General features: G+C 46.3%; 8 protein-coding genes across 11 annotated transcripts; 1 reads left to right on the forward strand and 7 right to left on the reverse strand.

Moving 5' to 3' along the window:
• Positions 1 to 11,955: 11,955 nt before the first annotated feature.
• On the reverse strand, positions 11,956 to 15,259 carry LOC136456731 (uncharacterized). Of its 2 annotated transcripts, none has more exons than XM_066456679.1 (3): positions 14,561 to 15,259; positions 13,346 to 13,745; positions 11,956 to 12,800 (listed from the first exon to the last, which is right to left on the reverse strand). In XM_066456679.1, exons 2-3 carry the CDS (start codon positions 13,736 to 13,738, stop codon positions 12,195 to 12,197), a joined length of 999 nt encoding a protein of 332 aa, XP_066312776.1. In that variant the 5' UTR covers positions 13,739 to 13,745; positions 14,561 to 15,259; the 3' UTR covers positions 11,956 to 12,194. The 2 variants fall into 2 exon arrangements, with proteins under 2 accessions (XP_066312776.1, XP_066312775.1); XM_066456678.1 differs by having other exon boundaries at positions 13,346 to 13,773.
• An 843-nt stretch (positions 15,260 to 16,102) lies between these two features.
• Positions 16,103 to 26,714, reverse strand: LOC136456733 (F-box protein SKIP24-like). 3 transcript variants are annotated; one of them, XR_010759516.1, is made up of 6 exons: positions 26,278 to 26,714; positions 26,018 to 26,191; positions 18,427 to 18,589; positions 18,178 to 18,343; positions 17,813 to 17,905; positions 16,103 to 16,626 (listed from the first exon to the last, which is right to left on the reverse strand). XR_010759516.1 is itself a non-coding variant. In XM_066456681.1 (5 exons), exons 1-4 carry the CDS (start codon positions 26,532 to 26,534, stop codon positions 18,215 to 18,217), a joined length of 723 nt encoding a protein of 240 aa, XP_066312778.1. In that variant the 5' UTR covers positions 26,535 to 26,714; the 3' UTR covers positions 16,103 to 17,905; positions 18,178 to 18,214. The 3 variants fall into 3 exon arrangements, 2 of the variants coding, with proteins under 2 accessions (XP_066312778.1, XP_066312779.1); XM_066456681.1 differs by having other exon boundaries at positions 16,103 to 17,905; XM_066456682.1 differs by lacking the exons at positions 16,103 to 16,626; positions 17,813 to 17,905 and having other exon boundaries at positions 18,204 to 18,343; positions 18,462 to 18,589.
• Positions 26,715 to 28,693: 1,979 nt separating this feature from the next.
• Positions 28,694 to 31,717, reverse strand: LOC136456732 (cysteine synthase-like). The gene is made up of 10 exons (XM_066456680.1): positions 31,411 to 31,717; positions 31,038 to 31,147; positions 30,902 to 30,959; positions 30,557 to 30,820; positions 30,303 to 30,440; positions 29,795 to 29,846; positions 29,622 to 29,671; positions 29,450 to 29,509; positions 29,256 to 29,336; positions 28,694 to 29,180 (listed from the first exon to the last, which is right to left on the reverse strand). Exons 1-10 carry the CDS (start codon positions 31,666 to 31,668, stop codon positions 29,091 to 29,093), a joined length of 1,161 nt encoding a protein of 386 aa, XP_066312777.1. The 5' UTR covers positions 31,669 to 31,717; the 3' UTR covers positions 28,694 to 29,090.
• Positions 31,718 to 59,365: 27,648 nt separating this feature from the next.
• Positions 59,366 to 62,857, reverse strand: LOC136459299 (NADH--cytochrome b5 reductase 1-like). Its single transcript, XM_066459172.1, has 9 exons — positions 62,598 to 62,857; positions 61,560 to 61,701; positions 61,386 to 61,476; positions 61,213 to 61,290; positions 60,937 to 61,017; positions 60,748 to 60,837; positions 60,092 to 60,157; positions 59,690 to 59,776; positions 59,366 to 59,597 (listed from the first exon to the last, which is right to left on the reverse strand). Exons 1-9 carry the CDS (start codon positions 62,707 to 62,709, stop codon positions 59,505 to 59,507), a joined length of 840 nt encoding a protein of 279 aa, XP_066315269.1. The 5' UTR covers positions 62,710 to 62,857; the 3' UTR covers positions 59,366 to 59,504.
• A 20,638-nt stretch (positions 62,858 to 83,495) lies between these two features.
• LOC136461105 (uncharacterized) lies at positions 83,496 to 85,582 on the forward strand. Its single transcript, XM_066460550.1, has 3 exons — positions 83,496 to 83,765; positions 84,394 to 85,016; positions 85,099 to 85,582. The coding sequence occupies exons 1-3, from the start codon at positions 83,496 to 83,498 to the stop codon at positions 85,580 to 85,582; spliced, it is 1,377 nt and encodes a 458-aa protein (XP_066316647.1).
• Positions 85,583 to 91,067: 5,485 nt separating this feature from the next.
• LOC136461106 (uncharacterized) lies at positions 91,068 to 91,370 on the reverse strand. The gene has a single exon (XM_066460552.1). It carries the CDS (start codon positions 91,368 to 91,370, stop codon positions 91,068 to 91,070), a length of 303 nt encoding a protein of 100 aa, XP_066316649.1.
• Positions 91,371 to 100,849: 9,479 nt separating this feature from the next.
• Positions 100,850 to 104,226, reverse strand: LOC136459300 (uncharacterized protein At5g19025-like). Its single transcript, XM_066459173.1, has one exon. The coding sequence runs from the start codon at positions 103,967 to 103,969 to the stop codon at positions 103,313 to 103,315; it is 657 nt and encodes a 218-aa protein (XP_066315270.1). The 5' UTR covers positions 103,970 to 104,226; the 3' UTR covers positions 100,850 to 103,312.
• Positions 104,227 to 120,708: 16,482 nt separating this feature from the next.
• On the reverse strand, positions 120,709 to 123,211 carry LOC136459301 (uncharacterized). The gene is made up of 3 exons (XM_066459174.1): positions 122,786 to 123,211; positions 122,594 to 122,661; positions 120,709 to 121,306 (listed from the first exon to the last, which is right to left on the reverse strand). The coding sequence occupies exons 1-3, from the start codon at positions 122,883 to 122,885 to the stop codon at positions 121,181 to 121,183; spliced, it is 294 nt and encodes a 97-aa protein (XP_066315271.1). The 5' UTR covers positions 122,886 to 123,211; the 3' UTR covers positions 120,709 to 121,180.
• Between the last annotated feature and the right edge of the window lie 19,564 nt (positions 123,212 to 142,775).

Consider the following 142,775-nt stretch of genomic DNA (forward strand, 5'->3'; position numbering starts at 1 on the left):
TACCAGTTTTAAATTCGTATATGTCTAGTTTTGCTTAGCTATGCGTAGAACGATGAAAGTCAGGTGACTACCTACCACCTGCAAGTTTTAAATAGAACATTGGTTAAATTTGTTAGCATGTGATATGGGAATGTGGAGTAATAAATCTAGACCAGGCGGACTCGGTGTGTGTGAGCCACAAAACATGGAAGTCTTGTGAGCGGGTTCTTTCCGCCTGTGTCGATTAAGGCACGTCCGTTGTTGAATTGCATGAGGTGAGAATTTGTAGTACTAACCACATACTCCGGTAAGCCTGAACTTGGTAATTCTATTATGAGAATGGCTACTCGCGCACTAGGAGTGGAGAGATGGCGGGAATAGCGTGTACCCATGTGGCCATGGGCTGGAATGGTGGAGTACTGTATTCTCGGGTGGCGCGGACCCGTTCTTGTTTTAGGGGATCCGAGGGTAGGTTGATATATGTAGGTCGGGGACCTGCATATGTCGTGTGGTCTAGAATCCCTAGCTGGGCTTAATCGGTTCGAATCGTCGTTGCTCCTCGGTTAAGGAGACTCAACTCACTGTTCATCATCGTAGAATTAATAACCGGAACTTGAATAAGGCTTGTGAAGATGTTGGATATGAAGTTTCATGATCTCAGTGAGGATCGTGTCAGCTTTGTATATAATTCTTGAGAAGTTTTCTATATAAAGAATGTTGTTAAAAGAGCTTTTACGCAAAAGAACTTTGATCATTGTTAAAGCTATACCTTGAATCCCTGAGCCTGCATTACTGAGTTTATCAGTTATTATTTCGGATAAGTCTTGTTGAGTACTTTTGTACTCAGGGTTCGTTAACCCCCTTGTTGTAGGTGAGCCTCATGAGCAGATCTGTTTTGGATCGTGCTGCATGACTATCGTTTGTTCTGACGACGAGAAGTAATTGTGTGATCCTTGGGCAGGATGTTTATTTTGTGTGATATGTCTATATTAATTATGCCACTCTACTACTACTATGGTTTGTAATAATTATCGAACTTAGTTTGTAAGCTTTGAAATAACTGGTTTGTAAATTATGTTATCGTAACTCTTTCGCTGTTTTTACTTTGGTTTTGATATTTGAATAAATGTTGTAATACTGCAATGACTCTGTAACGTGGTCCTACTCGGAAATCATGGATGATTCGGGGTTCCCCGAGGACACCCGATAGTCTTTTTAAGTTATTGGAAACATATGCATAAATGTCAAAGGTTGTCGGACAGTGACAGGTGCATGTGGGCCCTATAACTTAGGAGGTTCTGCCACAGAATGGTATCAGAGCGATCGTTACAAGGTTTTTGTTGTGTTATTTTACAAAAACTTCAAAATAATTTGGATGACTAAATTTAACTTGGTAATTTAGTCCAAATTGTTTCAGACTTATCTTATTTCTTTCTCACCATTCCCTATTTGATTAAAAGGTTTTTATGTGATGGAGTAGTAATTATACTATGCCCTATATAAAAATAAATGTTGTTTATGTGCATTATAAACTTTGATGTTTTTGTTCGTAAGAACGATTCATGCATCAGAAATAATTCACTCGTTACTTCCTTTACCTCTTAGTTTAGAGTTAAGTAGTGAGTCTGGTTTGAGGAATGTAATCTATCTTAGCTCCTTTTTAGATTTTGATCAAATGGTCTTACTTGGATTAAATTGGTTTCCTACAGTATGGCTCGTGCCAAGATGACGCCCCGTAAGTCTACCGAACCCAAAGGAGTTCCTCGTCACCAACTTGCCCCTAGAAATGATGGTGCTAGCAGTAGCAGTTCTAGGCCTGATCCTAAGGCAGAGATACAAAGGATTTCCGCAGAGTTAGCACAAGCTACTAGAGATAGGGCTTTGGATGCTATACAGGTGGGAGAATTACAGGGTCAATTGAGGCAGCTCACCACCGCACATAGGAACTGCGAAAGCATGTTAGTTCGTACGGTGGAAGGAAGAAATGAAGCTTGGCACAGGGAAAATGTAGCTAGAGCTAGAACTCATAAGCTAGAATTCTATGTAGAAGATTTAGAAGAACATAATACATATCTACATGAGGAGGTTCATAGGCTTAGCAATCTACTAAATCCGAATCATGAGCCTTAAGCTGATGCCATAGACCCCGGTGTCATCCTTGCCGATGATGATGAATCAGGAGAGGAAGAAGAAGAAGATCCTGAAGAATTAGTAATGATTGATGAAAGTGATGATGAAGGCGGTAATAATTCCGGAATGGATACCGAGCCTGAAGTTTGAAGAAATTAAGGAAAAGAGTAGAGATGTATAATAGTAGCTTTAGTTTAAGTTATGTAGTTCTATTTTCGTACTCGTGGGTTTGTTTGTACATTGGTAAACTCTTTGTAATGTGTCTAGAGTAAGCTTTGGTACAATTCAATAAAGACATGTGAATAAAGTTTGGTTTGTTATGAGCAGATGCGTCGTACATGGGGTTCGTTTATTCCGGGAACTTCACAAGATGAGGACGGTATTCCAGATCCGTCACCAGTTTCAACCAATTTAGCTGATGCTATAACTGCACTTGTCAATGTGACGGCTGAAAATTCTCGTTTGCTTTATGAGATGGCTCAGAGTAATCAGAATCAGATGTACAGAAATCGTGGATGCCACCATAACCGACAGGAGGCTACATATGTTGATTTTACAGACACAAGACCCCCGGTGTTCACCAAGGCAGATGAACCATTAGAGGCTGATGACTGGCTTCGAACCATGGAACAGAAATTTGACCTTATCCCATGCACGGAGTATTAGAAACCTACGTTTGCCGCCCAACAACTTAGAGGAGCAGCAAGTGCTTGGTGGGCAAACTTAGTGGCTATGCAACCAGCTGGCATTCCAATAACTTGGGCTGAGTTCCGTACAGCCTTCAGAGCCCATTATATTCCCGAAGGAGTGATGGCTATGAAGCTAGATGAATTCCTTGCTTTGAAACAAGGAGATCAAAGCGTGATGCAGTATGTGGGAAGATTTAATCATCTGTCCCAATATGCATCCGAACATGTCAATACTGATGCTAAGAAGAAGAGGTGGTTTATGAGAGGCCTGAATACCAAGTTGCAGACTATGATGACCACTTGCACCAATGTCACTTACCATGAGGCAGTAAATATTGCAATTGCTTTAGAATCAAAGTATCGGCATCATAAGGAGCTCAAAAAGAAAAAAAGTGTGCCGTCTGGATCTTTTGGGGGAAATCCGAAGAGGCAGAGGATGATTTATCATCCAGTACATCATAATCGTCCTCCTTATCGTCCGCCGCAGTTCCAAGCCGGGCAACAGTCAAATATCCGTCCTGCTATAACCTATCCGAGTTCACAGTCAACCAATACTCCTGGTGGCAATGCTCCAACATCCCAGGGTCACAACTATCCGTGCTACAATTGTGGAAGGACTGATCATTTCTCTAGGGAATGTCCATATCCTAGGCAGGCTAATTAAAATTATCAGAAGGCCCTTGCTAATCAACAATAGGGTCAGGCACCAAACAAGAACCCCAATTAGAATGCTCAGAAGGGTAAAGATGAGAGGAAGACAGGACGGGTGTTCTATATTCAAGCTAGAGAAATTTCGGAAGGGGAGCCAGTGATGATGGGTATGTTTCCTGTTGCTAATCACCCTGTAGTTATCCTTTTTTATTCTGGCGCATCGCATTCATTCATCAATAGAACATTTGTCGTGAAGCATGAAATTTCAATTGGGGCAACAAAGGAAAGTTTCTTTATACAGTCGCCCGGGGGACGTCTATGTACTAAGGAAATGGTATACCAGGTACCCATAAACCTGGGTGGGCATATTTTTCCCACTACCATGATTATCCTTAAGGATCAGGATATAGATGTAATTTTGGGAATGAATTGGATGTATCAGCATAAGGCTGTTATAGATGCTTTGAATAGGACCTTAAGAGTGAGTTTGCCTGATAGTAATTCTCAACTTCTTATCCAACTTCCAACCCTAAGAAGATCAGTGAGCAAGATTTGTGCAACTGTTGTCAAAGAGATTAGAGATATTCCAGTAGTGTGTGAATTTCCGGATGTGTTTCCTGAAGATTTACCCGGTCTACCACCTGATAGGGATGTACAGTTCAATATAGAGTTACAACCTGGAACAGCTCCGATTTCTCGGAGAGCTTATAGGATGCCACCTAAGGAATTGGCCAAGTTGAAAACTCAGTTACAAGAATTGATTGAGAAAGGGTTTATCCAACCTAGTTCTTCACCTTGGGGATGTTCGGCAATTTTTGTGAAAAAGAAAGATAAGACCCTAAGGCTATGTGTTGACTATCGTCCATTGAATAAAGTGACCATCAAAAATAAGTATCCATTACCTTGGATAGATCTGCTTTTTGATCAATTAGCCGGAGCCAAGGTTTTCTCCAAGATAGATTTGAGATCAGGATATCACCAAATCAAGATAAAGCCTGAGGATATTTCTAAAACGGCATTTACCACAAGATATGGATTATATGAATACTTGGTAATGTCTTTTGGTTTGACAAATGCTCTAGCTCATTTCATGTATCTAATGAACTTAGTATTCATGCCTGAGCTAGACAAGTTTGTAGTGGTGTTTATTGATGACATTTTAGTATATTCCAAGAATAAGAAAGAACATGCGGAACATCTCAGAATTGTTCTGACCCGCTTAAGAGAACATCAACTATATGCCAAGTTCAGCAAGTGTGATTTTTGGCTTAAGAAAGTGCAATTTCTTAGACATGTCTTGTCAGCCGAAGGAGTTGCAGTTGATCCCAGCAAAGTGAAAGATGTGCTTGATTGGAAACCGCCAGCCATAGTTCATCAAGTTCAGAGTTTTCTGGGTCTGGCGGGATATTACCGTCGGTTTATTCCAGATTTCTCAAAGATATCAAAGTCCATAACTGAATTATTGAAGAACCAAGTTAAGTTTGTCTGGTCATCAGATTGTGAGAAGGCTTTCTAGACTTTGAAGAGACTGTTAACCACTGCACCAGTATTAGCCCAACCTGACATCGAGAAGCCATTTAATGTTTATTGTGATGCTTCAGGTATTGGTATTAGATGTGTGTTGATGCAAGAAGGCCGAGTCATTGCCTATGCATCTAGGCAACTTAAGCAACATGAAGAACACTATCCGACTCATGACTTGGAGTTAGCAGCTGTGGTTCATGCTCTGAAGATTTGGTGGCATTACCTGCTTGGTAATACGTGTCATATGTATACAGACCACAAAAGCTTAAAGTATATCTTCACTCAGTCAGAGTTAAACATGCGACAAAGAAGATGGTTAGAACTGATTAAGGATTTTGATTTGGAAGTACATTATCACCCTGGTAAAGCAAATGTAGTTGCAGATGCCCTCAGTCGCAAAAGTTATTGCAATTGTCTAACAGTGAGAACAATGGGTTTGAATTTATGTCAAGAAATGGAAAATTTGAATGTAGAAGTAATTCAACAAGAAAGTTTGACCAACATAATTGTTGAAGTCACTATTCGAGATCAAGTTATTGCTGCTCAGAAGGAAAACAAGGGTATAACCCATATTAAGGAAAGAGTCAAGAATGGAAAAGCAAAATGCTTTAGTATTGACAATGAAGATGTGTTGTGGTTCAAGGATCGCCTAGTGGTACCAAAAGTTCCTGAGTTGCGGCAGTCAATTCTAGATGAGGCACATGCTACTAGGTTATCAATCCATCCGGGAAGTAACAAGATGTACCATGACTTGAAGCAAAGATTCTGGTGGACTAAAATGAAAATAGAGATTGCTAGATATATAGCAAAGTGTGATACTTGTCAAAAGGTGAAAGCTATACATTTGAGGTCTGCTGGTGAGTTACAACCATTACCTATTCCATCTTAGAAGTGGGAGAACATAAGTATGGACTTTATTGTTGGTCTACCCAAGACATCAAAGGGATTTGACTCAGTATGGGTTATTGTAGATCGACTCACTAAGTCAGCACATTTTCTTCCAGTCAAGACAATATATCCTACGATCCAATATACCAAGATGTATTTAGCAAGAATAATGAGTCTCCATGGAGTACCCAAGACTATTGTGTCAGATAGAGGTACACAGTTTGTCTCCAACTTTTGAAAACAATTGCATTCTTCATTGGGTACCAAACTTCTGTATAGTATAGCTTATCATCCGTAAACCGATGGACAGACTGAAAGAGTTAATCAAGTACTTGAAGATATGTTAAGGTGTTGTGTCCTTAACTATTCCAATAAGTGGGATGAATGCCTACCTTTGGCTGAGTTCTCATACAATAATAGTTATCAGGAAAATATTAGAATGGCTCCATTTGAAGCACTCTATGGTCGTAGATGCAGGACATCATTGAGTTGGTCTGAGCCTAGAGAAAGAAGATTCTTTGGAGTTGATCTTGTGAAAGAAACAGAAGACAAGGTTAGACAAATACAGAGTAATTTGAAGATAGCTCAATCCCGACAAAAGAGTTATGCGGATAGAAGATGGAGACCATTGGTATTTACCAAAGGAGATTTTGTATATCTGAAAGTATCACCAATGAAGAGAGTTACCCATTTTGGTGTTATAGGAAAGTTGGCACCTCGATATATTGGACCATATCAAATTTTGGAGAGGTATGGAAAAGTAGCATATCGCTTAAAGTTACCTGAACATCTTGCAGCTGTGCATGATGTGTTTCATGTTTATCAATTGAAAAAGTGTCTTCGAGTGCCTGAACAGAATATTAAAGTTAAAGGAGTGGAACTAGAACCGGATTTAACTTATTCCGAATATCCTATCCGAGTGTTAGATCAGAAAGATCGTGTTACTCGAAGACGGACGATCAAGTTCTATAAGATACAATGGAATCAACATTCAGAAGAGGAAGCTACTTGGGAATCAGAAGATTACTTGTTAGAAAAGTTTCTAGAATTTCTAGCGTCAATATAGAATAGAGTAATGTAAGTTGAGTTCGGTAGTACAAATTGTGTTTTATAAAGGGACCTCAGCTGTTTTATGAACAGAGTTTGTATGTGTTCTCGCGGCACATTTCTTTTTCCATTACTTACCCTATGGCTTTGAATCTCGGGGCGAGATTTCTTTTAGGGGGAAGGATTGTAACACCTTGGGTGTTTAAATATTAAAATCTGACATGTCATCATATGCATTGCAAAGCATTTGGCATTTGGTGAAAACTTTGAGATGCATACACTAATACAAGTTTATATTTATGTGGTATGTGTTGCAATGTATTGTTTGACTCAAGTTCAATGTTTGTTTGGATTTTGAATTTTTCGAGAAAACCCCGCTTTTCAACATTTAAATCCTACCCTGAAAATCCATTTTAAAATCTAAGCATATTTTGGGGTTGAGCCCAAAAGCAAAAGTGTAGAGCTTGGCAAGTTATACAAAGTTTGTTTTTGGAGTTTTTCAAGTTGTTTAGAAAAATTTTGAGTAATTCAAAAAGGCGTAGTTCGTTAAATTTCCCTATTTGAATTCAAAAGTTCATTTCAAAATCTAGACCGAATTAGGAAATGGTTACAAAAAGCAAAGTTGTAGAACTTTTGATTTTGAGCAACTTTTGTTTTTGGAGATTTTTGAGTTGTTATAAAAATTTGGGAGTAATTTGTGAATTTTGGCGAATGGCAAACTTGTTATTACTGTGAACAGTGTTCACCGCTTGCGCTACACCGCCGGCGTGCTTCGGCTTGCTTCTAGTCGCGCGCGTGGCCGTCTGGGCGTCGCGTTGGCGCGCTGAAGGCTTCGTCGTGGCTTCTTTGAGCTTCCTGGCCATCCTTTTAGCCTGAGCCGCCATCGTCGTTGCCTTTCTCCCTTGCTCTGTTTTCTCGTCGCCGCTGCTCCACTCCGGCGAGGCCGTGCCGTCATTGTCGTGCTCCACCGTCGCTGATAAGCTAGTCCTAGCTCCGCCTTAACCTTACACGTCCAACCAACCCATCAATTCAGTTTATCTCCACCGGAAACTCGCTGTCCACGTCTTTCTTCTTCGCGGCCGATGACCTTCCCATCGCAAGCGCATCTCCGTGGCCAGCGCCCTCCGGTGAGCTGCTGTCCTTGCTCTGTGTACCTATGGCTTCGTCTCGATACTATGGTGCTTACTCCATAGTTGGTTATTCATTTTGACCACTGCAGTCGCCGGTACACCATCGCCGACGATGTTTTGCTCCGCCGTGCTCGCGCTGATCATCGAACCCCCTTGCTGTTGCTCCTCTGGCTCGGTCTTTGGCTCTAACGCGTTCGGGGTGAGCTCCTGATGCTTCCTCGACCTTTTGTTTGACCGCTACCGGTCTGTAGTCGCCGGCGTAGCGCTGCCGTGTCACCGCATCCGCCATGGCCGACGACGAGCTAGTGTAAGGCCATAATCAGTGCTGATAGGGACGTCAATCGATGCGCCTAGGCTTGGTGATCATTTTGGTACGTTGGCCGTCGCCGTTGATCTCACCGTCGGCGAAAAATCGCTGGTCAGAGCCGTCGCTGCCGGGGTCAACGTCGGAGGTTGAAGATGACATGTGGGACCTGTTGTCAGTGACTCAGCGTTCAAATGATTTTTCTATTTTCAGATTTGAATGAATAGTGTCTATTTTTGTTAATTTTGTGTAGATTTATTTAGAGCTCCAAAAATTATGAAAATTTTTGTGTGACCTCTTTGTGATGTATAGTATTTAAGAAAAATATGAAATAATGTTTTTCAGTACTTTTTGAATGTGATAAAAATTGCTCAATTTATTAATAAATGGATTTCCATGATTTTTCCAGGCTTATTTATTTATCCAAAAATTATGAAATTTGTTTTGCCACTTAGTTAACATGTAATGAACATGTACTAAAATTTTGAGCTCAATTAGAATAAGTTGATTTATTTCATAATTTTGAATTAAATAATTAATTCATAAAAATGAATAGTAACCTTTAATGATTTAGGTTTTTGTTTGGACTTTTGGATTGAGTGATGACCTTGGGTCATTAGTAATGATGATCCTTGGCAATTGATGTATGTGTTATGAAAAAGATTTAGTTGTTGACTTGCAACTGTACCGCGAAGGAAAGTTGTATTCAAATTGTTAATTTTGTATCCATCATCGAGCATCATATTTAGTATTTCGCATCATGTTGAACATGGCATTGTTATTACATGTAGTGAACGAAGGTGAAAACGTGGTAGTTAATCAAGCTGTTGAGGAGGTTGATCCATCTGTTGAGGTCGGATCGAATCCTTGTGTAACGTCGCAGGAACCGGACTTTTCCGTCAACGAAGGCAAGCCCCGAATGCATACAACCCTACCTTGTGTTTTATAAATAAATTTCGCTTTTGCTTTCCGTTACTGCATTAAGTAATTAAGAGTTAAGTAAAAGCCTAATTGTTGCATTACCACCCTTGTTATTCCATGTTTACCATATTACCAGTTTTAAATTCGTATATGTCTAGTTTTGCTTAGCTATGCGTAGAACAATGAAAGTCAGGTGACTACCTACCACCTGCAAGTTTTAAACAGAACATTGGTTAAATTTGTTAGCATGTGATATGGGAATGTGGAGTAATAAATTTAGACCGGGCGGACTCGGTGTGTGTGAGCCACAAAACATGGAAGTCTTGTGAGCGGGTTCTTTCCGCCTGTGTCGATTAAGGCACGTCCGTTGTTGAATTGCATGAGGTGAGAATTTGTAGTACTAACCACATACTCCGGTAAGCCTGAACTTGGTAATTCTATTACGAGAATGGCTACTCGCGCACTGGGAGTGGAGAGATGGCGGGAATAGCGTGTACCCACGTGGCCATGGGCTGGAATGGTGGAGTACTGTATTCTCGGGTGGCGCGGACCCGTTCTTGTTTTAGGGGATCCGAGGGTAGATTGATATATGTAGGTCGGGGACCTACATATGTCGTGTGGTCTGGAATCCCCAGCTGGGCTTGATCGGTTCGAATCGTCGTTGCTCCTCGGTTAAGGAGACTCAACTCACTGTTCATCATCGTAGAATTAATAACCGGAACTTGAATAAGGCTTGTGAAGGTGTTGGATATGAAGTTTCATGATCTCAGTGAGGATCGTGTCAGCTTTGTATATAATTCTTGAGAAGTTTTCTATATAAAGAATGTTGTTAAAAGAGCTTTTACGCAAAAGAACTTTGATCATTGTTAAAGCTATACCTTGAATCCCTGAGCCTGCATTACTGAGTTTATCAGTTATTATTTCGGATAAGTCTTGTTGAGTACTTTTGTACTCAGGGTTCGTTGACCCCCTTGTTGCAGGTGAGCCTCATGAGCAGATCTGTTTTGGATCGTGCTGCATGACTATCGTTCGTTCTGACGACGAGAAGTAATTGTGTGATCCTTGGGCAGGATGTTTATTTTGTGTAATATGTCTATATTAATTATGCCACTCCACTACTACTATGGTTTGTAATAATTATCGAACTTAGTTTGTAAGCTTTGAAACAACTGGTTTGTAAACTATGTTATCGTAAGACTTACGCTGTTTTTACTCTGGTTTTGATATTTGAATAAATATTGTAATACTGCAATGACTCTGTAACGTGATCCTGCTCGGAAATCGTGGATGATTCGGGGTTCCCCGAGGACACCCGATAATCTTTTTAAGTTATTGGAAACATATGCATAAATATTAAAGGTCGTCGGACAGTGACAGGTGCATGTGGGCCCTATAACTTAGGAGGTTCTGCCACACGATCTCCCCTTATTGGAGGGAGCGCATCCCCTTTTATAGATGAAGGGGATGGCTTTACAGGTGAGGGAGGGAGAGTACAGATATTTCTAAGCCTTGCTGCCTATGATGATGTAAACTGAATAATGGTTGACGTCCCCCAATACTATCGATGTCGCTGTAGGATGTCAGATGTGTACGGAAGGTCGAGCTATCTTCTTCCGGAAGGATGACGCACCTGCAAAATACTTCTGGATGCCTAGTGGCATGTGAGGAGCTGTACTATGTTCATCCGGTATGGCAAATCCTGGAGCCCATACCGCAATCGGTGTCCAGAGACACGTGGAGGAGGCTTACCATATGGGAGTTTCTAGCGACCCCTACAATACTTTGTGTCAGGGTGGTTGCAGAGCGCTGTTCCGTGCAGGGTATGGTCCCTGGTACATTGGTTTTGACTTATGAGCCATGACTTGCCTTTCTCCGCACATCTTCTGGTTCTTTCCGAGCGGGCGTCCCCGGTCGGATGGTCCCCAGTCGGTTCTGGCGCGCCAGTCGGAGAATAGCGATGAGCAGGGTTTTCTATGAACCCCGGTCGGAGACACGGGGTCGAGGTTGGAGGCGGTCCTCGGGTCAGGCTTTCCGAGCGGAGGCCTTGTGAAGGCGTCCGGGGCCTGAAGCCAGCGCTCCGATCGAAGAGACCATTCGGAGTTGGCATGAGCCTGAGGTGCTCCGGTCGGAAAAATGGGCCGATGGCGGCCAGGGCCTGAAGCGAGTGTTCCGATCTGTTGAGTTTAGACTCTTGGGCCGGTCCAGAAGAAGAAAAGGCCGTTCTTCTAGACCGAGCCTTGGCGTGGAAGCCGTTCTCCGAGAGACCCTGGGTTTATGAACCCGACAGTATGTATAGTCCTAAATCAACATAACATTTGCAACGCTGACTATAGACGTATAGACCCTGTTCGCTTCACTGAAAAAACAAGCTGAAACACTGTTTCAGCTGATTTGTTGTGAGAGAAAAACATGATTCCAGCTAAAAAAAACAAACTAAAAAGTACGAATTACAAGACAAGCGAACAAGGTCATAGTCCTAATCCTGAGTCAACATAAAATTTGCAACGCTTGATAAACGTATTGTTCCAATAGGCAAAATGTACCGTTTGCAAGCTATCTCGTATGTCCTGGGCACCAGGTGATGAATACCCCGTCCTCGTCATTTAACTGAAAATCGCTGCAATTCAACGTAACCAAACGACTGAACCAGTCCCAACAATGTAGGAGTAAATGTGCAAATAACACGATCCCAAATGGAACAATACCAAACACATGAAATAGATAAAAGAATTACACGATTCAGTGAGGAAATAATAGTAACGGAAACTCAAATATACAGGCACTTTGACGAGCAATTTTCGAAAACATGATCTCTGAAGTTTCAGACACAGGCGAAACAAACATGGCAACGAAGGGAATGATACCAAACAATCACTGATACAACATAATTAGCAACGAAGACTTCCAGGTGAGCTTCCGTAGAGCAGATTATCAAGAAGCCAGTTGGTTTTGGCTCCAAAAGGAAAACATTCCCTTGTACCTTGCAGGAGAAAACTGGCGTGACAGCAAGGCAAATGGCTTCTCTTTGCCGCAGCTGGTAGCACATTTGATTGGTTCCAGTGTCTTGAGTACAGGAACCGTCTCTTGCGGTGCAGCATTTTCAGTTACCACCAATGGAGATACCTTGGCACTTTCAGGAACACATGTCATAGTTTTGCTGCTGTTGATCCCACCATCAGTGTATGCGTTACCATATAGAGAACCACTGGTAACAGTTCTACTGCTGCTGGTACTGCTGCTACTGCGGTAAGAATGCTTCCTGTCCCTTTTGCTGCCACCACCACTGCTGCTACTGTGCCTAGAATGCTTCTTGTCCTTTTTGCTTCCAGTGGTACTGCGGCTACTGCTGCTGCTGCTCTTGGAGGACTTGTATTTGTAGTTGCCCTTTGTTGAACTCCTATGGTGACCTCTCACAGTGTGAGAGTCAGAAGTAATAGGAGGGTCGTATACATCAGGGGCCCAAGAAACGCTCAACTTTGTCATGATTCCCTCCTTCGCACGGGTTCCTTTCATTGCAGAAACTAACCTTGGAGTGCCCTGCATGGAGATAATTTATATACATGTTAGCAAAACAAAATTGGTGTATACATTCTTTTACATAATCAGCAGATACAATATGGAAGTAACTACCCCATGAGATGCTACACTCGTTACTCATTCAAATAAACAAGGACCAATAAGGCTGCCAGCTATAATGAACTAAGAAATCATAATTGCAATAAGTAAGAACAATACTAAAAGCCATCAACTCCCACAAACATTAAGCTTCACAAAAATAGAATCATACCATCAATTGGTCCAAAAATATATTCAGCCAAACAGGAGGACAAATAAAAGGAATCAAATTTCAAGTGTCCTTCAGTTATCAAAGGTGCTAAAACACAGACGACAACTATACAAAATCAGCATCTATGATTAAGTCCCTAATTATTGTGAAAGCAATTGTGATTGAAAATAGAGTCACATAGCTACCAGTAACTAGGTATCAGAATAATATGAGTGTGGAAAAAATATCTGACCACAAATATATGCAAAGAATGAAAGAATCCAACTTTAAAGTTTAAAGTAAATTAGAAACCTACATTAACTGAAGAATTCCCAGCAACTGAATTGTTAATTGATGATTCCGTTGCATCGCCACTAGGAAAAGCAGGTGATACAGAGTCAACGTCCACTAAATCATCAGTTGAATCAGGTTCCAGAGAAAGAATTGGATCATCGCTGGCGTCGTCGTCAGAATCTTCATCCAGACCTGGCCCTTCGCCATCATCAAGGGAATGCATCACTTCAGTAAGAGCCATTCCAATTTCCTCAACTGCCAAATCATCTTGTCCACAAGATATTACAGCTTCGACATATTCATCTTCCCAGCAAGCACAACCGTGCTCACAACCAGGCTTTAAACAGGTGCTGTGGCAGAGACCTGATCTGCTGCTAACACCTTCAGCACTGAAGTCCGCCGAGGGTTCGCCCATCCACAAGCTTGATCCCAAATTACAAAGAGAAGTTTCTGTTAAAAGGGGGAATGGGCATAAGCAATAAGCAATTTGTATGCAAATATAAGGGTTGCATAAGGGTTCTCATACAGTTACTGGATAGAGTTATGAAAACTGTGCATAAATAGATGATTTCGCAATCATATGCATCAACATATGTTGCTGATATTTGAACCTTCAAGTATATTAGTTTTCAACCTAGGGGCACAGCTACCGGAAGATGATGAGATTCATAAAAAGGTATCTTCTTAATCATATATTCTGGCCATGATTATTTTTAAAATTCTTGGAATCAAGCAGCACTCTACGCCCTTGGATCAACACAAACAACCTAAAACACCTAAAATAGTAAGTAGTTGGCTGTTGATCCGAGGGACAAGGATAGACATAGAAAACTAAGCTGGTTTCATACACGTATAACATAAAGGGTGTACCCAGTGCAGAGAGCTCAAGCGCTGTGCGGGGTCTGGGGAAGGGTGTTAGTGGCAAGCCTTACCCTCGCCTGTGCAATGCGAGGAGACCGCGACTCGAACCCGGGACCTTCCAGTCACAGGCGGTAAGACTCTACCGCTTGCGCCAGGCCCGCCCTTCATACACGTAAAACATAGCCGAACTATTTCTTATTTTTGTTTAATGAAAGAGCTAGGCGAAAGTGTATGTAAAAATTTACGTACTTATAGGATCGCACATAAAAATGTCTCCTACACAATGCTCTAAACATCAAAATTCGGAACCCGTTTCCATGATTGTAACCTAATAAATGTAAATGGTTCCATGGCAACAGCAGAGTGATTTCGATACCTCTTATCTTGTAGGTGGTAATGACCACGTCCAACACCTTGCTTGCTTTCTTTCGATCCTGCAGATCGAATCCAGACACCAAACTCTGACACCGAGAGAAGCCGCAAAGCCAAAGGAACCCTCGGATCGAGCACAACCAGATCGAAACCGGGACGCGAAGGTAAGGACCGAGGGGCGTGGGCGACGGAGGGAACCCGAAGGTCAAAGACAACAACAACTACTAAAATTACTACTAAAACGATGCTTGAGGCGATGGGAACAGGGGAAGGAGGCGTCCCCGGAGGCGATGGCAGCGGCCGCTCGGAGGGTAGCGAATGCGGCGAGCACCGCAGGCATCGTATCCTCGCCGGGCGCCCGCAACGCTTTATGCCTCGAGATCCAACTCGGCTGATCCCGGCGACCAGAAACGGCGGCGGCGGCGAAGGGGAGGCGACGACGGCGAGAGAATCCGGCTACCACGCTCCGCGCATGGACCGGATCACGGCTTCGCTTGGCTAAATTTGGCTCCGGAGGAAACGACGACAAAGGCGAAGGATTGGGGGGAACCGGATCAGGGCGAGGCCGCGGCGAGGACAACGCGAGAGGCGAGGACGCGAGGTGCAGAATGGCTGTTGGTGCGGCGAGAGGCCGCTTTGGGGTGTCTCCTATACTACTATTTTTCGCCCCCTGACATGTGGGTCCGGATTGTTGGGTCCCAGTACGCTGTGAGACGGTGATGGGACCAGGAAACGGACAAACGGGGGGTGGTTTTATAGGCGCGGTTCGGATTCTTTTTCTAAAAAGTTACCGTCGGCGTCTGGATGACAGGTAGGGCCACTCCGCGTGGCCCTCGGCGGCAAGAGAGACGTTCGGGTCAAAGGCGCCCGCGTCTGGCGGGAGGGTGCGGCACGGAAGGCTTTTGCCTGCCACGTCGGACTTGGGAGAGAGGTGCCGGGACTCCTGGTCCAAGCGAACAAAAGTACAAAACTGATGCTGAGGCCTCGTTTAGGAGTGAAATTTGGGAATTTAGCTACTTTAGTACTTTCGTTTTTATTTGATAATTAGTATTTAATCATTGACTAATTAGGTTTAAAACATTCGTCTCGCGATTTTTAATTAAACTGTGCAATTAGTTTTTTTTCATCTACATTTAATGCTCTATGTACGTATCGTAAGATTCGATATGATGACTACTATAGCACTTTTTAGGAAATCTTTTTGGAACTAAACGAGGCCTGAGCTGCAATGCAACTAGCATGGACACCGCTGTTCTTTTCTTCAGAATCTTTTTCCCGTTCTGATCCGTAACAGCATTGGCCAGTCGTACTCAATAACTCTGCACAACTTGAGTTCGAAGAAAGATTGTAATACATTTTTCTTTCTTGCTGGGGGCCGGCAATTCCCCTTCACCGTGAAGCTCTTCAGAAAACAAGAAAAACACGAACAGACGCTGAGGTGCACAGATCTATTTTGCCGATTCTGTCACTATGCTTAACACCAGACTTCGACGTTTTGCGCAGATTCGGTGATGCATGAAAGGTACGTGAGGATAGAAACAAACAATTCACTCGCCTATAATAAGCCGAAGAGCATATCAAGCGAGACATGGAGAAGTTTTTTTTCATTTCAAGGAACGAAAATAAATAAGTGTCTTTATAAGGATGATGGTATACAAATACAAGATACGTAGTTGCGTACAAGTTACTACTAGTGGTTTTCAAAGTCAAATCTGGCAAGCTTCAGCTCTAGCCTCTAGCCCGCAGCTTCGTGAAGGATAAGCATACGCCAGACAATTCCACGATAGATTAGTCGGCACCTTTCTGCTGCGGAATTATCTGGCCGGTGGACGGTGTACAACATCCGTGGACGGATTCTTGCAGCAATATATGAAAATACAGGAGGTGCTTCCCGATCTTATCATAATAGCAACTTCGTGCCTGGCATAATGGCAAAAGAAGAATTGCACATGCCAACATAATAGTCCACATCATGTGCACGCATGGACACATGGACAGGGAGCCAAACTGCCGAAGGATGAAGGCGGCTCGCTGTGCTCTCCAATGTGTGAGACAGGCAGACAGCGGCGCCTGCTCCCAAGATAGATGTATTAGATGGTCTCCAACGGCGTAGGCAAAAGATGACCCAAACGTAAAATGCATTGTGCACAGTGTTTTGCGTCTTAGAATCACGCGTCAACGGAGGATGCATCCAAAGCAGCCATTTTGGATACTTGGCGAATCGATAGGCAAAAAAGCGTAGTCTCTCGCGACGACGCAAAAGCATAGCAGAGAGGGGGAGCTGAGGGGGGCTTCGGCGTGAGCTCCGTCCACCCCGCCGCCGCACCGGCGCCTCCAGGAGCGGCGCAAGTGGGAGTCCTCCTCCTCGGGCTACGGGGGCAGCTCCTCCTCCACCGACGAGCCCAAGCCGCGCCGCATCCGCACGGAGGCCCACTGCCCGCGCTGCTCCGAGCACATGGACATCCTCTTCTCCCACCGGGGCCCCCCTCCGACGACCGCGGGCGCCACCGCCGGCGGCGGCTACCAGGCGCTGAACCTCTGCCCCAACTGCCGCAGCGCCTACTTCTTCCGCCCGCACGTCCTCGCCCTCTTCCTCTCCGCCACGCCGCCCGCCGCTCCGCCGCTCCTCCTTCCTCCGCTTCAAGCCCCGCGCCTCACCGCCACCAACACCGGCACCGACGCAACCGCAGCGCCCCGCGGCGCCCCCCGTCCGGATCTACGTTGAGGTAGTCGCCAGGGTTGTACTTGTGCGGGTAGCTCCCCGGGAGATAGAACCCGCGAGCGCCTGGCAGCACCGTTGCGAGCAGCAGGGTCTGGGGTGGGCGGGCGGGTCGGTTGTGGCGCTCGGCCCTGCTCCAGCGAGGAGGGGGTGTCGGTGGCGGTGGAGCAGATCTAGCGGGGGGTGGTGGTGTGGTTGCTCGGGCTCTATTGGAGAAGGCAGAGATTTGGGTCCGTGACTTTTCACTGTAGATGACCTATATTAGTGAATGGGTATCGTTTTTGAGTCGTTTTTGTTGGAGACAGTCTTAGGCTGTCTCCGATGGATGACCCCTATGGAGATCCAAACCCAAAATTGGGTCATGGATAGTACTATATCAAACTCCAACAGAATATCTATATGCGAGACTCATTTTTGTTACAGCAGAGGCACAACCCAAATATGAGTATCATCTCTCCTGAAGACTCATTTGCAGAAAGAGTTCTCTTTTGGGTCCTGTTGTTGGATAAGACCAAAAATATGTATTGAACCATTTACCTGTAGCGCTACCCAAACATGGAATGTGTCTTGTATTTTGGGTGATGTTGTTGAAGATAGTCTTAGCCCTTGGTGCGACGGAGGTGTTGCTATCTGTGAAAAAACAAAAATGTAAATGAGTTAACAAGAGCATCAAATTCCCATGTAAGAAATATATATAGCATTATAGCCCACATTAGTACATTACCAGTTATATATTCTGACAATGACCATATATGGCGATGTCAATAATCAACTAAATATGTGGACATGCATATATACAAAAAAAAAACATAGCAAGATACAAGTCTCCTTCAGGCACAGGTACTCTTATTGCGAAAGACTGAAAGCAAATGTGTCAAGTATATTCAATCAATCTAGAATACCTTGAGTTCCTTGAGAACCTGAAGGCAAACTGTAGGCTTATTTCAGTTTCTTCCTCTTTGCACGTGGCTCATTGACAATTCCACTTGCAGGACTATCCTGCAGTGGCTGATACTTTGCTCGTTGCAATGCTTCCTCATAATCATTCAACTTGTGCTTCTCTTTGTTCTGATGATAACAACAAAAGCACAACTATAGTAAGGCTAGCCTTTTCTTCTGTGTCAATTGTAGTTAAACCCATGATCACATACATAAGCATTCTTATAAGTTGCTATTTGTTGCTTACAAACTTTCAGCTCCATGTTTAGATTACTAAGACGAGAATCAACAGGAACTGTGCATTGCTGAACCAACTGCTTCTGACGCCCACGAACAACTTGTGGTTGCCATACGTTTAATGCCACAGAAGCTCTCCTGCATATGTTTCAGAGAGTAAGAAATTGCACAATCAGCATACACTAATGGTAAGAAATATGCAAGCATGACAGTAATGAAAGAAATGGTGCAGAAGCCATTTTAACTCCAAGTCATCAATGGTTGGAGATAGCGCAGACAATGCATTGTGTACCAAGCAATATATTGTCTCTAACGACATGCTTCGGAAGGACTGTGTTTGTCCTTTATATGGCAGGACTATAGTCTGTAGCAAAGTAGGGCGTGTTTGGTATACGGCCACACACTGCCACAGCCACAGGTGTGGCGGCGCCGAACCTTAGGCGGCAGAAATCGGCGCCACACGCTGCCACAAAAAATGAGCTAGCAGGTGCATGCAAAGCTGTGGCGTGCCACAGATGAAACATCAACCAAACAGCGTCCTCGATTTCTGTGGCAGCCAAAAACCTGTGGCGTGACAATGTTTGGCGTGAAACCAAACACGCCCGTAGTGCTAGGCAATGAAGCAACATCTCTCCACAGGATTCAGACTGCCGCTGGAGGGAAGACAATTAGGCTATGTTTGGTTGAGCTGTGAGCTGTGGAAAAGAAGCTGTCGTGAGCTATGTGCTGTGGAAAAACTGTAAACTGTTTGACTAAAATAAGTATAAAACCTATTCCCTCTCTCTATCTCCCTTGAAACATCCATGAAATAGCTCTATATTTCCATTCATTTTGAAAAGCAGAAAGCCAAAAGCAGGGTCCAAGATACTTCCAAAATTGTATTACACGAAAGCGGCTGCTTCTGAAAAAACAGCTTCAAGTTTCACCCGTTTGGTTGGCTTTATGCTTTTTGGCAGCAGGAGCACTTTTCAGAAGCTCAACCAAATGCAGCCTTAGAGATGCCATTGTATTGGCTTCTCAGTTCAAATCCTGACTGGCTGATGGTACCACCGTCCTCTCATCATGTCAAGGGCGTCGAGGGACAGGGTAGGAGGACCCCGGCTACGTAGTTCGTAGCCGCGATCCGTGGTTAGGGGCGAGGTTTTACCCCTCAGTGCCCGATTGTTTCAGCAAAGGTAGATTAGGGAATTTGGGTAATTGTTCTTGCTTGATTATCTCCATACTGAGTACAAGAATATATAGGTCATTTGGCCATAACAGCTTAGGAGCCAATTGCTCCTAAATCTAAGGCCATGATCGGCCCTCCTGCCTTCTAGGCTCTTGCCTGTTCAGCGCGCTCTGCGTGCGCGGTGACCACGCCTAAGGTGCCGCTGGTGCGCCGTCTGTGGCCCTGCGTGCATCCCAGGCGCGTCGTTTCCTTGTATAGGCGCGGCCCCACATGACATCTCTCCCCCCCTCAACGAGCAGCTCGTCCTCGAGATGGAATGCTAGGTACCGGTCGAGGAAGGAGTCCACATCTTCCCTGTCGCGGAGGCAGCAGTCTCACCCTTCCAGTGGATGAGCACCTGGCGGACGCCGCGCGCCAAGCAGAGCGGGTGCGCACCGCACGTTCAGGTTCGGGGACTGCGGCACCGTTGTGGATGGCTGGGAGGGGCGGTGGAGCAGCTGGCGGAACACCGACGAACTTCTTGAGGAGGCCGGCGTGGAAGACGTCGTGGAGCCAAGTGCGCGGGGGCAGAGCAAGGCGCACCGCGACAGCGTTGATGAGCTCGGTGACGCGGTACAGCCCGAAGAAGCGAGGCTTCAGCTTCCCTTTGGTCGCCTAGGGCAGGGAGACGACAGCACGATGGCGTAGGCGGAGCAGAGCCCAATCGCCAACCGCATAGGAGACAGGGCGATGAAGCTTGTCGTAGTGTCGCTTCTGGACCGCCTGGGCCTGTTCCAGCCGATAGCGGACGTCTGCTAGGAATTCGTCGCGGTCCGCCATGTTCTTGGCGACAGCAGCCACGCGTGTTTCGCCCGGCTCATAGGAACGAATGGTCGACGGGTCCCAGCCATACACCACACAGAACGGCGTGTCGCGGAGCAAAGTTTGGTAGGCCGTATTGTAGATGTACTCGGCCTCGGGCAGCCAGCGGAGCCATTGGCGGGGGCGGTCGTCGGTGAAGCAGTGCAGGTACATGACGATGACGCGGTTGGCCGCCTCCGTCTGTCCATCCGATTGCGGATGGAAGGCCGTCGTCATGTGCAGCTTGGCGCCCATGAGGCGCATCAATTCCTACCAGAACGTGGAGGTGAACACCGGATCACGGTCGGACACTATCGACTGCGGCACGCCGTGGAGTCATACAATGTTGGCGAAGAAGGCCTACGCCACGGACTCTACAGTGTACGGGTGAGCCACGGGGATGAAGTGGCAATACTTGCTGAAGCGGTCGACCACCGTCAATATGACAAACTTCCCCCCACGCGCGGTTGAGCCTCCACGAAGTCAAGGCCGATGTCGGTCCAGACCGCTTGCGGTACCGGCAGAGGCAGGAGGAGACCGGCCGGATGTAGGTGCTCCGACTTGTATCGCTGGTAGGTGGAGCACGCGCGGACGTAGTCCTGTACCAGGCGGTGCAAGTTAGGGAAGTGGAAGTCGCGGCGAAGGTGGTGCACGGTGCGCTACACACCCTTGTGGTCGTCCTCGTGCACGACAGACATGATCTCCGGCAGCAGGGTCGCGTTGGCGGGATGTGGAGGCGGGAGTCGAAGGCCACCATGCCGTTGATCAGAGACCACAGCGACGCACGGGTACTCGCGGTGATCTCGTCCCGGATGGCGATGAGGGCCGGATCGGTGGCCTGTGCCTGGCGGAGGCGCTCGATGTAGTTGAACCGCGGCGAGGAGATGGCCAAGGCGGCGCCCTCATCGGTGTCGCGGCGTGAGAGGGCATTGGCCACCGTGTTCGTGGCACCAGGCTTGTACTCGACGGTGAAGTCGAAACCGAGGAGTTTGCCGACCCAATGGTGCTGCGGAATCGTCGTGAGGCGTTGATCAAGGAGGAACTTGAGGTCGTAGTGGTCCGTGCGTACCAGAAAACGGCAGCCTCAGAGGTACGGACGCCAATGGCGGATGGTGTGGACGAGGCCGATCAGTTCCCGTTCGTAGGCGGCAAGGAAACAATGGCGAGGTGCGACGGGCCGACTGAAGTAGGCGACCGGATGCTTCTCCTGGATGAGCACCGCCCCGAAGCCGTGGGTCGAAGCATCACATTCGACGTGAACGGCTTGGAGAAGTCTGGCAAAGCCAGGACTGGAACCGATGTGACCGCAGTCTTGAGCGCCTGGAAGGCCGCGGCGGCATCGTCGTTCCAGCTGAACCCCTCCTTCTTCAGGAGCGTCGTGAGGGGGGCCGCAATGGAGCCGTAGTCGTGGACGAATTTGCGGTAGTAGCCCGCTAAGCCAAGGAATCCGCGCACCGCGCGCGCCGAGCGGGGCTGGGGCCAGTCGTGGACCGCCTGCACCTTGGCGGGATCCATGGCGACGCCAGCCTCGGTGATAATGTGGCCCGGGTAGGAGTTGGAGCCGACCCCAAAAGCGCACTTAGAGCGCTTGACGAAGAGGCGGTGCTGCTGCAACAAGGCGAGGACAGCGCGAAGGTGCCGGAGGTGATCCGCCCAGGTGGTGCTGTAGATGAGGATGTCATCAAAATTCAAAAAATATGAGCACGAATCGGCGGAGAAATGGAAAGTGGCCGGGGCATTGCATAGCCCAAACGGCATCACCAGGAATTCGTAGAGCCCATCGTGCGTGTGGAACGCCGTCTTGGCGACGTCGACCGGACTCATCCGGACCCGGTGGTAGCCCGAGCGCAGATTGAGCTTGGTGAAGAACTTGGCGCCGTGAAGCTCGTCCAGCAGCTCGTCGACCATCGGAATGGGGAAGGCGCCCTTGACGGTGATCGCGTTCAAGGCTCGGTAATTGACACAGAAGCGCCACGAGCCGTCAGCCTTCTTGACGAGGAGTATCGGGGAGGAGAACGCGGAGGAACTCCGGCAAATGAGCCCCTGGTCCAGCATGGCGGCACATTGCCGCTCCAGTTCATCCTTGTGTGTCGCCGGGAACCGGTAGGGTCGTACGGCCATGGGCTACGATCCTAGGAGGAGGACGATGCTGTGGTCGTGGCAGCGTGTGGAGGTAGCCAGTGGGGCTCGGCGAAGACGTCGGAGTAGAGGAGCGCGTCCAGCAGGTTGGCGATGGCGTCGATCGCGTGCAGCCTAGGTGCCTCCGGGCCGGCCACGCCCTGCCAGCGGACCCGGCGCTCGCGCTGCTGGAACGTCACCGTGCGGGCGCTGAAATCCCAGAGGATGGGGCCAACGTGGCGAGACACTGGTTGCCGAGGACAATGTCATACCCGGCCAGGGGAAGGACGAAGAGGTCGGCGAGGAAGTCGTCGCAGTTGACGTTGAATGCGGCCCGACGAATGACGCCCAGGCAGGAGATGCGCTAGCCGTTTGCCACCGTGGCCGTCATGCGGGGGTGGTGTTGCAGAGGGAGCCCAGTCCGCCGTGCCGCCGCCTCAGAGATGAAGTTGTGCGTGGACCCCGAGTCGAGCAGCACGACGAGGGAGGTGTTACCGAGCTTGAGGTGGATCTGCATTGTTTCGTTGAGGCGGACTCCAGCGATGGCGTGGAGGGAGAAGTGTGGGACGACCTCCTCTGTTGCGCCCTCCTCCGACGTCTCAGGAGAGACCTCCGCGTCCTCCACGACACCGTCTAGCAGAAAGAGGAGCTGGCATACCCTGTTATGGCCGCGGCCGAACTTTTCGTTACAGTTGTAACAAAGTCCGAGGCGGTGGCGTTCCTCATGTTCGGCCTGGGTGAGGCGCTTGACCAGCCGGCCCTCCACGGTGATCGTGGCCGGGGTGGACGTGGCCGGGGTGACCGTTGGTGGCGCCGGCAGGGCGAGGAGCGGGGCGGGCGCTGCAAGGAGTGCGCGCGATGTCGCCTGGGGCTGAGGCGCCGCGTACTGATCCCGCAGCTCGAGCTTGCGCGCCAAACTCATGGCCGCGTCAAGGGATTGGGGGTTGTGAACCTTGACGTCGAAAGGTTGAGCGGCGGTTGGAGTCCGACGGTGAAGAGCTGAACCCGCTGGTCCTCGTCCAGGCGGCCCACGCGTGGGAGGAGTGCTTGGAAACGGTCCTGGTACTCCTCCACGGAGCTCGTGCGTTTGCACGCCGCCAATTCGCCGAGTGGGTTGGATCGGAGGGGTGGACTGTAGCGGAGGTGGAGCAGCTCCTTGAAGCGGCGCCAGGACGGAGTACCCTCGTCCTGCTGGACCGTCCTCCAGGTTGTACGAGGCCATCCAGACCTTCTCCTCCTCCATGATGTGTTGTTGATAGAAGTACGATTCACAACGATTGATGAAAATCAGGGGATCAGACTTGCCATTGTAGCGCGGTAAATCGAGCTTCTGGAACCGAGGCGGCCAGTCCTGGTGGTGCTCCCCGGAGGCGGACTTGGAGCCCGAGGAAGACGACGACAGTTGGTTCGCGTCCACGCGTTGAATCGCCTGGGAATTGGCATCGACGGAAGCCTGCAGCGACTTGAGGGTGGCGGCCAGGATGTCCAGGGTGGCCTGGAGTGCGGCCTCCTTGGCGCTAGTGTCTCCCATGGCGACGGCGCGTTGCGGAGTGGGTGGTGCAGAGTTGGGACGCGGCGGCAGCTAAGGCGAGGATGATCGGCGAGGTGAGGAAGGCCTGGATCGTGATGCCAAGTTGTCAAGGGCGTCGAGGGACAGGGTAGGAGGACCCTGGCTACGTAGTTCGTAGCCGCGATCCGTGGTTAGTGGTGAGGTTTTACCCCTCAGCACCCTATTGTTTCAGCAAAGGTAGATTAGAGAATTTTGGTAATTGTTCTTGCTTGATTATCTCCATACTGAGTACAAGAATATATAGGCCATGATCAGCTCTTCTGCCTTCTAGGCTCTTGCCTGTTCAGCGCCTTCTGCGTGCGCGGTGACCACGCCTAAGGTGCCGCTGGCACGCCGTCTATGGCCCTGCGTGCATCCCGGGCGCGCCGTTTCCTTGTATAGGCGCGGCCCCACATGACACATCATGGCACCGCCAATGGAGGCTAACACTCTTAGTGGTTCTAGTGCAAATAAAGTGATCCACATAGACTAGGAAATATTGAGACTACTATTCACACAATGCAAACTAACATTACTTGTGGTTTGCAAAGAATTTTTTTCCTTTCATCATACATCACCTTTATTTCCTCTTTTCTTCTTTTTTAGCATGAACCACCTTCTCTCTCCCCAAGCATATGTAGTTTCTGCAAGCCACTATGACAAGTGTAGAGCACCTACTTTTTTTATCCGATCCTACATGACACTTGGGGCTACTAGTAAAAAAACAGCGTTGGGGAAGCTCTCAGAGGATGGCCAAACTCCTAAAAGTTGTCATATAGGGGAATGAGGTGGAAAAACAATCCCCTTTCCCTAAAAGTTGTCATATAGGGGAATGAGGTGGAAAAAGTGCTCCAGCAGATCCCCTTTCCCTATATTTTTTCTCAATCCCTCAAAAAATCCCCTCAATCCCTCAAATGGAGGGGATCTGGCACAGATTTTTCTCAATCCCCTTTCTACCTACTTCTGTCACTGACGTGTGGGTCCACAGAAGAGGTCAGTGCCGCCGTCGCGCGAGGGAGCGCGTGGTTCACCAAGAACACTTGTGCAAGGCATTGTTTCAGTACTGTAACATACAAGAGGCTTTCAATTCGGATGGAACAGATAGCAGCAAATCATTAACATGGCCTAACTAGTTGTACATGTGGTCTGAAAGATTGGCCTAACATTTGTCTAAGTGACCAGATGATATATCGTGGAAGCAACTGTCTTGAGCAATATGATACTTTTGCAAGACATTGCTTTTGAAATGAACAAAATACACGAGCCTCAATTTCGATAAACATGACAAACAGGGAAAAAACATTAATAGTTATAATCAGTGGTCTGAAAAAGCAATCTCAAGCTCGAGTAAACAAGCAGCTCAATATAGGATGGAAGCTACTGTCTTGATCAATATGACACTTTTGTAGGATGTCCTTTTTGTAATGAGTTACATACAGGAGACTCTAGTTTGGATGAAGATTTGAAGCAGACAAACAAGGGCAGATCATTGACTGAACTAACCAGCCGTACATGTGGTTTCAAAGAACAATCTCTGCCTGGCTCTTGTGTAAACAAATAGCTTAATATATCATGGAAACAACAGTCATAAGCATTTTTTTCTTCTCGTGCACTGCCAATTACTAGATGAGTGTTCAGAAACACAGCTGTACTACTATGATAAAATAGCACACATTTTTCAGTTGAATAGACGCACTTTAGCTCTGATAATTCCTTACTGGTCTGCAAATTGATGTTTCTACTTTCTGCTTTACACTAAAATTTACGTGCGAATATCAGATACATTCGTTTCGTTAAGACGCAGATGATTAAGTAAGCCTTTGCAAAGTACAGAGACAGCAACAAACGGATGAAACATGATAGATTTGGCATAAAAAGCTAGCAAACGGACCTGACTCTCTCGAGGTTGTCGAGCTCCTGCGCAGCCGTCTTCATCTTTTCCCCCTCTTCCCGAATGGACCCCTCCAGCTCCGCTAGCCGCCTCCTGGAAGCCAGCACCCGCGCCTCCGCCTCGAACACCGCCCGCCGCCTCGCCTCCGCCATCCGCACCTTGTGTCTCTCAAACCTGCAGCAGAGATGCATCAGTCGAGCAACCTGCACGCACAAGACCAACAATAGCGATCGAGGCGAAAGGGGAGATGGCGACATTACTCGATTCTGTAAAGGGATTTGGGGTGGAGCTGCTGCTGCGGCTGGGAGGTGGAGGCCGAGGACGTGGAGGGATGGGATTGGGAGAGGAAGTCGCGAGAGAGGAGTTCCGACCAGAGGACGGGGTAGACGGAGAGGCGTCCGAGGCAGCGGGAAGCGATGGCGACGCAGCAGAGATCGCGGAACCCCAGCGCGGACGACGCGACTCCCATCTCCAGGACGCGCGCCCACAGCTCGTCGGGAAGATCCGACGCCGACATGTCCCTATTAGGTTTGGTCGGTGGCGCACGGCACGAGCGCGAGTACTGCGATGCCAAGGCGGCGGGAGGGCGAGAGGGCGAGCTACGCCGTTGACTTGCGCAGGCGCCGGCCGCCGCTTTTCGTCTCGTTTGGATGTGGAGGAAGGGTTCAGACAGACTTCAGAGGCGAGGAGGAATCAGGACAGGAAGGTACGAATTGGTCCCGGCCACAGGCCACTGAGGGCGTCCTCAGAGCAGACCCAACGCTCCATGCTGTACAGTGGTTTCATTTGTCCATGTAGGCTCGGATGCCAGGTGGATGCAAAAAGTAAAAAGATGGTAGCCTTTCAAACTGTCAGAGGAACCTGCGGAGGTACCGTTTGCCTCACCTGACAAACTGACGAAGCCACCGTGGGAACCGCAAGGGAGCAATGGCAACCACCCTTGGGGATTGGAAAAGTTAACATGAAATACCAGGAACAGTGGTAAGTGGTGGGATCAAGAAGCATATGCAGTGTACCTTACGTTGAGACAGTGTTGGTCTGAATGCAGCTGCTCCTACATGGATGAACACTTTTTCACGAGGCATATGATCCTATATACCTGCGATGGGGTTGCTCTCAGTGGCCAAGAAGAAATCGCTAGCGTTGTGGTGAAAAGAATGTAAGTATGGATTACGTGTCACGAAAAGTAATTCATGTTAGACTAAATTTCTAGTGAATAATATCCATAATTATATCTTTAAATTAATTTATTATGAAATATATTTCGTAATTAATTTGATTGTATTTAATATGAATACTTTTTATCTATAATTAGTCAAACTTAAGGTACTAAAACATAATATTGTTCTAGAAGTATTTTTTTTTTTACGGAGGCCGTACTCGTTAGCCTGTGCCGAGTCTGCCCTGTGGCCAATGGAATTCAATCTAGGCGCGCTATTTGATCTCGTTGGGGACGCCCTGAGCGTCTGAGCCCGCCCAGCGCCCATCATGTTTGGACGGTTGTCACTTGTCAGGTTAGAGAAGACCTGAGAATTGAGAGATGCTGAAAGTTTGTTAATACGGAGTAAGTGCACTTCTAAAAGTGTGATGAAGATATCAATGCCAGTAAGAAATTACATATATACCTAGGTGTAATTATTACGCTTTGAGAAAAGAGAAAGTAGAAAAAGACAACTAGACAGCCCGTTCGTTTGCTCGTATCTGGCTTATAAGCCATCGCTTATCAGCCAACGAACAATATTTTTCTCTCACGTTAAACAAGTCAACAGTACTTTCAGCCATGTCTTATAAGCCAAACCAGCCCAAACGAACAGGACGAGAGTTGTTTTGTCTCATATGTAGATGTGCTTTTATTTTGGGAAAAGATTTGAACTCTACAAGTGCTTATTATGGGACGGATGGAGTATTTCCATGTCTTTGCAAATTTGAAATCTGTAAACCAAATTAAAAAATGACAAAGCACTCTCAATTGACTTAGAGCTTTCGCAAGCGCATTGACTAGAGCAACTCCAAGACTTTAAAAATAAAACAGAGAGAGACCAAAAGTTATAGCTTTTGGTAATTGCAAAAATGTAGGGCCTGTTTGGAATGCAGAAATTTCATAGGAATCACACAGGAATTTCACAGAAATCAGTTTAATTTCACAAGAAAAATGTAGGAATGGGAAAAAAATCCCACATTTCAAACAGGCCCGTATTGGGTGAGGAGGCTTTCTAATCATCTCGTGAGACCTCTCTGGTCACCTCTGGCTAAAGCAGGAAGAGGCTTATGCTGGAATAGTGTTTTCCCCAAAAATGTCCAAAATCTATTTTTGAGCGCCCGGAGAAGGAGCACAAATTTGAGGAGATTTGACGTTGGTTTTAAGCAATAGTCAAAATAAGGTGGTGATTTAGGCTGCTATTGGAAGGATGTTTTTGCTCGACATACCAAAATCAGTTTTTGGCTGTCATTGTTGGTCAGTTTTGGAGATGCTCTGACGGTTCTAGAGCTTCCCTGTTCTACCTGAAACGCTCAGGCTCCTTTTAGCTCGAGCTCTGTCATAATCCTCGTGTCTTGCAAACTCGACCGTTGATCTTTTGCAGAGACGAAAAAGAGAAGAAAATTGTAGATCCTCAGTGTTAGGCTCTGCAAAAACTAATTAGTAAAGCAGATGCCAAATAAAAGATGAAACAATCAATCAAAATTCAAAATCCAAAACGAAATTGCAGATAGTTGGACGCTAAGATCAGCTCAAGTTCGTATCAAGTTACAAACGGTTTGTACCCGGTCCTAGACTACTGAAAGAAGGAGTCTAAGCTAACTGCGGCACCCAATTCTGCATGTTTCGCCAGGATTGTACAAGCAGATTCTAAACATGAGGCACTCCTAGAACCAAGCTGCAGGCCTGCAGCTCACTTGACAAAATTCTGTGCAGCTTCAAAGGTCTAGTATTAGTGCTGGGAGCGTTTCAAAACTTCAGACCCTGCTTGTTGCAATCAATCAGGGTCTTCACTGTTTCATGTTTATCATATCATGGAAGCCTGTCAGGTGTAGAGAAGGGACAGGCAATGCGCTTGAAATTGTACAAGGCTCGCTATCTCTTCCTCATTCTTCGAACAGAGTCATATATCGGACGGAATAGAATGCTGGAGATGTATCTCTCCCCAAAGCTGGGGAAAATGACCTGCAGACCCACGTGACTGGTAAATTGTCTGAATCATGGCAAAATGCCATATAAATGAAATTAGCATGCTCGCACCGCAATCAGCTTTCCGGCATTTTCAGGTCTTTTGGCAACATTAATAGCAGCAATTGCTGCAGCACCGGAGGAAATACCAACCTGCAAACAAACCCGTGAATGAATCACAAATCACATAGCAACGAAATTGGAGATGCTATTGTAATAACTAAAAGAAAACTCAAAGGCAATTCATTTTGCAGTGCACTACTCACCAGCAAGCCCTCTTTTAGTGCAAGTTCCCTTGCAGAATCAACGGCTTCTGCTGTGCTAACCTGCAAAGGCAACAATGATAATCACTAATTAACTCATCAGACTGAAAAAAATATAAAACTACCAAGAAAATCTGCTTGACATAAAAGTGGTTCTAAAGTTAGCATTACAGACCTTCACAACCTCATCAATCAACTGGACATCTAATATACTTGGAATGTAACCTGTTGTTTATTGGCACGAACCAACAGTATATGTCAGTGACAAGGAAAAGATATTCAACAAGCTTTTGTTTCCAAGCATGTTGAATTGCTTATTACAAAGGGGCTAAGCAGTTAATGCATTACCAGGGTTATCACCAGAAATCACACTAGTTTCAGCAGGTTCTACCCCAATAACCTGAAATGATAGGAGGAAAATTATACAAACGAAACCAAACAGTGACATGAAAATTAGGCCAGATAAATTTCATACATATGGACATCAGCCTTGCAGAAATCAACTGTATTCTCAAAATAGAAATTGTGAGAGTTGAACAACTTTAGAATGAAAAAAAAATTCTGAGAACAGAATGATGTTGCTACTATCCTTTTGCTAAAACTCGCTATGTTCTCACAAAAATAACTAATTTGCACATATCCTAAAGAAGCATAGTTAATGGCGACGTAGATAGGCTTACTACAAGCAAGGCCTTGAACTTTAGTTTGATACGAAAGCTTTAAGCACTTCAAAAAGGAATAAGATTAAGCACAACAGCATTGAACAAGATACACATAATCGCTAAGCTAATAAAATACAAGGCAATCCCTTTAATGCAAAACTCATTCAAGAATCAATCCAGGCAAAAGTAGGAACCTTAATATCTTTGTTCATCCTTTTCAAGTAGCGCCCAGTGCCAGTAATGGTGCCGCCTGTTCCTATGCTTGCAACAAGTATATCAACAGAACCCAACGTGTCTTCCCATATTTCTGGGCCTGTGGTTTGAAAGTGGATCTGTAATTTACCCAAGTGGTTTCTCAATAGATCTTTAAAGAAAAAAGAAAGCAAATGAACTTTGCATTTGCTGCAATACAGATCATATGAGTGAAAGATAAAGCTTGAATGTCAACCTCACTATTTGCCTCATTGTTGAACTGCTGAAACATATACGCATTTGGTGTTTTTAAAACTATTTCCTCAGCTTTGTCAAAAGCTCCTTTTAGTCCTTTGGTAGGATCAGTTAACACAATCTCTGCTCCAAATGCACGCAGAAGAATGCGTCTCTCGACATCTAATGATGAAGGCATAGTTGCTATCAACTTGTATCCTCTTGCTGCAGCCACAGAAGCAATGGCTACACCAGTATTTCCAGTTGTTGGTTCTACCAAAATGGTCTGCACAGGTAGAAACCATCTGCATATATTACAACGTTGGTCGTGATAATATTGCTAATAATATGAGAATGGTATATAAACCTTATCTGGCGAAATTAAACCCTTCTCTTCAGCATCATTAATCATACTTAATCCAATCCTGTAAACATACCCATGAGTTAACACAGACATAATTGCATCATGGGGCATGAAATCATGCGCCAGCACAAAAGTGTACCTATCTTTGACACTTCGGCAAGGTCCCATGTACTCGAGCTTTGCAGCAATACTAGCGACACAACCGTCAGCAACACTATTGAGATACACCATTGGTGTTTTCCCAATTAGCTGTTAACAGGACATAAACATTTTATCAGAGATGCAACTGGTCATACTGAAACGAAAAAGAAAAGGACTTTTGCCAACTATCCCCTATACAGTTGCTAGCTAATGAAAAGTAGAAAATGTCCTATTTTACAAAGAAATTCAACGATTCTGAGTCATAATCGGTGAAAACACTAGAACGCATATAGTCATCAGTTCCGCATACCCAAATCACTATAGGGGGTGTGGAGGGTGGGGGAAGGTAAGGACGGGAAGCGACCATGCACCTGGGTGACATCCTGCGCAATGTTCACCGCGTCCATCTCATCCGCGTAGTCATCCTGTATTTCGACAGAAGCGGAGGCCGCGGCCCTCGATGACCATGCCGCGGTGAGGTGGCGGCGGGCGGAAGCGGGACGCGGGGAAGGGAGGAGACCAAGCACAGGGCCACGCGGTCTCAAAACGGAGCTGGAGGTGACGGAACTGGGCGCAGCGGCGGCGACTCGGAGGAAGAGCGAGCAGGCGGGCGGCGGAGCCATCGCCATGGCCGCGTCTCTTCGCTCGTGCTGTGTGCTTGTTTGTCGGCTGCCCGGGGGGGTTAGGGAGGACAGGGGAGTAGTTTTCAGGATAAGGGGAGAAGGGACTGGGTTGCGGATCGGGTCCTCCAGCCCAGTTTCTGCTCCGCGTGAGCTCCTGGACTGGTCTACTGGGGGATGGCTCATTGGCTGGATACCTGGATCGTGGATTCTGAAGCGCCTGCCCTCCGGGATCCGCTTGAGAATTGGCCCGTTAGCAGAATTTGCAAATCACCGTTCACAAATGTCAGAGCAAATCCCTAAGCCTCCTTCTAATCCTAAGTTTTTAGAAAGATCCACAAAAAAAAATACATCTCTAACAATTCCTAATACAATCTCCTACAACTAAAAAGAACAAAATATGGACATTTTTTAGTGCGATATTTATTTTGGTTCGTCCGTCTACCCACGCCTACGATCCCACGATATCTCCTGCATGCTGCGTCCTTTGGTGCAAAGAAAACGCGCAAAGTCTTGACCCTGATTTGCATGTGCTACAAATACGAAAAGTCTTGACCCTAATTTGCATGCGCTACAAACACGAAAAATCTTGACCCTAATTGCCTTAAACAAGAAAAACGATCACCTACGTCTCACTCTCGATCATACCGCCCTCGTGCCACAAATATAAAATTCTTGATCCTGATTTGCATGCGCTACAAACAAGAAAGACCATTGTCGCTCGTCGCGGCACGATCGAACGCGTCTTCTTGGTAGGACTCAAGCGTGTCACTGGTCGTTGCACGGAGACGATCGTCACGTGCCCTATTCCTCAAGCCCCTGCACGATCGAGCCACCCCTATTTCTTCCTCGTCGTGTAGTGGAGAAGCAACAACAATGGATCATCCACCGTCTGTCTACCAGTGGATGCACACCTGTGGCTACATCATCGATCGCCGCAAGGTCACCGCAAGATCACCTCCTCGTGCGATCTCCCTTCCCCGTGCGATCTCCCCTCCACGACCTGCTCCATCGTCTGGTCTGTGCGTCCGCGCCGTCATCCTCCCCGTACACCACGTACACTGCCGCCTCCACGACGTCGCGCCGTCGTCCTCGCCGTTCGCCCGCATCGTGCACCTGGAAACACCGCCGTCTCCACGACGTCCGCGTCGTAGTCCTCGCCGTTCGCCCGCGCCATGCACCCGAGCCGTCGTCCTCGGCTACCTCGACGCCACCTGAGTCGTGCACCCGAGCCGTCGTCTTCGCATATGTAGACTGATTAACGTCGTCCGTCCTCCATCGCTCGCTGTTCATGATGTTACACAACCATAGTTCATGATGCTGCAGACGTTCTTGTTATATAGTTAATCATCTATTTTTTTGATATTGTGTGCCTGCACATTGGATGCCATTGTTTTTTTTAGCATAGTTAGCCATTTGTCTGTACCAATCTCGTTCATGAAGGTAAACCTTGAAAAAGAGGGATTTCTCACTGAACTTGCCCTAAATTGTTGTAATTTATTGCCATGTCGTACATTTGTAAACTCTATAGGATGAGTCAATGGATGGTATTGATACACTGATGCTTGATGCAGAGCACAATCAGTTGCCATGTTATTGAGCTTAATATAATGATATTGTAACTAAGGTAGCTTTTTATGTCTTGGCATGGCCATGTTGAGTCCAGGTTATAAATATGAAGCTCAGATAATTTTACTGGCAAAAATAGAAAGATGACAAGTAGTTCAGTTTTCAGATTATACATATAAAGTTCAGATAATTTTACTGGCAAAAATAGAAAGATGACAACCAGTTCAGTTTTATGAGAATGTGACAATTCATAGACATTGTTTTCTTAAAAAAATTATGGTCCTCTCTCTTCAGTTGGATTAGTGATGATGTAAACAAAGTTAAAAACCAACAATGTCTCTCCATCACATGTTTTCTTAAAAAAACATAATGAATAATCAACAAAAATATGACGGGACATTGCTTATTTGTTAATTATCTGAGTCAACAAAAATTTAGAAAGGTCTATATAGTAGAGTCGGTGAGCTTACGACGTCGTGCTCTTCGTGACCGTGTTAATTTTACGAAGTTTGCTTTTTTAGAAGGATATTGGTAGGACGATGGACCCATGTTGGAATGTCACACAAAAAAATGTCCACGTTTTGTCCATGATTTATTTCACATGAATACATGCGGGTACTATGATAACACTAACTACACCAAATGAAAGATTAGAGAGAATTTGCATGGCCTCCAGAATAATTTATTTATTAAGTTCTTTGGACTCTACAAGTAGTTTTGAAATATCTATTTGCATGTCTTACCTCATATCCTAATTCAAAATTTTATAGTTTAATTAGAATATTTAGGTGATTGTATATATATAATATTCAATACAAGAATAATCTATACATGATCTTCTTGAAAGATTTCTGCAGTGCAAAGACATCTTCATTTTTTATGCATGCCCGTGCTAACTCTACGGTAAAAATAAAAGGACAATATATCAATTAAAAAATAAAAACAAAACTCATGCTCAAAGTCAAAGAGATAAATTATGGATGCTTGAATTTTATCATCCATTATCTACCGGCGTGCCTATAAAATAGACTGAATAAACAATTAAACATAGATAGAAAACTAAATTAATGAAAGGATCATTGCAAGACATCAATCATCTCATAGCTTCAGATAATATCGCAAAAGCTACTAAAAACTATAACCGTGCCCTCACCTTAAACATTGTCCAGATAAATGGATTATAATGAAAGAAATGGATATCAGAGATTTCTTCCTGTCAATATAAAACATTATCTTAGCCGCATCACGAAAAGATCTATAAAGTAAAGTTTATGAGCCTACAACGCCGCGCACTCCATGACTGTATTAAATTCATAAACTTTGCTTTTTGGATTAAATGTTACTTTAATGTTGGTATTTAATTTTTACAGTATTGTTATCTTATCGTGCGATCCGTGTGTTTTTAGTATAAATTGTTAGTTATCCCATAGCAACATACGGGCACGCTACCTAGTCTCCTAATATTTTAGGAGTTGGAAAAATCCCCCTCATCCTCATAACTTTACGCGCCGCAGCCTTGCGCGTATCCTTCGACTCTCGCTTGGTTTTCTTTGCCTCTCGCATGTCGCTACTCCCTCCGGATCCTCCCCTGTCGGCTGCGGGCATCTCTGCCCCCATCCTCGATGGCGACATGGTCCTATCCCAGCGGGGGCGTGTCTTATCTCGGTGGCGGCGCCTGCTCCGGTCACGCGGATGTGGCTCCAATGGCACGGCAGACGACCAGCGTTCCCTTCCTCGCTCCTTCCCTTCCTCCTTCGCTGCCAGTGAGCGCGGGAGCCCTAGCCAACGAGCACGGGCAGCCACGGTTGGCGCGACGCGGCGAATCACTCGGGACTCAGGCCCTAGCCCGGGCGGCAGGCGCGACGGTAGATCCAGCATAGAGGACACCGCGGCCCACTGCCCCTTCATCTCCGGCGAAGCCTGCTACCTCCCGCACGCCCTCGCCTGACCTCCACGGCCCCGTTGCCCCTCCACCTCCGGTGAACCTGGCTGCCGCCCACACGACGCGCCTCCACTCTACCCCCATGCCTCCCAGGCCGACGCGGCTCGGTTGGAGAGCACGGCACGGCCAGCCCCGACCGGTGAGCTCGGCACAACCAGCCCCGGCCAACGAGCGCGGCACGGCTAGCCCCAGCGGGCGAGCGCGGCTTGCCCCAGTGGGTGAGTGCAGCATCCCTACTGTCGAGAGGAGGAAGATGCATGTTGCTGTTGAAAGGTCCTAATATGGCTAGAGGGGGTGAATAGCCTATTTAAAAATCTACAAATCAACTAGAGCAATTTGATTAGTATGACAAATAGCGAAATACAAACTTGCTCTAGCTCTACAAGGGTTGCAAGCCACCTATCCAACAATTTTCTCCTGAGGTTCACGTGCTTGCCAACACGCTACGTCCTCGTTGTGTCGACCAACACTTGGTGGTTTGGCGGCTAAGAGGTGTTTCACAAACCTCGTCCACATGATTGGACACCGCAAGAACCTCTCCATAAGTGAGGTAACTCAATGACACGAGCAATTTACTAGAGTTACCTTTCGGCACTCCGTCGGGGAAGGTATAACTCTCCTCATAATCGCCGAAGGTGGCCACGAACAATCACCAACTCGTGCCGATCCTCCATCGCTGCACCAAGCCATCTAGGTGGTGGCAACCACCAAGAATAACAAGCAAAATCCACAGCACAACACGAATACCAAGTGCCTCTAGATGCAATCACTCAAGCAATGCACTTGGATTCTCTCCCAAAATAAGAAATGCTCACAAAATAAAGCTAATCTTCATTTTATTTACACACCTCTTGAAATATCACCAATGATAATGTCTAATGGATGATCTCTTGCAATATTGATTGGTTGAAGCACTTGCACTTGATTGCTAGCATTTGATTGATCACTTGGTTGAGATGATGAACTAGCCACTTGTTGATCTTGCACATTGCCATCATTAGTGCTTGCTTGGATTTGATCATGAGAACTACTAGCTTGCACATTAGAGTTAGAGAGCACTTGATTCTTATTATCTTCAACGTCAATCACCTCTCTAGGCCTTAACTCACCAATGTCTATGTTTCTCATTGCCTTAACCAATTGAGTTCCTTTCACATCATCTAGATTTTCATCTTCCTCTTGGGAACCATTTGTTTCATCAAACTTCACATTATGAACTTCCTTAAGAGTACCACTAGTCAAATTCCAAACTCTATAAGCCTTGCTAGTAGTGGAGTAACCAAACAAAAAACCTTCATCATATTTCTTTTCAAACTTGCTCAATCTAGTGTCTTTCTTCAATATATAGCATTTACAACCAAATACCTAAAAGTATGCTATGTTTGGCTTTCTTCCATTTAATAGCTCATAAGGTGTCTTCTCCATCATGGGGTGACAATAGAGTCGGTTGCTATAGTAGCAAGCCGTGTTGATTGCTTCGGCCTAAAATGAATGACTCACATTGTACTCACTCAACATTGATCTTGCCATATCAATTAAGGTTCTATTCTTTCTTTCAACTAACCTATTTGATTGAGGAGTATACTTGGCCGAGAATTGATGTTTAATTCCAAAATTATCACACAACTCATCAATTCTAGTGTTCTTAAATTCACTGGCCCTGTTTGGCTTACACCATATTTGGCTTGTTCAGTTTCTTTTTTCAGTCAGAACAGTATTTTCCTCTCATAATAATTCAACCGGAACAGTGTTTTCAGCCAGTTTCAGCCAAGTTTCAGACCAGCGAACAGGACCACTACCATTGGCACTTCTAACTTTCTTGATAGTTGTTTCAAACTCATTGTGAATGCCCTTAACAAATGATTTGAATGTTGCAAACACATTACTCTTGTCACCAAGAAAGAAGATCCATGTGTATCTAGTAAAATCATCCACAATCACAAATCCATATTTATTTTCACCAATGCTAGTGTATGTGGTTGGTCCAAATAAGTCTATGTGCATCAACTCAAATGCCTTAGATGTGCTCATTATGCTTTTTCTTAGGATGTGTGTTACCAACTTGTTTTCCGATTTGACATGCACTACATAGCTTATCTTTCTCAAAAGTGACATCTTTCAAGCCTCTAACTAAGTCATGCTTAATTAACTTGTTCAATTGTTTCATTCCAACATGACCAAGCCTTCTATGCCACAACCAACCCATGCTAGATTTTGTGATCAAACATGTTGACAACTGAGCTTCTCTAGTATTAAAATCAACCAAGTATAGATTCTCATATCTAAATCATTTGAATATCAAGTTAGAGCCATCTACACTTATGATCTCTACATCATCCACATCAAATATGCACCTAAAACCAAGATCACATAATTGAGCTACCGATAAAAGGTTGAAGTTTAAGCTCTCTACTAGTAGCACATTAGAAATGCTCGTCATTGGATATTACAATCTTACCAAGACCTTTGACCTTGCATTTTCCATTGTCACCAAATATGATACTATCAAACCCATTGCTCTTATTTTCATTGATTGAATTGAATATTCTTGGATCACCGGTCATGTATTGTGTGCATCCACTATCAAGCACCTAATATCTTCCTTCGGCTTTATAATTTACCTACAAAAGAAGATCAATTCTTTTTAGGTACCTAAACTTGCTTGGGTCCTTGTAGGTTAGTCACCAAGGTCTTTGGTACCCAAATGACCTTCTTCTTTGGACCCACAATTGGTGTACCAATGAATTTAGCATTCAGACTATTGGCACCCTTATAAAACATGTAACAAGAATCAAATTTGATTGAGGATATATTAGGTAGCTTGTTCTTATTAGTCTTGCAATTTTACTCTATATGCCCAACTTGCTTGTATCTATTACAAAACCGACCATTGTCCTTCACAAAGCTAGCTTTGGAAGTGATAAAGGCTGCCTTGCCTTTCTTAGGGGTATAGCCTAATCTCTTTTTATTGAGAGAAAATCTTTGGCTACCCAAGCACTTTAGCAAGCGGGCTTTTCCATCATAGGCATTGCCTAAGGTACGAGTGAGCTCATTCACCTCTTTCTTGAGGGTCTTATTTTCCACCATTAGTGAGGTTTCATAAGTGAGACTATCACTCAGAGGTGAAGTAGAAGGGATAGTGCTACAAGAAGTATTAGTGGGAGCAACAAAAATAGATTCATCAATAAGATCACATGTTAGTCCCACATCACATGATATGATCACTTGCTCCTTCTTGGCTTCCTCCACTTTGACTTGCTCAATGAGAGAGGAGTGAGCCTTTTCAAGCTTAGAGTGAGCTTTGCCAAGCTTCTCATGGGCTTCCATTAGCCTCTCATAAGTAGCATTGAGCTCATTAAAAGATTGCTCAAGAAGTTTTACTTTCTTGTGCAATTCTTTGCACTCCTTTCTCTTCATCTTATTGCAAGCGTGCACTTGCTCACACATATCTAAGAGCTCCTCCTTGGTGTACTCCTCATCTTCATCATCATCATTATTATTCCTACAAGAGTCATTTTCACATTCATCATCATCACTCTCATCATATTTTACCTTGGTAGGCTTTGCCATGAGGCATGTCGATGGAGTGTCAAAGATGGAGAGCTTCTTGTTGATGGTGATGCTTGCTAGTGCTCTCTTGATAGATTTCTTGTCATCATCACTAGAGCTATCACCATCCGAGGAACCATCACTATCCCAAGTGACTACAAATCCTCCACCCTTCTTCTTCTTTTGGAAGGTCATTCTCTTCTCCTTTCCCTTCTTTTCATTTTTATCTTTCTTATGCTTCTTCTTCTCATCTTTATCATTGTCACTATTGTAGGGATAATTTGCTACAATATGATCGGGGCTCTTGCAATTATAGCATCTTCTCACATACTCTTTGCTCTTGGTATGATCTCTTCTCTTTCTTACACCATAGCCTTTCTTTTTCATGAATTTACCCATCTTGCGCACAAATAGGGCCATGGCTTCATCATCAATGTCACTAAGATCATCATCGTCACTTGATTCTTTCTTGGACTTGCCCTTGTTCTTGGATGATGATGATCTAGCCTTGAATGCTATACTCTTCTTCTTTTTGTCCTCTTCTTCATTCTTCTCATCCTTGTCATCCCCCTCCCTTTCCACACAGTATGTCTCTTGTGTCATGTCATCACCTAGTACTTGGTTGAGGGTAACCTCCTTTAATCCTCCTCTTATGATGAGCAATCTCAACATCTCAAATCTTAAAGGTAGGCATATCAAGAAACGATGAGAGACATCATCATCCTTCATCTTCTCTCCCAATACCTTCAAATCATTGACAATGACTTACAATCGATGGAACATCTCCGATATGCTCTCATCATCCTTCATCTTAAAACTTGTCAACTTGTCCTTGAGGATATACAACTTGGCACTCTTCACCGCCGGTGTGCCCTCATATATTTCTTTCAATCTCTTCCACATCTCATTTGCTCTTTCACAATCCTTGATTTGCTCAAATACCTTGGAATCAATGGCATTGTAGATGGTGTTGAGAGCCATTGTATTGCATTGCTTGTTGATCTTATCTTGGTTGGTGGGATCATCGGGATCAATGATAGCATAGTCATTTTTAGTCACTTCCCATACTTGATCATTGATTGAACCAAGATACATCCTTATTTTTCTCTTCTAATAATCATAGCATGTGTCATCAAAGAACGGTGGTTTGCCCCCCATATGGTTGAACACAACTTGAGCCATAATTTGATACCGAGGTTGTTAAGCCTTTAATCAAACGGTAACCATGGCTTTGATACCACTTGAAAGGTCCTAATATGTCTAGAGGGGGGGGTGAATAGCCTATTTAAAAATCTATAAATCAACTAGAGCAATTTGATTAGTATGACAAATAGCGAAATACAAACTTGCTCTAGCTCTACAAGGGTTGCAAGCTATCTATCCAATAATTCTAGTTACAATGATTACTAGGCACACAACTTGCAAAGTCACTACTCACTAAGTGCTCTCAAATTTGCTACTCTAAAGAGCTTCACTAGGTGAACTAAAAAATAAAGCAAGCTCTCAAATCTAATTACACTAAAGAGCTTGCTATAACTAGTTTGCAAGAATATAAATGAGTGAGTAGGATGATTATACCGTCGTATAGAGGAATGAACCAATCACAAGATGAAGATTATGCCAATCACCGGGAGAATACAAATAACACGAGACAACCAATTTTCTCCTGAGGTTCACGTGCTTGCCAACACGCTACGTCCTCGTTGTGTCGACCAATACTTGGTGGTTCGGCGGCTAAGAGATGTGTCACAAACCTCATCCACACGATTGGACACTGCAAGAACCTCCCCACAAGTGAGATAACTCAATGACACGAGCAATTTACTAGAGTTATCTTTCGGCACTCCACCGGAGAAGGTACAACTCCCATCACAATCGCCGAAGGCAGCCATGAACAATCACCAACTCATGTCGATCCTCCGCCGCTGCACCAAGCCATCTAGGTGATGGCAACCACCAAGAGTAACAAGCGAAATCCGCAGCACAACACGAATACCAAGTGCCTCTAGATGCAATCACTCAAGCAATGCACTTAGATTTTCTCCCAATCTCACAAAGATAATGGATCAATGATAGAGATGAGTGTGAGTGCTTTGGCTAAGCTCACAAGGTTATGTCAATGAAAATATGCAAGAGAGTGAGCTTGAGCCGGTCATGGGGCTTAAATAGAAGCCCCCATGAAATAGAGCCATTGTACCCCTTCACTGGGTACTGATCGGGGTGATCGGACGCTCCGGTCCTACTGACCGGACACAGGGCTCAGCGTTCGGTCGCTCGATGGCAGCCATGTGTCATCCTACGTTCAACAGGAGTCGTCTGATCTCAACGGTCGACAGTTGACCGGACGCTCCGCCACAAGTGACCGGACACTGAACCCTCAACGCCCGATCATTTCCAGTAAGCTCCCAAAGACGGAAAAACTTGATCGGACACAGCCAGCGTCCGGTCAGTCACCCTGATTACTGTGCAGCTACGTCAGCTCTGACCGAACACTGCCTTCCAGCGTCCGGTCAGTCAGAGGCCTAGCGTCCGGTCACATGACCGACGCCAGGGTATCACTGCCACGCCTGATCGAACGCGCCGGTCTCCCTGAGATCAACGTCCGGTCAGTTGTAAAACAGCAAGACTGGCCCTCTATCATCTCTATCTCATTCACCCTTGCTTAAATGTGCCAACCACCAAGTGTATCACCTTGTGCACATGTGTTAGCATATTTTCACAAATATTTCTAAGGGTGTTAGCACTCCACTAGATCCTAAATGCATATGCAATGAATTAGAGCATCTAGTGGCACTTTGATAACCGTATTTCGATACGAGTTTCACTCCTCTTAATAGTACGACTATCTATCCTAAACATGATCATACTCACTAAGTGTCTTGATCACTAAAACAAAATGGCTCCTATATTTTATACCTTTGCCTTGAGCCTTTTGTTTTTCTCTTTCTTCTTTTCTAAGTTCAAGCCTTTGATCATAACCATGTCATCACCATTGTCATGATCTTTGTCATTGCTTCATCACTTGGAGTAGTGCTACTTATCTCATGATCACTTTGATAAACTAGGTTAGCACTTAGGGTTTCATCAATTAACCAAAACCAAACTAGAGCTTTCAGTTGTCTATGACACGTGGGGTCCGCCCGGAAGTGAGAGGAGGAAGATGCATGAAAAAGAAAAAAAGCCGCAACATAATTCATATGGGCCCTAAATTTGATTTTTTAGATGTCATTTATTAGAAACTCTTGGAGATGACCTTCTTTTTTTCTCCTCAAATCTTTTTAAGAGTTGCCAAACTATAAGTTTTTAGAAGAAAAAAGTAGGAAACTCTTGGAGATGCTCTCAACTCTATGTCTCAAAATTGTCCTGCTAACGGCTACTTCAGTGATCTAAGGTAACTGCATAACCAAAATGTTTAGTCCTGTTAAGAAGAGCTATTCCCAAACCACATCACGCGTTCAGGTAATTGCATAACCAAAATGTTTGCTTTTGGGCTATATATGAACCCAAAAGTAGTGAACTGATCATATCTGATCGGGTTTCTTGTGATAGAACCTGCCCACTTGGGTAGTCCTCAACTCGGCACGAATGCTCGTGTTTTTATGGATTTATTCCAAGATTTAACAACGCTATGCTTTAATGATAAACAACGTCCCCACCCATAGCGAGACGTTTGTGGTGACTTCGTGAATCTTGAGATCTGCAGACTCAATCCTTCGGAGGTGCTCGTAGGGTTTACATGCATATGTTCATAGGAGTAAATGTGCATGCATGTTGTCAACGTCAATGTTGTACTGTCTAATTTAAAAAACAAATGAACCCAAAAGTAATTCTTTGCATTGCTAACTGGTGATAGTGAGACATTTTTTATAGCATCTAACTAGAAAAAACGCGCGGCAAAGCCGCGCCATAGCACACGTAGACCAGGCCATCTGTACCAGATGCATCATTGTTTGTGTTGTTATGTTGTTCAATCAGATTCTTCTGGAATCCTATATAGAGTTCTCGTCCCTATATCTACTGTACATGTTCTCGGCTAAGCTCAGGACCTCATATTTATTTTCTCCATAAAATACAGAATAAAATAAAATTAAACAACCATGTCTCTCTTAAAGAGCGAAAACAATATACCTAGTTATCAAAGCTATATTTTCTACATCACCTCTACAGGCATGTCCATTTGAGCTGGGCCAGCTTTTTTTTTTCTTTGAAGGCCATTGCGTTACATGAGCACATGGTCCGACTGTACTGTGAGTACCATTTTCAGGGAATGTTTGGAGCGGGCTTTTGGCACAACCGACTTAAGGCTCCTCACCACACTACTTCTGGACTCACGTAGTTAGGCCCTGTTTAGGTCCCTCCAAAATGTCAAATTTTTCAAGATTCTCCATCACATCGAATCTTTGACACATGTATGAAACATTAAATATAAATAAAAAATAAAACTAATTACACAGTTTAGACGAAATCCACAAGACGAATCTTTTAAGCCTAATTAAACTATGATTGGACACTAATTGCCAAATAACAATGAAAACGCTACCGTGTCGTTTTGCCAAAAATTTCGGCAACCAAACTGGCCCTTAGAAGAAATGTACAGTATGAAATCAACAAGTTCATGTGGCAGAACCTCTTAAGTTATAGGGCCCACATGCACATGTCACTGTCCGACGACCTTTGACATTTATGCATATGTTTCCAATAACTTAAAAAGACTGTCGGGTGTCCTCGGGGAACCCCGAATCATCCACGATTTCCGAGCAGGATCACGTTACAGAGTCAATGCAGTATTACAACATTTATTCAAATATCAAAACCAGAGTAAAAACAGCGGAAGTCTTACAATAACATATTTTACAAACAGTTGTTTCAAACCTTACAAACTAAGTTCCATAATTATTACAAACCATAGTAGTAGTAGAGTGGCATAACTAACATATACTTAACACACAAAATAAACATCCTGCCCAAGGATCACACATTTAATTCTCATCGTCAGAACGAACGATAGTCATGCAGCACGATCCAAAACAGATCTGCTCATGAGGCTCACCTGCAACAAGGGGTCAACGAACCCTGAGTACAAAGGTACTCAACAAGACTTATCCGAAATCTTAACTGATAAACTCAGTAATGCAGGCTCAAGGATTCAAGGTATAGCTTTAACAATGATCAAAGTTCTTTTGCGTAAAAGCTCTTTTAACAACATTCTTTATATAGAAAACTTCTCTAGAATTATATACAAAGCTGACACGATCCGCACTGAGATCATGAAACTTCATATCCAACATCTTCACAAGCCTTATTTAAGTTCTGGTTATTAATTCTACGATGATGAACAGTGAGTTGAGTCTCCATAACCGAGGAGCAACGACGATTCGAACCGATTAAAACCCAGCTGGGGATTTCAGACCACACGACATATGCAGGTCCCCGACCTACATATACCAACCTACCCTCGGATCCTCTAAAACAAGGACGGGTCCGCGCCACCCGAGAACACAGTACTCCACCATTCCAGCCCATGGCCACGTGGGTACACGCTATTCCCGCCATCTCTCCACTCCCAGTGCGCGAGTAGCCATTCTCGTAATAGAATTGCCAAGTTCAGGCTTACCGGAGTATGTGGTTAGTACTACAAATTCTCACCTCATGCAATTCAACAACGGACGTGCCTTAATCGACACAGGCGGAAAGAACCCGCTCATAAGACCTCCATGTCTTGTGGCTCACACTCACCGAGTCCGTCTGGTCTAGATTTATTACTCCACATTCCCATATCATATGCTAACATAGTTAACCAGTGTTCCATTTGTAACTTGCAGGTGGCAGGTAGTTACCCGACCTTCATCGTTCTACGCATGGCTAAGCAAAACTAGGCATATACGAGTTTAAAACTGGTAATATGGTAAATATGGAATAACAAGGGTGGTAATGCAACAATTAGGCTTTTACTTAACTCCTAATCACTTAATGCAGTAACGGAAAGCAAAAGCGAAATTAATTTATAAAACACAAGGTAGGGTTGTATGCATCCGGGGCTTGCCTTCGTTGACGGAAAAGTCCGATTCCTGCGACGTTACACAAGTATTTGACCCGACCTCAACAGACGGATTAACCTCTTCAACAGCTTGATTAACTACCACGTTTTCACCTTCGTTCACTACACGTAATAACAATGCCATGTTTAACATGATGCGGAATTCGAAACATGATGCTCGATGAGGGATGAAAAATTAATAATTTGAATACAACTTTCCTTCGCGGTACAGTTGCAAGTCAAATAAACTAATTCTTTTTCGTAAACACATACATCAACTACCAAGGATCATTAACAACAAATGACCCAAGGTCATCACTCAATCCAAAATTTCAAACAAAACATAAATCACTAAAGGTTACTATTTGCTTTTATGAATTAATTATTTAATTCAAAATTATGAAATAAATCAACTTATTCTAATTGAGCCCAAAATTTTAGTACATGTTCATTACATGTTAACTAAGTGGCAAAACAAATTTCATAATTTTTGGATAAATAAATAAGCCTAGAAAAATCCTGGAAATCCATTTATGAATAAATTGAGCAATTTTTATCACATTTAAAACTTACTGAAAAACATTATTTCATATTTTTCTTAAATACTATACATCTCAGAGAAGTCACACAAAAATTTTTATAATTTTTTGGAGCTCTAAATAAATCTACATAAAAATAACAAAAACAGACACTATTCATTCAAATCTGAAAATAGAAAAATCTATTTGAACGCTGAGTCACTGACATCGGACCCCACCTGTCATCTTCTACCTCTCGCGTGTTGACTACGACGACGACGGCGCTGACCGGCACAAACTCACCGACGGTGAGCCCAAAGGCGACGGTCAAGGTACCAAAATGACCACATCATCACGGCGCATCGACTGAAGGCACTAGCTAGACGAATTACTACGAGTTACGAGCTTGGCGTCGGCCATGGCGGATGCGGTGGCTCGGCAACGTTACGCCGGCGAAATGAAGCCGAAAACGGGGAAACAGAGGGCATGGGAAGGTCCAGTAGCTCACCACGAACACGTTCAAGCAAGAATTAAGGCCGGAGAAGTAACGTAGACACGGGTCGACGTGAACAGCAACGACGGCGGAGCAAGGATCGTCGGTGACGGTGTGCCGGCGACTGTAGTGGATAAAACGGCCAAACAATAGTGAAATGAGCACTACGGCATCGAGACGAAGCTAAAGGGACATCAATCAAGGGCAATGGCTCACCGATGGACTCTGGCCACGAAGATGCGCATGCGACGGTGAGGTTACCGGCCGCAAGGAAGAAGGCGATGAAACTCGAGTTCCCGGTGAGGACAAGCCAAATTGGTGGGTCAGATGGACGCGCATGGTTCAGGCGGAGCTGGGACTAGCTTAACAGCAACGGTGGAGCACGACAACGACGGCACGGGCTCGCCGGAGATGGAGCAGCGGCGACGGGAAAAAACAGAGGGCGAAGAAAGAAGAACGACGGCGGCTCCAGAGCTTTATAGGGCAGCCAAGGAAGCGCAAGGAAGCCACGACGCAGCCTTCAGCGCGCCAACGCGACGCTCAGACGGCCACGCGCGCGACTGGAAGCAAGCCGAAGATCGCCGCCAGTGTAGCCTGAGCGGTGAGTACTGTTCACAGAAATTACAAGTTTGCCATTCGCCAAATTTCACAAATTACTCTCAAATTTTCATAACAACTCAAAAATCTCCAAAAATAAAAGTTGTTCAAAATCAAAAGTTCTACAACTTTGCTTTTATAACCATCTCCTAATTCGGTCTAGATTTTGAAATGAACTTTTGAATTTGAATAGGGAAATTTACCGAATTACGCCTTTTTGATTTACTCAAAAATTTTCTAAACAACTTGAAAAACTCCAAAAACAAACTTTGTATAACTTGCCAAGCTCTACACTTTTGCTTTTGGGCCCAACCCCAAAATATGCTTAGATTTTGAAATGGATTTTCAGGGTAGGGTTTACATGTTGAAACGCGGGGTTTTTTCGAAAAATTCAAAACCCAGTCAAACTTTGAACTTGAGTCAAACAATACAATTCAACACTCATTACACAAATGTAAACTTGTTTTAGTAAATGCACATCAAAGTTTTCACCAAATGCCAAATGCTTTGCAATGCATATGATGACATGTCAGATTTTAACATTTAAACACCCGAGGTGTTACAATCCTTCCCCCTAAAAGAAATCTCGCCCCGAGATTCAAAGCCATAGGGTATGTAATGGAAAAGGAAATGTGTCGCAAGAACACATACAAACTCTGTCCATAAAACAGCTAAGGTTACTTTTACAAAACACAATACGTACCACCGAGCTCAACTAACATTACTCGATTCTATATTGACGCTAAAAATTCGGGAAACTTTTCTAACAAGTAATCTTCTGATTCCCAAGTAGCTTCCTCTTCTGAATGTTGATTCCATTGTATTTTATAGAACTTGATTGTCCGTCTTCGAGTAACACGATCTTTCTAATCTAACACTCGGATAGGATATTCGGAATAAGTTAAATCCGGTTCTAGTTCCACTCCTTCAACTTCAACATTTTGTTCAGGCACTCGGAGACACTTCTTCATTTGAGAAACATGGAACACATCATGCACAGCTGCAAGATGTTCAGGTAATTTCAAACGATATGCTACTTTTCCATACCTTTCTAAAATTTGATAGGGTCCAATATATCGGGGTGCCAACTTTCCTTTAACACCAAAACGGTTAACTCCCTTCATTGGTGATACTTTCAGATATACAAAATCTCCTTTATTAAATACCAATGGTCTCCGTCGTCTATCCGCATAACTCTTTTGGCGGGACTGAGCTATCTTCAAATTACTCTGTATTTGCCTAACCTTGTCTTCTGTTTCTTTCACAAGATCAACTCCAAAGAATCTTCTTTCTCCAGGCTCAGACCAACTCAATGATGTTCTGCATCTACGACCATAGAGTGCTTCAAATGGAGCCATTCTAATGCTTTCTTGATAACTATTGTTGTATGAGAACTCGGCTAAAGGTAAGCATTCATCCCACTTTTTGGAATAGTTAAGGACACAACACCTTAACATATCTTCAAGTACTTGATTGACTCTTTCAGTCTGTCCATCAGTCTGCGGATGATAAACTGTACTGTACAGAAGTTTAGTACCCAACGAAGAATGCAATTGTTTCCAAAAGTTGGAGATAAACTGTGTACCCCTATCTGACACAATAGTTTTGGGTATTCCATGGAGACTCATGATTCTTGCTAAGTACATTTTGGCATATTGGATCGTAGGATATATTGTCTTGACTGGAAGAAAATGCGCTGACTTAGTGAGTCGATCTACAATAACTCATACTGAGTCAAATCCCTTTGATGTCTTGGGTAGACCAACAATAAAGTCCATGCTTATGTCCTCCCACTTCCAAGATGGAATAGGTAATGGTTGTAATTCACCAGCAGACCTCAAATGTATAGCTTTCACCTTTTGACAAGTATCACACTTTGCTATGTATCTGGCAATCTCTATTTTCATTTTAGTCCACCAAAATCTTTGCTTCAAATCATGGTACATCTTGTTACTTCCCGGATGAATGGATAACCTAGTAGCATGTGCTTCATCTAGAATTGACTGCCGCAACTCAGGAACTTTTGGTACCACCAGGCGATCCTTGAACCACAACACATCTTCATTGTCAATGCTAAAGCATTCCGCTTTTCCATTCTTGACTCTTTCCTTAATATGGGCTATACCCTTGTTTTCCTTCTGAGCAACAATAACTTGATCTCGAATAGTGACTTCAACAATTATGTTGGTCAAACTTCCTTGTTGAACTACTTCTACATTCAACTTTTCCATTTCTTGACATAAATTCAAACCTATTGTTCTCACTGTCAAACAATTGCAATAACTTTTGCGACTGAGAGCATCTGCAACCACATTTGCTTTACCAGGGTGATAATGTACTTCCAAATCATAATCCTTAATCAGTTCTAACCATCTTCTTTGTCGCATGTTCAACTCTGACTGAGTAAAGATATACTTTAAGCTTTTGTGGTCTGTATACATATGACACGTATTACCAAGCAGGTAATGCCGCCAAATCTTTAGAGCATGAACCACAGCTGCTAACTCCAAATCATGAGTCGGATAGTGTTCTTCATGTTGCTTAAGTTGCCGGGACGCATAAGCAATGACTCGGCCTTCTTGCATCAACACACATCCAATACCAATACCTGAAGCATCACAATAAACATCAAACGGCTTCTCGATGTCAGGTTGGGCTAACACTGGCGCCGTAGTCAACAGTCTCTTCAAAGTCTGGAAAGCCTCTTCACAATCTGATAACCAGACAAACTTAACTTGGTTCTTCAACAATTCAGTTATGGACTTTGATATCTTTGAGAAGTCTGGAATAAACCGACGGTAATATCCCGCCAAACCCAGAAAACTCCGAACTTGATGAACTGTGGTTGGCGGTTTCCAATCAAGCACATCCTTCACTTTGCTGGGATCAACTGCAACTCCTTCGGCTGACAAGACATGTCCAAGAAATTGCACTTCCTTAAGCCAAAAATCACACTTGCTAAACTTGGCATATAGTTGATGTTCTCTCAAGCGGGTCAGAACAATTCTAAGATGTTCTGTATGTTCTTTCTTATTCTTGGAATATACTAAAATGTCATCAATAAACACCACTACAAACTTGTCTAGCTCCGGCATGAATACTGAGTTCATAAGATACATGAAATGAGCTAGAGCATTTGTCAAACCAAAAGACATTACCAAGTATTCATATAACCCATATCTTGTGGTAAATGCCGTTTTGGGAATATCCTCAGGCTTTATCTTGATTTGGTGATATCCTGATCTCAAATCTATCTTGGAGAAAACTTTGGCTCCAGCCAGTTGATCAAAAAGCAGATCTATCCGAGGTAATGGATACTTATTCTTGATGGTCACTTCATTCAATGGACGATAGTCAACACATAACCTCAGGGTCTCATCTTTCTTTTTCACAAAAATTGTCGGACATCCCCAAGGTGAAGAACTAGGTTGGATAAACCCTTTCTTAATCAATTCTTGTAACTGAGTTTTCAACTCAGCCAATTCCTTAGGTGGCATCCTATAAGCTCTCCGAGAAATCAGAGCTGTTCCAGGTTGTAACTCTATATTGAACTGTACATCCCTATCAGGTGGTAGACCGGGTAATTCTTCAGGAAACACATCCGGAAATCCACACACTACCGGAATATCTCTAATCTCTTTGACAACAGTTGCACAAATCTTACTCACTGATCTTCTTAGGGTTGGAAGTTGGATAAGAAGTTGAGAATTACTATCAGGCAAACTCACTCTTAAGGTCCTATTCAAAGCATCTATAACAGCCTTATGCTGATACATCCAATTCATTCCCAAGATTATATCTATATCCTGATCCTTAAGGATAATCATGGTAGTGGGAAAAATATGCCCACCCAGGTTTACGGGTACCTGGTATACCATCTCCTTAGTACACAGACGTCCCCCGGGCGACTGTATAAAGAAACTTTCCTTTGTTGCCCCAATCGAAATTTCATGCTTCACGACAAATGTTCTATTGATGAATGAATGCGATGCGCCAGAATCAAAAAGTATAACTGCAGGGTGATTGGCAACAGGAAACATACCCATCATCACTGGCTCCCCTTCCGGAATTTCTCCAGCTTGAATATAGAACACCCGTCCTGTCTTCCTCTCATCTTTGCCCTTCTGAGCATTCTGATTGGGATTCTTGTTTAGTGCCTGACCCTGTTGTTGATTGGCAGGAGCCTTCTGATAATTTTGATTAGCCTATCTAGGATATGGACATTCCCTGGAGAAATGACCAGTCCTTCCACAATTATAGCACGGATAGTTATGACCCTGGGATGTTGGAGTATTGCCACCAGGAGCATTGGTTGACTGTGAACTTGGATAGGTTATAGCAGGACGGACATTTGACTGTTGCCCGGCTTGGAACTACGGCGGACGATAAGGAGGACGATTATGATGTACTGGATGATAAATCACCCTTTGCCTCTTCGGATTTCCCCCAAAAGATCCAGACGGCACACTCTTTTTTTTTGAGCTCCTTGTGCTGCCGATACTTTGATTCTGAAGCAATTGCAATATTTACTGCCTCATGATAAGTGACATTGGTGCAAGTGGTCATCATAGTCTGCAACTTGGTATTCAGGCCTCTCATAAACCACCTCTTCTTCTTGACATCGGTATTGACATGTTCGGATACATATTGGGACAGATGATTAAACCTTCCCACATACTGCATCACGCTTTGATCTCCTTGTTTCAAAGCAAGGAATTCATCTAGCTTCATAGCCATTACTCCTTTAGGGATATAATGGGCTCTGAAGGCTGTACGGAACTCAGCCCAAGTTATTGGAATGCCAGTTGGTTGCATAGCCACTAAGTTTGCCCACCAAGCACTTGCTGCTCCTCTAAGTTGTTGGGCGGCAAATGTAGGTTTCTGATACTCTGTGCATGGGATAAGGTCAAATTTCTGCTCCATGGTTCGAAGCCAGTCATCAGCCTCCAATGGTTCATCTGCCTTGGTAAACACTGGGGGTCTTGTGTCTGTGAAATCAACATATGTAGCCTCCTGTCGGTTATGGTGGCGTCCACGGTTTTCGTACATCTGATTCTGATTACTCTGAGCCATCTCATGAAGCAAACGAGAATTTTCAGCCGTCACATTGACGAGTGCAGTTATAGCATCAGCTAAATTGGTTGGAATTGGTGGCAGATCAGGAATACCGTCCTCATCTTGTGAAGTTCCCGGAATAAACGAACCCCGTGTACGACGCATCTGCTCATAACAAACCAAACTTTATTCACATATCTTTATTGAATTGTACCATAGCTTACTCTAGACACATTACATGGAGCTTACTAATGTACAAACAAACCTACGGGTACGAAAATAGAACTACATAACTTAACTAAAGCTACTATTATACAACTCTCCTTCTTTCCACAATTTCTTCAAACTTCAGGCTCGGTATCCATTCCGGAATTATTACCGCCTTCATCATCACTTTCATCGATTATTACTAATTCTTCAGGATCTTCTTCTTCTTCCTCTCCCGATTCATCATCATCGGCAAGGATGACATCGGGGTCCATGGCATCAGCTTGAGGCTCATGATTTGGATTCAGTAGATTGCTAAGCCTATGAACTTCCTCATGTAGATAGGTATTATGTTCTTCTAAATCTTCTACATAGAATTCTAGCTCATGAGTTCTAGCTCTAGCTACATTTTCCCTGTGCCAAGCTTCATTTCTTCCCTCCACCGTACAAACTAACATACTTTCGCAGTTCCTATGCATGGTGGTGAGCTGCCTCAATTGACCCTGTAATTCACCTATTTATATAACATCCAAAGCCCTATCTCTAGTAGATTGTGCTAACTCTGCGGAAATCCTCTGTATCTCTGCCTGAGGATCAGGCCTAGTACTGCTACTGCTAGCACCATCATTTCTAGGGGTAAGTTGGTGACGAGGAACTCCTTTGGGTCCGGTGGACTTACGGGGCGTCATCTTGGCACGAGCCATACTGTAGGAAACCAATTTAATCCAAGTAAGACCATTTGATCAAAATCCAAAGAGTAGCTAAGATGGATTACATTCCTCAAACCAGTCTCACTACTTAACTCCAGACTAAGAGGTGAAGGAAGTAACGAGTGAATTATTCATGATGCATGAATCGTTCTTACGAACAAAAACATCAAAGTTTATAATGCATATAAACAACATTTATTTTTATATAGGGCATAGTATAATTACTACTCCACCACACAAAACATTTTAATCAAATAGGGAATGGTGAGAAAGAATTAAGATAAGTCAGAAGCAATTTGGACCAAATTATCAAGTTAAATTTAGTCATCCCAATTCATTTTGAAGTTTTCGTAAAACAATACAGCAAAACCTTGTAACAAATGCTCTGATATCATTCTGTGGCAGAACCTCTTAAGTTATAGGGCCCACATGCACCTGTCACTGTCCGACGACCTTTGACATTTATGCATATGTTTCCAATAACTTAAAAAGACTGTCGGGTGTCCTCGGGGAACCCCGAATCATCCACGATTTTCGAGCAGGATCACGTTACAGAGTCAATACAGTATTACAACATTTATTCAAATATCAAAACCAGAGTAAAAACAGTGGAAGTCTTACAATAACATATTTTACAAACAGTTGTTTCAAACCTTACAAACTAAGTTCCATAATTATTACAAACCATAGTAGTAGTAGAGTGGCATAACTAACATATACTTAACACACAAAATAAACATCATGCCCAAGGATCACACATTTAATTCTCATCGTCAGAACGAACGATAGTCATGCAGCACGATCCAAAACAGATCTGCTCATGAGGCTCACCTGTAACAAGGGGTCAACGAACCCTGAGTACAAAGGTACTCAACAAGACTTATCCAAAATCTTAACTGATAAACTCAGTAATGCAGGCTCAAGGATTCAAGGTATAGCTTTAACAATGATCAAAGTTCTTTTGCGTAAAAGCTCTTTTAACAACATTCTTTATATAGAAAACTTCTCTAGAATTATATACAAAGCTGACACGATCCGCACTGAGATCATGAAACTTCATATCCAACATCTTCACAAGCCTTATTTAAGTTCTGGTTATTAATTCTACGATGATGAACAGTGAGTTGAGTCTCCATAACCGAGGAGCAACGACGATTCGAACCGATTAAAACCCAGCTGGGGATTCCAGACCACACGACATATGCAGGTCCCCGACCTACATATACCAACCTACCCTCGGATCCTCTAAAACAAGGATGGGTCCGCGCCACCCGAGAACACAGTACTCCACCATTCCAGCCCATGGCCACGTGGGTACACACTATTCCCGCCATCTCTCCACTCCCAGTGCGCGAGTAGCCATTCTCATAATAGAATTGCCAAGTTCAGGCTTACCGGAGTATGTGGTTAGTACTACAAATTCTCACCTCATGCAATTCAACAACGGACGTGCCTTAATTGACACAGGCGGAAAGAACCCGCTCACAAGACCTCCATGTCTTGTGGCTCACACTCACCGAGTCCGCCCGGTCTAGATTTATTACTCCACATTCCCATATCACATGCTAACATAGTTAACCAGTGTTCCATTTGTAACTTGCAGGTGGCAGGTAGTTACCCGACCTTCATCGTTCTACGCATGGCTAAGCAAAACTAGGCATATACGAGTTTAAAACTGGTAATATGGTAAATATAGAATAACAAGGGTGGTAATGCAACAATTAGGCTTTTACTTAACTCCTAATCACTTAATGTAGTAACGGAAAGCAAAAGCGAAATTAATTTATAAAACACAAGGTAGGGTTGTATGCATCCGGGGCTTGCCTTCGTTGACGGAAAAGTCCGATTCCTGCGACGTTACACAAGTATTTGACCCGACCTCAACAGACGGATTAACCTCTTCAACAGCTTGATTAACTACCACATTTTCACCTTCGTTCACTACACGTAATAACAATGCCATGTTTAACATGATGCGGAATTCGAAACATGATGCTCGATGAGGGATGAAAAATTAATAATTTGAATACAACTTTCCTTCGCGGTACAGTTGCAAGTCAAACAAACTAATTCTTTTTCGTAAACACATACATCAACTGCCAAGGATCATTAACAACAAATGACCCAAGGTCATCACTCAATCCAAAATTCCAAACAAAACCTAAATCACTAAAGGTTACTATTTGCTTTTATGAATTAATTATTTAATTCAAAATTATGAAATAAATCAACTTATTCTAATTAAGCCCAAAATTTTAGTACATGTTCATTACATGTTAACTAAGTGGCAAAACAAATTTCATAATTTTTGGATAAATAAATAAGCCTAGAAAAATCCTGGAAATCCATTTATGAATAAATTGAGCAATTTTTATCACATTTAAAACTTACTGAAAAACATTATTTCATATTTTTCTTAAATACTATACATCTCAGAGAAGTCACACAAAAATTTTTATAATTTTTTGGAGCTCTAAATAAATCTACACAAAAATAACAAAAACAGACACTATTCATTCAAATCTGAAAATAGAAAAATCCATTTGAACGCTGAGTCACTGACATCGGACCCCACCTGTCATCTTCTACCTCCCGCGTGTTGACTACGACGACGACGGCGCTGACCGGCGCAAACTCACCGACGGTGAGCCCAAAGGCGACGGTCAAGGTACCAAAATGACCACATCATCAAGGCGCATCGACTGAAGGCACTAGCTAGACGAATTACTACGAGTTACGAGCTTGGCGTCGGCCATGGCGGATGCGGTGGCTCGGCGACGTTACGCCGGCGAAATGAAGCCGAAAACGGGGAAACAGAGGGCATGGGAAGGTCCAGTAGCTCACCACGAACACGTTCAAGCAAGAATTAAGGCCGGAGAAGTAACGTAGACACGGGTCGATGTGAACAGCAACGGCGGCGGAGCAAGGATCGTCGGTGACGGTGTGCCGGCGACTGCAGTGGATAAAACGGCCAAACAATAGTGAAATGAGCACTACGGCATCGAGACGAAGCTAAAGGGACATCAATCAAGGGCAACGGCTCACCGATGGACTCTGGCCACGAAGATGCGCATGCGACGGTGAGGTTACCGGCCGTAAGGAAGAAGGCGATGAAACTCGAGTTCCCGGTGAGGACAAGCCAAATTGGTGGGTCAGATGGACGCGCAAGGTTCAGGCGGAGCTGGGACTAGCTTAACAGCGACGGTGGAGCACGACAACGACGGCACGGGCTCGCCGGAGATGGAGCAGCGGCGACGGGAAAAACAGAGGGCGAAGAAAGAAGAACGACGGCGGCTCCAGAGCTTTATAGGGCAGCCAAGGAAGCGCAAGGAAGCCACGACGCAGCCTTCAGCGCGCCAACGCGACGCCCAGACGGCCACGCGCGCGACTGGAAGCAAGCCGAAGATCGCCGCCGGTGTAGCCTGAGCGGTGAGTACTGTTCACAGAAATTACAAGTTTGCCATTCGCCAAATTTCACAAATTACTCTCAAATTTTCATAACAACTCAAAAATCTCCAAAAATAAAAGTTGTTCAAAATCAAAAGTTCTACAACTTTGCTTTTATAACCATCTCCTAATTCGGTCTAGATTTTGAAATGAACTTTTGAATTTGAATAGGGAAATTTACCGAATTACGCCTTTTTGATTTACTTAAAAATTTTCTAAACAACTTGAAAAACTCCAAAAACAAACTTTGTATAACTTGCCAAGCTCTACACTTTTGCTTTTGGGCCCAACCCCAAAATATGCTTAGATTTTGAAATGGATTTTCAGGGTAGGGTTTACATGTTGAAACACGGGGTTTTCTCGAAAAATTCAAAACCCAGTCAAACTTTGAACTTGAGTCAAACAATACAATTCAACACTCATTACACAAATGTAAACTTGTTTTAGTAAATGCACATCAAAGTTTTCACCAAATACCAAATGCTTTGCAATGCATATGATGACATGTCAGATTTTAACATTTAAACACCCGAGGTGTTACAGTTCATAAGTGAACAAGTGTTTTTTTGTAAGTTGTAAGTATATATAGCTTAACTAAAGGTCTCTTTCAGATATCTATAGTAAAAAGCAAGAGCAATGGTTCAGGAAACCAGGTGCGAAAGTTATTAGCATAGTTTAACTTAAACTCTCTTTCTATGTATACACATGTATCACAATATCTTTCTGACCAACTCTATGGCCCCGTTTACTTGGAGGAATTCTAGAGGAATTTATGAGAAGAAAACATTGTTTCGAATAAAAAAAGAAGCGGATCAAGCCGGGTTTAAGGGCACACAAACGGGGCCTATATATGTAGTATTTTTGCATCAATCATGTTACTCCATCAAGGCCTGCTTGATTTCTAAACATTAAAGGCTCATTTTGGTTGTTTATACTGCTAGAAAAGATCGAAGCTGGTAGCAAAGGAGTACTATGCTATAGATTGAGGAAGACGTCGTATGATCAAAGTTTATGATAGACCTCTTAATATACATAAATCCAGTGGCGAATCTAGGAATTTACCTCGGGGTATGCCGTCCAAAAAAATTTCTATATAATTCGGCAAATCATTTAGCAATTTGGTAACGGTAGTAAAATTGGCAACGTAATTCGGTAATAATAGTTAAATTTGGAACATGATTTGATAATAGTAATTCAGTAGCAGTGGTAAAACTTGCAACGTAGGGATGACTCAATGTTGTTAGCAATGAAAGTAGACAAGATTTTTCTACATGAAAAAGAAGAGAAAAGGGCAAAGACTGAATTACGTCTTGGTGTCTCAGACAGTCGTCTTTGCTTGTTAGTCATGCACGCGCAGCTAGCAGGCAACAACCGAGCTCCCTAGCTCCAAAGTTGTCAGGACTTGCCAATGTGTCACCACGACAGGACCTGGGGTCCTGGATCTCTCATCCGTGTGACTCTGGGTGCATGGCCCTGGACCCTAGAGAAAAGTAGCAAAGCTAGGCTGCTAGCGTTGCGTTCATTTTCAGTTCTCCAGCCTAGAGATAAGTGTTCTTTTGTTTTTGTTTTTTTTAAATACAGTATATATATACTCCAATATATGTTGGATCTGCAGGGTATGCCATCTGGCATACCCTGTAGCTCCGCCCCGGCATAAATCTCAATTTATAACAGGGTCTAAATGCAGGAAAAGATCCTGCTAAACTTGCCAAGTCAAGCTCTTCACCAAAAGAGAGCTTGTAGCAGAAGAATAGATGTGGTCTGTACTGCTTGTGAAGGTTTTCAACAGTTTTTCTAATCAAATTTGTTCCATTGTTTTCAAATAACATAAACTCAAGTCTATCTAATCAATTTTGTTCCATTGTTTTCAAGTAACATAAACTCAAGTCTGTAAGTTTTATCAGTATACCAAGGAATGGTACCTTGTACCTGTTAATTACAGTAAATGGTTGATCAAGATTAATATCTTATAACTAATAGTCTAATACTTGCATATGTATGTATGTGTAAAATGAATTTACCTCCAAACAACCTAAGCGAATGAACAGCCTTGTTTGTTGCATTTATAAGTATTAGCATCAGGTTGCATTCTAAACCTGCACTCTATAAACTCGATAACACCAAGTTTGACCTTCTGTAATACCAGAAATGGTCACCCAATTACGGGAGCTAATCATATTACATTGAGAAATAGAAAACATTAATTTTTTAGCTAACCTTTTTAGTGAAAGGATCTCTTGGTTGCAGCTGCAGAAGTGTTCTTTTCTAAAAATTTTGCAATCCATCATATTATCCTCGTAAGTGCACTCTTTGGATCTGAACTGCAGGTCTTGCAAGGCTGCATTTTGTTGTTCTGAATACCTTCTCTAAAAGGCTTTGATTTCAAGTATGCTATTTTCATTTATGCCAACTTCAAGCTGGCGATATTATACCAAATCTAATGGTTGGTCAAACTATGTGTCCAAGGAACCAGAAAACAAGTCATGCCAGGCTTAGCAATGGCCTTTGACCATACAGGATTACGGGTACAGCACACATTGCTTCTGCTACACTGAGACATGTAATGTCTAAATCAAATTGCACTGTTGACAATGTCGAATAACTAACTGGACAAAATAAATGCAAGTTGCAAGGTAATGTTATGAGCACATATTGTCTTACCCAACAGCTATAAGGCTAACGCTTGGACCTGGCGATCCGTTCATGGCTAGCACGAGACCCCGGGATACGCCAGCCACGCGACGCTAAGGCTGCAGCACAGCACGCACAGTGCATAGCTCGCCGTGGCTATCCACAACGCATACAGTAGGGCTGTTCCATGGCGTGCTTGGCACTTCGTCGAATAGTCAGCGAGCGTGACCCATGGGAGGCGCCGTGCTTACGACGCCCGACATGATATGAATCACCGGCCGTCACATAGGTGGAGGCACGGGGGCAATACGTCCAGCAGTGGCTCGTCACCGTGGCAGGGGTTTGCTCTCTTCGGGTAGGGACGAGATGCGCCACGTGACGGCGGAGATCAAAGCGGGCTAGCCAGGCACGCCGAGGCAAGGAGGTGGAGGGCGGCGAAGCGGAGAGCCGCCTCCCTATCAGCAGCAGTGTTTTCCTAAACGCTAAACAGTCGGTCACCTACCGTTTAGCCATTATTCGAACAAAATATCCCATTAAACGGACTAAACGGCCAATTAAACAGGATAAACAGATGATTAAACAGAAACGACGCACCACTATGTAGCGTTTACACGGTGTTTAAACGGACTAAACGACCGTTTAGGCAAACAGTGATCAGCAGCCACCTGATCTGCCTCGACAGCCCGGCGAAGGCGGAGGGAGGCGGCGGCTGCAGTCTGCAGGGACGGGAAGGAGGAACGCGAAGGCACGGGAAACGCTAGCTCATGTGCTCGCTTTTCGATGGTTCGATCAAAATCCGATGGCTAAGAAAAAAAGGGCTACGTGGCCCAATCAGGTGACCGAGCTTGGCCCTGCTTTCGTAAGATAGAGAAGAGGTTGCACATTACAATGTTGTCTCTGCCAATGTGGATTTCTGTTGAGGTAGATATCATGTAACCTCAAAAATAGAGATTGCAAAAATTGCTGGCGCACAACTAATTATCATGTAATCCTGAATTCCTGATATCAGCTAACGAACAGAGTCAGGCAGCATTCCTGTGACCGAAGAACCATGCTGGTCACTAGTTATTATTTGCAAACTTTACGTTGCTTAGAACTGGAACTGCATCTCCTTTGTGTAGTTGAGCCCGTCAAGGTGTGCAACCATGGCCTTGTTCATCGGAGGAGGACCACATCTCAGGATCTGAAATAGGTAAACACATGTAAGCGTCCAGGTTAGATACGATCAATCCTCATAGTGAGCTGAAAAAAGAAACAATAAGACTCAAGATTCACCTGAATGTCCTCAGCAGGCGCTGGACAATGAGATTGGATCATTTCCTTCGACACAAACCCAACACCACCGTTCCAGTTCTCAGGAGGCTGCATATGTAAAAACACAGCGTATGTCAGATGTCTTTGGAAACAATGCACTAATTAGTAGAATGTAAAGCAGATATCTCAGCATAATAACTTTAGAAAATAAAGAACAACATAGCAAGGAAGTATATTCAGATATTGTTTTAGTTATAACAGGAATTCTGCAGACATTTCTAAAAGTTTCAAAAAAAAAATGGAGAGTTTGAAACAGTGGAGGCCACTGCTTTTTTTTTAAAAAAAACTAATGTATTCCTACACACAAAATCAAGAATGTTGATACAGTAATATCATCAAACTTCTAAAGAATGTAGCACAAACCTGATTCAACACGTAGTAGATCTTAAAGCGACCAGGATAGGTTTTGGCCATGCTGTCCAGCTCATCCTGCATGAATTGAATTGAATACAAATTATTAAAGTCAGTATGGCAGTCCATCATAAAGAGCATGTGTAAATCAATCTGACAGATAAAAGATAAGAATCCATAATAACAGTGTAAAGAATCCTATATCAGTATAACATTATCTGGCAATGGAAACATTTTCTTAAGCATGTGTTGCTGCTATTAAAGTCAGTATGTTGCTGCTATTATATCATTTTACATACATCTGAAGAAAATTTTCAGAAAGTTATGTGTTAAAGGATAAGCTTTGGCTGCTAAATTCAAGTGTATAACTCACTGCTATTTTGTGCACAACAATTTGCATGAGTTAGATAATAACTTAAAATTATGCTGAAAATATGCTAGGTAGAGCAGAAAGAGAACATTAGTAAACTGAATGTCACTGGTTCTCATGAGCAACAAAAATTAGTGTGCATATAGAATAGTAAACATATCCACAACAGTCAACTAAATCATATACACCACAGAAGGAACGGTTGATGAAATGCTAACCACCACATCAACAAGAAAAATACCATATATTATGTTATTTAAATTGACTATATCACAACCATCGCAATTGAAAATTCTACCTTCAGAAGAATGTCTTCATATGTGACATTAGCATAAATTAAGTGAACCTTGGTGTTGTCATTAGGGTTCTCAAGGATTGCTCTGGCAACCTGTGGTAGCAGAAACAAAAATAAGATCACTGATCACTTGAAAACGAAGTGTTTTGTAGCATGATCTATCGCAATATACAACTCAGGATTCATTGTTACCTGGAACATTGGAGTAATGCCTGATCCACCAGCCAGCATTCCAAATGCCCTCACTTGGCCAACTTGGTACTTGAAACGGCCCTATATCAGAGAAGAAGTCATATTAACCTCCTAACTGAAGGCAAATGTGCATGATACAGAAATTGTGAGGCGCTTCATAGGGTTTGAGGAAAATCCATTTGAATTCACCTCAGCGCTCAAAGTAACCAGTGCTTTTTTGTGACCACAAAAGAAACCTAAGCTGACTACATCAGCAGCTCACAACATGATGATCACCTTAGGTCCCTTCACGGACAAATAATCACCAACTTTCATCTCGCGGAAATGATGGGACATTCTCCCTTGAGGATACATCTGCATGATAAAAAGGATTGAAGAACTGGTGAGTCAACATATGAGTGCAAAGCACAAAAAGTATCCAAACAAGGAAAATCGATCTAAATATTTACCTTTATGACAAGCTCGAAATATCCAAGATCAGAATCCAATGTAGTAGGGGTATATGGCTTGATAACTTCTTCACCAGTAGCGTCCTGTCCTCTGCATAAAAACAAGGGAACACAAATATAGTTAAAAAGAAATTATGTAAAAGCAAAATTTACGGAAAAGGCAGAATCAAAAACCTGCAACTGATATGTTGACCGATTGGAAGGCCCAATACAGAAGTCGGAGTTGGAAGAGCGAATTTGAACCTGGCAACATTATGACTTATTTGCTTCTTTTCAACAAGTTTGAACTTCCTGAAGTTCTCAGGATCCAAGCAGCCTAATGTCAAAACAACAGCACAACAATCAAATTGAGCTATAATGCATTAATCTTGAGTTGCAGAAGCAAACTTAAGCACAAATAATTTTTGGGTGATAAACAAAAAATGTAAATTACCATGTACTGCCAACAATTAATACTTGTAGATGGTTCAGAAGCATGAATAAACAATGAAACTACAACCATATTGCAGAGAATAAGGCTCTCGGTCACTAAAATCACATCAGAACCAATAAAATCAACAATAGCAGACATTTCCAACTACACAGGTAATAACAAAGACCATTTACCAAAACGTGAAAGCAGGTTAAACTTAACTACTCCCTCCGTCCCAAAAAGAATGATGTTTTTTACTTTCAGACATCATATTTGACCATTCGTCTTATTCAAAATTTTTGTATAAATTATAAAATAAATAAATCATTATTAAAGTATCTCTAATGATAAAAATAAGTCATAACAAAATAGATGATATTTAAATAAATATTTTGAATAAGACGGATGGTCAAACAAGATGTCTAGAAGTAAAAAACGACACTCTTTTTTGGGACGGAGGGAGTATAATTGATTGACAGCCTACAACAACTACGAGCATGAATCCATGGGTATAAACTTCTGTCTCGTTTTTTGTTTATCCCAAGAACTACTACCTTGGAGGCTGCAAGTAGAAACTCTACAGATGGAGTCCAAATAATAATTAAAAAAACTATACTGTATGACGCACTGAAACCCCTTCCCCAGTAACTTTCCGAAATAACTGAACTAGCACACTAATTCCACTGGAGCTAATGAAAGCGCGGAGCCCATTGGCAACCAGATCTTACACGAAACAGAGGCATCACGCATCCGCACAACTAGAATGGTAGTGTGTGTGTGTCTATGTCCATACTCCATACCCTTGGGCTTCCTGGATCGGAGGAGGAGGAAGGCGCCGCCCGCGGCGATGGCGACGACGGCGACGGCGACGGCCACTGTGGTCTCGATGCTTTGCCCCTGCAGGAAATCCATGTCTGCGTGCGGCCTCCCTCGGTACCACTACTAGCAATCCGTGGGCGGGTTTGGTACTTTGGTTGGGCCGCGGGGGGGATTTTAGAGGCGGCGCGGGGGGTAGGTAGCTCGGTGTCAGCGGGTTCGGGGAGGAAGATCAGAAAATGGAAGAGCAGGGTAGATGGCTGCAGACGGAGATCACAAGGTTTTCCTCTTTCCCGTTTTGCCCTCGTTGAAACTGCAGAGTCCATACATTGCTGTATACTTTCATGTTTTTTTTTTTATTGAAGTAGCACTGCACTGTAGTCTGTAGCAGTAAAAATACTCATCTCAAATTTAACTCGCTTCGATGGTCATCCCATCCTTACTAGAACAACAACTACATTCACACGAGGCCTCAGAATTGTAAGTCGAGATCTGAACGGCAGCATTTCGCAGGGAATTCGCTCACGAGTCATGCCAGTGCATACGGATACGGTGATGGGAGTAGTACATATACGATCTACAGTTGGGGCCTTGGGGGTAGATCCCTTCTCTGACACCCTGGTTCAGCGTCAATTTTGAAGCATCGGGTCGCCCCCGACAACCTTTCAGATACTCATCAGATGGTTGCATGTGGCATTGTGGCCTGACGAAGTGACGACGCGGTAGGTGACTCGAGAAAGTTGTTTTCCCCATTCCTGTGGTCGGATCGCGGACCAGCCACGGCAGTTCGGTGGTCTGGAGCACGCCACGCCGCCACAGCCCACGGCGATGGCACAGCAATGCCGTGCCGCGGCGCGCGGGTTGGTGAGCAGCCGGTGACAGCGGGAAGCAGTCGCAGGCTCGCAGTTGCAGCCAGGTGAGGCTTTTTTTTTATGAAATAAAGCCCTTGTTTAGTTGGACCTCAAAATCCAAAAAGTTGCTACAGTATCTGTCACATCGAATGTTTGCGGCCCGTGCATGGAGCATTAAATGTAGACGAAAAGAAAAACTAATTGCACAGTTTGGTGGGAAATTGCGAGACGAACGTTTTAAGCTTAATTAGTCAATGATTGGACACTATTTTTCAAATAAAAACGAAGGTGCTACAGTAGCCCCAAAATCCAAATTTCGCAAACTAAGCAAGGGCAAAATCTTCAAATACGATTGAAAACTGGTGACTCGGTCCCAAAATAATTATTTTCGAAAACTAGTGACTCAATCAGTAGCGGAGCTTGAGGTTAAATTTAGAGGGAGCCAATATTAGAATATTCATATTTTAGGGAGCGTACAAGTGGCTAACCTAAAGCTTCATTTGCATTCCCCCAAAAAAAACTTCATTTGCAAAATATATTGAAATACTGTAGCATCCTTTATAGAATTACAAAAAATGAGGAGGGGCCATGACCTCTATGGCCCCAATGAAGCTCCTAGAGTGAAGGATGAAATGTAGCACACACTGGTCACCGATCCACTCAGGAAACGTATGCCGCTTCGAAATCTAGTTGGGATTGATGGTATAACCTCCACACCGTTAAATTTAATACATCGTACATATTAAAATGTGGAGGTAATATGTATTGGACTAGATTATGATCCCCATATTCTAAATTATACTCCATTCATTCTAAATTATAAGATATTTTGACTTTTTTCTAGATAAATAGCTTTTTCTATGCATTTAAATATATGCTATGTCTAGATACATAATAAAAACGATATAATGTATCTAGAAAAGCTAAAATAACTTATAATTTAGAATGAACGAAGTTGTTCACTATAGATTTGTCTAAATCAAACTTCTTTAATTTTGGCAAAAGTTTATAAAAAAAAATCCACATCTACAATGCCGAAGTAGTTTAGGGGGTGTTTGGATGCAGAGACTAAAGTTTAAGAGGTGTCTCATCGGATGTCACATGGGGTGTTCGGATACTAATAAAAAAACAAATTACAGAATCCGTCAGTAATCCGCGAGACGAATATATTAAGCCTAATTAATCCGTCATTAGCGCATGATTACTGTAGCACCACATTGCCAATCTATATTAAGCCTAATTAATCCATAATTAGTCTATATTTAATACCACATGCATGTGTCCAAACATCCGATGAAACAGCGACTAAAGTTTAGAAGGTGAAAACAAACAGCCCCTAAATTAAAGCATCCATGAAACATGTCTTAATGATGTAAATATATATTGATATATTTTTTTCTAATATTTTTATCGAAATAAAAGAGTTTGACTTAGAATAAATCTAAAGTGAACTATAATTGAGAACTGAGGAGAGGAGTAGCACTGAGTGCCTGCTTGTTTGTTCTTTTGCTATATCTTTGTAGATTTTCCTTTTCACGAATTAAATGTATAATGCTACATATAATACCCTAAGAGGGGTATATATAAGCCAGCAAAATGCCTTCACGTCTGCTCTAGGCTCCTAATATATATACATGCAACTTTTACTTCATAAAGTTGATTTCAGTTATAATTAAGGGAGCTTCTGGGCATTTTTTACTTCTCCAAAAAGCTTGACAAGCCAGATCCTCTAAATAGGTTTGCTTCTTCAACCGGTCAAAAGCTCTAAAATCTACACTTCGTTCAGAAAGTAGAGAAGCTTGCTCAAAGGAGTTTTTTTTAGCTCTTTCAGAAAGTTTCTCGAGGAGGTATGTCGGGACTAATACTAGGGTATCCAAAGAAGGGGAGCTAATGGCCATCAACATTTATTCATCCGAGCAGTCAAGGGCACGACTATAGCTCCAACCGACCCCAGGCACGCAAGCTCCGAGTCGCCCGACCTCTGGGGGCGGGCTCCGCCTCGCTCGACAACTGGGGGCAGGCTCCGCCTCGCCCGACCCCGAGGCTCCGCCTCGCCGGACCCCGAGGCCGCAGGCTCCGCCTTGCCCGACTCTTAGGTTTATGTTCCGTCTCGCCCGACCCTTGGATTTGTGCTCCGCCTCGCCCGACCTCTGGGGCAGGCTCCGCCTCACCCGACGGGGACTCATACCATCGCCAACCACTCCAGGTCCAAGCATATGGGCCTGGGTCAAAACTCTGACACCAAGAAAGAGACTGGCACGCCCCGATGTAACCCGTGGCCATGACGGGCCATACCTGAGGGTTCACATCAAGAATAGCGTCGAGCGTACCGGTGCTGTTCTGTCTAACCCTCGTACAAATGCTGACAGGCGCGTCAGCTCACCACGACGTCCACTGCGATGGGATGGAACGCCATGACCGGTAGACGACGCCTGCGCATGGCGCTAGTGGCGGACAGGGCCGCGACGTGGAGTTGTCCCTGCTGACATCGACAGGGTCGGCGGGGCCCGCATGAAGGATAAAAAGGACCCGGCGATCCTGAAAGACTTCCTCTCTCTCTCTCTCCCTCGTTCTTCTCTTTTCCTCCGCTGTAACCCGTGCTTTTCCTTGGTCTATAAAAGAGATAGCAGGGCGTTCCATGAAAGGGACTGATCGAACCATCGGATCTGATCCAACCTCGAACCGATCAGATCCAGATCCACACAAAAGCACGACACGAACACATGGCTAAGCAGCAACCGAGCTCTCAACACCCGTTCACTCCTTTCACCAGAGACTTGGGACATGTCCCTCTCTCGCCCATTTGTAACCTCTACTATAAACTTTCAGTGCTAGTAACACAAGCAGCAGCGATGAACTAGACGTATGGACTTTCTGCCCAAACCAATATAAACCTTGTGTCCTCTAAGCACACCATCCGAGCCAGACGTGCAATATTAGAAATTTACTCATCGGTGGTAACTCAAAACACCGACAAGGTGCTTTTGGAAAAGGTACATCTCCAAAATAGGGCCTTGAGAGGTTGAGCTTTTGACTTTTGACTAGGAGAAAAACAAAAGCTAAAACAATAGTCGTGAGACTACTCTCCCTCCATTACAAATTATAAAAAGCTTTGGCTTTTCTAAATACATGACTCTTATTATGCACTTAGATATACACTATGTCTAAATATATAGTAAAAGCAATCTATATCTATATCTATATTGAAAGCATCTAGGCCCCTAGTGGGTTTTGGTGATTAATGACAATATGTGATTACTATGACTAACGTGTGTTTTGTAGAGGCAATTAAGTTAGGTCATGGTAATGGCAATTGATTGGGCAATCATGGTTGTCATGCCCCTACGATGGAAATCGTTTTGATTTTCAAAGGATGGACGATAACGTTAGGGATGGACTAGTTTTAAGTGTCATTTTATGTTGGAGAGACACTTAGAGTAGTTTAGGACTTTGTTTTTCCTTTGGCCATACTATTAAGGGGGCTATGGACTAGTAGCTTGATCTGGGTGAGTCTAGTGGGTTAGGTGTGGTGCACACTTGTTAAATCTAGCACTAGGTAGCTCCTAAGTAGCCCTATGATCAATTGGAGAAAACTTCATTGACATATGATTTTGAGTTGGAAGTGAATAGAGGGTCAAATATTGACCGGACGCTGGTTTCGGTGTGACCGAACACTGGCAGTAGAGTCCGGTCAGTGCATTTGATCAAGTGAAGTCGTTTGGTTGTGACCGGATGCTGAGTGAAATGTGATCGGACGCTGTGTGCCAGAGTCTGGTCAACTCCAGTAAGGTCTAGAGACGGAGAATACTGATCGGACACATCCAGTTAGTCCTGACCAGACGTTGGTCAGGTTCGATTACTGACCAGACGCTGAACAGCGAAGTGACCGGACTCTGGGCTCCAGCATCCAGTCAACATCAGTAAGGTTCCAGAGAGTAGTTTTTGTGACCGAACGTGTCCGATCAGTGCTGACCGGACGTAGGTCAGAGTCTGGTCATAACTTAATGGCTCTATGGTGGGGAAAACTGATCGGAGCATCCGGTCACCTTGATTAAAGCATCCGGTCACCCCACAGAGTGCTGACTCAGGCACATAACGGTTTATTTTGAATGAGAGGGTATAAATACTTTCTCTATTCATTCAAGGGAGAACTCTTGCCCATTTCAATAGCTGAAAAACACCCTTGAGAGTGCTAAGGAGAGCAAAAGCCTAGTGAGGTGATTGAGATTTGAGAATCCAAGATTAAGACCTCATTAGTGAAAAGAGAGTAGCAAGTGTGCATCCACCCTTCTCATTAGGTTTGTTGTGGTCAAGTGAGAGTTCTTGCTTGTTACTCTTGGTGATCGTCATCACCTAGATGGCTTGGTGGTGATAGGGAGTTTGGTGATCATCTGACAAAGCTTGTGGATGACCCAACTCAAGTTGTGAGCGGTTGTGGGTGATTCACCATGATGGAGTGTTGAAGAATTAACCCGTAGAGAGCACTTGATTCTTGCATAGATCAAGGGAGAGCTACACCCTTGCGCGGGTGCTCCAACTAGGACTAGTGGGGAGTGGCGACTCTTCGATACCTTAGTAAAACATCACTGTGTTCCTTCTCCTCTCTTTACTTTGAGCATTTACTTTTGAGCAATTCAATTCTTGTCTTTACATTCTTAGAATTGTCATACTAGAGTAGGATTGGAACTTAGGGTGCTAAACTTTTGTGCGCTAGATCATTAGAATCATATTCTAGGCACAAGGGGTAAAGTGGGCTAAGTGTAGGGTTTAATTATTGCAAAAAAATTTAAAATTAGCCCAATTCACCCCCCTCTTAGGCATCTTGATCCTTTCAATTGGTATCAGAGCCTCATGTTCACGTATTTAGGCTTAACCGTCTAGAGAAAGATATTTTACGGGGATGGACCTCCTCCTATCTTTGAGGGAGATGATTTTCCTTATTGGAAAATCCACATAGAGGCGTATTTAGAAGCTCTAGATGTTGGAATTCTTAGAGCCGCCTCTCAAGGTTTCCCAAAACCTAGGGATCCTACGCACCTTCAAGGCGATGAAGTGAATTATGAAAAATAGAATGCAAAGGCTAGAAACACCATCTTTAGAGGCCTTTGTAAAGATGTGTTTAACCAGGTAAGGAACCACAAAGACACCTATGCACTATGGTTGGATTTTGTGCGCTTTATAAGGGAACTAAGAGCGAGCGTGAGGAACAATATCATCTTGTTATGAAAAAGCTTAATTCATTTGAGGTGCTTCTGAAAGAAAGTGCTAATAAAATGTACTCACACCTAAATATTCTTGTAGAGGAAGTCAATGGGCTTGGACTCACTTAAATGCAACCATCCGATGTTGTAAGAAAAATCTTGAGTGTCCTCCCCATTGATAAATATGGGCATATTGTGACCATGCTTCATCAAGGTGATCTTTTCACCGCTACACCAACTCAAATCTTGGGAAAGATCAACGCTCATGAGATGTACATGCACACCACATCACAAGATGGCTCATCCTCTACCAAGAAAAAAGACAAGGACTTGGCATTCAAGGCTAGCCAAGAGAAGAGCAAAGCAAGAATTGAGTATGAGAGCTCAAGTGATGATGAAATTGATGATGCAAGTCTTGTTCTCATGGTGAGAAGAACCGCCAAGATGCTAAAGAAGCTCAACAATAATGGCGTCAAGTTTGATGACAAGAAAAAGAAATTCTTCACTAGCACTAGAAGAAAGCCAATCTCTAAGATGGATTGCTATAATTGTGGAGAACTTGATCATCTAGCACATCAATGCCCCAAGCCTAAGAAAGACAAATACAAGAAGAAGAACAAGGGCAAGAAAGATGACTCAAATGATGAAGATGAAGATGAGAAGAAGAAAAACAAGCCATACAAGAAGAAGGATGGCAAGAAGAAGGACTTCCATAAGAAGAAGAAAAATAGCAAGGCATATATCATTGGTGATTGGCTCACGGACATTGATTCATCAAGTTGCTCATCCGATGATGATAGTGACAATGAGAAGGTGGCCGCTATTGTGATTGACTCTTCATCATCTTCACCGACACCACCACCATCATCCTCTACACACCTATGCCTTATGACCAAGGGTGAACGAAAGGTATCAAATGATGATGAAAGTAGTGGTGATGAAAATGCTTGCAATGATGATAGTGATAGTGATGATGATGAATTTGAATCACCTTTATATGATGATATTATTAAATTACTAAATCAATACACTAAGATCATCAGAAAGTCAAGAGCTAAGAATGAAAAGCTAGAACTTAAGAATAATTCTCTTTTAGCTAAATGTGACATAGCAGAAAAGGCTAGTGTTGAGCTTAGAGAAGCAAATGATGCTATGTCATCCAAACTCAAGGAGCTCAAATCTTCTAAGAAAGAGCTTAAAGATAAATATGATAAACTTGAGGGGATACATAATATGCTCATCACTAGCTATAACATGCTAAAAAAGAGTATATAAATCTTAAGATCAATCATTATAATCTTGTTATCTCTCAAGAGTTTTTATCCAATAAACCACATGATGCTACTAACCATGTTGTTAAGATTGATATAGCTACATCATATGATGACTTGATTATTGAGAGCATTGAGCAATGTTCTAGTAGCAAAGGCAAGCAAGTGGTTGAGTCTGACGACTATGATAAGTATGTCAAGATCACGAATGAGAATGAGAAGCTATCAACCACCAACACCAATGTGTTAGAGAACCTTGACCATGATAGTGATCTATCTCTTGAGAATGAGAAGCTCAAAGAAGAAAACAAGAGACTCAAGAAGGAGAAGAATCATGATAAGCTCAAAGAAGAGAACAAAAAACTCAAGCTAGAAAAAGAACATCTCAAGACCGGGTTGAATAAATTCACAAGAGGCCAACATCTTCAAAGTGAGCTACTCATGAACATCGTCATAAAGATGGATAGAACTAGAATTAGATACTTGGCAAATCAAGATAAGAAGGCTCAAGCTCAACAACAACAACACAAGTCAAAGCCAAAGCCAAAGAGGTGTTTTAAGTGTGGACAAGAAGGCCACTTTGCCCATGAGTGTCAAACTCCACCACCACAACCCTTGCCCAAGCATGCTAGACCTTTTGCTTTCAATGCTCATTACATACTTAGAAAAAGGATTCTAGTGGTAAAATAAAAGTTATGTTCTTAGGACCTCCCAACAAGAATAGGCCTAAGAAAATTTGGATTGTAAAGTTACTTGTAGAGAAAGTCAAAGGACCTCAACAAGTTTGGGTCCCTAAACAAGCTTGATCTCTTGTGTGTAGGTGAACTACAAGACCGGTGGAAGTTATTGGGTAATTGATAGTGGTTGCACACAACATATGACCGGTGATCCTCGTATGTTCACCTCACTAGATGAAGATGTAGATGGCCAAGAAAGAATTACATTTGGAGATAATTCAAAGGGCAAAGTCAAAGGATTGGGCAAAGTGGCAATATCAAATGATCATTCTATCTCAAATGTGCCATATGTTGCTTTCTTGAGTTTCAACTTGCTATCCGTTGGACAATTGTGTGATCTTGGCTTCCAATGCTTATTCACCGAGAAGGAAGTGGTTGTATATAAGAAAGATGACGATCAAGTTATATTCAAGGGATTTAGATATAACAACCTATATCTAGTGGATTTCACCTCCGAAGATGCTAACTTGAAGACATGCCTATTCACCAAAACTTCACTTAGGTGGCTATGGCATAGAAGACTTGCTCATGTTGGGATGAGCTCACTCAAGAAGCTTATAAAGAATGAATTGGTGAGAGGGTTGAAGGATGTGAAATTTGAGAAGGACAAGCTTTGTAGTGCATGTCAAGCCAGCAAACAAGTTGCAAACACTCATCCTACAAAAGCTTTCATGCCAACAACAAGAGTGCTAGAGCTCCTTCACATGGACTTATTTGGACCAACAACATACAAGAGTTTGGGAGGAAATCTTTATTGTCTTGTGATTGTTGATGACTACTCAAGATATATATGGATGTTCTTCCTTCATGACAAGACCAAAGTTGCATCATGCTTAAAGAAGTTTGCCAAAAGAGCACAAAATGAGTTTGAAGTGAAACTCAAGAAGATTAGAAGTGATAATGGTAAAGAGTTTGACAACACAAATATTAAAGCCTATTGTGATGAAGTTAGAATCAAGCATAAGGTCTCCGCAACATACACTCCTCAACAAAATAGTGTAGTAGAGAGAAAGAACCGGATACTCATTACACTTACAAGAACAATGCTTGATGAGTATAACACACCTAAAGCTCTATGGGCAGAAGCTATCAACACCGCATGCTATGCATCTAACTGCCTATTTCTTCAAAAATTTCTTGGCAAGGAACCTTATGAGTTATTCAATGGGAAGAAGCTGGATGTCTCCTTCTTTAGGGTGTTTGGTTGTAAATGCTACATCTACAAGAAGCGGCAACACCTAGGAAAGTTTCAAAGACATTATGATATTAGTTTTTTTGTTGGTTACTTATCAAAGTTTAAAGCATATCGAGTATTTAATCATGCCACCGACTTGGTTTAAGAAATATATGATATGGAATTTGATGAATCTAACGACTCCCAAGGAGCACATGAGAATCTTAATGATCTAGGTGATGAACCATTGAGGGAGGCCATGAAGAATATTTCAATTGGAGACATCAAGCCTAAAGATGATGATGATGATGATGTATAAGTGATTGATCCACCTTCTTCATCAAATGTGCCATAAAATGATGATAAAGATAGGAGAGTAGAAAATGAAGATACTCATGTCTCTCATGATCAAATGGTGGCACATGCACAAGATGTTGATGCACCACAACCTCCCCCTCAAGTGGTTGATAGAAGAAATTCACCTCTACTACAAGCTCATCCATAAGATCTCATCATAGGGAGTCCATCAAAGGGTGTAATGACTCGATCTAAAAAACTTGCTTCTTTTATTGAATATCACTCTTTTGTCTCTTGTGTTAAACCTAAGAATGTAGAAGAAGCTCTTCCAGATTTCGATTGGATAAATGCCATGCATGAAGAGTTGAACAACTTCGCCCGCAATGAAGTTTGGAGTCTTGAAGAGCAACCACAAGGTGCAAGAGTTGTTGGAACAAAGTGGATGTTCCACAATAAGCAAGATGATCAAGGCGTTGTTGTGAGGAACAAGGCAAGACTAGTTACAAAGAGGTTCTCTCAAGTTGAAGGGTTGGATTTTAGAGAGACCTTTGCACCGGTTGCAAGACTTGAAGCCATTCATATCCTCCTTGCATATGCATCACATCATGAAATAAAACTATATCAAATGGATGTTAAATGTGCATTTTTAAATGACTTTATTAATGAACTAGTCTATGTTGATCAACCTCTTGGGTTTGAAGACCCTAGATATCCTAAACATGTTTATAGGTTGTCCAATGTGCTATATGGGCTTAAGCAAGCCCCAAGGGCATGGTATGAATGTCTTTGGGATTTCCTCATTGAGAAGGGCTTCACCATTGGGAAGGTCGACACCATGCTATTCATCAAGAAGCTTGATGGAGAGATCTTCATTTGTCAAATATATGTTGATGATATCATATTTGGATCATCAAATGAAGATTCTTGCAAAGAGTTTAGTGAATTTATGTCGAAGGAGTTTGAGATGTCTATGATTGGAGAGCTTACATTCTTTCTTGGTTTTCAAGTCAAGCAAATGAGAGAAGGGATCTTCATCTCTCAAGAAAAATATACCAATAATCTTCTCAAGAGGTTCAATATGGATGAATGTAAGCCAATCAAGACACAGTGCCATCTAATGTATATCTCAACCTAGATGAGGGAGGTAAAACGGTTGATCAAACTCTCTACCACTCTATGATTGGTAGCTTGTTATACTTAACCGCATCTAGGCCCAACATCATATTTAGTGTGTGTATATGTGCTAGATTTCAAGTTAATCCTAAGGAAGCTCATTTGGTAGCCGTTAAAAGAATCCTTAGGTATCTTAAGCACACACCAAGCATTGGACTTTGGTATCCCAAAGGAGCTAGATTTGAATTAGTTGGCTATTCCGATTCGGATTATGCCGGTTGCAAAGTTGATAGGAAAAGCACATCTGGAGGATGCCATTTGCTTAGTAGATCACTTGTGTCTTGGTCCTCCAAGAAGCAAAATAGTATGGCTTTCCCATCGCCGAAGTGGAATACATTATCGTAGGTGCTTATTGTGCACAAATACTTTACATGAAGCAAACTTTGCTAGACTATGGTATAGTTCTAGAAAAGGTACCACTTTTATGTGATAATGAGAGTACGATAAAGCTTGCTAATAATCTGGTTCAACACTCTCGCACCAAGCACATAGATATCCGTCATCACTTTCTTAGAGATCATAATGCTAAGAATGATATATCATTAGAAGGTGTAAGGACCGAGGATCAATTGACGGATATCTTCACTAAACCGTTAGATGAGGATACATTTTGTTGGTTGAGGAATGAGCTCAATGTGCTTGATTTTAGTAACTTTACTAGAAAATGAGCTTGTGTTGTCCTTTGCATTGCATTGCAATATACAACATGCTTAATTTTTGGTATTGCATTTAGGGCTTGTCTAACATGGTTAAGATAACCGTCGAAAAGCGTGTGAAGAAGCTTAACCTTGGATCAAACTTGACAAGCAACTAGAATTACTTTCAAGTATTGCATTGCATATGCATGAATGTTGTTTTGTCATTTCTCTTCAATCACCCTTGTATTGCCTATTTTCTTAAAAAGAATTATAGCTTAAAACAAAATACTTTGAAAAATTTGAGGGTTTGAGAGAGATTACTCACATCAGTCCCAATTGGTGTTTATTTGGGTCTTTTTGAAGTTGGAACTTGATTAGGAACAGGTAGCACGAAGGAACATTGAAGATTTGCTGAAAAAGAGTGACCAAACGCTGTACCGGACTCTGCTCCCTGTGTCCGGCCAGTTCACAAGAGGTGAACCGTTGTTGCAAAGGAGTGACCGGATGCTAAAATAGTTCTTTCCCTACGTCCGATCACATGATGTCCCCGTGTCCGGTCAAGCAAAGAAGATCTAAAGATCGACCGGACTCTGGCTATATCTGATCAGTAGTGGTCGGACGCATCTGATCGTGACTTGGGAGGTTTTGTACCTCTCTGTTGTCGATCAGACTCCGACTAGCAGCGTCCGATCATTGCCACCAAAGCATCCGGTCAGTAGAAGTCGTGCGGATCTATAACTCTTCTCTGTTTCCTTATCCATCACAGGTGAGCCACCATATAACCACGTCGCCTTAACCTATTCCCGCACGCCCGCGCCAACTTCGCCATTCCCAAGCCGAGCTACCGTGCCATCCTCACCAGCACCGCATTGCTTCATCGCATCCTCTCATGCCTACTCCGCTCTCCTCTGTCAGCACCACTCACCTATGCCATCCCGTAGTAGCGCCACCATGCCGCACCGACCTCACCTACGCCCGCAATCATGCCACAGCGCCACCATGCCCGCATTCATCCATGCCACCATGCCCTAGCGCCGCCATGCTCACACATCAGCTGCTCCACCATGCACTGCTAGTGCCGTCTTCCCTACAACAGCACCGCATTGCGCCATCGTGCCCTAACTGCCATCCACCGCACTTACATTAGATTGATCGGCCGTCGTCGAAACCCTAACCCTAATTGCCAATTCGGTGGTGCCCGTGATCCGTTTCTCTTCTTTTCGGTCGCTGATTCATCAGGTAGCAAGCCCTTGCTTCTAATTTCGTATCTATTGCTTGCTTCTTAGGGTTTCGTATCTCTAGATGTATATTGGAATTATTCATATATCCAATCTATTCTATCGTGCAGTGAGTCAGTGTGTTTGAGGTAACTTTGGCAGTTGACAGTTAACTCGGGGCCAAGCTCGTGAGTATGGATTGAGGCCAAGCCTTAGGAGTGACAGTTGGCGGTTGATTCTTGTCAGTGGCAATTGCTCTTTTTAGGTCCAGCAATGGCACGTGTCAAGAACACCGGAGGTGGTCTAGGTGATGAGGATCCGAGGCCTCTGCCTCGCTTGCCTGCTAAGGTGAAAGGCAAGGAGACAAAGAAGACTACATCAAAGAAGCAGAAGTTTGAAGATGCTGATACAGCGAGAGCAGTAGCAGTAGCAGCCGCCTTAGAGCATGCAGAGAGAGGAGGTGCTCAGAGTGGTGTTGTCATTGCAGATCAGCTTTCACCAGCACAGAGGGCAGCCATTGAGCAGGTTGAGTGTCATCATGGTAGTCTAGCTAGGATTGTCATGCTTGAGGGATGGTGTGTTGTTTTGGAGGAGACTCAGCCTTAGGGGAGCCACAGCCACAGACACAGCCACCAGTGTAGTCAGAGGGTGCTGAGCAGACTCAGGAGGGAGAGCAGATAGAGGAGATAGAGCAGGCACCTCAGCCACAATTATGCCACTCTAGTCGTACCCAAACCTTGGTGACACCAAGGCCAGAGACACAGAGGAAGGGTTCTCGTCTGCCTCCTAGATTATAGGGTCCACCTCTAGTGACTCATCTGGATTTGAGGGCCGCCACGGCCAAGCAGGTGCAGCAGCTCAGGTTTGTTTAGTTTGAGGACTGGTAGGAGGGATGAGCGTGCTTCAGAGGGTTTTTATACACCACTATAGGAGGATTTCTATAATGCTTATTTAAACAGTGGTGTGGCTTTTAGATCTTAGAGAGTATGCTCTATTGAGGCCATTGTAGCAACAGCTGGAGAGTAGATCCGCCCTCATCTTTCTTACTTGCTTGGGCTGACAGATTTACTTGGACGGACAGGTAGATATGTTCCATCTTGGGTCCATGAGTTCTATGCTACACTTTGGATTAACCCAGCTCATAGGTTCATAAACTTAGCATTTAGAGGCCGTGACTATAGGCTGATGAGCTTCAAGGTCAGAGAGATCCTTAGGTTATAGGAGTCACCCATCCGCCTTCACGAGGTTTGCTATGGTCATACAAAGCCTCATAGACGCCCTCACGATGGTCTTGTGCCTCCTACAGATCTCATCCGACCTTGCTTCACAGAGCCATTTGACGAGGGATTAAGCAAGACACCAAGAGATCTTACTCCCATAGCTAGACTGGTTGATGCTATCATGAGGAGGACCCTACTACCGAGGATGGGATATCATGAGAGATTGACTCGCATTCAGTTGTGGCTACTAAACTCTCTAATCTAGCAGACAGTATTTGATATATGGGATCTCATTCTTTCTAAGATGAAGGATACACTTGCAGAGAGATTCAGAGGTCACAGGCAGCTGCCATATGCTCACTGGATCACTTTTCTGATTCATAGGGCAGTCATAGTGAGGCCTCCTGAGATGTTTGCAGAGTATTCATGAGCTACTACAAAGTTTCCAGCTTATAACATGACTCAGATGCTCTGCCATAGTGCAGCGAGGACACCTAGCCAGCTGTGCCATCACCTAAAGGTGCCAGAGACCATAGCCCAGTAGGATAAGATCATCAGGGGCATAGCAGCTACAGAGGAGGAGCAGCTAGATGCTCAGCAGGAGGGTATGGTTGAGAGCAACCCTAGTGACAGTTTAGATGATGACTACTAGGATATCCCTCAGATGCCTCCATGATGACATGACGGTGAGGCCAGTGGCTCCAGCTCAGCTCCATCACAGCCACCGCAGACAGACCCCACTTTTCTTGCTATACTTGAGCGGATGAGGCAGGATTAGGCTCACCAGGCCTAGGAGACCGCAGCTGCTCTAGCATAGGTTTAGTCTAGACAGGATGAGTTCCAGCGATAGCAGTAGGCTATCCAGCAGCAGCAGGCCATGCAGCAGCAGTTACTTGGATTCATGCAGCATGTCGTCTTTGCTATTGGGGCTTCATCGCCATAGCTTACACCTCAGCTCGGCTAGCCTGCCACCACTATAGTGACTCTAGGTTTTCAGCCTATTGGGCTTTTGAGTCAGGGACAGCCAGCTACCATGTTCACCTCACCTATAGAGCAGGTGTCCTAGTGGTTTGCTTCGCTAGTGCTAGCCTAGAGTCTTTCCTTCACACCTCTACATACAAGCTTCACACCGGCTCAGAGTTCGTCGATGCTTGTGATTGACACCCTAGTCTCTACGAGCCTCAGTGCTACTTTCAGCGAGTTGATAGGGCAGCTTACACTGCTAAAGCTATGTATCTGTCGGTGTTTTGGACCAGGGGTCCTCAACCAACTAGTGAATTTATCCTGCGTGTTTCCAATTCTAGATGGTGATGCAAAGTGACACAAGGTTTATGCTGGTTCGGGCAATTCGAGCCCTACATCCAGTCTAGGAGATTGATCTTGTATTCCTTGCACCAAAGTGCTTATAGTAGGGGGTTACAAGCTAGATGAGAGAGAGAGCTAGTCCCAGGTCTTGGCGGGGAGTGATGCGGGCTACTTGAGACGTTGCTCTCAAGCGGCAAGGTAGTGTGCGTGTTACAGAGTGTTGTTCTTTGTGAGAACCTGTCTCCTCCTAGAAATAGCCCAAGCCCTTTCCTTTTATAGTTTGAAGGGAGGACCAGGGCAGCACATGAGCTAACTATACGGCATCGTGCAAACAGAGGTGGTGTGTCCGAGCCTTGTAGCCTGTTCCTATGGCGGCATAGTCATCAGAGTGGTCCGTCCTTGGAGCACTGGGGCGGCGTGCAGGTCACATCCGATCCTATGCGTCAAGGGAGCTCTAGGACTGCCTCAGAGCGGGTGCGGCGGTCAGCGTGCGGGTCGTTGTGGATTGACTATGCGCGAGGCTGAGGCTCGGTCGGTGCCGAGGCCGCACCATGGTGGGGGGTGTGGGGGATATACCCCCGGGTACCACAAGATGGTACATGGGCCGCACCATCCGAGGTGGCCCGGCCCGTAAGATCAAGGCGTGCACATCAAGATTATAAGTTGTACTAGATATTGTAATAGTACCAAATTGGATACTTTACTTGTAACCTTGTCTCTTCGGAGTATATAAGGAGAGGCAAGGGTCCCCTAGAGGACAGGTTAATCAGTATACATCTCAATACAATACACCAAAGACACAGGACGTAGGGTATTACATCGATCAGACGGCCCGAACCTGTCTAAATCGCTGTCTCTGCGCCTTGTGTCATCATCTGGTTCCTGATTACGCGCACCGTCTACCGATAATCTACCACCACGGGCACCCCCCTCGGTGGACTGCCGACCATATTTCGTCGACAGTGGCGCGCCAGGTAGGGGGTGTGCGCTTGATCCATGGCGAGCCAGATGGACCTCAAATCAACAACGCGTTCTCGTCGTCAATCTCGTGGAGATCCATCCCGGTCCACGACGACGATTCATCGCTGCTACACCAGCCCCTGCGACTGCAGATCCGATCTCGGAACCACCTCCGAGGTCGTCTTCACCAACAACTCGCCGCCGCTGCTCTGGTTGGCCCTCGTCGACGACTCACCGCCGATGCTCTTGTCAGCCCTCGCCGACCACTCGCCGTCGCTGCCCTCATCAGCCCTCGTCGATGACTCGCCGTCGCTGCCCTCATCAACCCTCGTCGATGACTCGCCGTCGCTGCCCTCATCAACCCTCGTCGACAACTCGCCGTTGCTGGTCTCATCAGCCCTCGTCGACAACTCGCCGCCGCTGCCCTCGGTGGCCTTCGCCGATGTCCCTCGCCGTCGACTCGTCGTCACCGCTCGATGGCCTCCGCTGAGCTCCGACCACGTCGAAAACATCCCGAGTAGCTCCGCCGAACTCCGACCACAGACCACGTCGACCACGTCCCGAGCAGCTCGCCGAGCTCCGACCACATCGACCATGTCCCGAACGGCTCCGCCGAGCTCCGACCACGTCGACCACGGACCACGTCGACCACGTCCCGAGCGGCTCCACCGAGCTCCGACCACATCGACCACCAGACCACGTCGCAATAATGATCGCCACGAAGAACGGCGCTATGGCAATCGCAACCACCGTCATGACGATAGGTCGGAAAGCTCGAGGACCGCCAACTTCGTCGCCACCGACCAGATTTCTATCTAAAGATAAGTACACTTCTAATATTTATATTTAATATAATTTTCATTACGTTGTTTCTCCACAACGTCCTCGTCATGATTATTCTTCAAATAACGTTTGTCCATGTATTCCATCTTAAATATAACATACAGCTATACTTAATGCAAATCCTCTACCAGTCATGTTGTCGCTCGATGCCTCTAGAGACGGCCCTGTCTCCAGCTCCTCCCTACACGTGCACGAGCGTCCGCCCTCTGCGTTATGGGTGGTCGGCAGCGGCTCCTTAGCGACGCTTTGTTCTTCCTACACGTGCACGGGCTCCGCGCCCCGCGTTATGGTTAACGGGCTAGCTAGGGCTGGAGGCTCAGCTACATACTAACTGGTCGGACGATTTATATTAAGTATAAACACAAACTTCATATTAACACTGATGTTTACAAAGCACCAACTGCTTTATCACATCATGCTCATTTGCAAATGACTGTTGATCGTCATACGCTATTTCTTCACCGCTGATTTTTCTCCATAATTTATTATTTTGTACATTATGTACTACCATTCTACATTTATATTGTAGGAATTTCGAGCTATGCTCGGGGACTGCCTCGATCACTCTCTGACCACGGCTCGGGGACTTCGTCACTCGCTCCTCGACCTGTGCTCGGGGACTGCCTCGATCACTCTCCGACCACGGCTCGGGGACTTCGTCGCTCGCTCCTTAACTTGTGCTCGGGGACTGCCTCGACCACTCTCCGACCACGGCTCGGGGACTTCATCGCTCGCTCCTCAACCTGTGCTCGGGGACTGCCTCGATCACTCTCCGACCATGGTTCGGGGACTTCGTCGCTCGCTCCTCGACCTGTGCTCGGGGACTGCCTCGACCACTCTCCGACCACGGCTCGGGGACTTTGTGTCTCAACTACATGTGACTGGCAACTCGCATACAGTTGGGATATTTTTTCTCACTTAGACCTTGCTACAAGGCTCATACCTCGCCTTCCAGCAAGCTTGGGGACTACATCGGTACGATGCACCTGCCGGTGCATCTCGTATCGCCTGTACGACGATTGGGTTCTCAACTTAACTGGGAATTCTTTTTAGACCCTGGCACCATGTGCCTATGTCACCTACTACCAGGCTCGGAGACTAAGTGGGCACACTTCACCTTGTGGTGAATGTGTTTGTTTTTCGACCCCTACGCCTCTGATGATCAAAGACGCTACGCTTCAAGACGCACTTACATTTCTGATCCTATGCGTGCCGAGGCTTGGAGGCGATGATGACCTGGGCCAGGCTGCCCATGTCATGTTGTTTTTTGGGGCGAGGATCGTGGGGCATAGTGTAGTGTGGGTGCTGATCATGGGCACAACGTCAAAATACAGTGGCCGGTAATCCCCGCCGTGCCCTGTCTCAGCCGGTATGGCGCTGATGCAACCTCATGTCCCGTCAGCCATTTCGCGGTGTCGAGCCGTTGTCCGGCTGAGATTGCGGGAGTGGTTGACGTATTAATGGGACATGACGTGCTGTCGGGAAGACCGGTCGAGGCAGAGGCGATGGGCTGTGGATAAGCTAGCCTCGAGCGATACAGAGAATGAGGCCTCGCACGAGACAGAGATTGGGCTCCTTGCTGAGGCCTTCCGTGAGAGGCCTCGCGTGAGGCAGAAATTGCATCAGGACGCCGAGACCTCCTGTGTGAGGCCTGAGGCGATGCGGAGAGCCGGGTGGGCTCGGACGGGGCTGGTGATGAGCCCATGGCTTACCCTCTAACTTTGTCGTTGATGGGATTTAAGTGCCTCTTTTGGTGTACGCTTGGGGTACCCTATTTTATGGTACCCGACAGTAGCCCCCGAGCCTTAGGGGGAGTGAGTGCACTCTCCCTGAGGGTTTATCGAGACTTGGCTTGCAGTCGCTCCCGTAGGGATTGTGTTTTGCTTCTTGAGGTTTCGGTGGGTGCGTGTGAGCACACCCGCCGGGTGTAGCCCCCGAGGCCCTGGAGGAGTGGAGTTACTCCTCTAGGGGCTTTTTTGTTTTTGTGTTTGAGTGAGGAGTTTTTATCATGTTTGCTGAGCCCACAAGTGCGAGTTTGGGTCGCAGGGGTCTCGGCAATGTCGTAGGAAGAGCCCCCTAGCCTCCGCACGGAGCAAGAGGTCCATTAGGAGTTCCCCTAGCTTTTTGTACGATCCTCATATTTCCTTTTCGCTCGGAAGGAGGGGTGGAATATGCCAGGCTACCCTCGGTGGGCACGAGCGTTAGCACTTCTGGTGAGCTGTTATCGGGTAGGTCCGAGTGGAGGCCCGTGCCCTATTCGCTAGGGATGGTTAGCGGTCTAGAGACACACTCTAAGAGTACTAGAGGGTTTCTCTAGTGGGTCCCAAGGCCGTTCGCTAGGCCTCGGTGGCTCGGTGCCTCCCTACGGTGGGATGCCATTCGGAGACCTCCCTGCCAGTCTCAGACATGACTTAGGGCATCCCAAGCATTTCGCTTGCTTGGGCCTCAGCCATTCGTGGGCTCGCCCATAGTCATCCCTAACTCTGTTGCCCTGGGGTGGCTGTCGAAACCTTAGGGGGCCCAGCCTTAGAACCCCTGGACCATAATGGGCTCGGTGCCCTTTATCGTATCTGTAACAAAGCTTCTAGCATGGGCTTAGATCGTTTGTCTTCGTCTTGGGTGCAGGAGGAGCCCCCAAGCCTCCGCCTGGAGCAAGAGGGCGGTCAGGGGTCCCCTAGCTTTTTTTGTTCGACCCTCATATATCCTTTTCGTTCGGACGGAGGGTTTATTTGTCGAGCCCATTCGGGTGCGAGCCGGAGCCGCTGGGTCTCGGCAAGGTTGCAGGAAGAGCCCCCTAGCCTCTGCACGAAGTGAGAGGGCCATCAGGAGCTCCCCTAGCTTTTTATACGCCCCTCGCGCATGAGGGTTTGTTTGCCGAGGCCCCTTTGTGCATGAGCCTAGGTAGTGGGGTCTCGACAAGGTTGCAGGAAGAGCCCCCTAGCCTCTACACGGGGTAAGAGGTCCGTCGGGGGTTCCCCTGACTTTTTTGTATGACCCTCGCGCTTCCTTTTCGCTCAAAAGGAGGGGTGGAATGTGCTAGGCTACCCTCGGTGGGCACGAGCGTTGGCACTTTTGGTGAGCTGTTATCAGGTAAGTCTGAGTGAAGGCCCATGCCCCATTCGCTAGGGGACGGCTAGCGGTCCAAAGACACACTCCAAGAGTACCAGAGAGTTTCTCTAGTGGGTGCCGAGGCCGTTCGCTGGGCCTCGGTGGCTCAGTGCCTCCCTACGGTGGGATCCCATTCAGAGACCTCCCTACCGGTCTCGAACATGACTTAGGGCATCCCAAGTGTTTTGCTTGCTTGGGCCTCAGCCCCATATAGACTCGCCCATGGTTGTCCCTGACTCTGTTGCCCTAGGGCGGCTGTTGAAACCCCTAGGGGCCTAGCCTTCGAACCCCTGGACCGTAATAGGCTCAGAGCCTGGTTCCTTCATCTGAAAGGAATAGGGCGGGGGGAATCTCTTCCCCATCGGCTCGGTAACAGGTGGTGCGCCTTTTGAGGCGGTTTCCTGGGGAGGCAAAACGACGCCTGCTGCCGTAGTGGCCGAGCGTGACGTGGTGGATGGGACGTAACTATTCCCGTAATTAATGAGAAAGAAGTGGGCGCATGGGCGGCAAAATCGGATCGTGGTTAACCACACCGGATCGTGGGGAAACTCCCTCGATTTCATCGCCCGTTTGTTTTGCCTTCCTATACATAAATACTCGAAGAGTCTCGCCCCTCCTCACCTTACCTTGCCTGTGTTAGCTCTGCCTCCATCGAGCCGTCGCTAGAGCAGCGGGTGCCGGGAAGAAGAAGGGTGAAGAGCGAGCCAGGGAGAAAGCAAGAAAAAGCGAGAGAGTGAGAGAGAGAACAACTCACCACCGCATCTGATCCCTCCACCGCACTCATGGCCAGCGACATCATTGTTGTCGAGGCAGACCCCTAGGATCCTTCTGACGTTATCGTGGAGACACTCCAGTCGCTCATCGATGGCGGACTCCTTCGTCTAGTGATGGACCCCAACAGGTCAGAGTGGATCGCTCCGTACAACGAGCTAGAGCTGAGGCCTCGCGACGCCTACGTCGTGAGCTTTGTCTCCTTTCATGAGCACGGCCTTGGTGTCCTAACGGATCGGTTCATGCGGGCACTCCCACACTACTATGGCGTGGAGCTCCACAACTTCAACCCCAACTCCATCGCACAGGTGGCCATCTTCGTTGTCGTCTACAAGGGGTACTTGGGGATTGCTCCCCATTGGGAGTTGTGGCTCCATCTCTTTCGGGTAGGGCACACCACTAAGTCAACGGGCATGTCGGGCATAAGGAAAGCGACGAGGGTCGGTGGCTGCACTCTCCAAGTGCGCCAGGACCACCAGCACCTCTACATCCTAGCCCAGCTCACGTCATCCAATCGCCGATGCTACACAAGCTGGTTCTACCTTCGTAATGACGATGGAGGACTTCCCCCCTACACTGGGCAGATTATGGGGAGCTGCCCGAAGAGGTGAAAGTATGGCGTCCCAAAGGATGACTAGCCCAAGCTGTAGCTGCTTCTAGAGGGGCTGGAGAGGCTACGGGGCCGTGGCCTTACCGTGGCTGTGGTCGTGGCCACCTTCCACCACCGGAGGGTGCTACTGCTAATGGCTCGGCGGTGGTGGCTATTCGAGATGAAGTCAGGTGAGCCTATTGAGGGCATCTAGATGTCCTCCTCTGCCCTTTCCGATGAGGAAATTCTTTGTTAGGTGGGGGAGATAGTAGAGGCAAAGCTAAGGGGTGGCAACTTGACCCCCATCGCGATGCGACCGTCGCAAGGGTTCCTCTTGCTAGTAAGTCATGTGCTGCTATAGCCTCTGAGCCTCCTCCATTTCCCCTTACCCCTTGTTCCCTTATGCACGTTCGTCGTTCTTGTAGGGGATGAGGGACGTGCGCTCCTCTCCGCCACCTATTCTTGAGGACGTGAGGCGGTGGATGATCAACCGGGTGCACGCCGACATGCAGAAAAAATGGAAAGACGCCAAGGCGATGAATCGCACAAAGAAAATCCTCACGCGCGAGGAGCTGGATAAGCGCCGCCGTCAACAAAGGAAGGATGGTCTCCCGTTGGAGGAATCCCTATCGTCGTCGCTGTCGATGGAGGCCTCGGACGGGGATGATGAGGGCGAGGTGGGGCAAGGTCCCCTGGACCATCTCCCTAACATAGTGGAGGTGGTGCCTGGGGCGTTGGCAAGCAGCCCGGCACTCCCAGGAGGAGGAAGAGCGGACTCAGGGTCGGCAATTGCCCGCTCCGGGGCCAAGACTGACACGCCTGAGGCGCGGGCGTTGGGCAAATGCGTCGTCAGCCCGGTGGGCTCGGCGGCGGCGATGGAACAAGTGGCGGTGGAGGCGACGCAACTACCCCCACAGAGGACCGAGGGGGTGTCGGGGTCCATTGAGGACCAACTGGTGCCGATGGACACGGAGGCGATGCCTCTGCCACCGCCACCGCCTTTGGGGACGAGGGTCACTGTGGTGAAGTGGTTGCCACCCTGCTCGAGGTAGGTGTATTTTTGGTGGGGTCGCAGTGCCTTCCGTTCATTCTTTTATCTTGTACTGACCCTGTGATCGTCTTGTCCTTAGCCGGAAGCGGCCTGCGGAGGTGCCTACCTTGGTGCCCCTCAAAGCGCTCAAGGTTAGCCCTGGCTCCATCGCCCACTGGGTGGCATCGGTGCAAGCCACCCTGCATCACGGCGTGGCATCGGCGAGGGCCGACCCGAAGGAGCCGGCCTCTCTAGGAGGGGCTACCGAGGCGGCCCTGACACAGGAAGGGGAGGTAGCGCCTCCGCCCCATGATGGCGAGGCTTGTGGGTCAGATGTGGCCAAGGTTCCCTTGGCCGCCGAGACTAGCGGGACCGAGGTCCCTAGGGTTTCACAAGCCGGGGCGACAGAGACTGCGGCGCCCGGGACCATCGAGGCCGCTGCGGTGGGCACCAGGGCCCTCGCGACTGCTGAGGTCACGATGGCGGAGACCGGAGCCCCCAGGACCACTGAGGCCACGATGGTAGAGGCCGAAGCCCCCAGGATCACCGACGCTAACGTGATCATGGCGGGGCTGCCAGCCTAGGAAGTGGAGATGAAGGCGGTGAAGGCCTTGGCGGCACCCTTGGTTCAGGGCCCGCCATCGTTGTGAGAGGGCGCCCGAGAGGTGGAGATTCTTTCGATCTCCTCCGATAATACTTCCCGGGCGTAAGAGATGGCCGACACCGAGGTGGTTGGTGTCGTGGAACAACCAGTTCCAACTCCGAGCGAGGGAAGCTCAGCCCTCGCGTGGGTGCGACCCGAACCTCACGGGTGGAACCACCCGCGTGTCCTATGGCAAAGCCGGGATGATCCTGAGGCAGGTCCTCTATTTGACGTTGAGGATGTGGCCGAGGGAGGTCGCTGGGATACGTTCGAGTAGTACCGCCAGCTTGTGGAGCGGTCTCTACGGACGGCGCTGTCGGTGGTGGCCAACGATTTGCCTGGAGTCACCTAGGTTTGTGCTTTCTTTTCCCATGCAGTGGTCTTTTTCCGAGCTTTCTTTGTAGGGATTGACCCCTATTCTGTTTCCCCTAGGAGCTTGAGACCCGATCTATTGGGAAGTTGGTCTTCCTCCACTGGGAGAGGGATGTCTAGGACCACCTTCAGCGGCAGAAGGGCCTTCTTGCCGGTGCCAACGAGCTCCTATCAACGCGGAGCGCAGAGGTGGAGGACCTCCACCTTCGTTGTGCCAATGCGAAGGTCGAGGCGGCCACGGCCCAGGAGTAGCTCGCCCCTCTAGCGGCGCGGGTCAAGGAGTTGGAGGAGGAGCTCACCCGTGCAGCCAGTGATCGGGATGCCTTTAGGGCTCGAGCCATAGAAGCTACAGCCTCGGCGATGGCTCTTGTTGGGCAGCTAGGGGCAGAATAGAATGTGCACCGGCTGACAAAAGGTGCTTTGGATGAGGCCCTTGCAGTAGCTGAGGCCTCGCAAACTGAGGCTGTGGTTTGGAGGGGGACGGCCGAGGGTGAGTCCTAGTCCCCTTGTTTTATTTTCTTTTCCTTATGTTCGTTCCCTAACTTCCTTGTGTGATGCAGAGCTGGGGAGTGAAGCTTCCAGGGCGGCCGAGGCTTCTCGGGTCGAGGCCCAGCGCCTAAAGGAGAAGGTCGAGGCTTCCCGGGCCGAGGCCCTGCGCTGGAAGGAGAAAGCCAAGGCCTATCAGGTCGAGACCCGACGCTGGGAGCAGAAGGCCAAGGGTGAGTTCCATAGGCTTCCGCCCCTAATTTAGGTTGTTTTTTCCCTCGCTCAACCTCATTCCATTTTTCATGGTGCAGAGTCAGAGGCGGAGGTTACTCGGGTTGCCAAGGCTTCTAGCACGGTGCGGACGGTGCTCGAGACTAAGATCGGGGAGCACGAGGCGCTGAAGAGTGCCGCCCGTGCCGCCTACGACGCCCTGGCGGTCGAGGGGGTTCAATCAGGCAGCTCCCTTGGGAGCCGTCTGACTGCACTGAGTGGTCAAGTGTGTGAGCGGCTCCGAGGAGCGCTACACATGGGCATCAAGCGTGCACTGGCCGTCATCGCCTTGCACTACATTGGCGTCGACCTTCAGGCCATCAGCGATGGCTACGTCTTGCCCGATGATGACGATGAGGCCGATGAGGTGGTGACGAAGCTATTGGAGGTGGTGGAAGGCCCTGGCACCACGCTGGCAATGTTGTTTGAAGAGGAGGTGGTCCCTCCCCCACCGTCTGTCGATGCCGGAGGTGCTGAGCCTTGACCTGGGCCCAAATGGCCATGTAAATAGAGTAGGAATTAGATTTGTGTCGTGACACTTGTGGTCGTCGAGGCCTTTCTTTTTAAAGTACTTGTGTTTTTTTAATCGTTTGTCTTGTATTTCCGAGCCTCTGCCCTCTTGTTGTCTCTGATCTAATTTCTTTGCAAAAAACCTCCTTGGAGCCTAAGCCGTCCCCTAGGCGAAAGGTGGTGAGGGAGTGCCATAGCCCAGAGGCTTAGGCTATCTCGCGACTCAACTAGCCTTCTGGCCCTGAGTCGGGCTTTTGGTCCTTGGGTTTTCCGCAACTGATTCGTTAGAGCGTGCTAGAGGGTTTGGCGTAGGAATTTTTTTCGAAAGACGACTAAAAAAATGGCGTGTGGGATTTTAGGGGGAATCCCCCCTCTAGCCCCCAAGGGAGATTTGGTTCTGTGGAGGTAGAGTTGAGTCTCCCTTACAGTGTTATCGTATTGCCGAGACCAACGATAGGCTCGGGGAACTTCTTGAGAAATTAGAACAACTAAAAACGGGTTTCAATAGTATTCCGAGAAACAATATATACAATGCTTGGAATTTTAAGGATAAAAGCAACATAGTTGTTCTATGTTCCAAGCGTTGGTGAAGATTTCGCCCTTCTCATTGGCTAGCTTGTAGGTCCCGAGCTTCACTACTTGGGCGATGATGTACGGTCCTTCCCATGGTGGGGTCAGCTTGTGGCGGCCCTTGTTGCTCTGTGCTAGCCTCAACACTAGGTCGCCTACCTTCAAGTCTCAGCCTCAAACGCGCCGGGCCTAATAGCGCTGTAGGGTCTGCTGGTATTTAGCCAAGTGCAGCAGAGCGACGTCTTGGGCTTCCTCCAGTTGGTCGAGGGTGTCCTCTCGGGTGGTGCAGTTACTTTGTTCGTTATAGGCTTGTAGCCTTGGGGAACCATATTCCAAGTCAGTGGGGAGGATGGCCTCGGCCCCATAGACCAGGAAGAAAGGTGTGAAGCCCGTGGCTTGGCTTGGAGTGTTCCTCAGGCTCTAGATGACCGATGGGAGTTTGGCGAGCCATTTCTTGCCAAACTTCTTCAACCGGTTGTAAATTCTTGGCTTGAGGCCTTGTAGGATCATGCCATTGGCACATTCTACTTGGCCGTTGGTCCTTGGGTGTCCTACGGCCGACCAGGCCACACGGATGTGGTGGTCATCGCAAAATGTCAAGAACTTTCTGCCGGTGAACTATGTCACGTTGTCGGTGATGATGGTGTTAGAAACCCCAAACCTGTGGATAATGTCAGTGAAGAACAACACTGCTTGCTCGGATTTGATTCGATTGATCAGACAAGCCTCGATCCATTTGGAGAACTTGTCGATTGATACCAGTAGATTGGTGTAGCCTCCAGGGGCCTTTTGTAGAGGCCCGACCATGTCGAGCCCCCACACAGCGAACGGCCATGTGATGGGGATGGTTTGGAGGGCCAGGGCTAGGAGATGCGTCTGCCGAGCGTAGTACTAGCATCCTTCGCAAGAGCATACTAGCTTGGTGGCGTCGGCGACCGCCATTGGCCAGTAGAACCCTTGGCGGAAAGCGTTTCCCATGAGCGTTCGAGGCACCGCATGGTGCCCGCAGGCCCCTATGTGCAAGTCCTGAAGCAGGGCTCGGCCTGCCTCAGCGGTGATGCATCGTTGGAGGACACCGGAGGGACTTCGCCTGTACAATTCATCATTACAGAGGACGTAAGTCTTGGCTCGGCACACAAGCCGTCGGGCTTCGGTCCTGTCACTAGGAAGCTCCCCCTGATCAAGCCAATCGAGGAATGGGATTCGCCAATCCATGTCCTGGTCGGTCTGCGGAGGCTCGGTGTTGACTTCCATGACCTTAGGCTTGGTCGAGGGGGTCTTGGTAGTACAGGGGGTGTCGAGCCCTGCTGCGGATTCCACAGGTGGGCCCTCCTCCATTACCAAGGTGTAGTCAATAGAAGGTTTGTGGAGGTCCCTAGTAAAGACGTTTGGGGGGACCGGAGCCCGTGCCGAGGCCATCTTTGCCAATTCGTCGGTGGCCTCGTTGTACTTCCACGTGATGTGGTTTAGTTCGAGACCGTCGAACTTGTCTTCTAGGCGACGCACCAACTTGCAGTACGCCTCCATTTTGGGGTCGAGGCAATTTGACTCCTTCATGACCTGATCGACGACGAGCTACGAGTCGCCCCAAACATCGAGACACCGTACTCCAAGTTCGAGGGTGACTTACAAGCCATTAATGAGGGCCTCGTACTCGGCCATGTTGTTGGAGGCGGCGAAGTGGAGCCGCACCATGTAGCGCATGTGTACTCCGAGGGGCGAGACGAAAGGAGTCCCGCGCCTGCCCCGGTCTTCATCAGAGACCCATCGAAGTACATGGTCCAGCATTCTATCTGGACTTGGGCAGGTGGTAATTGGGTGTCGGTCCACTTAGCCACAAAATCAGCCAAGACCTGAGACTTAATCGCTTTCCAAGGCGTAAAAGTCAAGGTTTCCCCCATAAGCTCGACGGCCCACTTGGCTATCCTACCTGAGGCCTCCCGGTTATGGACTATCTCTCCCAAGGGGAAAGATGATACCACACTCACTAGGTGAGACTTGAAGTAGTGACGCAGCTTGCGCCGGGCCAGGACTACGGCATAGACCAGCTTCTGGATGTGGGTGTAGCATGTTTTGGTCTCGGAGAGCACCTTGCTGATGAAGTAAATAGGTCGTTGGGTGGGTAGAGCTTGCCCCTCCTCCTACCTTTCTACTACTACGGCAGCGCTGACCACTTGGGTCGTTGCGGCGACATAGAGTAAGAGGGCCTCGCCCCTGGCCGGGGGTACCAGGACAGGTGGATTTGTGAGCAGCGCTTTGAGTCTGTCGAGGGCCTCTTCGGCCTCAGGGGTCCAAGAAAAATGCTTGGATTTTCTCAAGAGTCGGTACAGAGGCAAGCCTTTTTCGTCGAGGCGCGAGATAAAGCGGCTCAGGGCCACAAGGCATCTCATGACCCTCTGTACTCCCTTGAGGTCTCTGATTGGTCCTGTGCTGGTTATGGCTGAGACCTTCTCTGGGTTGGCTTCAATGCCGTGTTCTGAGACTATGAATCCCAAGAGCATGCCTCGGGGGACCCCAAACACACACTTCTCGGGATTGAGCTTGATGCCCCTCTCTCTAAGGCATTTGAAGGCTATCCTCAAGTCATCGACGAGATCCTCAGCCTTTCTGATCTTGACCACGATGTCATCCACGTAGGCCTCGATGGTCCACCCAATGTGGTCACCAAAGACGTGGGTCATGCACCGCTGGTACGTGGCCCCTGCGTTTCTGAGGCCAAAAGGCATAGTCACATAGCAGTACATGCCAAATGGGGTGATGAAAGAAGCCGCAAGCTGGTCGGACTCTTTCATCTTGATTTGATGGTAACCAGAATATGCATCAAGGAAAGACAGGGTCTCGCACCCCGCAGTGGAGTCAGCGATCTGATCGATTCGGGGTAATGGGAAGGGGACTTTTGGACAGGCTTTGTTCAAACTGGTGTAGTCTACACACATCCTCCATTTCCCATTTTTCTTCCTAACTAACACGGGGTTAGCCAACCACTCTGGGTGGGACACTTCCTTGATGAACCCAGCCGCCAAGAGTCTCTGCACCTCCTCATCGATGGCCCTACACTTTTCCTCGTCGAAGCGGCGCAGGCGTTGCTTCACCGGTCTAGAGCCAGCCCAGATGTCCAAGGCATGCTCGGTGACCTCCCTCAATATGCCCGGCATGTCCAAGGGACTCCATGCGAACATGTTGGCATTCGCACAAAGGAAGTCGATGAGCACGGCTTCCTATTTGATGTCGAGGGTGGCGCTGATCCTCAGCACCCAGTCGTTGGGGCAGGCGGGGTCGACCGAGATGAGCTTGATGGCCTCCGCGGGCTCAAACATCCCTGTGTGATGCTTGGAGTCAGGCGCCTCGCCACTGAATTGGTCGAGGTTGGCGATGAGGGTCTCGGCCTTGGTGAGAGCCTCGGCATACTCGATGCACTCGATGTCGTAGTCATATGCATGTTCGTACGTGGACTCAATCATGATGATACCACTGGGGCCTAGCATTTTGGGCTTGAGGTAGGTATAGTTGGGGACTGCCATGAACTTGGAGTAGCATGGCCGCCCTAGGATGGCGTGGTAGGTTCCCCTAAACCCGACCACCTCGAAGGTAAGGACTTCCTTGCGGTAGTTGGAGGGGGTGCCGAAGCAGACAGGAAGGTCGATGTGCCCGAGGGGTCGCATGCGTTTCCCTAGCACGATGCCATGGAAGGGTGTGGTGTCGCCTCAGAGCCTCGATCAGTCGATCTTTAAGAGCTCCAGGGTGTTGGCGTATAGGATATTGAGGCCGCTACCTCCGTCCATCAACACCTTAGAGAGTCGGGTGTTGCCGATGATCGGGTCAACAACAAGTGGATACTGCCCGAGATTTGGAACATGGTCGGGGTGGTCGTCTCGATCAAAGGTGATCGCCTCCCGAGACCAGTTGAGGTACCGGGGAGTGGCCACCTTGACCAAGAAGACCTCTCGGCATTCCCTCTTTCGCTGCCGCGCTGTAAGGCACACCGAGGGTTCGCCGAAGATCATGAAGGCGTTGTGTACCTCGGGGAACTCGTCGTCCTTGTCATCGTCCTAGTCGCCGGCGCCCTTCTGCTTGGTGTCGTCATCGGGGAGCCCGAGCCTAGCGTAGTAATGCCATAGCATGGAGCAATCCACGAGGGCATGCTTGACCAGGCCTTGGTGGTAAGGGCAGGGTTTCTTAAGCATGTCATCGAAAGGTCTGGGGCCCCTGGGGCCTCAGGGATTCTTGCATTCTACGGCCGCGACCATATCAGCCTCAAGGACAGCCTGCTTCCCATGGCGATCCTTCTTCTTTCTTTTGGGGAGGCGGGGAACCAAGGCCTCGAGGGCCTCATCCCTCCGCTTCCCTTTGGCGTTGTCTGTGGGGAAGATGGCCCCTATAGCCTTCTCGCCTGAGGCAAAGTTGGTGGCAATGTTGAGGAGCGCGGCGGCCAAGCACGGCACGTTTCGGCCTAATTCTTGAACCAAGTCTCAGCAGGTGGTGCCAGAGAGAAAAGCCTAGACGATCTCTGAGTCGCCGACGCTAGGCAACTCGGTGCACTGTTTAGAGAAGCGCCGAATGAAGTCTCGGAGAGACTCGTCTGGTTTCTGGCGACAACTCTTAAGGTCCCAGGAGTTTCCAGGGTGCACGTATGTGCCTTGGAAATTCTCGACAAAGATCCGAACCAAGTCGCGCCAGTCGTGAATCTGAGAGGGAGGAAGGTGCTCAAGCTAGGCTCGCGCTGAGTCTAATAAGAGCAAGGGAAGGTTGTGGATGATGAGCCAGTCATCGTTGGTGCTGCCTAGCTGGCAAGCCAGGCGGTAATCGGCAAGCCAGGGCTTGGGGTTGGTCTCACCGCTATACTTGGTGAGGTTGGCTGGCTGGCGAAACCGGGCTAGAAACTAAGCATTATGGATGGCTCTACTGAAGACTCAAGGGCCACGTGGTTTAGGAGAAGGACTGCGGTCTTCCTCACTGTCATATTGGTCACCTCGATGTGGATGGTAGCCTCGAGTGGGCCCCTCCCTGTCGTGGCGCCATCGCTGGCCGATCACCTCGTGGTCGCCCTAGGCCTCACGTCGATTGTCGAGGTGGTCGTGGACCGGGGGGACCCTCTTGATGGTCAGCGCCCGAGCAGGCTTGGGACGAACTGAGGCCTCCTTATCCTGCCAATGTGCTGTTGAGGGGAGGTCTGAGACGGCACCGCACCGCCTGGAGGCAGAACTCTTGGCCTGCTGCACCACGGTGGTCTCGAGGAGATCCCAAAGCTCGTCGCGAACCCGTCATCCCTTTGTGGTGGAGGGCTCGGGCATCGCACGCACTAGCATTACTGCAGCCACGATATTCTGGCTAGCGCGATTGAAGATTGGGGGACGATCGTCCCCTTCGTCGTCGTTGATGCGATGGTACATGTCGCAAGCCCGTCGCCGGGCTCCTCCGCCGTCACCATGGCCTTGCTGCTCCTGCTCGAGAGTGCTTCAAAGCTATTGCAGATGGAGTCAATCTTGCTCGACCTTAGCCTGAAGCTCACGGAGTTGTTCCAGGTCTAGGCGTCGGAATTGTCCGAGGGCAAGGTTCTCGTTTCGTGCTACCGGTGGGACAATACGTGAAGGCGTAGCATCGCCCGTCCCCTGATGAAGCGGAGTGCGGTTGTCTGCCCCCTCATCCTCGTCGCCCGTGCTTGGCATCCCAAGTTCGACGTGGAAGCACTCATGAGTGGGATCGTAAGTACTTTCACCATCGGAATCGGAGTAGCCAAAGCAATAGTCACTAGCGGCCAGGAAGTGGCGCATGGTTTTGTGGTCATGGAGGTCAGAGAAATCCACTCCAACCCATGCCTCGTCCTCCTGCGAGGAGTTGGCGTGGGTGTGGGCCGACACAGTGGTGTCGAAGTTGAGAGCGAAGCACTGGCGGCGCTCTGAGAGATCCTCATGAGCGGATGCGTAGGCATAAGCATAAGATGCAGCGGTATTTCTCAACCCAAAGGGGTATGGAGATAGTGCCATCGTCGGGCTCTGCTCTACTGGAGTTGGCTCCTCAAAGAGTGGCGGAGCGAAGCTTGATGTCGGGGCGTTGTCGGACGCCACCAGCGCTTTTCCCTTGTCTAGGCTCAGGCTAGACAGATCCCCAACTAGGGACCCTACACCAACAGCTGGTCGTGGAATGCCGGTGGAGAGTGGTGAGTTGCCCTAGGTTTGCGTGGCATCAGGGTGATCCTGCTCGCGTCATGCCTGGCGAGCACGGCGAGAATGGCCGCTCGGGCGCCGCCTACGCCTAGGCTGCCGATGCACAACGTTGTCATCGGCAGGTGGGGCTCGGGGTGTGAGAAGTACCATGTCGTACTTGTGCCCTAGAGACATGAACTCTTGTCAGTGGCAATTGCTCTTTTTAGGTCCAGCAATGGCACGTGTCAAGAACACCGGAGGTGGTCTAGGTGATGAGGATCCGAGGCCTCTGCCTCGCTTGCCTGCTGAGGTAAAAGGCCACCATGCCCTAGCGCCGCCACACTCACACATCAGCTACTCCACCACGCACTGCCAGTGCTGTCTTCCCTACAACAGCACCGCATTGCGCCATCGTGCCCTAACTGCCATCCACCACACTTACATTAGATTGATCGGCCGTCATTGGAACCCTAACCCTAATTGCCAATTCAGTGGTGCCCGTGATCCGTTCCTCTTCTTTTCGGTCGCTGATTCATCAGGTAACAAGCCCTCGCTTCTAATTTCGTATCTATTGCTTGCTTCTTAGGGTTTCGTATCTCTAGATGTATATTGGAATTATTCATATATCCGATCTATTCTATCGTGTAGCGAGTTAGTGTGTTTGAGGTAACTTTGGTAGTTGACAGTTAACTCGGGGCCAAGCTCGTGAGTATGGATTGAGGCCAAGCCTCAGAAGTGATAGTTGGCGGTTGATTCTTGTTAGTGGTAATTGCTCTTTTTAGGTCCAGCAATGGCACGTGTCAAGAACACCGGAGGTGGTCTAGGTGATGAGGATCCGAGGCCTCTGCCTCGCTTGCCTACTGAGGTGAAAGGCAAGGGGACAAAGAAGACTACATTAAAGAAGCAAAAGTTTTCAGATGCTAATACAGCGAGAGCAGCAGCAGTAGCAACCGCCTTAGAGCATGTAGAGAGAGGAGGTGCTCGGAGTAGTGTTGTCATTGCAGATCAGCTTTCACCAGCATAGAGGGCAGCCATTGAGCAGGTTGAGTGTCATCATGGTAGTCTAGCTGAGATTGTCATGCTTGAGGGACGGCATGTTGTTTTGGAGGAGACTCAGCCTCAAGGGAGCCACAGCCACAGACATAGCCACTAGTGTAGTCAGAGGGTGCTGAGTAGACTCAGGAGGGAGAGAAGACAGAGGAGATAGAGTAGGCACCTCAGCCACAATTACGCCACTCTAGTCGTACCCAAACCTAGGTGACACCAAGGCCAGAGACATAGAGGAAGGGTTCTCGTCTGCCTCCTAGACTACAGGGTCCACCTCTAGTGACTCATCTAGATTTGAGAGCCGCCATGGCCAAGCAGGTGCAGCAGCTCAGGTTTATTCAGTTTGAGGACTGGTAGGAGGGATGAGCATGCTTCAGAGGGTTTTTATACACCACTACAGGAGGATTTCTATAATGCTTATTTAAACAGTGGTGTGACTTTCAGATCTTAGAGAGTATGCTCTATTGAGGCCATTGTAGCAGCAGCTAGAGAGTAGATCCGCCCTCATCTTTCTTACTTGTTAGGGCTGACAGATTTACTTGGATGGATAGGCAGATATGTTCCATCTTGGGTCCGTGAGTTCTACGCTACACTTTGGATTGACCCAGCTCATAGGTTCATAAACTTAGCATTCAGAGGCCATGACTATAAGCTGATGAGCATCAAGGTCAGAGAGATCCTTAGGTTATAGGAGTCACCCATCCACCTTCACAAGGTTTGCTATGGTCATACAAAGCCTCATAGATGTCCTCACGGTGGTCTTGTGCCTCCTACAGATCTCATCCGACCTTGCTTCATAGAGCCATTTGACGAGGGATTAAGCAAGACGCCTAGAGATCTTACTCCCATAGCTAGACTGCTTGATGCTATCATGAGGAGGACCCTACTACCAAGGATGGGATATCGTGAGAGATTGACTCGCATTCAGTTGTGGCTACTAAACTCCCTGATCCAGCAGACAGTATTTGATATATGGGATCTCATTCTTTCTAAGATGAAGGATACACTTGTAGAGAGATTCAGATGTCATAGGTAGCTGCCATATGCTCACTGGATCACTTTTCTGATTCATAGGGTAGTCATAGTGAGGCCTCCTGAGATGTTGCAGAGTATTCAGGAGCTACTACAAAGTTTCCAGCTTATAACATGACTCAAATGCTCTGCCATAGTGTAGCGAGGACACCTAGCCAGCCGTGCCGTCGCCCAAAGGTGCCAGAGACCGTAGCCCAGCAGGATAAGATCATTAGGGGCATAGCAGCTACAGAGGAGGAGGAGCTAGATGCTCAGCAGGAGGGTATGGTCGAGAGCGACCCAGTGACAGTTTAGATGATGACTACCAGGATATCCCTTAGATGCCTCCATGACAACATGACGGTGAGGCCAGTGGCTCCAGCTCAGCTCCACCATAGCCACCACAGACAGACCCCGCTCTTCTTGCTATACTTGAGCGGATGAGGTAGGATCAGGCCCACTAGGCCCAGGAGACCGCAGCTGCTCTAGCATAGGTTCAGGCTAGACAGGACGAGTTCCAGCGACAGCAGTAGGCTATCCAGCAGTAGCAGTCCATGCAGCAGTAGTTACTTGGATTCATGCAGCATGTTGTCTCTGCTATTGGGGCTCCATCGCCATAGCTTACACCTTAGCTCGGCCAGCCTGCCACCACTACAGTGACTCTAGGTTTTCAGCCCAGTGGGCTTTAGAGTCAAGGACAACTAGCTACCATGTTTGCCTCACCTACAGAGCAGGTGTCCCAGTGGTTTGCTTCGCCAGTGCCAGCCTAGGGTCTTTCCTTCACACCTCTACATACAAGCTTCACACCGGCTTAGAGTTTGTCAATGCTTGTGATAGACACCCTAGTCTCCAGGAGCCTCAGTGCTACTTTCAGCGAGTTGATAGGGCAGCTTACACTGCTAGAGCTATGTATCCCTGGACCTTCCACTGTTGCTCTAGTCACTGGGACTACAGAGATGCTCCCATCATCAGTTGTATTATTAGAGCCACCTGCTACAGTCATACCTATAGAGTCATAGGTCACACCAGTTCTAGAGTAGACCCAGACCGCTTTAGCTTTAGTTCCAGTGATAGAGGGTCAGACTGCTCAGAGCTTCGGATTAGAGGATGATGCTACCTAGTTCTAGATCGCTCATTGCACCTCAGCGCCCGACTCGTCCACTCTAGCCCCGCCGACCGGCCCTTAGGTTTTGGTGTTTGACATCAAAGGGGAGAGGGATCGAGTATGATAGACTTAGGGGGAGCGATATATCTAGGGGGAGCTTATTTACTATATTTGGCTCTTTATGCGCGATACATTATTATGCATTCATGTTTACTTTCATGCATTAAACTACATATGTGTGATCGTGATATTTAAGTGATAGTGATATTTTTGTGATATGTGATATGTGTGCTCTCTACTTTGATCTTTATATATGTCATATCACTTGGTTATGCTCATTTGCTTTGCTTTCGCGTTTTATTTCGATGCAAATGAGCTTTATGTCTTGTACTCATGCTTATTTCATATCTATTGAGTACACCATGTTGGCTTGGGTCATATAAGCTTGCCTAACTCTTTTGTTCTTATTGTCAAAAGCTTATATGAACCAAGCATGTTGAAAACCTTATCTCTTTTACACACTCGAGGTTGTATTGTCATCAATCACCAAAAAGGGAGAGATTGAAAGCATCTAGGCCCCTAGTTGGGTTTCGGTGATTAATGACAATACATGATTACTATGACTAACGTATGTTTTGTAGAGATAATTAAGTTAGGTCATGGTAATGGCAGTTGATTGGGTAATCATGGTTGTCATGCCCCTACGATGGAAATCATTTTGGTTTTCAAAGGATGGACGATAAGGTTAAGGATGGACTAGTTCTAAGTGTCATTTGGTGTTGGAGAGACACTTAGAGTAGTTTAGGACTTTATTTTTTCTTTGGCCATACTATTAAGGGGGGTATGGACTAGTAGCTTGATCTAGGTGAGTCTAGTGGGTTAGGTGTGGTGCACACTTGTCAAATCTAGCACTAGATAGCTTCTAAGTAGCCCTAGGTTCAATTGGAGAAAACTTCATTCACATATGATTTTGAGTTGGAAGTGAATGGAGGGTTAAATGTTGATCGGACGCTGGTTCCGATGTGACCGGACGCTGGTAGTAGAGTCCGGTCAGTTTATTTGATCAAGTGAAGTCGTCTAGTTGCGATCGGACGCTGAGTGAAATGTGACCGGACGCTGGGTGCCAGAGTCCGGTCAACTCCAGTAAGGTTCCAGAGAGGGAGAATCCTGATCGGACGCATCCGGTCAGTCCTGACCGGACGCTAGTCAGGTTTCGGTTGCTGACCGGACGCTTAACAGCGAAGTGACCGGACGCTGGGCTCTAGCGTTCGGTCAACATCAGTAAGGTTTCAGAGAGCAGTTTTTATGGCCGGACACAGGTCAAAGTCTGGTCACAACTTAATGGCTCTATGGTGGGGAGAACTGACCGAAGCGTCCGGTCACCTTGACCGGAGCGTTCGGTCACCCCATAGAGTGCTGACTCAGGCACATAACGATTCGTTTTAAATGATGGGGTATAAATACTTCCTCTATTCATTCAAGGGAGTACTCTTGCCTATTTCAACAACTGAGAAACACCCTTGAGAGTGCCAAGGAGAGCAAGAGTCTAGTGAGGTGATTGAGATTTGAGAATCCAAGATTAAGACCTCATTAGTGAAAAAAGAGTAGCAAGTGTGCATCCACCCTTCTCATTAGGCTTGTTGTGGTTAAGTGAGAGTTCTTGCTTGTTACTCTTGGTGATCGCCATCACCTAGATGGCGTGGTGGTGATAGAGAGTTTGGTGATCATCCGACGGAGCTTGTGGATTACCCAACTCAAGTTATGAGCGGTTGTGGGTGATTCACCACGACGGAGTGTCAAAGAATCAACCCGTAGAGAGCACTTGATCCTTGCGCGGATCAAGGGGGAGCTACACCCTTACGCGGGTGCTCCAACGAGGACTAGTGGGGAGTGGCGACTCTCTGATACCTCGGTAAAACATTGCCGCGTTCCTTCTCCTCTCTTTACTTTGAGCATTTACTTTTAAGCAATTCAATTATTGTCTTTACATTCTTAGAAGTGCCATGCTAGAGTTGGATTGGGACTTAGGGTGCTAAACTTTTGTGCGCTAGATCATTAGAATCATATTCTAGGCACAAGGGGTAAAGTGGGCTAAGTGTATGATTTAATTATTAAAAAAAATTAGAATTAGCCCAGTTCACCCCCTCTTGAGTATCTTGATCCTTTCATATATCTCTTATATTTTTAATCCTCACTAGCGTTCTATCTCGCCATGCACCGCATCAGCATACACTAGCATATATATGATTATAACAACCCACTGGCACATGCAATTACGTCTTCATTAAGCAAGTCGCATCATCCACTAACATGTATTTCCTATGTCCCTATGTAAGTGTCGCTATGGGGTGCGGGACAGTCAAGCTTTTTGAAGTTTGACTAGATCTGAAAAGAAATATTAGCAGTATTTATATCTCCAACTAAATTTATTATGAAAATAGATTTAACAATCTATCCGATGATACTAATTATATATCATAAATATTAATATTTTTAATATATATTTGGTTAAAGTAGAATAAGTTTAACTTATCAAAAAGTGAAAACAACGGTTAAAAAGAGACGGATGGAGTATCTAACTGTTCACATCAGCATGCTACAGCTACACCATCCACTAACATGTGTTATGGTATTCATCTGTTAATATAAGTAAATATAAGTAGTAAGATTTCATTTTAAATCATCCGTAATTCCTATAACAACATACAGGGTATCTTTTAGCATATCTAGAAAAGATAAAATATTTTATAATTTAGAATGAAAAATGTAGGGAATAGTAGATTGCTTCTTCTAGAGAAGACAGTAGCACTAGTATCCAGTGAGCGAGCAACCTTTTTGTTTTAGAAAATGGGTTGGATTTTATTTAATATGCAAACGTAATATTGCATCAGTGAGCGAGAGCAACTGGAAGCCTGGAAAAACAAATGCCGTGAACACATACATCTCTGTGGGCCTACAGAGGATGGCCCATTTCCAGGATGATGCAGTAGGTCTATCGAATTTCATCTCGCCTTTTTGAACTTCTGTACCCGCGCTGTCCGCTTTCTTTATAATCCGTACTAGCTTATTTTTTCAGTCAGAATAGTATTTTTCTCTCAAAAAAATCAGCCGGAAGAGTATTTTGGCTTGTTTTTTCAGCGAAGCAACGGGGCCATATTATTGTCAAAAGAGAGCCCGCGTGAAAAATTGTTACTGCACACATTGTAACGTCTTTCAGCTCAAAACACTTGATGAGCAAGTCAAATATCATTGTGTAATCATGCTATGCTATGCATGAAGATACGAGGATGCAATTGTTTAATTATACATCAGTACCGATTTCGAGGTATATTTATTCGATGATCACATTTTTAACCAGAAATCTGAGGGCATTAGGTAAAGTGGGATTTACAACTTCAGAGGCCCCAGTAGAACTACAAGCAGTTATTTTGAGGAAGCCTTGGAAAGCAAATTTGGTACTACTCCCTCCGTTCCAAATTATAAGCCACTTTGACTTTTTTTAGTACATTCATTTTGCTATGTATTTAGATATAATAATATATCTAGATACATAGCAAAATAGATGAATCAAAAAAGTCAAAGCGACTTATAATTTGGAACGAAGGGAGTAGTTCACAAGCTTGGAAGAGGCAAAGTTAACAATCAAGAAACGGTCCATACTCTCACAGTTTGTCCTCAACGATATAGCAATAAGTTATAAACATACATGAAAATTTAAAAAAAAAACCCTAAAATCTTAGGACAAAGAGAGTCCAGTTAATTCGCCGATCAAAAAAAATTGTTTTGCTGCTGACGAATATATGAGATAGCACAAACCATGGAGGAAAGCATACCATGGAAGATCAACGAGTTTGCACCAGTGAGAAGAGGGCTGGATGTCTCGTATCATCTGCACGATGTGAGTCGATAAGAGTATTGACATTTGAAATCCAACGTTTTAGAAGTCAAAAGGATCGCGAATGCAGCGGAAATGGTTCTCTGACAGAAAATACAAACAAGCAGGGAGTTTTATCTCAGAGGACCAAATCATAAGAAACAAGGAGTTGAACAGTTAGGAGAAACCATTTCACAAGATTCAAAGCCTGTTTTTTACCGGAACTTGATTTGAGCACTCACAGAATCAGTAATGCTAAGGAAACTAAAATCATTTGGCTCGAAAAGTTTCAGTTATACAGAATACAGCTAAAATCATACAATACGGTCCAGTTACAAAGGAATCCAAAAAACAGTTTCATGTTAACATTTGTGTTGCTTTTACTACTAGCCTGCTACTCTGTCCCAGAAAGAGAAGCATATTTTATAGAGGTCCAGTTACAAAGGAATCCAAAAAAACAGTTTCATGTTAACGTTTGTGTTTCTTGTACTACTAGCCTATTACTCTGTCCCAGAAAGAGAAGCGTATTTTATAGAGGGAAAAGTCAAATTTTACAAACTTTGCTCAACAATTAATCAAATTATATACAAGTTTAGGACATAAAAACTTATAAGATAAATCAAGATCAAAATGTACTTTGGTTGACTTTTCCATAATCAAAATACTCTTCTTGTTCCGGATCATCTCACAACAGAGTAAAGATTAAAAGGTATAGCATTCCACATCATAATTTTTTTACAGAGTGCAGAAGTCCAGGAAGTGCATCGCTTGCATAAGACTGAAAAGATTAATTCATGAACACAGTACGTGACTGAAAACCAGTTAAACATGACAGGTCTGTTTATGAAACCAAGACAACTAAGTAGGATTAGGTTGGGAGAAAACAACTATAAGTGTGCGTGGTATTATAGTTCAGAAAAAGGGAGTCTTCTGCAAAGGTCTGCTACTCTGTTTGTGACAATGGAGCCGCTAAACTAAAAAGTAAATTTTAGCCTGAGGAAAATATGGTTGAAAAGCAGGTAAGCCAGGAAAAGAACATGAAAAAACATTCAACACTTAAAAAGTAGGTAGTCTCACTGAAAGCACCCAGAACATAATATAATAACATAGAAAGTAGATGAAAGATGGCAGTGTTAGATGTTATATGACATGGAAAAACATACCATATTACATTACAGAATCACTCCTAAAGAAGCAAAGAACAAACTGTGCAAAAAAAAAGGAGAGGCAAATAGCAAAAAGATTGTGGTGTTTCTAGAGGCAGCACGGGACAGTAGGAAATATCGCTGGTACATGAGGATTTGCACCACTTCAACTGGTTGGTATGGCACACAGGCATGTCACAGATTCAAGATTATGGTTGTTCCAGTTATAATTAAGATAAAGTGAATCGGCCTATTGCTTAAGTAAAAAAGAAAACTAAGGCACATGAACTAAAATTAGGAACTGCAACTATTTAGGCATGGGTAGGGGAAAAAAGACAGTATCAGGACTCCTCAGCTAAAATAAAGTTGTACCCATGCACACTCAACATTTTATTCATGAATCCATAGAAAGTAGGTTTCAACTTGTAATAAAGTAAAGGTCTCTTTTGAGGGAAGACATATTAACGTAGCAGAAACCACTCTTGACGATTGAATTTCAGATCATTGCATTGAAACTTTCTAAAGTTCATTGGAGTACCAGTTTCAGAGTAGCTGGATAACACAAATCCTACCACGCTCACAGTAGGAGTGTCCAGAAGCTGAAAGAACAATCTCAACTAGAATACTTCACCTCAACAGTTAACAACAATGAGAGAGTTGGCTGTCAATCTACCATCAAGGAGCTAAAACTTCACCTCAATAACATTCAACAACAAAAACATTTCAAATAAGACAGATAAGTAGCAACTAAACCCGCACCACAATATATAGACAAAAATCAAGGATTCAAAAGGCAGCCAAAGGAGAGCTACTGACTAAGATACTGTCTATGTTGCTACTGTATCAATTATCCAGGATCCCCCCATGAAAATTAGAGAATGAACAAGTAAACAGCATGTATTTCTGTCCAAATTCCCCACTGGTTCATAATACAAGGAGTATATGATTGTCTATATAAGCTATCTGTGATATAACTGGTTCTGTGCTCCATTTATTTCTCCCTATACTTATACTTATTCTTACTGAGGATTTATATATTTTTTCTAGCAGTAGCTACTAATGATCGAGGATTGAGGAAGGAACAAGAGTGCACTAGTACTATTGCACTAACTAGAAACCATCCGATCCTTGCCCCCCTTTACTTCTTGATCCGGCGCACCTTCTTGGCGCCCCAGACCTCCATGCGGCCCTTGGGGCAGCCGCAGGGGGCGCGGAAGATGAGGACGGTACGGCCGTTGGGCGGCGCCATCTTGCGCAGCTCGGCCTCCAGCTCCCGCTGCTCGTCGCCTAGCTCCACAGGACGCGCCCCTGCCGCGGCCAGCAGCGCCGATCGCGCGGCGGGGCCGGGGCGGCCGCGCACGCACTCCTCCGTCTCGAGCTGGATGTCGAACTCGACGGCCTTCTTGAGGCCCCTGCACCTGGGCTTGCCGCACTTGCGCGCGTGGTAGCCCAGCAGCTCCCACGCGACGACCGCCGCGGCGACGGCGACGGCGGCCCCGAAGAAGGCGGCGACGGGGAGGCAGGACGCGGCCGGGTGGTGGAGCAGCGCGCCCATCTCTAGGAAGAGCAGCTTGAGGTACGGGATCAGGAGGAAGCCGAGCGCGGTGACGACGGCGAGGAGCATGACCGCGTCGACCACGGCCATCGGGGTGCTGTCGCAGAAGGAGCCGGAGGCCCCCGCGGCGGAGGAGGCCGCCCGCCTGGATCGGGAGCACGCGGAGGCGGAGCTGTCGGCCGCCCTGCGGTGGTGCTCGAACGCGCGGAGGAACTCGATGAGGCTGCGGCACTCCGCCATCGTGGCGTGGCGTGGCGTGGCGACGGGGGGGGCTGCTCCGCGCGCGGCCGGGCCAACGGGTGGTGATGGGGAAGGGGAGCAGGGAGGCGCGAGCGCTGTGTGGTGGGGGCGCCGGGATCTGTGGGGAACTGGTGGGGGATTTTGCCGATCCGATCGGTGGGGCTGGGGAATGCGAATGTGGGGTAGTACTCGGCAGTCGGCACCGCGCCGTGCGTGGTGCGCGTGCGGACGAGACGACGAGTGGTGGGTTTGGTTTGCCCGTCCCTCCCCTCCCGGCTGGGGGAGGTGTGTATTGGCTCGGTCGGCGCCTCGTTCCGTGGCGTACGTCGCGTGGTACTGGGCCGGGGCCGGGGCCGGGCCGCTCTGCGAGTCTGCGGGCGAGGCAGTCAGGCCCCGCCGTGACGTGATGTCAAAGCCGTGGAGGGAAGGGAAGGGCGCCAGAGGAGGTCACGTCCGGCTGACGTGTGGGAGGGACTACTAGGCGCTACGGCACTAGGCGGAGCCGCCGGATCGGCCAGACAGCACAGATGCCGCAGTAGCTCTCCCTTTGAACGGATAGACGGCTGCCCACACGCAGCCGCACCGCCGAGATGTCAACGCGACCGGACGCCGGACGCGTCACGGCTTCCGTGGTGGTGCCGCTGCTAATCGCTCGTGTCTGCTCCGTTCGTACTCCACCCACCCCCTTTTTTTTTTCTGCGTTCCTGCACCAGGTTTTCCCTGTCCTGCGCACGTTACAGAAAAAGGCGTCGCAGGGCACGTCGGGCTCGAGCAGACGGAATTTGAGCCACCAAGAATGGCTCATCAGCGACTTTCGGCTCCATCCTTCTCCTTCTCTCCTTTTTTTTTCTTCCCCTGGGTCGCGGTGCCGTGTCGTGATCTCTCCTTTTTGCATCTTTCGATGAATCCTTTCCGTGCCGCCTTGGCGCATTCTGGCTTTCGGGAAGACAACGTCTCCCTTCTGATCTGACAAGCAATGTTAGCCGGCCACTAGACGCCGATGCGATGCTAACTTTGGGTATTGTCAATGGTGACACACTCCACGGTCATGTGCCCCGCATCGATCGAAACTGAGGAACTGAAAGATACCAAACCCATCTTTTTCTGTCTTTCCACTGAAACTGGAGGAAGAATAGTTCAGATGGGGTTTTTCTTTCCACAGTTGGTCAAATGACAGCGTCATAGTAGTAGATGGTGTTGCGTGCTTTGGGAGAGCTCTCGGTGCTGTCAGTAAAATCAGCGGCCGCGTGAACGGCTGGGGATCAGCCAAGTGGGAAGCACTGGTCAAGCAAATTGATTAGCCGAGGCACGGCACGACCTGATGAGTGATGACCGCATGCCATCACACGCGGCGAAAAAAAATCCCTCGGTTTCACATGGGTCTGGCCTTCGATTCAGTGACCAACTGAATTTAAGTATTGCCGTCTCGCCATCCTCGATCGTGCTTTTTGTACGCTAAAGACAAACCAAACCATTCATAATTCATACATATATACTGGTGCTATAGTATATTTGGCATGCATTTGGACCCCTGTGATTGTCACTTGGGGATGTCACAGGGCGAGTAATCCATCCGGAAACAATGATTCTGTGCCACATCTCGGATCTTCGTGGATCACACCACACGGGGCATGCCGGGCATGTTTGGATGCTGCTGTCTGGACTAGATGCTGTCTATGATGTGCTTGTACCTTATTTGGTTGCAGCCCTGAACTTTGATCCTGTTGCCTGACCTGGTGGTAATTAGCGTTGGTTGTCTGGCTCCGGCACATGTTTCTGGACGCCTGGCCACATGCAACCATATTTGTCTGGCATTAATGGAGATGATTAGCACCATTCGATCTTTCTTTTTCTTTCTTTTTTCTATTTAAAATAACAGACAACATTGTGACAACACAAATCAATTATCTGATTCAAATATGTACAATTCTCTATGAATAGTTATAGCAATATACAAGACTAATACGCAATACGTCTTAATTAGTGTTCCCAGGCACATGTCTCCAACCAAACACATATCCTTTAAAATTGCCTCGCTAAGCAAAAACCATCAAATTTCCAGGCAACTCTCAGGCACCACTTTTTATCAGACAAGTTGTCCGGGTCTCCGACTAAACAAGCCCGCCATGCGTGGAGTTGGAACTTTGGGAGACGTGGTCTCTGGACTTGGAACCTACCGTTTGTATATTCTTTCGAGGAAGGTTCTGTGATGGACTCGGTAGTGAAAACGAGCCCCGATGAATGGGTCAAGATGGGCGAGTAGATTAGTACTATATAAACCTGCCGTCAAGATTGTTAGTGAAGAAAAATAGTACATACACGGACCGGGCTGGCACCTGAGAGTGACAGAGGAAAAATTCACGCTTGTTCACCACAAAAGTAAGCCACGGTTGACACGATACAGTGAGGCATGAACACCGATCGAGCAAAAGACGAACAAAGAAAGCGACAGCGAAATTACTTGTAATTTCTCTGAGGTGACCATTTCTTATTTACCTCTCAAGGGTGGTGAATGAACAAGGTATAAAGAAAGGACTGCAAACAACTTCATTACTGACCCTACGCCTACGAAACACGTTCACATCAGGTTAGATCACGACTGCTCCAGCCCTCTCTCCCTCGTTACCGGCTACCGTGTACATATGTACCACCCATCAGATGGTCCAACAAGACGAAAACAAGCCTACAATGGCTACCCCTACCAAGCAGACGAAACAAAGGCACTAGGACGTAACCGTCGCAGTCGGCCGTGGCTCTCTGCTGCTCTTGACCTGCAAACACCCTGATGGATGCCTGCACCCTGCTGATCGATTCCCGTGGCCAAATCAGGCTGAAAAAACTGCTCTCGATCCGTGATCAGCTGCGAGGGTTTCAGCGCCGACGGCTCCGTTTCCACGCCCCCTGCTTCTGGATGGGCATGTGAGCTCACATGGGTGGACAAACGGAGTTCAAGGTTGATTACAGTTACAGCTCCAGGGAATTGAAACTTGAAAGTTTCTTGCTTGACTTTGCTGGCTTCGACACCTGTGACATGGAGACCCTCCCGAGGCTGATGAGACCCCGTTTCGGCACGCCAGCCGTTCGTGGGTGGTTTCGTGTGGTTCAGCGCCTGGCTGTTGCAGCCGGGTTTTTCCTTCTTTTTTTCCCCTGGTGTTGTGCGCAGGGAGGGAGATTTGGTCCAGACCCGACCCATCGCCATGACCAACCAATTCGCCGCCGTGGGCGGCCGACCGTGCCTGCACGGTCAGTCAGAGGAGAAATGGGGATAGAAAATGACTCGGCACTTCCGAGTGACGAGCATAGCGGTCAATAGGCAAATGGTGGGAAATTTTGACTGAATTGAGGTCGGCCAGTGCAGCCAGATGCCCTGCTTCAAGTCTTGGTGCTGAGATGATGATGGGGACGAAGGGCGCCTATCGCTTGACGTGCTTAAAAAATTGCACTTGTATTTCCTGAAACAAAAGGTATTTTCAATAAAGTACCTTTTTTTAGGGGATTCAATAAAGTACCTGAAACTACACTGCGGTAGCAGCTTGGAAAGTGTGTGGGCTGGGCTCTGTGCTGGGCCAAATATGAGGAATTAGGATCGAGACTTCGCTAACGAGAGTACTCGAAAATACAGACAATTTGGGCCACCAATCAATTAAGGTCTTAGTGTATCCAGTGCTCCAATTTGAAAGCCGCACAACCTGCCCAGGTCCCCACTAATGAAACTAATGAAATCCATGTTTTCCCCCAAAAAAAAACTCCAAGGTTTGCTTTATACTAGTATCTCTTGTAGCAAAAAAAAGGTACTATTTTATGATAGTGTCATGTAAAAATGTAGTTACATGATTTTTTTTAGACACAAACGCCACAAAACCTCCTCCTTCCTCGTCTTGCGTCACTTTTCTCCTGCCTTCTTATCATCAAAATCATCTTTCCTCGCCGTCTTTAATTTTAAGCTAAAAAGGCAAAGTCCGTTAGGAGCGCTCGGTCTTGGTATTCACCAGGGCCGCAAGCCTCCTTTCATCTTCTCGGTCAAATCCTCCAACGTCTTTACTTCTTCCTTCCTAGCCATTTTCTACCATCGCTGAAGAAATCCAAAGATCTTGTGAGCCACCATTTTTTCGGTGATTTGATAAGCGTGTTAGAGAAAACACAGCCATCGTCTCTAGTTTTCCAAAACTCCTAGGTCACCCTGTAAGCACAAAAATCTGCCACCTGTTGTTTTCTTTATCCACCTGTTGCTTAGGTATAGCAACAGTCAATCAAACCACAAAAATCATCATGCACTCACGCTAGTTTTTCGTTTAGGTAGGGTAAGCCTTGCTATGGCTTTTTTGGCCCAGGACAAAGGAGCCCGCACACTTGGGACGTGTTTGGTTGGTTTGTCCAGCAATCTCGTCTCGCCTCGTTCAGCAAGAATAGGCTTGCCAACGTCGGAGAGCAGTTCTGGCTCGCTCACATTGGCCTGGACACGTAGAAAATGAGAGCTGCTCACCGGCCAACCAAATGTGCGCTGATTTGCTAGGCTAGGCGAGGCTAGCGCTGTCCAAGGAACCAAACACCCCCTTGATATCCTTACCATGTAGTGCATTCAGCATGAGCGGAAGCAAAGATCCCAGGAACACTGTGAGGGAGCCTCTTGGCAGGTGTCTGACGGGCGCAAAGCATCTCATGACCTTGTTGGTGCCCTTCCTTAGGGCACTTAAATCATAATTTAGAGAGTCATAAAAAAATGTTATATATATTTTTTCTACCTCCAACAGTTTTTCTATATCTTGTAGCTATTTTTCAACTCTTTATTTTTGGCTAGCAAGAAATCAAAAATAGAAGATGACTATACGTGGATAACCAACTAAACAAGGGATGGAGGGTATCAAAATCTCTATTCCAAGCAATTATAAAGGATATAGATATTCTTTTGAAGTTGCTCTTAGCTAGCGAAAAGTAGTTTTTTTTTCTTTTGTTCATGTTGGGCAGCTCTGCTCGTGCATGGTTGTTGTGTGTTTTTTGCCCGTGTAATTTTCTCGTTCTTATTAATACAAGCCGGTTGTACCAGATCTTTTAAAAAGGATATTTTTAGTGAATATAATATTGATAAGTGGAACTACAATACTTCGATGGCAAAAATCAGTTGGTTAGATTTGTTATGGTGGAATCTAATCATTGGGTTTGAGTCTTGACTAACCATGGTTGTTTATATTGAGATGTTTTTATGGCTTCTTTAATCTTCGGTTTCAAAATTTGGCAACGACTCTTTTTTTTTAGAATTACACAGTAAAACGTAGACGCTTACCACATGCATGCGCACTCACCCCTATGAATACATATACGCAAACTCTACTTTTATGAACACCTTCAAAAGACTAAGCCGACAGATCTCGAGATTCACGAAGTCAGAGACCGTTCTGCAACAAGGAACCCAACCGTTCTTCTTGGGTAAGTAGATTTGGGTATACGTGCACCTTTGATATCTACATCTACGACGGGCTTGATTTTAGATGGGTCGGAAAATACTTTGGGCCAAGTGGACCTATTGACGTCGGCCCTGCAACATGCAAACAGAGAGACATTTCGACAAGCGTGAGGTGCCCAATTTTTTTTTTACAATTTCACCCTTTTTTAACAAAATTTACGTTTGCCCCTTAAGAGACGTAAACTCATCTTTGGACTCTGGGGGTCGGCGTCAGGACTCATGGCGTCGAGGTAACATGTCTCAGCGCCACAGATCTTGACTCCGAGGTGCCTAGCCGAGCACAGCAGGGCATCCTAGGGGGCGTTGATGTGGCCGGTACCTCGGTGCTAGAATACATGGCACCGAGGTCGGCGCCACGCACTCTGGCGCCGAGCATGGATAACCGCGTGTGGTCGCCGCAGCTCTCTCTCGCGCTCTATCTCTCCTTCTCTCACGCTCTCTGTCTCTCCCTCTCAGCGCCGCCGCCAGCCAGCCTTGCCGTCGCCCGCGCCTCCTCCGTTGGCTACCGCCCGCTCCACCGTAGCAGGCCACCGCCCACCGTCCCCCGCGCGCCGGTCACCTCCCCATCCTCTCCTCTCCTCCTCCTCCTCCTCCGCCACCGCCGACGATGCCCGCCACGCAGCGGCAGGCCGTGTTCGCCTCCGACGCGCCGTCCCCTCCTCCCCCTCCGGCGCAGCGGCACCGCCACCGGCACCGGAGGCACCGACCGCCGCCCCTGCTCCCGCCCCCGCCGCCTAGGTGCTCGCCAGCAGGCCGCGTCCACCTCCGACACGCCGTCCCCTCCTCCCCCTCCGGCGTAGCGGCACCGCCACCGACACCGGAGGCACCGGCTGCCGCCCCTACCCCTGCCATGTGTTTTTTTTGTTTAATCACCTAAGGCATGTTAGGGTTAGTCAAAGGAACTATGTACCCTTGTTTGGTACATGTTCTCACATGCCATTTCATGTGCTTGTTATTTGCTTCAATTACCTAAGGCATGTTAGGTTTAGTCCAGAACCTCTGTACCCTAGTTTGGTACATGTTATCACATGCCATTTCATGTGTTGTATGTGTTGAATTAGGTAATCCACTATTTCATTACGTTTTATTTGCACTACGTGAGCTCGTTTCACTACCTATGCAATATTAAACTCAATATTATGACAACAAATAATAAAACCAACAACACTATGAAAAGTCCAATAATAGAGCACATTAATCAACATAACAACATTTGAAGTACATGACGACGAACTAAATAACGTAGAACATGCCCTAGGTACGTCCATACTTAAAGTGCATTACATGACAACACAATGCAAAGTCCAAGAGTAGACAACATTGTTCATGAATAAACCATAGAACTAGCAAGTCATGAAGACTACTGAGTGCAACGAGGCCACTTTCCCTTCCTCTAGGCATCGGGATTCTCCTCCATCGCTGCCTTCGCTCAGAGCGCACGCTCAAGCTTCCTCTCCCTCTCCTCCTTGTACGAAGCAACACGCCTCCTTTCCTTCTCTTCCCTGTGCTCCTTTTCTAGAGCCTTCTCTCTGCATCTCTTCTCCATCATTTTCTTGTTCTCTGCCTCCCACCGTAACAGTTCTGCATCCACTCCTTGTCTTCCGACTTGATCTCAGTGTTGATCCACTGCTCAAAATCACAGAGCGGTGGAGGGGTCTACAACAAATGCAATTGTTACAAAACAAATAAATCATGCAAGACTTTATTTGACACAAAATAATTATTACACAACATTAATTTTTCACCATCTTATTAATGCGACGCTGATGAAATGTAGGCTCAAATGTAAAATTGACACACATCCAATACTTCTGCCTATACGTGTCCTCTTCATCGGACTTGGCTACCTTGTAAGGATCACCGCACCAGCACATGGGCACTAGAACACCACTAGGTAGAGGCAATGGGTTGAAGGCATTTCCAATCATCTGGCCATAACTACAATTGAACCAAATTTGTTCTAAGAACCGAAAGCAATGAATATTAAACCCTATACCTAGGTTTTTTTCTATTCGTTGCACATAAATGAAAACATAATGTAACACGATGATAAGAGATTACCTTGGCTTACTAGCTTTACCACGTCTTGGCATCCTACCGTTACATAATACAAAAAATAAAAAATCACTTCAAACATTAGGTAATCACGTATCTAGGGTTGTAAAATAGACGTAATATATACCAAATCAATGTGTAAAAATGATAAGGGGAGAGAGGATACCTTGCTCGCGAAGATGTATGGATCAAAACCAAGTATCCAAGGTCAAATTCGCTGATTTAAGAGATTGGACGGGTTAGAGAGAGGAAGAACCCGAGAGGTAGGAGGAAGAAATGAAAGCAGCCTTAGCAAAGGAAACTTGGCCGTGGGTTTTGAAACCATGATCGGCTCCAGAATATATGGCACCAAGCTTGGCGCCAAGATCTATGGCGCCGACCTCGGCGCCATTGAAAGCTCTAGTTTGGTTTTGGTTAATTGATGAAACCCTAAGTGCTAACCTAGTTTATTAAGATGATCATGAGATAGGTAGCACTACTCTAAGTGATGAAGCAATGACGAAGATCATGACATTGGTGATGATCAAATGCTTAAACTTGGAAAAGAAGAAAGAGAAAAACAAAAGGCTCAAGGCAAAGGTATAAAATATAGGAGCCATTTTGTTTCGGTGATCAAGACACTTAGCGAGTCTGATCACATTTAGGATAGATAGCCGTACTATTAAGAGGAGTGAAACTCGTATCGAAATGCGGTTATCAAAGTGCCACTAGATGCTCTAATTCATTGCATATGTATTTAGGATCTAGTGAAGTACTAACACCCTTGAAAATGTTTATGAAAATTTGCTAACACATGTGCACAAGGTGATACACTTGGTGGTTGGCACATTTGAGCAAGGGTGAAGAAGTTAGAGTCGAAAAGGAGTGAGTCGTGTTGTTTACAGAGTGACCGGACGCGTCCGGTATGATGATCGGACACGTCCGGTATTCGGCGGTGGACTCAGCGACTGAACGTGTCTAGTCGCCACACCGGACACGTCCGGTATGACTCAGCAAAGGCAGTGTTCCGTAGTGAAGTCGATCGAACGCTGGCAGCGTTCGGTCCGGTGTGACCGAACACGTCCGGTCGTCCAAGGGTGCTTACTGTACTCGACCGGACGCTGAGGCTCAGCGTCCGGTCAGTCTATACCAAACGCGTCCGGTCGGCCCTGGTGGCTTACTGGACTCGACCAGACGCAGCGGCTGAGCGTCCGGTCATTTGTGTTTCAGCGTCCGGTGTGAGCGTCCGGTCGTCAGCAGAAGGGGCAGCAATGGCTAAGCTGGTTTGAATTGGACACGTGGCAGTCTAGGGCTACCGGACACGTCCGGTATGCCGACCGGACGCGTCCGGTATTCACGACTGGAGCATCCGGTGCTACGTCCGGTCGGCCCGCATTTTACCCAAGTGAAGGGGTATAACGGCTCTATTTGATGGGGGCTCTACTTAAAGCCCCATGACCGGCTCAAGGGATAATGCTTGCACATTTTCATTGACATAGCAACCTTGTGAGCTTAGCCAAAGCCCTCCCACTCATCTCCATCATTGATTCATCATCTTTATGAGATTGGGAGAGAATCCAAGTGCATTGCTTGAGTGATTGCATCTAGAGGCACTTGGTATTCATGTTGCGCTGCTGATTTCGCTTGTTTCTCTTGGTGGTTGCCACCACCTAGACGGTTGGAGCAGCGGAGGAGGATCGGCACGAGTTGATGATTATTCGTGGCCGCCTTCTGTGATTGTGAGGGGAGTTGTACCTTCCCCGGCGGAGTGCCGAAAGGTAACTCTAATAAATTGCTCGTATCATTGAGTTACCTCACTTGTGGGTAGGTTCTTGCGGTGTCCAATCGTGTGGACGAGGTTTGTGAAACACCTCTTAGCCGCCGAACCACCAAGTGTTGGTCGACACAACGGGGACTAGCGTGTTGGCAAGCACGTGAACCTCGGGAGAAAAATCGGTTGTCTCTTGTCATTTTGCATTCTCCCGGTGATTGGCTTAATCTTCATCTTGTGGTTGGTTCATCCCCTACACGGCGGTATAATCACCCTACTCACTTATTTACATTCTCGTAAACTAGTTGATACAAGCTCTTTAATATAATTAGAATTGAGAGCTTGCTTTACTATTTACATTCATCTAGTTGAGCTCTTTAGAGTAGCAAGATTGAGAGCTCTTAGTGAGTAGTTACATAGCAAGTTTGGGTGCCTAAGTAATTATTGCAACTAGAATTGTTGGATAGGTGGCTTGCAACCCTTGTAGAGCTAGAGCAAGTTTGCATTACGCTATTTGTCATACTAATCAAATTGCTCTAGTTGATTTGTAGATTTTTAAATAGGCTATTCACCCCCCCCTCTAGCCATATTAGGACCTTTCAGTCATGTATTCTGGCGCCGAGGTACTGGATACGTCAACGCCACCTAGGATGCCCTACTGTGCTCGGCCAGGCACCTCGGAGCCAAGATCTGTGGCGCCGAAACGTATTACCTCAGCGTCATGAGTCCTGATGCCGACCCCTAGGGTCCAAAGATGAGTTTACGTCTTTCAGGGGGCTAAACGTAAATTTTCTTAAAAAAAACCAAATCGTAAAAAATTGGGCGTGGGGTGGCACGTCCCTGACCATGCCCTTCTATGTGAAGTGGAATTTAAGGTGGTTTTGCAAATTTCCCTGCAACTTGCAAAAAATACGAAAGGTTCTATTTAATTATGCACAAAAATGTAAAATTGAGAAAATTTCATGAACACAAATACTCAAATATATGTCCAACGCTCCATGGAATATGTCTCTAGGTAATTACTTCACATTCATTCAATCAGACAACTACTCACGGATATAATCAACATTCATATTCACTACTACATAGAAGGATTTGGGAGGCCCACTCATTTTTTCAACAACGGTGGTATCAAAAAACATCTCTAAAATAATTTCAGAGACCGTTGGTGTTTTCATTCGTCCTTGAAATGCACTCATTATTAGGAGCCGTGGGTGTTACAGACTGTCTCTAGAAAATCCCTCTAGAAATATAGACATTTCGAGAGACAATTCGAAACACCAACCAACTCTAGAAATCGATTTTCAACCAGGGTTAGTAAATTGACTAGCATCTAAAAATAGTTTAACCGAAAAAATTCATAACTTTTTAAAATTAATGTAGGATGAAGACAAACTTTATATCAAATTTATTGAGCTTGAAGGGATCTACAAAATTGAAATTGATGATTTTTTTCATTTGAAATCGTTTAGGGTTCCAAAAAATATGTTTTAATTTCTTAGATTTTGAAGTTCAAAATTTTAGATTTTTCGAATAACTTCGGGTGGAGAGATGTTCTATACCAGAGTTATCGTGCTCGATAAGATTTAAAACTTTAAAGTAAAAACTTTTTACATTTGAAATTTTTATTTAGACATCAAAGTACTTAACACAAGATTTGTAGAAATCAATATAATAGGATAGCGTTCTGCACATCATCGTAAGTAAATAACTCTATGGTGTACTGATAGGGAAGCCTTGCGTGAGGCAAGAGATGTTGAGATCAAATTTTAGGAACCGCACACACAATTTTACAAAAAAAAAAATGTTTGGATACATTTTAGCAGTCTAATTATCTAGAGCAACAATGGGCCTATTCGGCTGGCTGTTTTAGAAGCATTGTAGCTGTAAATTTGCACTGTAGCTAAAATATTTAGAACCACGAATACATCTAGAAACTGTTTCAATGAAGACGCCAAGACGGCAGCCAAGTAGCACCCCAAACGTACGATTTTGGACGCATAGGCACCATAACCTGGCTAGACAACGCTTGCCAGGCCTCTATCAAGGCAAGCCCCTAAATCATTTGTAGGGCGCGCTCATTATCTTGTAATGATTAATCAACCCCTGATCTAGCGTCTGTTTTTTTTGCGTCAGATTCAGGTATAGCTCTGGAGCCCGCGGAATGGAGCGCAGACCACGGTTTTTGTGCAACTACAAGGGCGAAAGCGAAGTCCACGACAGATTTCCTTTAGGCCTTGTTCGGCAGCTCAGGCTTGAATCCGGCCCACTTTTCATTCCTGGACCCAGGTTTCAGAGGGATTCGTTCCTATGGGTCATAGGTGGGGATTGGTTCCAGCCTTAACCGAATGCCTATTCCGTGCTGGACTGGTATTCATTTCGTGCTGGCCTAATCCAGGTGGAATGGACCTCTTTCCAATCCGAGAGAAACGAACGAGGCCTTAATCTGTCTTGAATTGATCCGTACACGATGGTTTTGATGGCAAGATAACGAGAGCGCAACCAAAGCTAGTGCTAGCCGCCAGATGTTTCATCAGCTCTGATGAGCTGCTGACCCGCGGATGGCAGCACACAACGAAAAGGATGGTCTCTTTGTTTTTTTTTTGTTTTTTTAGAGAGAGAGAGAGAACAGGCGGGGTTTTGAGCCCCTATCTGTGTTCGTCGCTCTGAACTCAAACCATTAGCAGCTTGCCCTGGTTTGTCAACTTTCAGCCTGTTCGGGAGGCCGTATCGTATCATGGATTATTTACTTCTGGCTGGTTTGGTGTGAGAGAAAAACACTATTTCTGGCTAAAAATTTACGATCGTTTATGAGCAAACGAACAGGCTGTTTGATTGTAGAAATTCAATAGTACAATGGCTAAACCTGTACTGCACTTTGTCAGTACTGTAGCTGTTGATTCCCCTCTCCGGGCCGGGGATAGAGTCAAAGTGCAGATAGAGAGCGTGGAAGACGCTGAGATGCAGTCCTAGTTGGACCTGGACGTTATTAGTTTTTTTTTGAAAGGTGCCATTACAATTCTTGAAGATTAGAAATATACTATTACGATTCGTCTAATCGCAAGCATGCCATTATAATTTTGCGATACTTTGAAATATGCCATCGTATATGCCCGACGAACGCTTGGGCCCACTTGCAGGCATCCGTGGCATACGGTCGACCGTATCCGTTTGTTGCCCGTCTTCATCTAAACGGCGCGGTGAACGTCACCGTCTCCACCTCTCTCTCACTCTCACTTTCCCTATCTCTCTCCCTGAGCAAGAACCCTAGGCTGTGGTGGCGGCGGCAATTTCGGCGGTGGTGACGGTGATGATCCCGATGACGGCGCAGCAGGCCAAGGAGACGGCGCAAGGGGGCCAGTCGAAGGAAAGCAATGGAGTAGCGTGCGCGTCAATGGCGGACGTGCCCCCGCGCGGGTCGCCGATGGTGGACGGCGACGAAAGGTACTTTTTCTCTCCTTGCTGAGCACAGAGATGAGTAGATTAGGCCTCGATTTATGCATTGTCGCTGGAGATGTGCACATTTTGATGTGATTTGGTTGATGCTAGGGTTCCACTATTTTCCCTAGAGATTAAAGTGGAAGCATTCTGTACGATAGACTCTTTGGGTAGGAAAGCTTACACAAAGGACTCAGAAACTGAAGATAACTGGAAGTGGTTCTTGCAACAACTTTCCAGAGCAATTGGTGATGTACCAAATCTTGTAATTTGTTCAGATGCATGCAAAGGCCTAGAGAAAGCAGTGGGTCCAGTGTTTCCAAATGCTGAGAATAGGGAATGCATGAGACATTTGTACCAAAACTTTTTGAAGCACTATTCTGGTGATGTAATCACAGACCACCTATATCGTGCTGCTAGAAGCTACACTGAAGGCCTATTCAAGTTCCACATGCACAAGATTGCTGAGTTTGCTCCTCAAAGTATAGAGTATCTTCAGACTCACCACAACAGGATATGGTATAGGTGTGGGTTCTCAGAAAACAGCAAGTGTGATTATTTGACCAATAATGTGTCAGAAAGCTTCAATGCACAGGTGAAGCACCTCAAAGGTTTATTTGTACATGAGCTGGTAGATAGAATTAGAGAGCTAATAATGGAGAAGAGATATTTGAAGAAGAAGATTGCTAGGCAGTGGGAGGATGGAATCCTACCAGGTGTGATAAAGGATCTTAACCTGATCAGCAAACATCTCAAAGTGGTCAAGGTCAAAGTCATTGACGATGACATTGCTGAAGTGACTCTCTTGGATGACTGGAACAATTAGAAGAGGCACACTGTGGACCTACAGAACCGTAATTATTCTTGCAGGGAATGGCAGGTGACTGGAAAGCCCTGCAAGCATGCTTTGGCCTGGATACTTTCAAACAGAGGGATAAGGATTCAGGATTATGTACACGACTACTATTCTGTTGCTAGATTTAAGGCAGCCTACCAAGACAGGGTTGAGCCTATCCCAGACAGGTCACAGTGGCCTATTGTCGACCTTGGCTTCAAAGTGTACCCTTCATTACTGGGCAGAGGTGCAGGCAGACCAAGGGTTGTCAGAATTAGAGGGAGTTTGAAGAAGAGGGCCACTCAAAAGAAGGTCGGGTGCAAGAGATGTGGTGGTTTTGGGCACTTTCCCAAGACCTGCAAGTTCCCAGAACTAGGAGAGGATGGAGAAATAGGACAATGGTCTTCAAAAAGGTATTCAAACTACTTGTGTGTTGCCATTTTGCTCCAAATTATCTTTTCCTATTACCAATCTACTCTTGTGATTCCACTGCAGGAAGAGGACAACTGAAGATGTCGCTGGACCTTCCCAGGTGAAGAAGAAGAAGACTCAGAAGAAGACTAATCCTAAGAAGAAGAAGAAGACACCTATAAAAAAAGCTACAGAAGGCAACAGCTGCACCACCACCAACTGTTGTTAGCAACATCAGGCAGCTAGTCTTTGTTGCTCCACAAGCAAGTGGTACTAAGTAGCCACAATCTGCAATGTTTGATGGACAGCATGTGACATCTTTTGTGAACTCTATAGCCATCTTATGATCATTCTGTAATGATTATGAACTACTAATATGTAATGTGGCACTTCTGTTGCTTAGCTAGTAAACTCTACTATGTATTGAGGCATTTGAACTTGCCAACTTTCTAAGTTGCTGCTGTTACTATACTGCGTATGGATATTTAGTGCCAACTTGGTTATGAAATGATGTTGGAACTCTATTGTATTTTCACTACTGTCATGTGGCTGTGGTCTGTGTGCTTTGATCTACTTTACTCTGAATGTTGCTAGCCCTTGTTCTCCTCATCCAAAATCAAGACAAGATGCTGCTGGAATTCTTACATAATTTCATAAAAAACATAGCACAATGCTGATCAATTTCATTACAGTCACTTCATCATCTGGGCAACAACTACACCTATCAGTACACCAACAAGGACACCTACTACAACAGATACATCTAACACAATCTGCATTTTCTTATTACCCATGTCCTGTGTTGCATTACTAACTGGACTAGGAACAACAGAATGCATGTCTCCAATTTGTGCTTTCAGTTTCCAAATGTCTTGAACAACAATGTCCAGTGTTTGCCTCATCTCACGGAGCTGTTGCTTGAAATCACCAATACCATCCCCAACTTGATGACGAAGGGGCAACTGGACCTGCATCTGCTGCTCCTTTTGTTGATTCAGAAACCAGGCCTCGTACTGCTCCTCCGAACGGATCCAGCCACAAGTTGTTGGATCACCCTGTGCACCCTAAATCAGTCAAATAGAAACCAAACAATGAAGATTCAATTAACACAACAAAGCCTACCTTTATGTTGTTCGGGCACTTGACAAATAGGACATCCTTCGAGCGCTCTTGCTTGCTCACGATTCTGATTAGAGGAACATGGCATTCGGGACAGTCCAATAGGGGGTACTGCACCCTTCGAGTGCCAGCAGCGGTGGAGCTCGAGCTCATCCTTGCCTGCGGTCGAGTCGCCCCCTTGCGCCGTCGCCTTGGCCTGCTACGTCGCTGTCGGGTGGTCGTCGCTGCCGCCGCCACCGAAGTCGCCGCCGGGAGCGCACCCTAGGGTTCTTGGCCAAGGAAAGAGACAGGGAGCACGCGAGAGAGAGGGGTTGAGACGGCGATGTTCACAGCGCCGTTTACATGAAGACGGCCGACGGACAAATACGGTCCGGCGTATGCCACGCGAACCTACAAGCGGGCCCAAGTGTTCGTCGGGCGTACACAATGGCAGATTTCGAAGTATCGCAAAATTATAATGGTACGCTTGCGATTAGACGAATTGTAATGGTATATTTCCAATCTTCAATAAAAAAAATGGCACCTTTCCAAAAAAAAAACCCAATAAATAAATGGTCTATTATGATCATGTCATTTCTCCTGCGCCACTGGAAGGAACCGGACGAATTGTTCTGACATTTCTGAGAGTGTCTCGCCACCCCAAGACAGAACTGGTTTGTATGCATCCTTTGTGGTCGGCAACTACTCTCTGCAGCCCGTGATTCGTGCGTCCTTTTTTTTAACATCTGAACAATAATATGCAAATGACAGAAGCATAACAATGACATACTAGACGTTTAGAGCTTCATGTTCGCGATTAACTAAGATTCCAGCTTTTGAAAGAAAAGAGTAGTGTTAGTCCAAAGATAGTACATTTTGAAATAAAAACATATTACGTACAACGTTAATCAAACCATTGACATGCATGCTTAGGTGTATATAAGAACTAGTATAAAATTAGATTCATAATTCAAAAATACCTTAACGCTGCATTTAGTTTTTCTTTATCGAAGTATATGTGATCAGTGATCATATTTGAGAAAAATAATAGCCTAGCTGCACTTTACAGCTTACTAGTCCAGTAAGAACGTGATGTACTGTAGTACTCCGTATTAAGTAAGGACTGGAGCTAATCTGCCTATATTCACTGAACCGAATCGCGATTGATCGAGTTCATTCCCCCTGCCGTTACTACGTTCAAAAGGAGTCCATCCCCCCTGTGAATCCTGCAATTCGATCTCACCCATCTCTTTCGCGTTTGCTGCTCGCTCGTCTGCTCATCCTTCCTATTCGACTTTAGGACACGACGTTCGCGCCATTCTTCTTTCACTCGTGAGCCCACAGTTGACACTAGACGTGTGGCGACACGCCGCCCACCTGCAGGCCCCTCGCCAGTGCACAGTAAGGTAGCCGTCGTTGCATCAGATTACAGCTTTAACAGTTCAGCATCTTTTATTGGCGCCAAACCGGCACACGCCAGAGGACAGAGGAGGTCTCGGTCGAGTCCAAGTCCTAGGCGAATGCGACTTGCATTGTGAAGGGACAGCCATATATAGTTGTTGACGAACTGGCGAAGCCGGCCGGCCGTCAGCACACACAGGCCATGAAAGCCGCACAAGTAAAGATCAAGAGTACTATAGTTGTTGACGATGCCAACTGATGCTTGTGTTGCAGATCAAGATAGCAAAAGGTATCTCAAGCAGATCCGGCGTTGACATCGAGCAGTACGAAAACAAACCCATCCACAGTGAAAACGATCGAGTCACAGCAGGAGACATCGACTCGACGTACATACAGAACGAACGGCCAGCTTCCTTTTCTTCTTGGTCGAGATTCGAGAGGCGCCGCTAGCTAGCTAGCTAGCTATACACGGAACAGCACGGCCAGCTCGTTCACTCGATCTGACGGTGCGTGGTGAAGACCCTTACAAATATGCTACAGCTAGCTTAGGCGCCATCAGCACCGTGCCGTATACCCACGACGATACGGCGTAGTAAGCTAATTAAGTACGCGACAAGACTCGTTAACCTCTAGTACTAGTATAATTTAAGCTAATTAACAATGTACTCGTGCTAGTTTTGTAAAACCCTCAAGACTCCATGCCATGCTGGCATGCGCTTCATTCTTCTCTGAGACGCAGGCCGGGATGGGCTTCAAGCAACTTCATGGTCTCCCAGGGCTCCTAGGCTCATGGCGGTTGTTGGCACCGGATCCAGGGTAGTCGTTCACCTCGATGTCCATCCTCGCCGCCACCTCGCCCTGGTTTCCACCTTCCACTGCGTCCTCATCCTGTATAGTATAGAGACGACGTACACATAAAATCAAAGATTAGCTGATGAGTTGCTACTTGCTAGTGCGTGCGTCAGATATTTTTTAAAAAACTTTAATTTATGATGACATTTGTGTTGTCGCACGAACCATCACCATGTTCGCTTGATCGTTTCTGTGGCTTATAAACTGGTTGATGCTGTTTTGTTGTGAGAGAAAAACATTGTATCATGACTGATAAATCTGGCTGATACGATTAAGCGAACATGATGCATGATGCTGATCATCAACTGAACCTTTTGCCTTTTGTGGCGGTAAAGGCGTCGTGAGTGTGGTGGGGTACGCAAATTGCAACTGTGCGAGTGGCCAAGCATGTGATCTGCACTATGGCCGGCCGTCCGTCCGGCCTAGCTAAGCTAACAGTGCATGTGAGTGGAGTGCCTGCCCCAAGCCCCCCAACTTCCAACGCTCGCTTGTGTTCATTGATCTGCTCTCTCCTCCACCGAGCATCAAAAGGCCGCAGCAACGACAGCTCACATGTGTATTGATGTATGTTCTGTAAAAAGGCAAAGCAAAGGTAGGAACTGGAACGTTGTATATGTGTAATCTAATCTCTCTGTGGATAGTTTATGCCGTTGGCTGACTCACTCAAGTCACTTGTGCGCATGCAGAGAGAAGCTGGCCCTAGCTAGTCTGTGACGAGTGGTGTTTTATCAACTGGAGGGCAGCTACAGGAGAGCACTGAGCCTGTGACTGTGAGTGCGCATAGTTAAATTAAGGGGGTGTTTGGTTCTTTAGTCGCTCCTAAAATTCATGTTGCATTGAATGTTTAGATACTAATAAAGAGTATTAAATATAGATTAATTACAAAACCAATTATATAGATAGAGGCTAATTTGCGAGACGATTTTTTAGCCTAACTAATCTATCATTAGCGCATGTTTACTGTAGCACCATGTTGTCAAATCATGAGCTAATTAGGCTTAAAAGATTCGTCTCGCGAATGCGAATTAGTCGCAAGTTGTGTAATTAGTTTTATAATTAGTCTATATTTAATGATCCATGTATATGTCTAAATATTCGATATGACAGGAATTTTAGGAGGGCCGTAGAAACCAACGTGCGAGTGCCAGCAGGGGAGGTAGCTAGCTCACGTGCCTTGTTGGCACATTGGATGGAGGCAAAGCGGGTTCTAGCTAGCTTGCTCCAGCGCTTACAGAAAAGCACGAGCTTGCGCAGGCAGTGGTGATATGTGATGAGATCTACCAAGCTGCAGAACGAGAAAGCGATCGAGCGAGCGCGACCGACCTGCTGGGCAGGCACCTCCAGAGCAGGGTTGTTCGTGGGCTGCTGGCGGTTCCTCAGCGACAGGCTTCCTGCGAAGCAAAACAGGGCAGCAGCTAGTGAGCAAGCATGAAATACATAGGCAACGAAGAAGAAGAACGCAACTGAAGAACAGAAGAAGCATGGACGACTACTGGTACGGTGGCTGCTGCTTACTGGACAGAGGCGCAGCAGAGGATGCCCGGGGAAGAAGAAGGCAGGAGAGCATGAAGCAGAGGACAAGCAAAGCCGTCTTCTTCTTAGAGCTGAACTCCATCACCGCCGCCGCCACAAACCACAGTACAGAGCAAAAACAAGGTAGAAACTGCTCTATTGATTGAGTGGCTCTCTCGCTCTATCTTTCAAAAAAAAAAAGATTGAGTGCCGCTCTCTCAGTCCTCGGCTACCACACAAATGAAATGAACCAACTGTGGCTAGCTCTCGCGCCAATCTGATAGGCATGCAGTGGATGGTGGCCAATGGCCATGGGTAGTGGGGGATTTTATACACAACAACAGGACAGCTCACCCTCTCTTTCTCTGTGCCGCTTGTGTGTGTGTGTGTGCAGGTCTCAAAGTCAACTTGCACAGTTTGCTTTATTCATTTCAGAGCGAGGGGAGGACCGACCGATGATGGAGGATGTGTCGTTTCCGCGACCTGTGTCTTTACATTTTTTGGTGCTCTTCATTTCTTCATTTCCATCTGATCGCTCGATGCCGCTGACACTGGCTGGCCCGTGGTGAGGGGCGAGGTGTCGCATGCGCAGGGCTGGTGTGTGGTGGTGGGCGCACCGCAGCTGGCATGTGTCCACGGGTCCGTTCGCCCGTGGGAAGTGCGAACCCCACCTAACATCCGCACCCGCCACCGATCTTTGGCTGCTGGTCAACGACACAGTCGGGGCGTCCGTCCAAGAGCTTGGTGATCTATATGTATATATCGTACGTGCATGGAGCAACTCTGAGCTGTCGGATGCGCGCCTCTTGCAAATGAGCATCTGGACGGACATACACGTACGTAGGGGATGGCGGGCGGCGTTGTTGTGCATTGCGAACCAACTGTGACGCAGCAGTTGGATGGCTTGGTTAGGTATTTGGGTGCACGTCCACTCGATAAATTACGTACAGCACTTATCAACAAAAGTCCCAATTTCCATCGCAAGTACGAGCACACGGCAGGATTCCTCCGCTCCGATCCAATCCTTGGTGGCTCGCGGACGGCGTAACGAAAAAGGCGATCGTGCATGCAAACGAAGAGTGAACACGGAAGATGGTGTGTAATCCACTGCGGGTTCCCACGTTCTGCGCGCGTCCCTTTTTTCCACACGGCGCAGTGCATGTACCTAACCTAGCCTAGTCGGGAACGGGAAGGAATATATATATGCTTTTCGCTGCAAGGCACGCAGCTCAACGAGGCTGCAGTGGTCATCATTCATCGGCACCCGTGACAGCCGAGAGCCCATGAAAGTACCATGAACGATCTCTACCATCCTGCGGGGCCTAGCAGTGGCACACCTCGGCGACTTGAATCGTGAATTGACATGACATCGGCCGGAGGATTCCGCTCACCTTGGACAGGCGTACGGTACGGGCAGCACGGCGCGGTGGCCGACGAGACGAGCACGTAAACGACACCGCGGACCGCACATTCTCTTCTCATTCTTGGTCGCGGATCGTGGACTCGTGGTGGAGGGGACGATTGGTCATCCCCCGGATCCTGGCGAGCGGGCTCCCATTGGCCACCGCGCCAAAAGCTATCGGAAAACAGAATGGCGACTGCAGCCGCCTTTTGGCTTTTTGCACGTTATCGCTGACCTCGTTTCATTTCGACGAGGTGCAATCGGGTGTGGACGTCCCTTGCGTCGCTGAAAAATCTTTTAACCTACCCACAGATCAGCTCTGGATCCCCCATCCATACTCCATGTGCTAACCCTTGTACCACGAGCTTATTTGGGGGTCATTGTTTTTTTTTCTTTTATTACTCCATCTATCTAAAAAAAAGTGATGTTACGTGATTTTTCGGACAGATTAGCGGAGAAGAGAAATATCACTAATACCCTTGGTTTATTGCACTTGATTTCCTTAAAAAGGATGTCAAATGCTTTACTTGCCTAATTAACATGCGTTGCATGCAAGCATGCAGACTATCCTAGCCGGTTGCGTTCGGTTAAGGAAATTAAAGGACGGATTTTGTCGAGGTCATAACTCCGGGTGTCTCAAGGCACCGATTAGTTAGCGGGCCGCGTATCCTGCAACGCAACAGTCAGCGAGGGCCCAAACGACCGAGGTCAAGCAAGAGCCGAGTAGAGCGGGCCAAGCGCTAAAGATGGGGTCAGCCACGACCTCTTCCACCCACCTTAGTACACGACACTCGCAAGATGCACAAACTCTCCCCGTCACGACCCCCGGAAGGGATGGGGTGAGGTCGAGCGCAGCTAGGCGCGCCTGCTCTGACAATAGCAAGCATGCCGCATTGACCCCGCAAGAACTAAGGGGTATGACACCCACCGTCCAAATATAGACTGACTAGACGCTTGTACGATCCCACCCACTACGGGATGGGGATCCACGACAAGGGGCTCGACGAAAAGGCCATCCAGACTGGCAGAGTGCCCCGACCCCGACGATCGAAGTCGTGGCCCTCGGCCCCGCAAGGCGACCAAGCGATCGACGACCCAGGGCAGCTACCTACTTTGGGTACGACGCCCCTGGGAACCAGGAGACGATGATGAAGGCCATGACAGACACCGTGTTGCACAGGACGGCTGACGAACCGCCATCGAGGCTATAGTGTCGCCACAGCCGGTACAGTAGCGCCACGTCGCATCCTGCCACAACGCAACCAGGAGGCCATAATGATAGCCACGACCAAACGTGCACCAGAAGACGACGTAGCTTGCAAGCTAAGTTAGCTAGACCCTCCCTCAGACTCTCAACCCTTCGGTCGGGAGAACCCCCTCTTTATACAAGCCCTGACCCCGAACTCTATATAAGGACCTCCAGGGCAACGCGATTCAGATCATCCACTACCATTCCATTCATTCACCATTGTGGTAGGGCTCCTAGAGCTTCTCTTCGGGCAACCCTTCGCCTAGCATAGGACCTTCCATCTCTTCCACCTTTCTTGCACTCCGATTGTAAGAACTTCAGAGCATTCAAGTGATGAACACGCACTAGATCATCTTTAAGACTAGAAGTAGGGCTCCGGCTTGAACTAGTATAAATCCTCATGTCTATTAGATGCTACCATCATCTTTCTAGAGCAGCACGACAATCGTATAAGTTTACTAGTTTGGTTTACAAAACACCGACAGTTGGCACGCCAGGTAGGGGACAGTCGCGCACTCTCGTTTGTTGAGAAGGAAGCGATGGCTCCTCGCCCTACCGGTGGACTCGCTGGTGGAATGGCGCTCGACGGCCACATCCGCCGCAAAAACTACGAGTTCATCAGCATCAAAGGGACAGCACCCGCGACCTCCCGTAGCTACGACCCGAGTACGCATCAAGGAAGCAAAGGGTTTCGCACCCCGAGGTAGAGTCGACTATTTGGTCTATGCGCGGCAAAGGAAACGGATGCTTTGGGCACGCTTTGTTGAGACCCGTATAGTCAACACACATCCTCCATTTCCCGCTCTTCTTTCGTACAAGAATGGGATTAGCTAACCACTCTGGGTGGTGTACTTCCCTGATGAATCCGTCCGCTGATAGTTTTGCTATCTCTTCACCGATGGCCCTACGCTTCTCCTCATCGAAGCGACGTAGGCGCTGCTTCATCGGCTTGGAGCCTGGATGGATCTTCAAGGTATGCTCGGCGATCTCCCTCGGAATGCCTGGCATATCTGAAGTTTTCCACACAAAGATGTCTTTGTTGCCGTAGAGGAACTCGACGAGCGTGCTTTCCTATTCGGAGAAAAGTGTGGTACCAATGCGTACCGTTTTACCCTCGAAGCTGCTGGGATATGTGAGGACCTCTTTGAAGCCCTCTGTCGATTCAAACAACCCGGTCGACTTCTTAGCGTCAGGTGCTTCTTCGGCTACCTCCTCATTGAGGGTGGCGAGTTCCCCAGAGGCAATGATTGCTGTGGCATGGCCGCAACACTCGACCTCGCACTTGTAGGCGTGCTGGAAGGAGGTGCCGACAGAGATGATCCCATGGGGGCCCGACATCTTCAGTTTGAGGTATGTGTAGTTGGGGACGGCCATGAACTTCGCGTAGCATGGACGTCCCAGGATGGCGTGAAAGGTTTCGGGGAACCCAACCACCTCAAAGGTGAGGGTCTCAGTCTTGTAATTGAGCTGATCCCCAAAGGTAACGGGCAGATCAATCTGCCTGAGTGGTATGGCCTGCTTCCCAGGCACGATGCCATGGAAAGGTGCTCAGGTTGGGCGGAGCCACATCCAGTCGATGATCATCTCATCGAGCGTCTCGGTGTACATAATGTTGAGGCCGCTGCCCCCATCCATCAGCACTTTGGTGAGTCGCTTTAGGCCGACGATTGGGTCGACCACAAGTGGATATCTTCCTAGGTGGGGGACAGTATCCGGATGGTTGGTCTGATCGAAGGTTATGGTAGACTCTGACCATCGGAGGAAGGGAGGTGTGGCCGGTTGGGCCATGTAGACTTCATGGCGCGCGACCTTCTGATGGTGTTTGGAGTCATAGGTCGTTGATCCTTCGAAGATCATAAGGCAGCCGTCTAGCATTGGAAAGCCGTCATCCTTCTCCTCAGCGACGTCCGCAGTGGGGGAGGGTCTTTCCCTTGCTCCCCTTTGCTAGAGCCTCCAGACAAGAACCACCACATGAGGCCACAGTCCTTGAGCAGATGCTTAATAGGAAAGGCGTGGTTCGGGCATGACCCCTCGAGTAATTTTTTGAAGTGGTTCGAAGTGCCCTCCGTGGGCTTCTGACCACCCTTGCGGTCAGCAGTGGCCACGAGCGAGTCCTCACGCCGTTGCTTCTTATTCTTCCTTTTGGCGAAACGATTGGAGGTGCATTCGCCAGCACCCTCGTCTCGCCTTGCCTTGCCCTTGAGGCAATCGAAGATCGCTCTGACCGCCTCTTCTCCTGAGGCGTGGCTAGTGACGATGTCCATGAGTTCCTTGGTGGTTCACGTGCCCTTGCATCCTAGCTTATGGACCAAAGACTCATAGGTCATCCCCGATAGGAAGGCTCCTATTATGTTGGCGTCGACGACGTTAGGGAGCTCATTGCACTATCGGGAGAAGCGTCGGATGTACCCACGGAGGGTCTCACTAGCCTTCTGATGGCAGTTCTTGAGGTTCCATGGGTTCCTAGGGTGCTTGTATGTGCTCTGAAAGTTTCCCACAAAGATCTCCTTCAAATCCGTCAAACTCTGGATTGCGTTGGACGGCAGGTGCTCCAACCATGATCGTGCCGAATCAGCCAAGAACAGTGGAAGGTTGCGGATAATGAAGTCATCATTATCCGCACCACCGGCTTGATATGCAAGCCGATAGTCTTCGAGCCAAAGTCTGAGGTTTGTCTCCCTAGAGTATTTAGGGATATTGGTAGGTGGTCGATACCTTGGTGGGAAAGCAGCGTTGAGGATGTGCCAGTCAAAGGCCTAAGGGCCTGGCAGGCCAGGGCTTGGGCTCTGGTCCTCACCGCTATCATAGTGTCCGCCATGACGTGGATGATAGCCACGGTGGGCTCCTTCCCTTAGGTTGCTGTAGGTATGTCTGCGGGCGTCGAGGGTGCTACGTGCGTCACGATTATGGCTGAGATGCTGATGTATCTAGGCTGCAACATGCTGCCTACCGCCTTGTGGTGCTTGGTGGATTGGGACGCATCGAGGGCGTGTGCTGGCTGGTGTCGAGCTCACATCACCGAGACAACGAGCTCTCTGCCTGCTGCGCCGCCGCATGCTCGAGCAGCGTGCAAATTTTGCGGTGGGCCCAATGATCCTCGGGTGTTGTGGCCTCCTAAAAGCCATGGAGCAAGGCCGTTGTGGCGGCAATATTCTAGCTTGCTCGAGTGAAGTGAGAAAGGGTTTCATCATCGGCGATGATCCTTCGGTTTACGTCATGGGCCATGGCGCGTGCGCGCCCACCGTCTCTGCGATGTTCGATCTCCCGATCGACCTCCATGTATTCCTGCACAAGCAGTTGTCTGGCTTCATCGATCTCTCGCTTTTGGGCTCTCAGCTGCTCCACCCCTACGCAAGGTGGGGCCACTATCTCCCCTTTGGTTTTGCCACTGAGGTTGCCTGCCGGGGTAGCCTACACCGCGAAGACGCTTTCGATGTGTCCCTCAGGGATACCTGCCATGAAACATTCCCAGGAGGGGTGATGGATCCCTCTACTGAAGTCAGAGCTAGAGTCTGACCCTGGCCCCTCCGTGAGGAGGCCATGGAGGGATTCTGTGACGCTTTCGATCATCCCCATGAACTCATTGTTTGTGGGGGACAGGATCATGCGTTGTGCCACAAGGTGGCTAATGGTCGTCGCGTGAAAGGATCAAGATGCCCAAGAGGGGGATGAATTGGTCTAATTCTAAATTTCTTTGCAATAATTAAACTCTACGGTTAGCCCAATTAACTCCTTGTGCCTAGAAAGTGTTTCTATTGATCTAACGTACAAAAGTTTAGCACCCTAAGTTCCAATCCTACTCTAGCATGGTAATTCTAGGAATGTAAATGACAAGAATTGAATTGCTCAAAGTAAAGAGAGAAGGAGGAACGTGGCGATGTTTTGCCGAGGTATCGGAGAGTCGCCACTCCCCACTAATCCTCGTTGGAGCACCCGCGCAAGGGTGTAGCTCTCTCTTGATCCATGCAAGGATCAAGTGCTCTCTATGGGTTGATTCTTCGACACTCCATCGTGGTAAATCACCCAGAACCACTCACAACTTGAGTTGGGTCATCCACAAGCTCCGCCGGATGATCATCAAGCTCTCCAATCACCACTAAGCCATCTAGGTAATGGCGATCACCAAGAGTAATAAGCACAAACTCTCTCTTGACCACGTGAAGCCTAATGAGAACGGTGGATGCACACTTTGCTACTCTTGATCTCACTAATGAGGGCTCTCTTTAGGATTCTCAAATCTCAATCACCTCACTGCTCTCAAATCAGAAAAGCCAACTAACTCAAATATAGCTCCTTTGGGATATGAAAGACCAATGCTTGGTGTGTGCTTAAGATACCTAAGAATTCTTTTTATGGCAATTAAATGAGTTTTCTTAGGATTAGCTTAAAATCTTGCAGACATACACACACTAAACATGATGTCGGGCCTAGATGCGGTTAAATATAGCAAGCTACCAATTATAGAGCGGTTGAGAGTTTGATCAACCATGTTACCTCCCTCATCTAGGTCGAGATGTCCATTAGTTGGTATTGGTGTCTTGATTGGCTTACATTCATCCATCTTGAATCTCTTGAGAAGATCATTTGTATATTTCTCTTGAGAGATGAAAACCCCTTCTCTCATTTGCTTGATTTGAAAACCAAGAAAGAATGTAAGCTCTCCGATCATTGACATCTCGAACTCCTTCGACATCAATTCACCAAACTCTTTGCAAGAATCTTCATTTGATGATCCAAAGATGATATCATCAACATACACTTGATAAATGAAGATATGCCCATCAAGCTTCTTGGTGAATAGTATGGTGTCGACCTTCCCGATGGTGAAGCCCTTCTCAATAAGGAAGTCTCGAAGACGCTCATACCAAGCTCTTGGGGCTTGTTTAAGCCCATATAATGCCTTGGACAACCTATAAACATGATTAGGATATCTAGGGTCTTCAAACCCGGGAGGTTGATCAACATAGACTAGTTCATTAATAAATCCATTTAAAAATGCACTTTTCATATCCATTTGATATAGTTTCATTTCATGATGTGATGCATATGCAAGGAGAATACGAATGGCTTCTAGTCTTGCAACCGATGCAAATGTCTCTCCAAAATCCAATCCTTCAACTTGAGAGAACCCCTTTGCAACTAGTCTTGCCTTGTTTCTCACAACTACGCCTTGATTATCTTGCTTATTGCGGAACACCCACTTTATTCCAATAACTCTTGCTCCTTTTGGCCGTTCTTCAAGAGTCCAAACTTTAATGCGGGTGAAGTTGTTCAACTCTTCATGCATGGCATTTATCCAATCCGGATCTTGAAGAGCTTCTTCTACCTTGGTAGGCTCATAGCAAGAGATAAAAGAGAGATGAGCAATAAATGAAGCAAGTTTTTGTGAGCGAGTCATTACACCCTTTGATGGACTCCCTATGATGAGATCTTGTAGTAGAGGTGTATTTCTTCTATTGACCACTTGAGGAGGAGATTGTGGAGCATCAATATCTTATGCTTGTGCCACCATTTGATCATAGGAGACATGAGTGTCTTTATTTTCTACTCTCCCATCTTTATCATCATCTTGTGGCACACTTGATGAAGAAGGTGGATCAATCACTTGTACATCATCTTCATCATCTTTAGGCTTGATGTCTCCAACGGGAATGTTCTTCATAGACTTCCTCAATGGTTCATCACCTACATCATCAAGATTCTCATTTGCTCCTTGGGAGCCGTTAGATTCATCAAATTCCATATCATATGTTTCTTCAACCAAGCCAGTGACATGATTAAATACTCTATATGCTTTGGACTTTGATGAGTAACCAACAAGAAAACCAATATCACAATGTCTTTAAAACTTCTCTAGGTGTTGCTGCTTCTTATAGATGTAACATTTTCCATCAAACACCCTAAAGAAGGAGATGTCCGGCTTCTTCCCATTAAGCAACTCATAAGGTGTCTTGCCAAGGAACTTTTGAAGGAATAGACGGTTGGATGCATAGCATGTGATGTTGATAGCTTCCACCCATAGAGCTTTGGGGGTGTTGTACTCATCAAGCATTATTCTTGCAAGAGTGATCAATGTTCGGTTCTTCCTCTCAACTACACCATTTTGTTGAGGAGTATATGTTGCGGACACCTCATGTTTGATTCCAACTTTATCACAATATGCCTCTATGTTTGTGTTGTCAAATTCCTTTTCATTGTCCTTTCTTATCTTCTTGAGCTTCACTTCAAATTCATTTTGTGCTCTCTTGGCAAACTTCTTGAAGCATGATGCAACTTTGGATTTGTCATGAAGGAAGAATACCCATGTATATCTTGAATAGTCATCAACAATCATAAGACAATAAAGATTTCCTCCCAAACTCTTGTATGTTGTTGGTTCAAATAAGTCCATGTGATGGAGTTCTAGCACTCTTGTGGTTGACATAAAAGCTTTGGTTGGATGAGTATTTACAACTTGCTTGCCGGCTTGACATGCACTACAAAGCTTGTTCTTCTCAAACTTCACATCCTTTAACCCTCTCACCAAATCATTCTTCATTAGCTTCTTGAGTGAGCTCATCCTAACATGAGCAAGTCTTCTATGCCATAGCCACCCAAGTGTTTTTTGGTGAAAAGGCAAGTCTTTAAATTTGCATCTTCGGAGGTGAAGTCCACTAGATATAGGTTGTTGTATCTAAATCCTTTGAATATCACTTGATCATCATCCTTCTTAGATACAACAACTTCTTTCCCGGTGAACAAGCATTAGAAGCGAAGATCAAACAATTGTCCAACGGATAGCAAGTTGAAGCTCAATGAAGCAACATATAGCATATTTGAGATAGAATGATCATTTGATATTACCACTTTGCCCAATCCTTTAACCTTGCCCTTTAAGTTATCTCTAAATATGATTCTTTCTTGTCCATCTACTTCTTCATCTAGTGAGGTGAACATACGAGGATCACCGGTCATATGTTGTGTGCAACCACTATCAATAACCCAATGACTTCCACCAGTCTTATAGTTCACCTACACACAAGAGATCAAGCTTTAGGAACCCAAACTTATTGAGGGCCCATTTTCTTAGGCCTATTTTTGTTGGGAGGTCCTAAGAAGATCATTTTCATCTTTCCACTAGAATTCTTTCTAAGCATGTAGTGAGCATTGAAGGCAAAAGGTCTAGCATGATTGGGCAAGGGTTGTGGTGGTGGAGTTTGGCACTCATGAGCAAAGTGGCCTTCTTGTCCACACTCAAAACACTTCTTTGGCTTTAGCTTTTGTTGTTGTTGAGCTTGAGCCTTCTTCTCTTTGTTTGCCATGTACTCAATGCCACTTCTGTCCATCTTTATGACGGTGTTCATAAGTAGCTCACTTTAAAGATGCTTGCCTCTAGCGAACTTGCTCAATCCAACCTTGAGATGCTCTTTTTCCAACTTAAGCTTCTTGTTTTCTTCCTTAAGAGCATCATTGTTCTTCTCTTCCATGAGCTTCTTGTTTTCTTCTTTTAGCTTCTCATTCTCAAGAATCAAATCACCATCATGATCAAGAGTTTCTAGCACAATGGTGTTATGGCTTTTGATCTCTTCAAGATCTTTCTTGAGCTTTGCATTGTCATTCTTGAGCTTGACAAACTCATCATAATCATCGGCCTCAACCACTTGCTTGCCCTTGCTACTAGAACTTTGCTCAATACTCTCAATGATCAAATCATCATATGATGTAGCTATATCAATCTTAACAACATCGTTAGCAGCATCATGTGGCTCATTGGATAAAAATTTTTGAGCAATGACAAGATTATCATGATTAATCTTAAGAGTGGTGTATTCTTCTTTTAGCTTGTTGTGACTAGTGATAAGCTCTTTGTGCACCCACTCAAGTTTATCATGTTTATCTTTAAGCTCTTTCTTAGAAGATTTGAGCTCCTTGAGTTTGGATGATATAGCATCATTTGCTTCTCTAAGCTCAACACTAGCCTTTTCGGTTATATCACATTTTGCTAAAAGTGCATCATTTTTAGCATCTCGCTTTTATTTCTTAGCTCTAGTTTTTATAATGATCTTAGTGTATTGTTTTAGTAATCTAGCAAGATCATCATAGGAAGGTGATTCATATTCATCATCATCACTATCGCTATCATCATTACTGGCATGTTCATCACCACTACTATCATCATCATTTGATACCTTGCGTTCATCTTTGGCCATAAGGCATAGATGTGTAGAGGATGATGGCGGTGAAGATGATGAGTTAATAACAATGGCGGTCACCTTCTTGTTGTCACTATCATCATCGGATGAGCCACTAGATGAATCAATGTCCGTGAGCCAATCATCGACGATGTATGCCTTTCCACTCTTCTTCTTCTTGTCATCTCTCTTCTTGTATGGCTTATCTTTCTTCTTCTCATCTTCATCACTTGAGTCATCTTTCTTGCCCTTGTTCTTGTTCTTGAACTTATCTTTCTTGGGCTTTGTGCATTGGTGAGCTAGATGATCAAGTTCTCCACAATTGTAGCAATCCATCTCAGAGATTGGCTTCCTTCTAGAGCTTGTGAAGAACTTCTTCTTCTTGCCATCAAACTTGATGCCACTCTTGTTGAGCTTCTTTAGCATCTTGATGGTTTTCTTCACCATGAGAGCAAGACTTGTATCATCAAATTCATCATCACTTGAGCTCTCATACTCAAGTCTTGCTTTACCCTTCTCTTGGCTAGCTTTAAGTCCTTATCCTTCTTCTTGGTAGAGGATGAGCCATCTTATGGCATGATGTGCATATACATCTCATGAGCATTGATCTTTCCTAAGATTTGTATTGGTGTAGCGGTGGAAAGATCACCTTGATGGAGTACGGTCACAATATGCCCATATTTATCAATGGGGAGGATACTCAATATCTTTCTTACAACATCGGATGGTTGTATTTGAGTAAGTCCAAGCCCATTGACTTCCTCTATAAGAATATTCAAATATGAATATATTTCATTAGCATATTCTTTAGGAAGCATTTCAAAAGAGTTGAGCTTTTTCGTGACAAGATGATAGTGTTCCTCATGCTCACTCTTTGTTCCCTCATGGAGCGCACAGACGTTCGACCATAGTGCATGGGCATCTTTGTGGTTCCTCATCCCGTTGAACACATCTTTACAAAGGCCTCTAAATATGGTGTTTCTAGCCTTTGCATTCCATTTTTCATAATTCAACTCATCGCCTTGTAAGTTAGTAGCATCCTGAGGTTTTGGGAAGCCTTGTGAGGCGGCTCTAAGTATTCCAACATCTAGAGCTTCTAAGTACGCTTCCATGCAAATTTTTCAATATGGAAAATCATCCCCCTCAAAGATAGGAGAAGGTCCAGCTCTGTGAGACATCTTTCTCTAGGCGGTTAAGCCTAAATACTCGAGCATGAGGCTCTGATACCAATTAAAAGGATCAAGATGCCCAAGAGGGAGATGGATTAGGCTAATTCTAAATTTCTTTGCAATAATTAAACTCTACATTTAGCCCAATTAACCCCTTTTGCCTAGAAAGTATTTCTATTGATCTAACGCACAAAAGTTTAGCACCCTAAGTTCCAATCCTACTCTAGCATGGCAATTCTAGGAATATAAATGATAAGAATTGAATTGCTCAAAATAAATGCTTAAAGTAAAGAGAGAAGGAGGAACACGGTGATGTTTTGCCGAGGTATCGGGGAGTCGCCACTCTCCACTAGTCCTCGTTGGAGCACTCACGCAAGGGTGTAGCTCCCCCTTGATCCGCGCAAGGATCAAGTGCTCTCTACAGGTTGATTCTTCGACACTCCGTCGTGGTGAATCACCCACAACTGCTCACAACTTGAGTTAGGTCATCCATAAGCTTCGTCGGATGATCACCACCAAGCCGTCTAAGTGATGGCGATCACCAAGAGTAACAAGCATGAACTCTCACTTGACCACAACAAGCCTAATGAGAAGGGTGAAGGCACACTTTGCTACTCTTGATTTCACTAATGTGGGCTCTCTTTGGGATTCTCAAATCTCAATTACCTCACTAGGACCTTGCTCTTCTTGGCACTCTCAAAGCTGTTTCTCAGCTGTTTAAATAAGCAAAAGTACCCCCACACATGAATGGAGAAAGTATTTATAACATGAGCTGAAAAATGAACCGTTATGTGCCTCTGTTGAGTGACCGGATGCTTCGGTCATGTTGACCGGATGCGCCGGTCAGTTCACCTCAAACTCCAGCGTTTATAGTGTGACCGGACGCTGGCCAGCGTCTGGTCAGCACTGATCGAACGTGTTCAGTTAAGATTTTCCCTCTCTAGAACCTTACTGGAGTCGACTGGACACTAGCCCTCAGTGTCCGGTCACTTGACCTCTCAGCGTCCGGTCGCACCAGACGAAAACACCTCGGTCAAATGAACTGACCGGACCCTGAGCCAGCATCCGGTCAAACTGGAGCCAGCGACCGGTCAGTATTTGACCCTCCATTCACTTCCAACTCTCGATCATACGTGAATGAAGTTTGCTCTATTGGATCTAAGGGCTATTTTGAAGCTACCTAGTGCTAGATTTAGCAAGTGTGCACCACACCTAACTCACTAGACTCACCTAGGTCAAGCTACCCATCCATACCCCCTTAATAGTACGACCAAAGGAAAAACAAAGTCCTAAACTACTCTAAGTGTCTCTTCAACTCCAAACGACACTTAGAACTCGTCCATCCTTAACCTTGTCGTCCATTCTTTAAAAAACAAAACGATTTCCATCGTAGGGGCATGACCACCATGATTGCCCAATCGATCTCCATTACTGTGACCTAACTTAATTGCCTCTATAAAACATACATTAGTCACAGTAATCACGTATTGTTATTAATCACCAAAACCCAACTAGGGGCCTAGATGCTTTCACTACGGCGTTGCGGAGACCGGACGGAAGCGCTGTCGAGGAGCTCCATGCGGAGTGTTCTAGAGAGAGGGTGAGGCAGCATGGGTCCTCCCTGGACAGCTAGGGTCCAAGGGAGATGCTGGGCCAGCGCTCAAGCCTCCCACAGTTGAAGCCAATAGAGAGGAGAGATTGGATGGCGGTGTGGGCCAACGCCAACTCTCCTCCCACTGTGACGATGAAGTCCAGGTCTCCGAAATGCACATGTGCGCATGGGACCCAGTTGATTGTGTGGCTAGCCATCTGAGGCCTAATTTGGAACACATGAATGCCCCTACCTGGTGCCAACTGTCGGTGTTTTGAACAAACACCAACTAGTAAATTTATATTTGTTGTGTGTTAGGCTCGGATGGTGTACTAAAGGACACAAGATTTATACTGGTTTGGGCAGAATGTCTCTATGTCCAGTTTGCTACTACTCATGTTATTAGTACCGAAAAAGGTTTGTAGTAGGGGGTACAAACGGTCGAGAGACGAACAGGTCCCAAGTCTCTGATGAAAAGGTCGAAAGGATACCAAGAGCTCAGTTGTTGCTTGGCTATGTGTTGTGTGTGGAATTGATCCATCCCCTTAGTGGGGTATCCTGCCCTCCCTTTTATAGACTAAGGGGGGAGTAGGGGTTACAGACGGGAGAAAGAGGAAAAAACCAATGGTAGAGAAGGTCCTTCTAAGGTGCTGGGTCTTCCTTTTCCCTTAAGCCTGCCCTACTGACATGGCAGACCATGCCAGGGATAGCATGTCTCGCTGATCCTGATAGGGCTGAGCTCTGGCTTTGTTTCAGCGAGTGGTCACGTCCCATCCTCCCTTAGCGGACAGTGTGGTGTGTCAGGGCATCGAGCCTTGACTCTATGGGGAGTAGACGGAGAAGTGACTATACACCTATTATTGTTGATGACGTGAGTTCTCTCTTGGACTGTAGTGGTTGTCATATGCCTATGTTAGCATCCATGCCCGAGGGTTGATGGCGGCGCCTACAACACTGTAGGATAAAAAGTCAGTGCCTACAACACTATTTGGGCTTTGTTAGGTCAGAAAGGGCTTAAAGCGCCCGTCCCATCGTATCCTAACGGTACCTTCCTACAGGCATGCAGGGCATGGTCCTTGGTACTACGGTTGACTCGAATGTCCTGTCGTACCCTATGCTCATCATATGAAGGAGCAAGGTGCAGTCGTTGGGTGAGACGGAGCCAGTCCTCAGCTATCGGGCAAGGCAGAGCCTGTCCTCAGACGTCGGGTGAGGCAGAGCCAGCCCTTAGCCATTGGATGAGGCAGAGCTAGCCCTCAGCCGTCGAATAGGGTGGGGCCTACCCTCAGCCATCGGGTGAGGCGGAGCCAGCCCTCAGCCATCGGGCGAGGTGGAGTTAATCTTCCGTCGTTTAGGCAAGAAGTGTAGTAGCGTTCTTGTCTGACCGGAAGCATCAACGTTCGATGGTTATTAGCTCCACCTCATTGGGTACTCCGGTATTAGGTCCCCGACATAGAGCATCTAGTGGTATTTTGATAACTACATTTCGATATGAGTTTCACCCCTCTTAATAGTACGACTATCAGTCCTAAATGTGATCACACTCGCTAAGTGTCTCAATCACCAAAACAAAATGGCTCCTACCACTTATACCTTTGCCTTGAGCCTTTTGTTTTTCTTTTTCTTCTTTTCCAAGTCCAAGCACTTGATCATCAAGTCCACACCATCATCACATCATGATCTTCATTTGCTCCATCACTTGGAATTGTGCTACCTATCTCATAATCACTAGAGCACATAGGTTAGCACATGGCATTTCATCAATTTACCAAAACCAAACTAGAGCCTTTAGCCTCGAGCAGCAACTCCGCCATGAACAGACGCTCGAGGGCTCAACGCGCCCTAAGTTACGACAACTAGATCTGCAATGGCTTCTGACACATCGGTCAGTAACATTATCTCTAGCTCTAGCTACTCTACCCAAACACGTCCACTTACACATATAGGCGCACCCTTAGCTCCAAAACACCACGACCAACCCGTGGAGCGAGCTACGGAATGGTGTGCCCATACCCTTGCCTTGAGACTGCTTAGGTTCCTGAGCAACCCGATCCGACTCGCGCTAGCAGCCGAACATGACCCACTCACGGAGGCCACGCACAAGAACACGTATTCGTGCTCCACAACATAGCACTGCTTGTCACCGTCCTAGTGACCCCTTCCCGAGCACCTTGCAACCAATCCTAGCACCACAATGAGCCGACGACCCATGTCTTGACCTCATGATCAGGTTGCCTCGGCCGACCCAACAGACCAGCTCCTAGGCATGGATAGGCACCTACGCACGAGCCTGAGAGGAAATAGGAAACTCATTCATTTAGGTCCAGAGGAGCAAAGGGAAAGAGAACTAACATCGACCTCTCACTTTCTTCTCACATTGTGCCGGATCTCCTGTCACCCCTTGCCACTCTGCCGCTTCAATGGACCATGCATATTTTTAGCCTTGTGGGCCAGCCTCTAGGGTAAAAACACGTCCACAAGCGTAGGACCATGGGGGGCGAAGCACATTCCAACTTGAATGGAAAGCGGGTGAAAGAACGATGACATGACAAGCGAATGCGTCGGTCGCGCATTATGCGCGAAGAGCCCGAACATCGTCCATCGCCGAATGAGAGACCTTGATAATCTTAATTTGCTTCATCATTAGTGTAGCCACTGAGAAAAGCACTCTTGACATCTATTTGATAGAGCTTGATATTGTGGACATAAGCATAGGCTAGCAAGAATCTAATTGCTCCCAATCTAACAACTGGGGCATATGTTTCTCTAAAGTCAAGACCTTCAACTTATGTATAGCCTTATGCTACCAATCTTGCTTTGTTCCTTACTACTATCCCATCTTGATCTTGCTTGTTTCTATAGACCCATTTGGTTCCAATCACATTATGGTTCTTTGGTCTCTCAACTAGTTCTCATACTTGATTTCTAGTGAAGCAGTTTAATTCTTCATGCATAGCATTCACCCAATCAATATCCTTCAATGTCATCTATCTTCTTTGGTTCAATGGATGACACAAATGAGAAATACTCATAAAATGAAGTCAATCTCGATCTAGTTTGCACACCTCTAGAAATATCTCCAATTATTATGTCCAATGGATGATCTCTTGCAATATTGGTTGGTTGAAGAATAGGAACATTGCTTGCACTTGCTTGATCATTGGATTGAGATGATGTACTGGCCACTTGATCTTGCACATTGTCATGAAAGTCACTTGCACTTGCTTGATTAGTATCATCTAGCACATTTCAATTAGAGAGCACTTGCACTTGATCATCTTCTTCATCATTCACTTACCTAGGCCTCAATTCACCAACATCCATATTCTTTATGGTATTTGAAAGTTGAATGCCTCTAACATCTTCTAAGTTCTCATTCTCATCTTGAGAAACCCTTGGTTTCATCAAAGTCAACATCATGAACCTCTTCAAGAGTACCACTTATGAAATTCCAAACTCTATATGCTTTGCTAGTGGTTGAGTATCCAAGCAAAAATCCTTCATCACATTTCTTGTCAAACTTGCCCAATCTAGTGTCTTTCTTCAAAATATAGCATTTGTAATCAAAGACCCGAAAATGTGTAATGTTGGGCTTTCTACCATTCAAGAGCTCATAAGATCTCTTATCTTTCAATGGGTGTCAACAGAATATCATCGGCAGTCCTCCGAGGGGTATCCCATGAAGGTAGATTGATCGGTAGAGGTGCACGTAATCAAGAACAAGAAGACAACAGAGACACAAGAGTTAGACAGGTTTGGGCCGTCAGCACGACGGTGTGCCCATACACCTTGCCTTAAAACTACTTAGGTTCCTGAGCAACCCAATCTGACTCGCGCTAGAAACCAGACATGACCTACTCGCGGAGGCCGCGCACGAGAAGGCATATGCGTGCTCCACGACGTAGCACTGCTTGTCACCATCCCAGTGACCCCTTCCTGAGTGCCTTGCAACCGCTCCTAGCGCCACGACAAGCCGACAACCCACGTCTTGACCTCATGATCAAGTTGCCCTGGCCAACCTAATAGAGTAGCTCCTAGGTGAGGCCACGCACCTACGCATGAGCCTGAGAGGAAACAGGAAACCCGTTCGTTCAGGTCTAGAGGACCAAAGGGAAAGAGAACTAACGTTGACCTCTCACATTCTTCTCGCATCGTGTCAGATCTGCTGTCACCCCTCGCCACTCTACCGCTTCAATGGACCGTGCATGTTTTTAGCCTCGTGGGCCAGCCCCTAGGGTAAAAAAATGCGTCCACAAGCGTAGGACCGTGGGGGGAGAAGCACATTCCATCTCGAATGGAAAGCGAGCGAAAGAATGACGACATGACAAGCAAATGTGTCGGCCGCGCATTATGCGTGAAGAGCCTGAACATCGTCCATCACCGAATGAGAGACCTGCTTTGAGCCCCTCTATGCATACCCGTGATGGGATAGAACATCAAACTGTTCCTAACACCTCGACCATGGCGTTGGGCCACACAATGTTTAGCCCTACAGACCAAACCCCAGGCTAGAACTCGCACCCAAAGGTCACAAGGCTAAGGGAAAAGGTCCTAAGCAACGAGCTCAATGAGGGCCGAACCGGCAAGACTGACTCACCTACGGAGCACTCGCGCTGGCCTGAACGACCATGGCAGGCGCATCATCTGGCCAAACAAAATTGTTGAAAACTCCCAAAGGCCCCAAGAAGCATGACCCACTTGAGAATGCCGGGTGCCTAGGTGCACACTCGAACGGTGTATCAGAGCCACTCTACCCGGGTCCGTGGCAACCGGTCCCCCAGAGGGAGGCGCAGCAGGAAGCAATAAACACGCTACCCCTATCGATTGTGATGGAGCACGCTATGGTGTGTGGGCACGAACCCCCATAGCCTGATAATGGCTCAATGATGAGTCTAGCCGAACAAAGTGATTCACGAAGGTCGACAACATGGAGATTAAATAGCTTGGGCAAAAACCCTTCATGCCAAGGATCATCGAGACAAGTCATTCAAACAACTGACATTTGTAATGACAAAAGGGAAATTGGAAAGGGCAACACATACATCATAGCCTTGGGGGCTTACACATTTGCTATTATAACATTGTCCTAAACATTAGGATCATCGACTTCTAAAGCCGCGAACAAAAATGTCTAGTCTAGCATGTTACAGGACTAGACAGACCCGAGGTTATAATAATCGTCGGATCCCCTCCCACTTGTGATGGACATATCATGAAGCAGAGAAACTGGTACAAAGTGTCTCTAACCTTTGGAGCTGCACCATGAGCTGGAGAGGACTATCAAAAGAAGCCTCGGGGACGATCGCCTCGTGGAGCTCCCTCTAACATCTAAGGAAGAGAAGCCTGCTAGAAACTGTCCCGACGCCGCTTTCGATAGTGCAGGGGAGGAGCGCCTGGCGATGAGCCAGCGAGCGGGTCACCGAGTCTATGCTCGAATGCTCCTAGACCCAGAGCTGGTAGTCGCATGGCCACCAACCATGGGGAAGCCTAGTGGCCTGAGCCTCCCATGGCATCAGTCCTCCCCATCTTTGTGGAACTTCCTCTAACACTCGTGGAGGACAAATGCCAACAATGTGCGATGGAGCCTAATCTCTGAAGGTCCCTCCCGGTGGTGGTGAAACCGCACGAAACAGACCGTGAACCATGATGGCCGATGGAGACAGTCATTCTCTCACTCGGATTGGACGTCAGGGAAAACTCGAAAGACAGGGGAGAAGTGGGGATGAGGTGCACTGCCCTCCTCTCCCTTGACTTAAATAGGTGGCATGAAGACAAAGGTGGAGAGAACAGCGGTCGACATTCTAGATGGGCACAAACCCCAAGATGCACTCACAAATCAAGAGGCAGAAGACAGGGTGGTTCAGAGTCCCAGGCAACACAAGACATAGCAACGGTCATAGGAGGTACATCAAACACACACGTACACTCTGCCATTTACTAACCACCTTCTCACAACGCAAGGGAAGCAGTCAGATGAAAGGCCAAGCGGTGGACACCAACATGGTAGCATATCCTGAGTAAGCCTTGTTTCTTTCATTATCTTTCGATTCACGCACCCACGTTTTATGGCACACAACCATTTACAAGAGGGCACCGCTAAGACGCAATGTGGCTAGGGGAGGTCGACAACCCCCTAGGTTCACACGCTGAGCGGCCCTCCACATCCATGACCCTATGTTGTGCTTAGGAAACTCTCTATTAGGCCGGTCCTTATAAGGGCTCGAGGCCACAAAAGGGATAGGGACAGGGAGGAGATGGGCCCCTATGGCTCTAATCAATGGTGCGGAGCCACATGACCATCTCTTCCTATGTTTGAGTCGTCCGCTTTGAAGTCTCCTGAATTGACCTCCTCTGGGGGGAGGCATCTTGCCCTCTGGCCGCTGCGGATAGGGCTGGACAAAATACTCGTGG

This window comes from Miscanthus floridulus, chromosome 6, assembly GCF_019320115.1.
Source record: "Miscanthus floridulus cultivar M001 chromosome 6, ASM1932011v1, whole genome shotgun sequence".
Taxonomy (NCBI): Eukaryota; Viridiplantae; Streptophyta; class Magnoliopsida; order Poales; family Poaceae; genus Miscanthus; species Miscanthus floridulus.

Excerpts from the sequence above, each read along its gene's own strand:
- LOC136456731 (XM_066456679.1), bottom strand. The coding sequence starts at position 13,738 with ATGGGCGAACCCTCGGCGGACTTCAGTGCTGAAGGTGTTAGCAGCAGA. Across the intron at positions 12,801-13,345 it reads CTGGGAATTCTTCAGTTAAT|GGCACTCCAAGGTTAGTTTC; the intron begins GTAGGTTTCTAA and ends ATCTCCATGCAG.
- LOC136456733 (XM_066456681.1), bottom strand. The coding sequence starts at position 26,534 with ATGTCGGCGTCGGATCTTCCCGACGAGCTGTGGGCGCGCGTCCTGGAG. Across the intron at positions 26,192-26,277 it reads AAATCCCTTTACAGAATCGA|GTTTGAGAGACACAAGGTGC; the intron begins GTAATGTCGCCA and ends TCTCTGCTGCAG. Across the intron at positions 18,344-18,426 it reads CAACTTATAAGAATGCTTAT|AACAAAGAGAAGCACAAGTT; the intron begins GTATGTGATCAT and ends TGTTATCATCAG.
- LOC136456732 (XM_066456680.1), bottom strand. The coding sequence starts at position 31,668 with ATGGCGATGGCTCCGCCGCCCGCCTGCTCGCTCTTCCTCCGAGTCGCC. Across the intron at positions 29,672-29,794 it reads GATTTCTGGTGATAACCCTG|GTTACATTCCAAGTATATTA; the intron begins GTAATGCATTAA and ends AATAAACAACAG. Across the intron at positions 29,181-29,255 it reads ATGCCGGAAAGCTGATTGCG|GTCATTTTCCCCAGCTTTGG; the intron begins GTGCGAGCATGC and ends GTGGGTCTGCAG.
- LOC136459299 (XM_066459172.1), bottom strand. The coding sequence starts at position 62,709 with ATGGATTTCCTGCAGGGGCAAAGCATCGAGACCACAGTGGCCGTCGCC. Across the intron at positions 61,291-61,385 it reads ATTTCGAGCTTGTCATAAAG|ATGTATCCTCAAGGGAGAAT; the intron begins GTAAATATTTAG and ends TTTATCATGCAG. Across the intron at positions 61,018-61,212 it reads TGTCCGTGAAGGGACCTAAG|GGCCGTTTCAAGTACCAAGT; the intron begins GTGATCATCATG and ends TCTCTGATATAG.
- LOC136461105 (XM_066460550.1), top strand. The coding sequence starts at position 83,496 with ATGGACCCCAACAGGTCAGAGTGGATCGCTCCGTACAACGAGCTAGAG. Across the intron at positions 83,766-84,393 it reads TGTGGCTCCATCTCTTTCGG|GGGATGAGGGACGTGCGCTC; the intron begins GTAGGGCACACC and ends TCGTTCTTGTAG. Across the intron at positions 85,017-85,098 it reads TGGTTGCCACCCTGCTCGAG|CCGGAAGCGGCCTGCGGAGG; the intron begins GTAGGTGTATTT and ends TCTTGTCCTTAG.
- LOC136461106 (XM_066460552.1), bottom strand. The coding sequence starts at position 91,370 with ATGGCAGTCCCCAACTATACCTACCTCAAGCCCAAAATGCTAGGCCCC.
- LOC136459300 (XM_066459173.1), bottom strand. The coding sequence starts at position 103,969 with ATGGCGGAGTGCCGCAGCCTCATCGAGTTCCTCCGCGCGTTCGAGCAC.
- LOC136459301 (XM_066459174.1), bottom strand. The coding sequence starts at position 122,885 with ATGGAGTTCAGCTCTAAGAAGAAGACGGCTTTGCTTGTCCTCTGCTTC. Across the intron at positions 122,662-122,785 it reads CTCTGCTGCGCCTCTGTCCA|GAAGCCTGTCGCTGAGGAAC; the intron begins GTAAGCAGCAGC and ends TTTGCTTCGCAG. Across the intron at positions 121,307-122,593 it reads TGGAGGTGCCTGCCCAGCAG|GATGAGGACGCAGTGGAAGG; the intron begins GTCGGTCGCGCT and ends TATACTATACAG.